The sequence below is a fragment of the Onychostruthus taczanowskii genome, unplaced genomic scaffold, assembly GCF_017590055.1.
Source record: "Onychostruthus taczanowskii isolate IOZ18803 unplaced genomic scaffold, ASM1759005v1 scaffold82, whole genome shotgun sequence".
Taxonomy (NCBI): Eukaryota; Metazoa; Chordata; class Aves; order Passeriformes; family Passeridae; genus Onychostruthus; species Onychostruthus taczanowskii.
In genome coordinates, this window is record NW_024506112.1 from 3,384,662 (window position 1) to 3,493,061 (window position 108,400).

Here is a 108,400-nt window from a genome sequence, read left to right on the forward strand (position 1 = left end):
AGAATAATTCTGGGGAGAGCACAGCCATTGCAGCCTGAGGAACATCAGCAACCTGTTGGAGAGAAGCAGAGCATGTTCATTAGGCAGAGACTTCAACAACAGCAAATAAGGGATCTCTTCATGTGGGGACATGTTCTTCATGTCTTGGCTTATTATTCACCTAAGGGTAGCCACTGGAGGCATGAGCATGTTTTGTGATTTAATCAGCGCACAGTATTCTACAACACATATGAGAGATGGGGATTTATTTCCCCTGTTAGTTTGGAGGAAAGGAGATAGGGATCTTTTCTTGGAGGAACTTTCCATGAATATATCTTTCTATTGTTTATATTAAGTGCTACATCAAAAGTGCATACACATTCACAACATCATATTTCACACAATTTTATTTATAAAATTGTAATTATCTAACAAATTGCATATAAAATGATTTACTTCAAGTAAATACAGAATACTGCACGACTATTAAAACTATTGTATTGTCCATCATAAGTGTATTAAAACATTCCTAAAAAATGCCTCTATTAAAAAACAAAATCCCAAGAACACAAGTAGCATGACCAAGACCATTTTCAATAGCTTAAAATGAATTACCAGGAAGTTGCATTAACTTCCTAAGTAGACTCCAGTTACATCCATCGAGATCAGCATGTGATACAATACCACAGTCTAATGCTAAAGATGACAAGTAATACATTATGCACCTGATCTATGCTTTTCTCCTAGACTGAAGGGAACCAGTCTGAAATCAGAAAACAAAAGCTCAAGTCAAACTCTACTGGGCATGCAGTTCTGTTATAGCAATACTTTCAATCGGTAAGTGTAGTTGGCTTTTACAATCAATTTTACAACTGATAAAAAAGGAACACAAGAGAATACATTCGTATAAAAAGGAATGATACACAAAGGGTAAATATTGACACCTTGCTGTACACCTTCAGATGAACAAGAGAGAAAGATTCAGCTGGAACTAATCTGGAATATACATATCAGAAATGGATCTGAGTCACAAACTCACATCCCAATCTTCCCAGAGCTCAAGGTCCATCTCTACTATGTACACAGCGTGAACATGAACACACATACAGATGGAGCTTTTTCCTAACACACTTACATTGCCAAAAACACAAAAGACAGCTAGCAGCGCTGCCTCGTGCACACTAGTAGTACTTCCTCATATACTGCATGTTAAGAGAGACAGATTTTTTATTTCTTTTTTTCAAGGGACAAAATTTGGTAGCTAATGGATCAAGATAGTATTATTTCATTTGTTTTAGACAGTTTCATCACTTGTTAGAGGTATCTGGAAAAGATTCAGAGAAAAATGAAAAATGGGAGGAACTGGAACATTCAGCAGTGCTTGACACCTTTTGAGGTCTAAAGGTGATCTCCACCCTAGGTATTTGCAGAACTGCTATTTCAATGCACCCAAAAGACATACACAGCAAGAAGGGAAACAGAATCAAAAATTCAGACAATAGTTTCTGTCATAACCAACCATATTAGCCAAGACCAATTTTAACAAGGGCATCTCTAAAGTAGTAAAAACACAGATTGACGTCCAGAACAGTTCTTATAGCACCATTTTTAATCCTGCCACAAGTGGTGGCATTCTCCCATAAATGGTAGGAGGTGCTGCCACCAACTCTCCACTTTACAGTCAAATGCTGTTCTAATGCCAAGCAGCAAAGGGAAAAGGCAAGGGAGGCCCTGCCACTATCCAGGGCCCAAAGGGCTGGCCAGGGCTTCATCTTCTTCAGGGACAGCTACCCACCCACAGGGCAGGCACTGAGCACGGGCATCTGAGGCACTCCTGCTGCTCCATCAGGGCGAGGGACAGCCCAGACAACCACTCAGGACTCTCCTGGTAGACACCTTTCCTCTCCATAATAAACACTTTCAGGGTGAAAAGCAGTCATGTGCAAGAATCATTTAATCTGCATGCTACTATTTACATTTCAAACACTATTTACACACCAGAACTACAATGAGCATCTCTCTCAAAGGGGAGAGAAGAAGGCTTTTGGGACAGAGTACACTTGAGCAAGCACCCCCACAGCTTCAAACTTTAAGGGGCACAATCAAAATTATGTATTTTAAGCATAAAGATCCTACTGCTACCAAAACAGACATGAAGAGATGAAACAAACATTTGTCCATTAGGCTATTAATCAAAAAAAACCCCAAACCCAAACAAAAGAAAGGCCTGTGAATACAGAGGGTATTTAGAAAGCAGAGGATCAAGGACTGTGATGCCCTCTGGCAGGGCTCAATGGGATATATGGAAATAGCTTTAAAGCCAGTGCTGCTGCTGAGCTACCAGGCCTTGTTAGCAACGCCACTACTCCACAGGACTTACCCAGCAAACAGAGCTGTTTCCTACTCCGTAAGCCTGACAACAAATTTCTGAAAAACTACTGCACATTAAAGATAATTAGGCTGATCTCTGAACTCACATGTACCCCACCACCACACCAGGCAGGAAACTGCCATGGAATCCTAGTGCCTACCACATCTTATTGCTTTAGACACTGAGCCCACATAGCCAGCAGTTGTGCTTTAGTTGCAGTTCACATGAACTTTTCAAATTTCCTGGAAAAAAGTTTGCTTGTATTTGGCAGGCTTTGACAATAATACATTGATTTCCAAGGCCTCCCACAAGCTTTCACAACTGGACACCTAAGCTGCTGAGTAGTTGTTGATGGGACATTTCTAGGACATCTTACCTGATCTGTAGACAAAAAATGTGGGATTTAAATGTGTAACAGACAGCTAATCTTAAACATTCAGTGCACACCCATCAAACAATACAAAAATGAGTATATAAGTATCTCCTAGGAACAAGGGAGTGAGAAGGATCAACATCCACAGCAATAAAGACAAGCTCTAGAAAAGTAAGTTATCTAGTGGTTTTTGTAAGAACAGTCAGTCATTCTGGGATTCAGCAGAAGTGTTGCACATTTGTGTGTAGATGTGCAAGTTGTGAGAACAAGAATTGCTCAGCCTGGAGCATTTACCCTCCTATCAGTCTGACACTGCCAGCTGCACGGCCAGCAGACTGGAACTCGGAGAACAGCGTGACAAGACAGAAGGCCAATACAGTACAACTGCAGAGATTCAAGTAGAAGAATGAAGCCATCTTCAGAAACTCAGAGCAGCAACAGCAGTATTCAAGATCAGTGGCAACAAGTAATGTTTCTGTAATTAGGCTTTTTGTTTTCCCTCCAAACCAAAGCCCAGAATCATAATCAAGGCTCTTTGGTGGAGGGGTTATTTCCTCAACCCCACTTCCCTGATTCCTCCCTGCACCATTTTGTCTCAGTGCAGCAACACTGGTGCTGATCATCTGTCTGTCCTGCCACTATCAGGCAAAATGGTATGTCACTGGGGGAAAACAGCCAATAATCCCTCAAATTGAGGAGTGGCTAAGAAAAACATAACGCTGTGCTGAGGTGGAACCAACTTTATTAAGGACAATGAATTATAATTGCTTTGAAAGGCCTTAAAAAACACTCTGAGTCATGGCTGGCCTTTAACAGCAAATACCAAGGGATATGGAGGCTGCCTGATTCAGAGCCAGTCAGTGGGAGTTAACCAGAAGAGGATGAGGTAATGCTCAAAGATGGGAGGACAATGGGTCTGTCTGAGGCATCTGTGAAGCACCAGCGTGCCCATCACCAGGCTTCAGAGGGGAGAAAAACCACGGCCAACTAAAGCACAGGAAGGCAAAATGTGCAAGGGTACATATATTCATTTGTTTAAGGGTCACAGGACCAAAAAGGGCCTTAACAACTCACCAGATGAGTCTTCTATCTATCCCCCAGAATAGGGAAGTTTTGAAAGCAATGTGTTCCTCTCGTCTATTCCATATACCCTCTGTTTTAGGAAATGCAACTCAGAAAGATGTTGCATCCTTACATGGAGGTGCTACACAACCTTTGCCACTGTCTGACCAAAGCAGGACCACAGCTTTCAGGACTGGTATGGAGGTACTGAGAAGGGTCATAAAACACACTACATTTATACAAAGTGCAATAAACTATCCAAGCCATGGTCAGGTCTTTAACTTCACTATTATTAGTGAAGAAGAACAAATCAAAAGCACTAAGCTGGATGGAGCCTGATTTAAGTCTTCTCCACTATTTGTGCTTTTTCTCACATTCTGCTTTCTTGTGTCCAATTCAAAAGAGTCTGTCTTAGCTGATCCTAATAAATGCTTCTATTTTAAGATTTTTATTCTGTGGCTTCAAGAAAGCTCTTTGTTGCCTTTAGAGCAAGAAAAGGAGACATCTCCATAGCATGGATTTGTTCACTGGAGGTAAGGATTTACTCTGACAAAAACTGTTCTCTCCAACTTCCAAGAGAATGGGAAATGATCTTTCCATAATCACATGCATTTATCAATAAATAAGTTTGGATTAGACTGTATTAAAACATATGCACATATTTAAAGCACTAGAGTGTCACAGATTCTTATTCCACAGCTCATGCAAGTAAAAAGAATTAAAGAAAAGAAAAAGAAAAAAAGAAAGACCAAAGTCCCAACCAGGAACAGACCAAAGAAACGAGCTTAGCATGAGTATGTCAAAGCATTAATATCAGTGAGATCCCTAAATACATTAGGTTACACTAAATTTCAGAGAAACAAAAGATTTTGCCATATCAGATACATAAGTTTTGATTTTTTTAAGTTAATATATAATTCATTCTTTGAATATTATTCTTCACTTGGACCCAACATCCACACTGCTTTCATACATTTATACAGTTATATTCCATCCTTGCCTTAAGAGACTGATATCCAAAGGTATGGCAGCAACCCTTGTTCGTCAAATAAAAAACTCCTTTCCCTTCATACAAGAGTGGAGAAGGAAGAAAGATCTTGACAAAATTAAGCAATTCTCCCTTCTGCTGATTCCAACCTCAAAGTACTACAGCGAGATAGTTGGAAGCTTGCATAAAAATAATTTCCCTTGTTTTAAAAACAATTTTTTTTACTGTACAATAGATGCATAGAAAGTTGCTTCCTGCTTCATGGGTTTAGGCCTGTAGCTATGTTTAGCTGTGAAAACAAGAAGATTGTTCCTTTACAGAGTGGTGAGGAGATAGACCATCTCAGGAATATTTGGCAGCTATCAAAGAGCTCATGACATGAAGAATAAACAGCATATCCACAGACTACAACAATGCAACTCTGTCTCACTGAATACATCAATTTAAAAAAGTGTCCACTTGTTACTCAAAATCAAGAATACAGTAGAGATTCACGGCTCAACAGCTTTCAAAGTGGTGGTTTAAAAGAAAAAAAAATTGTCAGTGAGCAGCAGATTTTCAATAGCCCACTCTTCTCTCCCCCACCCCAAAGAAACACAAGTTCACTGCAATATCAGGAACTTAAACTTGAGACTACTTGGGAGAGAAGGCTTCCCTGTCACCCATGTCCATACAGCTTGGTGTCGGAGTGACACACTGGAGGTTTCAGAGGGTTTCAGTTGTCCAGTGTCTTGTTGTGGTTACTTCAGCAGTTTTACCAGCTGGCTCTGACAGCCTCAATGTCACTAACCAAATTCTGGGCTAAGCATATCCCAAATATCTGGAAGAGACAACAGTTTATTCATTTGGAGCATTAGACAACTTTTCACACAGTCAAACTCCTTAGGTTATACAGAACTTGGATAAGAAAGAAACAACAGAGGCAGAAATTAAATTAACCCTAAGCACTGGAAGAAGAAAGAATATTGCAGAACTCCTGTAACCCCAGTATTTTTATGGTGGCACTGGTATCTAGTTAATTAACAGTTCTAGTCTTGTTTCAAAGCAACCCTAAAGGTTCTCTGCTGCTCATTTAAACAGCACTGGAAACAGTTGCTCTGTACAGGCTTGAAAGTCCCCACATAAGGTTAATCTTACGGAGTGTTAGTTTCAACCTGCTGAGAGCTGAAAAGAAAAAAATGTATCCCTGTAGATAAAAATTAAGTATTCCTCAACACAAAGAAAGCCTCATACGTTTAGTTCCCACTGCTAAAACCCAGACAACTGGCACTGCATTTCCCATTCTCATATACAGTTTCCCCCCTCATATATTAACTTGATCTATTATTCCTCTGTGCAACTCATTCCAGGGAACACGATGTTTACCTGCAGTAATGCTATCCCAATGAATATACCAGCAACTATGGTAAGGTTGTCCTGCAACCATTTCTCAAACTGAGGGACGCAGCCCTTAGTGTAGATAACAATCTGCTGATCAACTTCCTGCCAAGGAGAAGAGGGAAGAAGACAGAGATAATTACATTCACTACACCATGAGCAGAACATTCTCCTCTTGCAATAGGGATTCAGATCCTTAACATACAACATTAAAAAGAAGGGAAAAAAAAGCTTACTGGTTTTTGCCTTGCATCGTAGCCACACTGAGTATTAATAACGTCTTCCTAGAGGCGGGAGAGAGAAAGAGAGAAGAGAAGAGGCAATTAGTAAAATGTCTCCCAAACACCTTAACCCAACTCCCTGGAATTGGTCCTGCATGTAATAAGACAATCACCCAAACCGTGGTTAGCATATTGCTTTAATTAAAAAAACCTTCCTCCTTCACTCTGCGCTATTAATTATTTGTGGCAAACAAGAGCATGCAGTCAAAAAATTTTTATCTCTCAAGTCAGCAAGCTGGGAAAACCAGCCCTCCACCTGAGTGAACTCCATGTTCCAGATACAAGCATTTAGTAAAGGAAAAGGACTAGGGAACATCTATGGTAAGTGAAAGAACCTTCTGCTGAAAAGATTTTGTCTGTACTAAAAAATACACCAAGAGTACTGTTGTCATTTTCAGGGTTCAGTCTGTGCAGAATGAAGAGGCAAAAATGGGCAGTTCTGTTGCCGAAGCTGCAAGTTCTTTCTGAGAATGTCTCTAGAAATATGTACAGCTCCTTACCAAAACCTGAAAGAAAAAATAACAGATGGAGTAATGTGCTCTTACTGCCTACTCTTTCTTATAGGAGCTTGATACCAATGGGAAAGGAGGGGCTTTTCCTACTCCCTTTCCTTTAGTACTCCCAAAGCTTAGGTAACCAAATGGGCTCTGGCAGATTTTTCCCTAGTGAACAAGTGCTTCCCATTGGCAGCTGAAGCTGTATTTTTACTTTGTACACAGTTATTTCATGGTAATAAAATGAAGCATGAAACTTTTGGCATCAGCCACAATGGCAGCAAAATATTAAGTTACTGACTTATCATATAATGACAGTGAGTAGAAGAAGGAGTACTCAAGAAAGTGAGAAAATCAGCCAATCTTAGCTAGGTGTACCAAACACCACAATTTAATCAAATTGTTGGAAGTGAGAAAGACAAGCAGTGTCTGTGGATGGATTTTAAAAAGCAGCCATATAGAAAAAAGTATCTCCTATCAGCATGGAAAGCTCCTCTGTTTCCTCATATTGCAGGATGTCCAACAGGTTGCATTCTGTCAGCTGCCAAAACTGGATTCCCTTAATGGATCTTCAAAATTCAAGCAACTTTTATCTCCTAATGACACGAAAGCTTCTGTTTCAGGACCTAAGTGCCACAGACTACAAGGATGTAAAAGCACCTAAGATTCTGACAGAGGGATTTTAAGTTTTCTTCCTTGTTCTAAATGCCTACTTGTTTCATGATTAATGTCTTCTGCCTTTAACCTTGGAATTTGTTAACCAAAAAATGCAATGGAAATAAGTAAGTTTTCTAGACTTGTCTGTACAAGAATTTGGAACACTTCAACCTCCTTAACTACATCAAAATGAACTGTGATAGTCAAAATTTGTTTCCAGAAACTTATATTAGCCTGCCTTAAACTTACCACTTCCTGATTCAAGCTAAACTAAAAACAATAAGGCATCCACGTAACTGTTTGCATCAGTCCAACACTGAAACCTAATTCTAAAAGGGACAAATCTGCTTTCCCACAGAATAAGCCTGAGTTTATCACTGCAACTGAATCAATCACAGCTTGGTTACAATTATTTTATTTTCATGCATGACTTCTAATGTTTTCAGTTTTTAAAGGCCATTAAGGTTGTTTCCTTACAGTGAATGTGATTTATCTTTCAATTTCTGATTGCTGCATCACTATGCTAACAAACTGCACAGCCATTTACACAACTGAGAGAAAGAGAGAACTTTAGGATGGATTATGTATTTATAGGATTACCTTCTACTGCTGTCACTGCTTGGGTTTTATAACAACTGTATTTTTAAAACTGGGTTGTGATGACCTCTGTGTGGGTGGGTGGGCAGATAGGTAAACAGCAGAAGGAATCCTAAGCATAAGGTAATGTTTGAACCTAACCCACATATTGTTTTAATATCCCATTTAAACATTTTCAGCTATGTTTGTAAGAAAAATTCAAACTGCTGTGAAGTCACATTCATTGCAGAGGAACCAGAACCAGCTTGGGCCATAGGCAGTGCCTTATCAGGAGAGGGAGAGCAGCAGCAGCAACTGGACGTCAGGAGCAGCGACTGCACTGCATTATTAGCAAGGCAGGAAGCACCTGAGGTGCCTTTTGGCAACTTGCCTAACTTCAGTCTGTGCTAGACTAACATATTCAAGGAACTATAAGTCATTCCAGGTGAAGACAAAGCCACAGCTGAATTGCTAGATAATAAAAGCACTCAAAGCCAGCTTCTTTCGAGCTATATAAAGTCAAATGTATACAGTGCTAGGCACGTAACAGTTTCCATACACACACCCGTCCCTGTTCCAAGCCTTTCACTGTTAGTGAACTGATTCCCTACACTTTACTCTTCTTTATCATATCCATATTAGCAATGCATGGCTCCAACATCTTCCACTTGATGATCCAGATTATAAATATCTTAAAAGACATGAAAATTTACCTAAAAGCTGCTCCCACAAACAATTTCTGACCTTTCAAGTCTGATTTCAGGTGACTGCAGTACAGGCAGTAATTTTAAAGTTAAAAAAGAGTATGTAAAGATACCCATACCCAACTGAACATTCTAATGCAAACATATCAGTTTCTCAGGGCACAGACTCATTCACTACCATACTGGCACAAACTGGGTCAAACTGGCTGCAGCCTCAGGACATTGCATTAAATAATGGATAATACCTCCTTTAAAGTGTCTGATCTTAAGGGTTACTGTTCTGATGAATTTCAATTGAAAGCTCACATCTTTCAACTCATTAAGTGCTTCTCCTTTTTATACTTGCTAAAATTAATATGTATGTTCAGCCAAGCCCATGGTTCTCACTTTTTAATAAAAGCCACAAACAATGAAGACTTAAGTTATGAGTTTTGCTGACTGCAGAGAAGTTAGTGATTAAGCTGAGCTGCAAGAACAAAAAAAAATACAGGTTGGTGAGAAATTAATAATTAGGCTAAATTTCCAGAAATAAAAAAGGAAAATCTCGAAGCGTTATTTATGACTGGAACAGCACACCCATCCTCCCTCCAGACCATCACTTACAGCAGGGTCTTTAGTACAGCAAGAGAATGGCACACCACAGCGCTCTCGGCTCGCGTTGGAATCTGTACAATTGAAGTAAATATTAAGGTTCCAGTCATCGGCTCCAAAAGCCCCACAGCACTGCCACTAGAACAAAAAAAGAAGAGCTTCTTAAATTTCAGAATGAAAATTTCAGCGTTAGTAACATGCATGGCTGCTGCCAGTTTCCCTCTAGCTTTCAAAACAAAATCTGAGACTCCCACTGCTTTCAATGAAACTGTCTTTTTTTGTTTGGTTGGGGAGTTTTGTAATTTTTTTTTAAGTACCACTCCAAATGGGTAAGTTGTTCCAAAGTTATCATGTGATTAAAGTTACGTTCACACCCTGCTATGCTGCTCTCTGGAGAAACCCGTCGGTGAGCTGATAAGCCTACACAATACCACGGAGTTGCACAGGCCTACAAGCTCAGGCCCAAGGGACAGCAGAGCCAAGAGTACAATATTCTGTTCAGTCTAACGAGCCCTGGATTTTCAAAAAAACAAGCTCCAAGGGCTACACTGGTACAGCTACTCCTTTTCCTAGTTTGGGGGAACTTTGCCTGGCTGTACATCAGACAGTGTGAACACACTGTTCCCTGAGAATCACACACTGAACAATGAATACCTTTAGTGAATCCTTCAGAGAGTAAATCTGCCAAAGGCAGGCTTAGTGTGGCGAAATATGTTGAATACACAAGGAATTGATGTGTTTTGCTGAACATACAAAGAATGGACTGGAGACCTGTGAAACACTGACAGCTTACAGCAAATAAGGAGCTAGACCAACGAACCCATCTATGTCAATTAAAAGAAAAAAAAACAACAAAACACAATCACATTTTTAAAAGCATTGGAATAGCCATTTTCTCCTTCTAGATGTAGCAGTTCTCTTTGCAATACCTGACATGTTGTCTTTATGCACTATCTCTACCGGTTGAAGAAGTAACTCACTCTCACAAGTCGCACTGCCCTGGCCTACCTGTTGAGTACTATTGCACTTAGGAGAGAAAGCCTTGGGAAGTCATTGCAAATTTGGACTGTAGCCTTTGGCTGCATAAAAGTGGACCGCTATTTCAGCTTGTGGTGACCTCTGACCTTCTTGCAAAAGATTCAAAACAGTGCAAGGATCCACATCCTGTTACTTACCATTTTTCCCCCAGGCACAGAGAAGCAACTCAAGCATTGAAATTATTTTATTTGCAGAATGTACAAAAATTAGTAAACATGAATTTAACCAACACTCAGCCATGTTAGCCACACAGTGCCAGAATCAAAGAGGACTTCATCAACACTGGCCAGAACTGAGTACTGGAGAGGGAAGGTACTGGCAGACCTTGTGTGCAAAAGTCAGTGCAAGACTTCTTTACACACACTGATAAATTACAGAGCTTAACCAGCACAAACAGGTGCACCACTGGTTTCACCCTTCCCTCCCCAAGTGCAGATGTGGCATCAGTTAGAGGTGCCCTACAAGAACTCTACAAGTGGCCCACTTCATTAGGCTTATTCTACTAAGTCTAATTAAGAAGAAATAAAATTGTAGTTTCATTTGGACCAACTAAATACCTCTGCCACTCTGCAGTGTGGTGTAGTACTTCTAACGTTGCTAAAACTACACCAACACTCATCTCAGGACCAAATGAAACTCAGAAAATGAGTAATTTCTTAAACAGATGTGATAGCTTTTACAATAAATATTTTAACTTTGGTGCATTTGACATACTATCTCTAAGTCTTCAAGAAAAGTTACCCCAAGTCTCCATCTTGTTTTATGCAGTCATACATCAATAAAGCCACTTTACATAGGTGCTGTATTTTTGCAGAAGTTCTGTAAAAACAAATATAAATATATTCAAAGGCATTAAATGCTAGAATATTTCTGTTGCTCCTTGAAGAAACACAACAGATGGAAAGTAAAACATAAGAGCAGGTATTTCTTAAAAGTAAGCTTTACAAAATAATAAACATAAAAAATAAACTTACGTATTCCTGTGTGAAGTCTATGAGGTTTTGTAAATCAATGTCATCTCGGTATGCTCTGATGTTGTTGTTTATAAAGAAATACAGCTGGTCCTTTATCCAGTCTTTGAAAACAAATGCTAGAACACCAGCAGTGAGCTCCAAGAAGAAAATAATTCCAAGAAATACAGAGAACTATGAAGAAAATAAAAAAGGCTAAAATTATTTTCCTTTATGACCAAAACATTTCAAAGCTCACAATTATCTCCAGTGATAAGGCTTTATCTGTTTCAGTGCAAATTCAAGCCACTTTGGCACATAGGAAATTTTAAATTAAAAACACACCATTTTTATTGTAAGCATTTTCATGGTATTGGAGCTGTAGAACAGAAATATATTCTAACAAATAACAAATATGCTAACAAATGGCCAAACTTTGGACATTTCACTGAAATTTACAAAGAGATCCAAGAGAATTCACTGTAAATTTCAAGTCATACATAGGGCCCTTGAAAACCAGTCTTAAATTTCAACATAGGCACTTACATTTTAGAAGGCATAAACAACGAATGAAAAATGTGACTTTTTCTTTAGATCTACGTGACTTGTTACGTGACTTTTGCTTTAGATCCTCTCACTGGCAAAGCTTTGCCTAAGCAGACAAAGCAGAAATTGGTAACAGCAGAAATTAATTAATGACTAAGTCACCACGGAATGTCTATGAAATTACTCACATCCACATTAAAACTAAATGAGGCTGCTATGATTAATGCAAATGCAATGGATGCCAAAGGCATTACTAATGATCCACCACTTTCCCTAAGCATTTCCACTGAGTCTACACTGTTTTAAACCACACAGGGGTCCTGGTATACTGGAAGTCCATCCCCTTTGCAACTCTGCCTTTGAGTTTCACTTTAATATGCTCTCTGTGTGTGTTCAGATACATTTTTAATTTCTCCTGCAGCTGCTGCATGGGAAGCTATTTCTGGTACAGCAGATGGGTTCATTTTAGGCAAGCTAAGAGAAGCAAGGAAGAAGGAAAAAAAGTGTTACAAGTTGCTTTATAAATGCCTCGAGAACTGTGACTCTCAATTGCCTCCTCCCCTTATACAACATGTCTGTGGGAGCCAAATGTGTCACTTGGAGGTAGTTATTTCACTGGAAGCTTTTTCATGTATATATTAACAGTTAATGGTTATGAAGACACAACTGTGTCTACAGGCAGTGCCCACCTCTGGAAAGGGGAGTGGGGGAGGAAAGAATCTTCTTTATTATGAATTTTCAATTTATCTAAAAGAACATGATACTGTTACCTTCATTTTCAAAAGTCACAGAAAGCGGCTACTTAGCTGAAGAAGTTCTGCAAACTGAGGTTCATTTGTATACCAGCAGCTCCTTCCCTAACCAACAATCCAGCCCAAAATTCAAGAAAACTTCCATTTTCTTTCTGCATCCTGGACGCATTCTCCTCCCCTTCTCATTCTCAGGCCCCAGCACTGAAAGCAACACAGCCTCTTCCAGTGAGCTGAAAGGCAGGGACTGAGAGTATCAGCCAGACTGAGGATATTGTCACAGTCCTGTCTCCTCTGAGGGGCCCTTGCACAGCACAAGTCACATGGGCCACATTCACTGCTGCACCTACATCCCTCATATTTCATAGGCAGCTTGTTATGGACTCCAAGTTCAACACAGATTCTCACAAGAAATTTCTGTCTTTTTGTGACAGGGAAGCAAAACATTAGGCTACATTCATATGAAAATCAGTACTTCCTTGTTATGATTTTTACCATCAGTAGTTTTGAGCTTTATTTGAGCTTTAAAAAAACACAGCCAGTAAGCACCAGAGACTGAAGAGCTGTAACTTGTTAAAAGCGAAGTGCTTTCCTGGTATTCTGACACTGGATAACACCTTCCTCTCCAAAACACATTTTAAAAGCTTAGCACAGTTAAACAGAACAGACAACATGGCATGCAACATAAATGAGCAATGTCACATTTACAAAAGCTACTTACAAATTTGAGAAGAAAAGTGTTTTCTCGTAAAGCTCCAATGCATCCTGCAAATCCCAAAATGAACATAACTCCTCCTACCACTAGGAAGAGCCAAACAGGATCAAAGCCTCCCAGGTCAGTGATGGAGGAGATATTGGACAGCACTCCCTGAGAAAGAGACAATGCCAAGGGATAAAAAGTATGTTCAGCTTTCTGTTGTACAAATTCTGCCTGCATTTTTCTTCTTAAAAAAAAGAAGAAAACTACAGAAAAATAAATGTTCTGCAGTACAGCAATTAAGAAAATCTTTGTATCCCAAAAGAGACAAAAAGTGCAATTATGTGCAATATTTCTGAATCAACGTGTGAAAGAGTAACAAAATGTTCTTGAAGAATTTTCTGTGAGAAACCCACAGGGCATTTTCTGCTTATGCAGCTATGAGAAGTAGCGTGCCAGAAACTCAGAACAGAACTTAACTCTTATTACCCATGCTGAGATACATTTTATATATCACATACTTAATCTATGTAAACACAGTTACATGTTATATAGAAAAAAAATGTTAAAAGCAATAAAGCCACCTTGAATTTAGCATTTATTCTCAGTATTTACAGCAATTGTCAGAAATGAGAAGTGAGCTCCTAGGTTGCAGCATCTCAAAACAAAAGTCTTTCAACAAATTTTGACAAACTACATAACCTGGCCAATTCAACTTCAGACATCTACAGTGCCAAAACCTCATTCTAGAAATAAAGTGTGGCTACTGACTAATCAGCTAGCAGGAAGAATTTCAAAATATCAAAGTCTCTTAGTACGATGAAAGACAATTTAAGAACTTGTCTTGGGACATGGTTTACACTAACTTAGAATAGACTTATCATATGTTAGACCACATATGCTGTGTTTCAGATATGACAGTCAGCACAGTCTGCTTGTAATGCCATTTCTGCCTTGGAAGCAAAGCTTGGGTTGCGACATCAGTAATCCTGAGGAACTATTTTAGTTTTTTGAACACATTTTAAGCAGAGTTTGGCTGATGTTGAACAGATGGGTCACATCAACAAGCAAGTACAAAGTTTACCCTATTCCAGTGAGTTTGCACAGGAACAATTACAGTTTCCTAAGGCTTTTCAGCAGAAAAAAAATGCTGAAGTGTCACTATTTCTTCATTCCCCTCCCCAGTGCTGTAGGTCAATGCAAAGCACACTGCTGTGTTTCCTCACAGAAGCCTGAACTCAGGCTGAGTGCCTTGGACTACTGCTTCCTCTAACTCCTGTGTGATGCTGTGGCTTGAGAAGCAGCAACAGAGCTCAATCTTCAGCTCCTTATTTGCAAAGCTTCACAGTTCATCGTTTTTCTTATTCCTGGTCATACCCCTTTGTTTCTCTGAAACAGTCCCAAAACAGCAAGAGGATGTTACCATAACCTCATTTCCAGAAGTTTAAAGTAACATTGATAATGATGATTGTTCATAACTGTGGCTTTAGACCTGACATATACACACATACTCATTTTGGATCACACAAAACATATCAATTGTCATATAACCAATACCTCTAACACATTACTTCATGTAGTTTACAACCACTTTCATAGTTTCCCAAGCAAAACTTGAGCAAGGAGTAAATGAAGACAGTACTCAAAGCCTTTAATTCTGCAGACAAGGACAGGGTAAATAAACTATACATGCAAATTTCACCAATGCACACATCAAGGAGCCTTAGAAAAGGCCAAAACTCAAAGAAAAATCTGACTAAAACTCAATCCTAAAATACAAACAATAATTCAATAACACGAATAACATTCTCGAAGTATATTCTGTTCCCTCCTACTAGAGAAGGCTGTTGCCTGAGAGGGATGAAAAAGAAAATAAATCACATTCATCACTTTCCTCCTACATTACATATAGTACTAGCCTTACTGACATTCATTAAAAAGGCAAAAAAGAGATGTAAGGAACAAAGTAACACATCTCAAAGCCAGCACTGCTATCAAAGCAGAGCAGCTGGCCCATCCCTTTTTCTGGTACCATCTCAGTGAAGAGATGATACACACCAAGATTAAATGAACACTTACCTATCATTAACACTTACATCAACTTGTGCAAATGTTTTTTCACTACTTTTGTTTCATTACATTTGTTATAGAAAAGAAATCCAAGCCACATTTCTGGCTAAGAATGACAAGCAATATAAACAGGATAATCCATCAACATAGAACCTTTGAAAAAAATCAAGGCCTTGGCCCTACACAAGTCAAGAAGCAAGAGCTCTGCCTCAAGGGGAAAAACAACTACTAAAATTATTTCTTCACAAAGTTTTAAATGCCTTTCCTCTGTATAAATAGTTACCATTAAATGAGAATAAATTCTGCCCTAAAGCAAGCACTACTACTCTTTTCTTTTAACATTAGCTGATTTTGGAATTAACGGACTGTGGTGTAGTAGAGTGAAAAAAACTAGTCACTGGGGTGTGGATAGACAGAATGTAGGAGAACAGAGATAGTGGTGAAGGTAATCGCACCCCTAAGGAGTTACAGCTGTGCTAATTACCAAGCGTTAGGAACAAGCCTGCCCTTAATAGGCCACAGCTGGATCCAGTTAGGAAGGGTATTGTAAAAGAGCAAGTTAGCTAGTTGAGAAGGTTGGGTGGAGTTTGTTGGCTGTGCTGAGAAGGGGTCAGTGCTGTGAGGAGCCACCCATGAGAAATCACCAAGAAGGTATGAAACCTTCGCAATAAGATGGCAATGCTGGAGAATGGATGTTACCTTTGTTATTACTTGTATTTACTTTTTAAAAAATAAAAAAAAGATTAAGATTTAAGATTATGTCTCTCTTCATGAGATATTTGTCCTTCCTTAAAAACAAAGCAAACAAAATCAAATAAATAAAAAAAAACCTCAAAGCAAATTACTACACTAAATCAACTTCTTTCCATATGAAAGTAGTCAAGTTCAAACAAAAAGAAATCCAAGTAAAATTCAGCTTGCATTTGTGGACAATACTGTTAGAGAAGACAGTCATAATACAAAAGTGGTAGCAAGAAACACACTACTTTGCATTTTGTCACAGTCACATTAAATTCAATGGCAATAAAATTTATTGAGCCAGTTTTATACTGCTTTTCCAATCCTACCCTTTTTCCCTTTACTTGATTTTCTAGAGCTGCCAGGCTCTTAGCAGCCTGTAATGCCACATGTTGGCTGGCACTCCTGGGGGAAGCTGTGCTCCAACAAAAACTGCATAGATCAACACAGGCTTTATCTGCCATTGTTTGCTGTCCTTGGAAAGCACCTTTATGTGCATCTGTTGCTAGTCCACATATGGCAATCATAAGCCTAACTTGGATAAATCCCAAATAACACATCCTGACAATGCAAAGCACATACTGCTTAATTCTTGTTTTACTCCATATGCTCTCTGCATATGAACCACAATTTATCAGTATTCTATAGAGACGTCTCAGGATACACAATCTTCAGAGAGGTTTTGTCAATAAAACAATAGCTGGCAGTGGGAATGAGAAACACAAACAATGCTCTGTGATTACAGCTCGAGATACACAGAAGTAGTCTGATAGAAGATTACTGCTTCCTGCTTAGAATACAATTTTCCAGTTCTGTACTCCGGACACTTACAAATAAGCTCTCTGAAGATGCAGCAGTGAAATACCCTGAAGAAAAGCATATTTTGCTTCAAGCAGCAAGGCAACAACTGGGGAATAATATCTCACTTTATATTGTAAAGAAGATCTAAAGGTACAGTCCTCTAGGCACACTTCCTAGGCTCTTCCTATCCACTGCAAGTTTCTATAATGCCTTCTCCCCCTTCTACCATAATTTTTTTTTTTTTTTTTTTTTTTTTGCAACAGCTACTCCTGGGAAAAGTTTGACACAGATGTACAAACATCTGGTAGTGACCAATTCTGTCTTCAACCCATCTTTAGCAGAAGGAAACATTTCCAGAGGTGCTTGAGCAGAGGATTAGTAATCTCATATTCTAACACTGTACCCTTCACAACGTGCTCTGAATCCTCAGGCTGAGCAGTCAGTCATGAAATATATGGTGACTGTCCATTTCTCTCATGCATCAACCTAAACAAACCACCTTTAAATACTTTAAAGTAAGGCTTTCTACAAATGCAAGGTATTTTTCCTCAGCAACATTACTGCAGTCGCCCAGTACAACCACGACTGTTAAACTGATACTTTAATATCTAAAAGGAGGAGCAATTTTTTCTTCTAGACCTTTTCTCGATTTGAATTATGGTTATTTTTGAGGTACACACATATCACTTCCTCGGTAGTTTAGGCATGTGTGTAATCTGTATTGGCAGGAAATGCTTTGTACAAAGCTATACTCAAGTAATTTACTTCTCACTATGGTGTCAACCCAGGGTTCTGCTGTCGTCCCACAAGGAGAGCCAGCAGGACATGTTCCCTGGCTGATCTCCAGCTTATCTGTTTGCTCTGTTCCTCCACCCTCCATAGCCTGTTGTACATTACAGTCCATGAGTGGCTATTTAATATTTTAATCCAGCTCAAGCCAAATTTTGTTTGGTGTACTGAAACAACAAAAGCATCATCCATAAGTGAACTAAAATAAGCAACAGTAAAGTTGTAGAAAAGTTGCTTTATTTGTGAAATGTACTTCAATCATTAGGATACGATGATGCATGGATGGAACAGGAAAGACTGACCCCACATTTCCACTCCACCCCAAATTCAGGAGAAGTCAAATGGTTAGGACTTGGCTCTTCTCTTCAACACAAGGGTGCATTGCACCCACAAGGAAATGTGAGACAAACAAGCCAGGCAGAACAAACTCCTGCAAAAACTGGAATCTTCTCCTCCTGGTATGTGAGCACAGGTAGAAAAAAAGCCTGAGAGATGCCCAACAGGTCCTCATGTCATGTTTTCCTCATGGCCAGAGCCCTCCACACTACAAGCAGGATCTCACATACAGCTCAAGGGAGAACAAGGCAAAGGGAAAATACTGGTCTTGAACACGGGAGCTCATGAATGCCCCTCCCGAAGTTATAGCACAATAATTAAGATAAAGGCACAATAGTTTGCCTTTATCCCATCGGTAAAGAATAAGGAAACAATAGTTCCATACAAAAGCAGTAAGGGTGCACACCTCACCCCTTTCTCCATCTTGTACTCTTTAAGATCATCAGAACAGCTTGTACTACTTTCCAGAGACAGACCCCGACTCCAGCTCCTGCCTTTGGTACACATCTACATTAATATTTCAGGTCAGATCCAGCAGTCCTTTCGAAGTGATCACAAACAAGCTGTGCTTCAGCTCACACCTGGAACAATCTCAGAGCACACAGACTGGATTACTTATAAATGAGGATGTGGCCCTGGAACACAGCTTATGCTCCAAGCACTAGCAAAAATTCAGTCCACAAGATCACACTAGAACTAGGTAGAAAAAAACTTAAACCTTTCAAAACCTGCAGTGTGCAAGCTGGATCTTCAGCAGCACTTCCTCTCCTGCTGGTTCCCACTGCCTGCATTTAGCAGTAACAGTCCTCAGAGGCTGAGCCCAAAGCCAGACACACATCCTGGCTGCAGCAGTGACCCAGTGTTGTCACACCTACACAATCTGATGCGTTCCTGGGTTCCTAAGGGAGTCACAAGCGCCCTAACGAACCAGTGACATTTCCAGAACAGCTACTGCTCTAACAGGCACAGCTGCAAACTGCAGGACAAGGGAGAATGGCTCCAACTGAAAGCACTCCAGGCAGCAGCAATTTTGAAAAGCTGACCCAGTAATGAATATTCAAGGCATAATGAGTCAGAGACAACTTAGGAGAATCATCAGCCTAAGAAACAAAGAGGTAATATAATGAGTGTATATGGAATTTGGCCCACAGGATGCACGTAAAAGAAGGGAACTCAACACTACAGGAGGCTGGGAGAAATCTACTATTTCTTATTTTCCATTTCCTCCAAGATGGGAAAAAAAAAAAACCAAAAACTTCTCTGCTGCAATATCTCATTACAGGGAGAACAAAACAAAAAGAAAACCAAACAAGTAACAAACAAACAAAATAGCACCCACACTGTATATCCAAGAAATGCAGGAGATTAGAAAAAGATACATCAGTACAAGATCTTCTGAAACATCCATTTTTGCAAACGGAGGTTTAGCCTTCTCACAGGCTTGCCTGCAGGACTTCGAATCACTGGCAAACAGTAACATCTGGGAGGTGATGGTAGAAAAAGTATTTTCAAATGCATGATTTTAAAACAGAAAAAAATGTCTCTCTGCTTTTTAGCCAAACTCCATGCAGTTCCTCCATGCTGCACATCTGAACGAACACAGGGAACAGAACAATACTCATTGAAACATGCCAAATTAATTCTACTCCAGAATTTTGTCTCTGCAGGCAAGAAGCTAGATGGGGGATGTTTACAAATCTTATTTCTTTGATTTTTGTTGGTTTTGCATTTCCCACAGCAAACACTAATAGCAGCAGAACTTTATTATTCAAGTGTCTAACAGAGAAGAAGAACTAGTCTAACTTTCTTGTGCTGACACAGCAGAGTTCAAAAGCATAATATACATACAAGATACAGAATAACTGGCATAAATACATACAAGATGCAGATTTTTAGACTTTCCAGGATTAATGACTATATAAAGTGTTGGAACACTAGTAAATCATTTAAGAGCCTGCCTGGTTAGATTACGCACCTCTACGTATTGAAATTTAATGAAGCGTAATAGTGGATCCCCTCCTCTCTTCTCCAGTCCTATAAAACCCACACACAGCCTTGTCTTAGAGGCAAGATACAGGCTTTGGGTATCCTTCAGCCTATAAGAAACACAGGATATGTGCAGGTTCCTTGTTGGCTATAATTTTTGGAAGAACTGTGTGATAGACGTGTATGCACAATAATTATGGAGAGACTCGTGCATCACTCCTTCCTGCTGTCAGCCACTCACTGGGACAGTAAGAGAAGTGAGAAATTTTTCTTGATAATCTCAGTTTTCACTTCAGGGCAAGGAGAGATAGGTTTGATCTAACATATTGTGATTATTTCCATGTACAGAGTTTAGCTTGTCCAGGAACACCAAAGCAGACCTAAATCAGCTTAGACAAGCCAAAGTCTATCTTACAATTTCAGATCCAGATTTAGAGCTGCTGCTCACTAAGAATACCATGCTGGCACCCAGAGGTACCATACCAATACTCCAAACTGCACACAACTTGACTTTGAGCTGAAACAATTTATTGCTATGCTGATTTAACTGGAAAACCTGAGAAGCCAAACTCACGTACATTATCAGCTTCTTCCACTTCTCCCTCTTCATTTCAGTCAGCTTCATACACAAATGAAATTTAATTAACAAAATCTAAAATATTTCTTCTCTGCTTTAGTTTCTCTTACTTTTGCTACCTTCTGCTTAAGAGTTTACCCCAAAACCACAATGCTTTCCTTCTAAAAAGTCCCTTCTCCATGGACAATCTTATAAGGTCTCAGAAGACATAACAGTTATTCATTACTTAGGCTCACTACTCTTGAACATAAATCTCCTGCAGGTAGCCAGGAAGCTTATTTTCCCAACCACCGACTAGTATCACACCACAAACCGCCTTAAGACCTCAATATCTAATACACACAACCAAGGAGGGAAATTGACATTTTGTACAAGTCTAGTTTATTTTTCAAGAGTCACCAGAAGACATGACTTGAAGTGGTTAAGAAAACAAGTAAATATAAACATTTTTCCCTGTTGCTGAGCAAAACTGCTGCAAGTTGCTGAGGTTTCACACAGACTCTTTGTATGCTAACAATGTCCATGTCACTGTTGCAGGGAGGAGGGTGGAAGTCGGCTGCCATGGATGAACTATTTAATGGTACAAGCCCAAGCCTGCCATGCCCGAAAACACTGCGAGACTGTGACCTATACAGTGCCACCATGTATAGATAGCTTATTCATCCCCAGAGCTTATCGCCCCCACCCCAGCCCCAGCTCTCTTTCAGGTTCATGGCTCAGAATGCTAATTGCCCAGCTTTTGTCTAGGGCTGGCTCACTGGCTGTCAAGCCAATTCTATTGCCTACTTGACAAATGAGCTCTTTTGCCTCCCTGCAAAGGCCTTAAGGAAGGCCACAAGACTGGATATTGTGTTTTTCTTCTTCACAAGAAAGTTTAAAGGGAAGAATTCAAGCCAACTTAGCAAAAAAAGTGAAACTAGGCACCAAGTCCACAAATCTGTCCCAAATTTGTTTTAACCAGCAGCCAATAGGACTCCTGTGAAGCCTGGATTATTTTTTTACACCCTGCAGTTTTAATGTGACATGGAACACTATCTTTTTACCTTTGAAAGATTATGTGAAGCAACAAAAGTAATACAAGTTGATGGCAGTCTATAAAACCACACAGCTGAATATAAAGCCACACAATTTAAAACAGAAGTTAATCAAAATCCTCCCCACCACCAAATGAAGTTCATAGCAGGAGTCCTGAACACTTACTCTGCAAAAACCCCTTACAAATTTACACATTACACAACAGCAGTGTCAAGTTCAAATGTGATAAAGTCAAGCTCATTGGGACAGCAGCAAGTCTTCACAGAATGGTTGAAGTCACCTTGCCACCTAGCTCTGGCTGCACAGAATCATGTCCTGATTGCTTTGGATCCTCTCTGGGCAAACTGTGCCAGTACTCAGTCATCCTCACATTATAAAAAAAAGGTGCTCCCTGATGTTCAGGGGAAACACCACTTGTGTTTCATTTTGTGCCATTGCCTTTGTCACTGGGCACCACTGAAAAAAGGCTGGCTCCATTCTCTTTGTTTTCCTCCTTCAGGTACTTCCATACATTAAGATTCCCCAAGCCTACTCTTCCCTGGGTTAAACAGTCTTAGTTCTCTCAGCCTTTCCCTGTAGGAGAGAAGCTCCGTACCTTAATCATCTCCTCAGCCCTCTGCTGAATTCTCCAGTATGTCAGCATCCCTCTTGGACTGGGGAGCCCAGAACTGGCCTAGGTGCGTCCTCACCAGCGCTGAATAGAGGGGACGAATTCCCTTCCTCAACTATTGGCAACATTCCTAGTACAGCCCAGGACACACTGGCCTTCTTTGTGACAAGGACACAGTGCTGGCTCATGGTTTGACTGTGTACACCAGGTACCTCCTCTGACAAGCTGCTTTGTTGTCGTACAGTGCACCATTACAACAGCCCATAATGCCTAAGGGATATCCATCCCAGCCTTAGGCAAACAGCCGAGCTAGAGAAGTGCTTTTCAGTTCTGTTACAGATCTCTCAAGCCCTGGGCTTCACCTCCTTTGCTTTCATCTTCAGCTCCTCATCAGCAGTAAGAAAACTCTGTCTGGGATCTAACTGATCTGTCCCCCACTAAATAACACAGGGCCTATGAATACCTGGAACTTGATCCTACTGACAGCAGCTTTTGGCCACTGCCTGTCCTCTAAAGAGCTGAGTGAAATAAAAGACCACAATTAGTTTGACACAAGTCATTTTTTTCATAGTTCTTCTACCAAACTCAAATTTGTCTGTGCTCAAGAGCTCTGCAGTTCAGCTATATCTATACAGCATTTTGATTGTTACAACCATGAACTGAAACACTCCATACTAAGCACTTCAGAATAAAACAGTTAAAGAAGCTGGGGAAACATGATCATTTTTCAAGGAAAAACCCATGCTTTAAACCTATAAACAGTATTTTATTTTACTTGTTAGTATAGAAAGAAACCTAAAAAACATACTACATATGGAGCCTGAGTTAATGCATATTAAACTGTGGTGGTTTTATTTGCTTGTCTTAAAACAACATGGCATTTTCTCCCACTTTCAGAATGTGATTAAAAATGGTTTAAGATTACTTGATAACAGATATACAAATCTCACATAAAAACAACAGCTTTGGCTTCTGGCTATTAGCAATTATGAACTGAATGCATTTTCCCTAGGAAAGGGTACATACTTTCCCACACAGAAAACATGTAAACCCTAACAAACCAGAACACCTTCTAGCTGTTAAGACTGGCATACTTTAGCCTTCAAACATTACAGTTGTTTTCCCTTTGTCTGTTCTTTCACTCTAAAGAGGATTCATTTGTGCTACCGACCGAAATGATAGAAAAATGTTCAAATCTCTTCTGTAAAGCCACTCTCTGGAGCTTAGACATAGGTACAAGCTCTAAGAGTATGTTCAGAGTATTAAATAAAACATGTTTTTACCCCTTTGCTGAATAAAAAAAAGCCACAGTACCTGTTTCTAAGCCTATCTGTGCTATCCAACATCAGTATCATATGGCATGTAAATATACATACACATCTATATAGGTGTACATAGTGTGCAGTAATTAATATCCCATTGCTGTTTGTGATGATCTCCTTCCAAGGCACACACACAGAGCAATTAGAATATAAGTTAACAACCCAAAATTTGTCCTGAACTTTTTAGAGGCAGAACTCCTGAGCTTCCAAATCTGTTATTTGTTCTGCTGCAAGCACCAGCTACTATGCCTTAAGTGAAGATCAATTTATAACTTACTCAATGTTTCCCATTAAGAGAAAAAAAACTTATTATACAACTGAATAATACAGCACTGTTAATAGCCAGGTTTTATTATTTTTAATCTTTTAAACAAAGAGGAAAAGGAAATACAGGCCTTAATTTCAGCTGTTGTCTTTTAGCAAGCCAAACTCCTCATCCAGTAACTCAAGATATACTGACTGGTTTTGTAAATTTTGCCTTGACATTTTATCTCCTTCCCAATTTCTGCAGCAAGCAAACTAAAAATTAGGCTCTGGTTCAGAAATATTTTCTGTTTCCCTGCTTGCTCACTCCACACACACATACTTCCCATTTCAAAGCTGATTTTAGAGTCTTGCAACAAAGGGTGTTCTAGTGGCCAGTTTCATTTACACAAGAAAAAACAGTTGTTCTGCCTCAGGTTTGCATTGGTTTTTAGGGCTCATCTTGATTTTCAGTTTCTTGGGTTTGGTTTTTTTTAAGAGGAACAACAATTAACATGCTATGTTAAGGCAAAGCCTCGTTGGGTATTTTTCAGGAAGCTGCCTTCTGAGACATGTAGGCTCTCCCTCCCTTCCTGGGAACACACTGCCCATACTGCCCCAGCAGGGTGTTCTGTGACTGAGCTGCAGTCAGTGTGCAAGGATTGAGGTGATTAGTTTATGGGCAAGTGTCAGCCACCATTTCTTGCCAAGGTATTCTTGGGAAAGATTGTGACCATGTTCCTCTAAGTGACCCAAGCTAAGGTTTTTATTTGACAGAGAGGCTTGATTTTGTTCCCATAGAAACTGTGTGTGAACACAAAATATGCAGCATATTACTGTTTAAATATGTCATCAGAAAAAGAGGAAAAACAAAGTTTGGTACTATATTCAACTTACCTTTTCATTCCATGCCCACAATCCAATCCCAAGAAATGCTATGCCAAGGAACTAAAGGAAAATGAAAAAAAAAAAAGAGCAGGAATTAGAAATCTGTCGTGGTTTTTGTCTGTTGGTTTTTTTAAAGATACATATTGACTCATGTGCTCTGTTGGATAATAATTTTATCAGGACTGAGGGGCACTCAGTGAGAGTTTTACAATATGTACCTGATTTATTTTACAGTTCAAATACCTTCAGCTGAAGAACTTAAAACTCGCAGAACTCGGGGACATCCACACAGGAACAATAGGTGCAATAGGTGTCACTTCATCAGCACTGAGCACGCAAGGCTCTTTTTGAGTTTATAGGACTCAAAGCAAATTCCACAGTCAAACAACACTTTTGTTTGCTATTTTACTATTGCATCACCACTGCCTGCACAAAGCAATTGCCTTCTCAGTGCTCTCCAAGTGAGAAAGTGATTTTAAAAAAACCTAAATACACATTTATTATCAGTTTTAGCAATGCTATCCATATAAAATAACCTATCATTTCTGAGGGGAAAAAAAATAAATAATACAGGTCTGAAAGACTAAGATTTTTTTGAAGTCCTGCAGCTAATATTTGATAACTTTCCTGATACTGACTGTTTCATAAGGGAGGATCCATTTCCTTTCGCCCCCAAGGCATTCAACAGCACCAAACTCAAGAGATGGTTTTCCCCCATGATGAAAAATGGAACACCATCTTTGATTTTGTTACATCCATGTTATCCATTCCACTGAATAATTTAAAATGCATCATTTCCCTCCAAATCTACAGGGATTCCAGACAAAATCTACACTAATGATCAGTGAAACAAGCAAAACAGGCAGAACAAGCACGCCATCTCCCAACATGATTAGTGCATATTTGGCACAATACAGTATCAATCATGTAAAATGTTCAAAAAACATTTAGTAGATGTCTGAGCATATCTCTAAATGTCCATCTGTCCAACTTGCATATCTGATTTTAAAAGTGCCAACTAAAAAGAAAACTATTTTCACTGTAGTTTCAGAGCATGCAATAGAATGTTGCTAAAACATAAACCTGATTTTCTTTGTCATTTCTCCACACTGCAGTGTACAGACTTATTTTGGCATGTAAATATCCTTTTTCTTAAGATCTGTGTAAACAGTGAAGAATCCTAGAAATTTCTTTTTTGCAAACAGAACAAAAGTGCTTTTCTGTTAAAAAGTGGGAGGAGGCAGGAATATAAATTTTAAAACCTTTTTCCAGAAGTGATTTCAACAGTTTCAAACAAAGACTCCTTCCTTACAAGCACTTTTTTTGAGGGGGGAATTTTAGCTTTGTATTACAAAAATATCTGTAACTCATTATCAAGTGAAATACACTTGCTACAATGCCCTGAAGTTCCCAAACACCTCTTGCATTTCTGTAACTTTCTCCTCCAAGTGTGCTGTGCCAGCTACCCAAAGAACCATGCATACTGGGAATGAAACTTTCCCTTTTTCGACTTGAAGAGTCATGACTGTAAATTTGAACAATACTAGAAGTCAGCATTCTCCAAAGGAAATTGTTACAGGCTTGGCTGCATTTTAACAAAAGATAAATGGAATTTTTTCTTAGATAGAAAGCAGGACTGCAGGTCAAGAAAGTCTTATTTCAACAGCCTTAATTATTTATAAAGTACAAGATGTGGATTTGAGTCAGTACAGCCTCTTCTAATACACCACAAAAAAAGCTAAAAAAAGGTCATCTTACCTGTATCAAAACTGCTTTTTTTATGGTTATAAAACTTGCCAAAAGATTACACACAATCTTCCTGACTGCAGTGATTATTTGAAACTTGAGATAAAGCTGTTCAAGTTTCCTTCTCAGACAAATGCAGCTTTTTTTTGCTGTAACAGGCTCCTTTCCTTCTTTCTTACACAGCCAAAGGCACCACAGCTGAAGGAACGGTGCTGGGGGGAAGTTATATATTATAAATATCCATAAGTTACATTTGGAAGTGGCAAACTGTTATTTGTAAAGGGGTAAAAAACATGTTTTGTGAACAGGTTAATATGGTTTTGAACAGAACAAGCATGGAAAACTAGAATGGAAGTATTTGATCAGCGCATATGAGTGTAACTTTACATTCATACAAATCAGCTGCAGGTCTGGCCCAGCTTCACTGACTTTATATGAATTTAATCCAGTCACGTGTCCTGATCCTTCACCAGAACTTGACACCTAAGGGTAAGATTACCTCATGGGCTGCAAAAGGTGACTTAAACTACACAGGTCTCAAGCCAGGCCGAGCTCATCCCTGGTTACAGACTGGGCAACCATACTGTGCTAAACTGAGGCACCTAAAAAACAACACTGTCTAGCTTCTGTCAAAAAAACACAGAAAACTCAGTTCTCAGAGTTTTCAAAAGGATAAGAGAATTCCATGCTGTTCTGTCCTCTCCATATCGTAACCCAGAAATGCTTTTTTGAGCAGATGAAGAACAACGAGCAAGATCCTTTAGGAGAAAAAAGATTCAGAATGGAATCATGAACTCTTACCACAGGATGCTGTGGAAATCAGAAGCTTAATGGCATACAGGGAAAAAAATAGGTAATTAACAGATGGCCCATAGCTACTGAAATGTGATTCTGATGCAGCTTCTGGCTCAGAGTTTTTACAGAGACACTCATTGGGAGACTGAAATAGGGAAAAGATCGCTGCATACATGTTTTGTTGGTTAAATGCCTCTTGCCTTGGAGAAACTTTACTTGCTCTACTTGAGAGAAATTACAGAGGTAGGCAGAGCACTCACCTAAGCCCCTGCAGTCACGCCCTAGGAAAGGCACACCTTGGCACAAACACAGCCTGCTATGGGGATAAAGCACACAGGAACGCTCCCTGTAACCCCCACTGGCAGAAAACAGATGTTCATGAGAAGACTTACACCTCTCACCAGGATTAACTTTGGACTTCCTTGACGATTATGAGTAACTCCTGCATAGCCTAAAATTATTTGAAAGCAATTCCAATGAGCAATAAAAAGGTGGAAGTTTAGCTCATTATCAACAATTCATTTTACAGAGAAAAAGCTTCAATTCTCCACAGACATCTAATAAGACCATCTGGTCTAACTATAAATGGTCACTGCTGCAGAGCATGTACAATCTTGATTTCCTTTTTTTCTTTCCTTTTTTTATACAATAATTTTTAGGACAATATTAAAACATTTCTCTGGAGCATTAGCCTTAAAAAAAAACCACTTGCATAGCAGTATTTTCCCAGCTGTAAGTTCTCTATTCACAAACAAAACCCAAATGTTTTTATATTTCTTTTCTATCAAGATTAAATGTATTTGTAAGTCAAAGGTGTAGCAGTACTTGCACTGTTAGTGTGCTTGTGCAATTCACATGCTGTTTTTCAAAGTGAATTGACCAGCATTTCAAGCTATACATATTTTATTCTCAGTCTTGCCTACATGGAGGAACATTATTCTTTTTTTTGGTAAGGATGTAGCACCACACAGCACAGCACTGCATTTGAAGGCTCTTGGGGCAAACACTAACAAAAAGGCCAGAAAACCTTTGAGAGGCATTAAATCATAGACTGACCAGTGATTACTAAACATAGGGAATTTTTCACCTCAGCTGATATTCTTAAATAACTTGGCACCAGTTTTCAACCAAAAGGACGACAGCAGCAGGCCAAGCAGTAAGAGGTTGGTTAATGTGCCACATGCATAAACCAGTGTCCATTGAAGAGTGGTTACATTAAACGCTTGTGAGAGGTGGAAGCCTTGTGCAGGCACCTTCCTTGTGACAACACAAACACAGCAGCCGAAGCCTGCCAAAGCTGTCAGAGTTCAGAACCAGAGCTTTCTGCCTAGAGCTCTTCTGGTTTATTGGGATTTGGGGGGGGACGGGGGACGGTGTTTAAATCCTGTATTTTGGCTTATGGGCTTATGTGTGAAAAACTGCCACTTGCCCTTCCCTTTGAGGTGCCACAAGAGCTTTGTGCATGGTGCTAGCACGGAGACTACCAGGATTCCTACGGGCACTTCAGTGCTCCTGTATGCTGTAGGTTATTCCCTGAGCAAGGCTTCCTGCTGTGATTCAAGCAGCGCAGCCCAGCACACAACACAAGGTACAGTATTTTACCAACAGCACAGCGGTGATCAGGACAACACGAAGCAAAGCATTTCACATCCTGAAATACAGTCAGGGAAACACACAGCTCCTGAGCTGTGTACATAAATAAAGCAATGCTGACAAGTTCCTAACTGAACTCCAAAATCCCAAATGGACAATTTTCCCAAAGAACTTCCTCTGAAGCAGTCTGCGCTCAGACTCACTCGAAGTTATTTCAGCTGCAATACTCACTGCTTCTTTAAAGTATTTTATGCCAAATAAGTCCTTTTGCTTTTTAAGCCAGGGCAAAAAAAAGAGCTTAATGTATGTGTCAGTTTTTGTCTGTGTCAAAAAAGGATTTAGTTGTTGGTTTTGTCACCTGTTTGCTTTTAAGTAGCTCTGACAGAGAAAGAGCACCAAAGTAGAAATCAAAATGAAGTTTCACACAGTTTTCTTCTCTCCTTTGTGCCACTGATGTGTACACTGCTTAAAATATGTCACTTAGCGTTCCCTCAAGCAGAACAGATAGGACATCCCCTCAACTCCACAGCTTTCAACCTGGACCAGTATCACATGGAAGGGAAGTACCATAAGTCTGCTCTTATTTCTTTTTCCATATGCCCCAGTTCCAATGACTTTTCCATTCTCAACATAAATTGTTAAAGCATTTCATTTTCACATGGCTAAAAAGTGTGCTGATGAAAGGAGAGGCAACCTGCTCACAGCATACCTATGCATTTACACATCTAATCTAATGCTTTCTTCTACAGCCCAATTCTTGTTTGCCTTGAGATTAGCAGCAAGAAAACTCCATGTACTACAGTCAGTGAATGAAGGTGCTGATGAAGATGCTGCGTAGGTGACTAATTACCATTTTAGTTCATGGCAACATTCAGACATAGAATACAAGATGTCAAACCTATTTCCATTTTATATGCCATCTCTAAAAAACATTATACTATACCTCACAGATAACTGTCTTGGTAAAATCTTTTCCTTCCCAACACAAAACTCACACATGTGGAATTTAAAAAAAAAAGAAAAAAAAGAAGAAAAGAAAAAACCCCACCACATTTGCCAGTTCCTACACATTTTTCTCAGCTAAATCAGAGACTTGACTGATTTTTATAGAATTATCCAAATGAGAAAAACAGACCTGAGAACACAACGAGAAAAGCTGCCTGCTTCATCTTGCGAAGATCCTTTGCATGGTGTTTTCTAATGAAATATTAAGCACTCGTGACACAAATTTTCAGAGCAAGACACTATGGCTGCTAATGTATATTTTGTTTGCACCAGTATGGGGTTTTCAACTTTGTCTGACAAAGCAAGATAGATATACTCCCACCACTGCAGAGTCAATTGCCATCAGTTTCTTACTGTCTTTGCCAGTCTCTGAATTGTAAAAGCAAGACATCTGCTTTCTGTTACTGCTGCTCTATGTACTTATTTTATTGCTTTCTGGTGGTGCAATTGTATGCACTGCCAATCAGCTTGGAGCAAGAGTCCCTTAAGATTAAAGTCCCTCTCCTCTTGTTCATAGAATGTCATATTCTGGAAAACACAAAAAGGAGAATGAATTATGTCCTATTTCCCCTGCTCCAACTTTTGAACAACTCCTCTCAAGCCTAGACAAAATAAATTTAACTCTTTCCAAATGCACACTGAGAATCTTCAAACTCAGGTCCTGATGTCTAAAGAAAATACTTCATTTGGAGCAGATTTATTTTAAAGAATAAAGAACGTTAACATACCACTCTCTTTGCAAAATTCTTCAATAAAAGCACTTGGGAGTTTAATATTTTCATTTCTGTCACTTCTAGCTCATTTCCTAAAACTAGCACCTTTTTTCCTCATACCAAAATCAAAGACCATTAAGGTAAATACCCCACCACTACCACACAGAAACACTCAAAAAGCCTAGAGTTGAAGTAACAAGACATCTCCATTCACAGCCACTTTGGTACACTCACCTCACATAGATCCCATCCTTTCTCTTTTTTCTACTCTCTACTGGAATTTGTTTCACCATACTCTCTCTCTTTGGGGTGTCCTTGAACCCAAACAACTTTGCAGAAAGACTGAGAAATTCTGCTGTGCACACCTTTCCAAAGACCTCTTCCCTGCCTTTGCTTCTGAACTACAGTAAGTGCTACATGTCCTTCTGCTTTTCCTATCCTTGTTCTCACCAACACCATCCCATCTCTAGCTTGATCCTTGCCACTGCAACATCCATGACTGAAGTCATTTTCTATTTGCAAAACCTTCCAAAAATTATGTAAGTGGTGCTGTAGCAGCATATATAAACAGCATGGGCTTAAAATACAAACAAGTATAAAAGTGTAAAATAAAATAATTGGGAAAAAACCCTAAACCTGAATTCGACATCCTTTACCATTACACTCATCATTTATCTTAGGCAGGTTGACAATGCAAAGTCTTCTCATTCTGGCATACAAGTCAGGTATAAGAAGAGGTAAAGAAAGCATGTCTTGCTTCAAGCCAGGGTGAAGGAAAAAGGTCTGGAAGCAGAACTGAAAATGGGTCATTTTCCAGGTCTGTTTTGCTGCCCAGGGTTAGCAGCTTTCAGCCCCTGAGGGCAGCTACACCTCTTCTGTCTTCTTCCTGCTGCTGTGCCAATTTTATTCATCCCAAACTCCTCGACCTGAGCTTCAGACTATTTGGGTGCATCCCCACCATGAGTCTTCATATTCTTTTCCTGAAGCCATTGTTCCACTAAAATTTTGAAAAGTAACACCACACCCACAAAAATCCAGAGAATCCATTCAGTCTCATTAGGAAACAGATACACAAGTGCTCACTTATTCCAGTTGCAAGCAGTAAAGTTGTAACATCTACTTCAGGCATTTGACACAGCAAACAGACACGATCTGAGCTAGTCTTTTTCCCTAGTAACAAATGGGCAATTACAGTGCCTGCACAATTGATTGAACAGCTGAGAACATCAAGAGTGCAGAGCCAGGAAACACAAACAGGTTGGCTTGTCAACACAGCAGGATACTCTGAATGCTCAGCATTTCCTTTTGGGAAAGCAGTCTCAGTTCCTAGCTGTGCTTGTAGGCTGCAGAGAGGGAGTCCCAAAATCTTCTATCCCAGCTACACAAGCAGTCACATCCCAGGTTGTTTCATAGGAGATTCTTTCTCAGAGATTTCATAGCAGATTCAAATGTCAGAGATTCATTCTCTTCGCTTTGCAGAGAAGCAAACACATGTGGAGGATGAGGGAGGAATGAGAAGACTGAAGCAGTCTGGACAGAGAGGCAAGTGAACACCAGCAACTTTACACAAAAACTTAAGACAAACAATTTAACTTTGCTCTCTTTCTACTTAAAAAAAAAAATAAAAACCCAACCAGCACAGAAAAGAGCGAGCATCAAGCAAACAGTGAACACACCTCCAAAATGCAAATATGCACAGAACCTTTCCTAGCAACTTTCTCAACAGCTTTATTGCCTCTTTCCTCCACCAAATGCTCATTCATGGTTCTCTTTCTACAGTCCCCCACAATAAGATGTTCAAAACCATTTAGAAAAAAACCAGTACCACATATATGAAGAAATCATAGCTTGAAAAGGTAGGAAATGAGTCAATGCAATTTAATAACATGCCAGAAGCCATGTTCGAGCCATGTCCAAAATCCTGGCCCTGATATAATATGCTTGTATAGCTTATCACACTTCTCATCAGACTCAGTTAAAAATTCTCTAATGGCAAATGCCCAAATGTATGGCATATGTTAATACATGGAATAAATCAACTTACACTGAGTGCGGGGTGATGCAGGAGAGAAGCAGACACCAGAAGAGCTGTGGTGACTTTATCAAGAGTTGACAGCCTACCAACACTTCACTTTACAAAGGAGCACCAAGACATACAGAGGCCAGCAATACTTTGTCAACATAAACAAAAGCAGAACCTCAAAAGCCACACCCATGCACAGCTTCATTTTTCAGAGAGATGTAGGGGGAAAAAATAAGGCCAAACACTAAATAGGCAGGTAATTAAATTATTTTCTAATACCCACGTACAATTGCTAGCCAAATTACAAGACACCTGTTGCATAAATACTGACCAAAATTCTTCATTGCTTTGCACTTTGTAGTCATTACAAGAGAGGGAAATGTCTCAAGCAGAGTAGTATTTTTAGCCAATATCACCATTTCCTGTGTGTTACACTAACTGCCCAGAAGTAAAAAATTCAGATTATGTATTAGAAATGGTTCTGTGAACCTCTGAGCGCAGCTTCCACAGACACTCGATGTCAGCTGACCAGAGCTTTGAAAAATTATTTTTCAGAAAGTAATGCAGCTCTGCATTTTGTCTTGCAGTGTGTTGCTTCCTACTAATTCTAGAGGTTACTGTATATAGACTAAACAAGACAATTCACCAAATTAAGCTATATTTTTAATTATGTTGACATTAACCCATGCTTTAGTATCTACACTTATACTATAAGATATCTTTCCAATTTCCAGTAGAAGTAAAATATGCAGGGATTGACATCAATTTGTCCTTTCTGCAATAGCACACTTCACAAGGGCAAAGTAAGCAAAACTGAGATTTGAATTTCTTTTCCAACACAAGCGACATGGAACAAACTGGCAGCAACAAATGGTCACAGTGCTGTTTACCTGAGGGGTTTGTTCCCAGGCAAAAGTTCCACAGTTTGGCAATAGAAAAAAGAAAAACAAACCAAAAAAAGGCAGCTATAAACCAGCTGCTTTTATAAAAGAAACAGACTGCTGAACCTTTGTCTGGTGTGCAGACAGCACCAAAAGCATCTCTATTATTTGTCATTCTCAAATGAGGTGTGGGGGCTTGACTAAATATGCAGACAAAATCCTCTTCACTTCTGTTAAGTTGCCCCCTCAGATCACCACTCTTTAACAGCCTGGGGTGGCTTTGCTGCTGACACCTTTGCTGGACTCGTGCTGAAGATACAAATACAACACTATCACTGCAATTTAGTTTGAGGGTTAAACTTGCTTTAAGAATAAATGCATTGGAAAAACAGAACTACACTGGAAGATTTCCAGTTCACTATGACAGAGCCTACTCTTCTCATATAATTTCAGCTTAGCCAACAGTATGAGCAGTATCATCTACATGATATAAAATGCTCATCTACTTGCAAGTGCAAACTTTTATTCCCAATTTTATTGCCACTGTGAACTACATTACTTCCATATACTGTAATTCCTGATGAATCCACCAGCTTACTTACTGTGTGCACAAACCTTCTCTGCTTTGCACAAACACTAACAGCTGATTCCTTCACCAACACCTAGAAGTAAAACAAGGACTAAAAACATCTTTAGGGGATCTGGAAATATAATTGTAGTACATGCAGATGGCTCCCTAAGAGAAAAGCTATAAAAAGCAAGTGACTAAGACCCTTGTGCTGCAAAGCTGTGCTCTTGCAGTCAGTCTTTGCATACCACTTTTTCAAAACAACATCCCAACAAAAAAATCCCCAACAACTGTGCACAGAGGACTGGATTTGGTTTGACTTCATGCACTCACCCATCACTTCAACTTAGTCCAGCAACTGCTACTCCTCACAGGAAAAGTTTCTTTCTTTCTTTCTTTCTGCTCAGGCACCAGGCAGCATGTACATGAGCAACACAAAGCAGTCATTTAACTATAAAAATATGAATACTAGGTAAGTTTCTTTGCCCAGCTAGACATTGTTATAAAAGGGGAAAAAAAGAAAGCATTTATTTTTTACTACTGAGTGCCAGCAGTAAAACTCATTTTAAAACTTCAGCTGTTTCCCATGGAACAGTAACCCTGCACAGGATCTCAGAAGGGACATCAGCAATCCACACTCTCAACTCCAGCCTTCCAGGCAAAACCCACTACACTTGGCTTGATCAGCTGAAAGATAACACGATTTTCTAGAGCACTGTCTTTAAGAATCCCACAGAATCTTGTTGGAATAGCAATGTGTTAGGGCAAACAGACCTCTGTCACACTGAGGGGCTCAGAAAGCCTCCTGACCACCCCTGATAGAAGATTTCTCAGCACCAATAAAACAGTCAAGGATAGAAAGAGACCAAGAAATACAAACCTGGGATAGAAACCAGGGCAAAAGCACTAGCCAGGACATTTCCTCAACTTTGCTTAAAGAAGTACAACTCCACACACCACAGATAATCCTATATATTAGCTAACAGATAATTCTAATGAAGCATTTATACAGCAAAGAAGGTGTATCTCAGTTGCTAATGGGGGAAAATTAATTCCTGCTAATAACACCAATGTCAAGAGGGTACTCTGGTAGAGGAAGGGTAAAAACTTGAGCGTAATAGAGAACATGCACAGGATCAAACTGCTAAACCAATCTTGACAACTCTCTGCCTACACTGTAACTTCAATTCATGCTAGGAGAGAAAAGAAACATTTTGCAACACCAAAGTGCAAGCACAACACTACATAAAAAAATCAACTTATTTGGTTTTTTCCCTTATCTGAAAAATAATGCTTAAGTTTCACCCAAAGTTAATAGTGTCAGAATTTCACTTTTCAGCCACTAAATGACAAACACAAGCAACAGGAAAGGATCCAGCTTGAAAGGTATGTTTTCCCAGAGAAGCGTTTGGAAAGGAAACCACTCTTAAGATAGTTTCTCCTGGTTTTCAGCCTTGCTTTTGTTTAAGAGCAAGTATATTTGGAAGCTGATTCTAAATTTGAGAAGTAAATGCAAACAGAACAAAATAAAGTTTAACTGAGCATGAAAAGGCAGTATCAAACACATTTTTCCTGTTTTTCAATAATTCCATTGACTGATCCCCTTTGAAGCAAGTAAAACTATTGGTATATTGACAAATGTGCCCAGGAAAGTCCAGAATGCTCTGCCTGCCTTCTCCTCCATTTCAAAACACTTCAGCCTAGCAAATTTCCCCATTAACCTGTGCTGTTTTTCATCCACTACAAGGACACCAGAAACCTTTGAAAGCATGAATTGTTTTCCCTTAACTGTTTTTGCATACATTTAGATATTTTGTTATTTGAGCTGAAACATCAGGAAACAGAAAGAGACCTTTAAATCTGGTCCTTCCCTGCTGCACAAACACAGTAATTAACTCTGCACTGGGGGTAAGAGAAGAGGTCTTCAACAACAGACAGCTGTACCCACGACTGTGGAGCTATCAGCAAGAATCCTTTCCAGCTACTCATGTCCTTTCCCTCACATAGTGAAGAAAGGTGACCACAAATAAATTGGAACAGCAGGAGGGCTGAACATATGGGACATACAGATGGAATGAAATCTAACAATCTAAACACAGTGCCATATACTTAAAGACTAAGAAAATAACTGCTATAAGCTGAAAATTTATTCACTGGAAACACAACAGAAGACAGCCTTGAAATTGCATGCATCAATCTGTGAGCTAGCAAGTTGATGGAATACAGAAAGAGAAAATACTTGACATTTAATACAACATTCTCAGAAAGAATGTAGCTGCTTTCTAAAGGTCTCCCTCACTTCCACTACCTCTGCAAAAACATAACATGGCCAACACCACCAGTACAGCTGTAGCCTGCTAAATGTTTGTGGGCTCTTCTTTCAAGTGTCACATTGCCACTGGCAGTGTCCAACGGTAGGAGTTAAAGCATATGGGTTACAACTCCCATAGGAGATCCCACCAACACTCACCAATTAAAATGGGTTCTCAGGATTTTTGTAAATGGACCTGTAACACTTCATATGTGGCTGGGCATGTCAGCATAAAACTGCACCTTCATTAATTACACTTCAACCTAAACAATGCCAGGAAGACAAGGCAGCCCAGAGAGCGCAGACTTAAATGCAAACACACAAACAGAAGCATACAAGATTACAGCCCCTAACTCTTTAGAGTGACAGGGGCTGTTTTTTTATTAAGGAACACGTTTTCAACACCTCCATCTGTGACTGCTGAACTCCTGGTCTCCCTAGTAAATCACCAGGCTTCTGTCACACAAATAGCAAGTAAGAGGGTTTTCTAGGATCAAGCCTGTAATTGCTTTGCTCCAAAGTCACTCTCATTCATTCAACCACTCACGATTAGCCCCTTCCCTGAAAGCACAACACACAGTTTCCAGCGTGGGGTAGGGTTCCCCAGTCCGTCCCACTTAGATGTGTCTGCATAAAATCAGCACGTAATTCCACGACATTTGGTACAGCGCTGACCCCTATTCACACGGAAGGCATGAAAGGAGCCCAGTGTAGTGGAACTGCGGTCCCGGCACGGCCGGCTCTTCTGGCTGCCCTCACATGACCTCTGCTTGGTTTCTGTCACTGCCAAATGGGCAGAGCACAAACAAGTACAGGGTGGCGTGTCACATCCTCTCTCCCGAAGCACCAAATGGAGCAATTAGACTCTACAGCAGGCACCCTCAGGGCATTGAAAAGAGCGAGCAAGGAGAACAGAGTGTGTGAAGACAGAGACACCACGGATTGCTCTTTGTCTCTCCTTCACTTAATCCGGTAATTAGCATTACCAGCTCTTGCCTCAGGCAGAGCAGAAAGAAAAACCCGCTATGAGTTGAAATGATACGTCCCAAATTAAGCAATGGGGTTGCAGCCCTGCCTGCCATTACAGTCAATATATATGATTTTTATGTAACAATGCAGGACAACAAATCCATCCATAGTTTTCTATGCTGTCAGTGTGGTCTATCACCGACTTGCTTAGAGCTCCTACTCCTGCCTCTCCTACACAATTCCTACAAGATACGGATGTTTGAGGCTGTGCTACAGGAACTTACCAGCCCCCATTTGTAACATGTACAAGCCCCTGCACTCTCAACCAACATAATCACATTTCTGCACCAACAAAGAGCTTCTAATCAGCCACGAGACCGTGCGGAGGCTGGAGCTGCGAAAGAAGCAGCAGCAGGAGAAAGCCCACACTCCACAGCGTTCCAGCGACTAAGAGAGATTAGATTTGGCTGAGCTGTCTGTCCCCATAAGACACTGCATTATCTATCTAAAGGCATGAAATACAACTAATTTTTTTTCTTAATTTTTGAAAAAATTACACTGTTTTAGTTCTCCAGGCAAAAGATGCACAACAAAATCAGGATATACAAATATATCAAATTGTGGCACAATTCCCTCTAGTTTCCCTTCTGACTTTAACACTAGCCAAGAACCACTAGAAGCTTTAGAAAATTCTCTCCATAATAATTGCCAATGTCCACAGTGCCCAACTTAATTGTAATAAATTGTTTCCCTTAACTTGCTAAAACTGAGAAGTAGACCAAAAAAAGCACAATGGGAAACCGGTAAACTCTCCTTAGTTCTATTGACATTAATTCACATCACAGAATTAGAAGGCTAAAAATAGTACCACTGTCTTTGAAGCCACCTGCTCCATCTCCTCTTCAAATGTATTTTTATTTTAGAAAGAAAAAACTTTAATGAGTGTCCACCAGCTTTACCAGATTTTCTGTTCCTTAAAATTGCATGCAACAGTGTTATTAATGAAATTGATTTACCTCTTCATTTGAGAAAAGCTACCTGTATTTTTCTATTCTCCCACAGTTTGTTTTTTTAAATGTTTATCGCCCTTGCAAAATTGGGGCATCTTACAGATGACAGATTCCCTGGAGAAGAAAAAATAAAAAGAGGTTCCACAAATAAAGATTCCATTCTTTTCACCAAGTGAAGGATTCCCTCAATTCTTGCCTCCCAGTACATAGTAAATAACTTAATCCAGTTTGAGTCCCAAGATATTCATACATGCTTATAAAATACATCCATTTCTTTCTCAATAGATCTCACTAAGCAATGTAACACAAACAGATCCTTCCTATTTCTGCCACAGGAATCGGCAATAAATGGGAGCAAACCCAAAGACCCTAAGCTGCCTGATACTGTGGCCTATGCACAGGAGTCTTTTTTGGCTACTTCCCATATATTTCTATGCAGCCTTCCCATAAGCCCAGAGTGAAAAGACTGGAGGTTTGCAGCAAAGTAAGGAGACAGCTACTCTGTGGGTCAATCTCCACTGACAGAAGCAGTGCAATTAAGAGCTCAGCTTAAGCTCTGACTTATACTTTCTACTCAATTCACTCCTCCAAATCCCGTCACCGAGGGCTTTCTGAGGAATCCAGCCACCCCAGGACTGCAGGTGCACACAAGGAAGGCAGTAAGACAGCTGATAAAATCACCCCAAACACACCTACATGTATACTGGCCCTATGCAGAGGGCCAGTGTTCAAGTATTTAAGGCCAGTATTTAAGCACTTCGAGCAATGGACAAAAGATCTCCACCAAAGATGCACGGTCTTCTAGGGCAATGAGAGATACTAGTAAATGCAAAATCAGAACTTTGATGCATTTTTATAATAATAAAATTTTTCATATTGATCAGAATACTTTTTCGGGCTTTAAAGGACGAAATATGATCAGACACTAACAAAAATACTACCTGGATCTCAGACTCTTCTACCCTTCCCATTTTTCCTTTCTTTTCTTTAGAGTGTGTGGCTCTGAGTCCTTCCTAATAATTGTTCTGCAGTTAATCTTACAAACTGAGATTCTTATTCCTTAGTTCAATGATGCTGAAAATTGCCCATGTGAAGAAAGCCCCCTGGAATTACACCAAAACTCCTGCTATTCTCAGCACGTACAATGCACAGTATGCTGAGCTGCATGGTAAGCATCCAGGTAAGTCTTCATTTGCAAAAAAACCTCACTTCATAATGAAAATTAACATACCACCCTGCCATAGCTCTCAAAATAAAACTGAAAATTTAATAAAAAAACCCTAAAAAATACAAGATCTGTTTGTAAAAGCTGAGGAGGTGATCTGTGCTCAGAGTCCTGCATGCCAGTCCCAAAGCAGCATCTTGGCTGTGCTTCATTTTCAGAGATGGTGCACTTCAGTACTCTGAGTAAGTAATCAACACAGCATAGTCCACATCATTATTTAGAAATTTTTTTAAATGCATCCTTACATGAAAATTTTCACTTGAGATTTTTTTAACCTGAATGTGCACCTTAGAAACTTCTTTGATTCACTGTAAAAAGATATCAATCCAGTAACATTGACATCTTATCAAAGGTAATATAATCTAACCAGTAGTCCATCATCTATCCCTGTTATGCCTTCACAAAAAGGCACTGAGGAACACATTCTAACTAAAATGTATTATTTTTATCAGTCAAATTGTAGGCAGACACCTATTTTTAATACTTTTGCATAACGCCATTGCTACTCATTTTGCATGGGAAAAAAAACTCCCTAAGGAAGTAAAATTTCTTTCACCCCAAGCGTTGTCATCACCTGTATTCTTTTACTGCAAAAGAGCTGCCAAAAAAATGTTTACGCAGAAACAACCTCACGTCCTCACCACCTCTCCATCTACCCAAGAGCAAGAACTTTGCTAGAAGCATGTGTATGAACAGCAGTTTTTGCACAAGACATCCGATCTACTTTTCAGTGAGTCCTGTTTGAACAAGCCATGTGTCCTGCAGCACAGATAAATGCATTTCCATTGACTTTTCCTATCAATTGTTCAATTCTATTCCAGAAAAGCAAAGGTGCAACTTGGACAATAAGAGGGATCAAGAAGTGTTTATTCAATTAGCAAGGGGAATTCTCCACGGAATTATTACTGAGTGAATCTTATATATTCTTACATCAAATTACAAAAAATAGGGCACACTTCAGTGAAATTGTAGAGTATGTTTTTTAAAAATCAAAGAGTAATTTGGGATTGAGAATCTCAATAGATTGAGATAAAGCAGAGATAAAGAAAAAAGAAACCAGCCCCGATTAAGGGCAATGACCTCTTTTACCATATTTTGGAAGCCACAGAAAAGCACCTAAACCTGTAGTATTTCTCCTGAGAAATCTAACACCTAGTATTTAATATATATTTCATTCTATATCATAGTTTTTATTCTATCACTGAAATTGGTATCTCTGACAAGCCTTCTTACAAATTTTCAATTAAGATTCTGGTAAAACTCATAAGAAAGACAAAAGCACTAAGACAAAGAGTACAGCATCTAATTGATATGTTTGGCTGAATGAAGATCTAAAAGCAAGCCTTTTTTTGTAGTCCCATGTTCACTTTAACATTTAGACTGCTTTATGTAATATCCAAAAGTTTTATCTATTTGTTTTAATTTGTAATGCTTTTCATTATTAAAATTTGATCTGTCTACCAAATTCAGCTACCTGGGCATTAGGCCAATTAACTGTAAACATATTTCACTCCAAAATAAGAGCAATAGAGGCAATAGAATTGCAGCAAGTCTAAACAATGTGAAAAGAATGAGCATTCAGCTATTATCAATTTCTTGTGTAAATCCTCAGTAAGAGAATTTTTTAGCACAAAGGAGCCTGGTCAGTTCTGTTGGGTTTATTCACTTTACATGGTCAGTTACAGACACCCAGGACGAAGGCTGCAGCTTGTTTTTGAGAACTGTTTTTCTCAAACACTAGTTTTAATTTGCACTGTGGTATGAAATAAAGAAAAGGGCAACTGTATAAGGACAAGAGATTGCAGTGGAAATTCCAGGGGAGCTAAAGTAACTCTGGCTTATCTGTACTTGCATTCTGCACCAAAGCCACTGCACTTCACACAGAAGCCAGGAGCACCTTCCAGCTCTGGTGTGCTTATCACAGCCTACCTTGGGCCCAGAGCACCGAGCTTGGGGCAGGGCAACCACACTGCTGTTTTTAGAGAAGGGCTCTGAAATGTCTCTGGTTTAGCTCCCACACCTTTAATTGGGAGAGGGCTGACAAACAAAATGCATTTTATCGGTGTAGAGGAAGATTCTCTGTTTTCTGCTGAAGACCATCTAGTGCATTACAAACTGAGAGCTGATCAGTTTTACACGTGCAAAGACACACGGAGTTAAGTGGCAAGTTCTGTACAGTGCTTACAGTGTACATAAAAAAAGCATGAGAGTTTACTACCACAAAACAAACAAATATCTAAAACTACACTCATGCTGCTTAAATCCTCATCATGCCAAAGGAACTTGAAATAACTTCGGAAGACAAAATCACCAAAAAGAGGATTACAACACAACATATGGAAACTGTTGCATGCTGAGCAAAATTGAACATTAGCAGCCGTGCAATGTTACAGTTGCTGATAGAAAGCCTTGGGCCTGAAGTACAAGGCACTGCGCTCTTTACTTTTCACTAACCTTACAATAAAAACTACTTCAAAAACATATATAGACCTTTCTTCTTTTTAAGCAGTAGTAACCAGAATGGGGACCTTTTATTAGCAATTCCTAAGGTCATGAACTTGTATTTACATACCAGACTGTTTGCCATGTAGTGTCAATAATCTGCTGATTAAAGGTCTCCCAAGTCCCACAGACACGACAGACCGTGACAGCTTAATGACCTGCTTATTATAATCTGGTCTAAGATACTTCTAGAAATTAACATTTTCTCATTCCAAACTAGTCTTGGAAGACTTTAGAATGAAGAAGTTTAGCAACCAGAGTGAGTGACCTGAAGCTATAAATTGGACAATGAACTGAAAGAAGGGATGGCAGCACCACCACCAGAGTTAATGAGCAGCTTGACCTGCAGTACACATGTTACAAGTTGATTCTCAGGAGTCCCTGGGAAGAGGCTGCCCGCAGGGAGCGGGGGCTGACCCAGCAATGAGAGAGCAGCTACAGCACCCCAGTTCTCACCATGGTTTTGCCACTGACCTGCAGCAAGACCCTACACAGGTCACGTCCCTTCCATGCCTCAGTTTTCCCTGTCATCTTTTGTCTTGTCCAAATAGACTGAATTCTTCAGGACAAGGCCTGTCTCAAAGCTGGCAATTGAGTACAATGCTATCCCTGTTGTAGAAGCAAAAAACCCCAGTAGTTTCTCAGGCTCAGGAAGGGTAAAGTGTTGATGAAACATTGGTTTCTCACTGTTCAATTAAATGAGACTGAATATGGGGGATCGTGACAGATTATTGCTGGTTCACTTCCACTTTAACATACTGAACACACAAAGAGCACGGCATGTGAAATAGCATTTAGCAAAGGTTTCGTTTCAGCAATACTGCCAACGCTCACGGGTTTGGGCCATACACTATTACAGCGGGTTACAAATCCACTGGCTGATAGATTGAAAGTCTAAAGAAAGGGAAGGGAGGGAAAAGGGAGATAAATGTAGGTGTAAAGAATGGTTCTGTGGGCTTTTGATAAAAATATCTAGGAAAACCCCAGAGGAGACAAAACAGAAATGCAGAGACCCATCTTTTCTAGGGGCCTGTCCTAAATGCCAGTAGAAAAGAAATGTAAGAGCAGCTTTATCGAGCGGCTTTATCAATCATTCAGAAAGTTCTGACAAACTTTCATCAGCACCAGGATATTAAAGGCTGTTTTGGTACCTTTTAGTCACAGCAGGCAGCTATACTTTAAAAGATGCAATTACCTTGTGTGACAAAGCCAAACACTTTTTTTTTTTTCCCATTAAAAGCCTGAAAGTCAAAGAAGGAAGAAAAGAAAAATAAAGCAAAGAACATAAAAAGCAGGATAGAGGAGGTTCATGTGACTTGTGCTGTCTACTTCATTTTCTCCTAGCCTGTCCTAATTAAAGTGCATTTGGGATCAACATAATTAAGTCTAATAATGCCACAGAGGATACTAAGAGAGCAAGGGCACTAAGCTTGTTTGCTACAAGCTGCATGTCCTTGCCCTTGCCAGAATAATAAGAAGTGCTGACCAGATTGAAACCTGTCCCTTGTGATATTTTTTGCCACTCTAGGACATCACAAATACAATTCAGCAAACACCAAGCTGGTAGTCACAGATGGATCCCAGGCAAGCCAATGGAAAGACACTAGCAAAAACATGAAAACAAAAAACCAAAATTGTGATAACATTTCTCTCTGTAGCAGTACTAGCTACCTGCTATTTTGTCTGTTCCAAAATTCCTGATCTGTTCTGCATATCCACCCCATTCTCAGAAGAGGAGAAATTCCCCTATGAAACTAGGCAGACTTCTTCCATTTCATTTGCACTTCAGATTGCATTCATTGCATTACATTATTTTAAAAACAAACAGAAACCCTAAGAAACAAAAACAGAAACTTGTTCCAACATGCCTGTAGGCAACAACCAGCTTTAATCAGCTCCTCCAGAGAAACAAAAAAATCCAAACCACATAATAACCGTCCCATGAGCTGAAACATGACATAAGTTTACTGTTCAGTGACAAAATGTTCATTCTTTAATGTTCCCTGACCGTGTTATTAGCAATGAAGACTGCAAAACAGATCTATCTAGTTTTCCATACGAATTACCAACTTTAAGTGACTACTACTAATTTAATGTAACTTCAACTGAATATTAGCCGTGCAGTCCCAAAGATGTTTAAAGGATAATTTCAAATTAGAATGTTAAAGGCTGAGTTGTTTTCGCCTTTTTTTTTTTTTTGGGATAGGGTTTTTTGTTTGATTTAGTAAGAAAAAAGTAAATTACACTTACAAACAGAAGGATTTCTAGGAGATTCATGTTTTCGTCCAAAATGTTGAGTCTGTTCATTCAAACACTTTTATTTCTTCCCACAGACTGTCAGCAATGACAAGACAAACTAAACTCTACAGCACAACTGGCAGAGTAGTCGAAGCGAGTGAGCAGCTGTGCGGCGCTCAGCTGGTGGCTGAGATGAAACCACAACAGCGTACCAGAGACATGAAATAACACGGAATTCTTGAAAGCTTGGAAGCTTCACAAGGTAGCATCTCCTTAAATCATAGAACCAGTTCAAGTGTTTTACCACACTCTTAGAAAAGTTCTTCCTTACCAAAGTTCTTCTGTGTTGTTCCTCACATCTAATTCGAATCGACCCTCTTCAGTTTGAAAATGTTACCCTTTGTTCTATGACAACAGGACCTCCTAAAATGCTTGTTCCTCTAGGTCCTCTTTAGATACTGGAAGGTGCTGGAAGTTCTCCCCAGAGCCCATCCCTTCCCCAGGCTGAGCAGTCCCAGTTCTCAGACCGTCTGCACAGGAGCTCCATTCCTCTGATCCACATTCATGGCCTCCTCCGGACTCGCTCCAACAGCTCTATGTCCTTCCTGTGCTGAGGACCCCAGACCTGGATATAGTACTCTCATAAGAGCATCCTTTAAAATATTTTTAGGAATCAGTGGCAAAAGGATTTTAAGCTGCTCTTGCTGCTTTACAGTTTACAGAATGAAAGCACAGGCTCCTGATGACCAGCTTTGTCATGTTTGCCATGTACCAAGACAAACTTCTGCCAAGCCCAGCTCCACTTGGAAAAGCAACTGAGTAACCATTAACTCAGATATTCATTAATTTCCAAAATTAATAATTACTCTGAAGCAAATCAAATAATGAATGGAAGTTTCTTTTCCTCCATTCAGAGAAAGAGAAACAACTACCAAAACAAAAAAAAAAAAAAATAGGCTGGCAATTGTCTCTGTATTCTTTAGAAAATAAAATCTGACAAATGGCGTCCCTGTCTATGGCAAGGGGGTGGAACTAGATGATCTTTAAGGTCCCTTCCAACACAAACCATTCTGTGATTCTGTGTTAGGAAGACTATTATTATTTCATGCCACAAGACTGCACTTCCCCCTATGCACTTCAATGCTCTTAATGACACCCACTGCATTTAGATCAAAAACATTTCCCAGGGGACACTGCCACTGCAGCTATGCATTGTGCTGTTGAATTTATTTTGATTAATGTCAATGTACAAAGTAAAAACCTTATTTTAACAGCAATATCCACCCACAAGTTCTCTGGTGCCTGTTCTGGGCCCCATTACCTTCAACAAGACTAACTAGTCTTGAGCATTTTGAAGGAATTTGAATTAAAAGGTTCTTATTATCAGGTCTGGGTAAATAGTCCTAGTGAGTCTACAAGGACACAGCAGTGAGAATGGGGACAATAGGCTAAGTAAGCAAATAATTACCAATATCTCCCTGCCAAAATGGAAAGACATGACAGGTAATTTCCAGGTACCCATCCTCTATCATTCAATATTTTTCTTACCAACTGGATAAAAGAAAACAGCACATTTAATAGGTCTTCCTATAGCAGTCAGAATGAGACCTCATGTTTATTTTAACCAAGTGCAGAGATCTAGACAGAATGCAACCATCCATTCAGCAGAGGCAACACACAACTCGAAGCTGACGCAACCAAGCGCACAAACGCAGTGCAGAGAGCAGCATGTGGCAGCTCCTCACAGAGAAGGATCTAATACAGGATTATTCAAATGGCTGATGCTTGTTAAGACTCTCAGGGCAAGTAAATTCTGCCCAGACTTCAAGATCCCAGCTGTATATACATATACACATATAACATGTAGACTTCTCAGGATGATCCCCCACTTTCCATCCTTTTCCTCCCTCTAACAGCAACACCAAAGCACTGCTGTAACTTCAGCCACAATAACTATGTGCTTCTCTGGCAAATCCAGTCACATGCAACTTCCTTATTGAGTGGGCAACATTCAAAAAATTAAATATTAAAAATAGCAAGTGTTTTAAAGAGCTATGGTAAATTCTAAGTTGAGTCAACAAGAAAAAGCCACTACACAAAAACTGTACTCCATACAGGAGCTTAAAATTGAAACCATATATCCTGCAAAAAAATACAGACAGTAATCCTTATGTTCTGTTTAGTCCCTATAAAGCTTAGCTGGATGTTACATCTAGTTTTAGGTATTTAACTTCTACAAAGACATAGATTGCTTATAGAACCTAAGAAAGCAAAGAAGTAACTGTTGGCCTACAAAACACCCCCAGGCTTAGAATCTTTACTTACAGCACAAAGGACAGCAAGCTGGTAATAGACTAACCACTGCATAAGGGAAAAGGCATAACTTGTATTCTCTGTTCACAACAGAAACAGCAACGGGCTGATATTTAATCAAAGATGACTCATATGAGATATCAAGTAAAGCTCTAATAGGAGGACAGTACAAGACATCAGCTTCTCTGGTAAATCCCCATTCTGCTGCATTCTTGAGCCAAAAACACTGAATACTTGAGCCTTCCCTGTATGATCCATTATTAATCTGTCTTCCTATTCAACAATACACTGGTCTTTTCAAAGAGCTTTCTTTTACTACTGGTATACTTGTAGAGACCCTTCTTAGCAATTTTTCATGTCCCAAGACAGTCTGAACTGCAACCGGGCTTTGGCCTGCTGGGTGGCACCCCTAGTGCCCAAGGATGTCTGCACACATCCCCTGCCTGTCTTTGCTCGTGTTTCTTCTATGCTCTTTTTTTACATTTGAATTCATTAAAGCTCCCTGCTTAGCTCAACATCCCTTATTCTGACATTCTTGGCACTCTGCACACTGGGATGATTTGTTCTCAACCTCTCAATAAGCTTTCCTTAAAGACCTCAATCAAAATAAACTATTAGCAGTTTTCTGTTGTCAAGTATCAATAAGAGAAGCTGATTTGGCTTCAAGTCTTTATCTGAGATTCAAGAAACAGGTTACAAGGTCGTGTTAAAATTTCCAGAAAGGCAAACACCGCAAAAACAAGAAAAACTTGTAAAAGATGTAACTAAAGCCAGTACAGACTAACCTACAAGCTCTCATTGTAATTATGTTGCCATGTCCCACGCCTTCAATGAATACATTCTTTGCTTTTGAGCTGAAAGCTTTTTCTCCTAGGACAAGAACACGTTGAATGTACTGAAAGGTTTTGTGAGCGAAACAAAAATTGCAAACTGAAGAGATTAATGTAGACTCCAGATCTGGCAGTATACACCAAGGATAATAATCCTCTATACCTCAACACTCAGTGCTATTGTTTAAAGTCATATATCACAGGTCACTATAAAAGGCTTCATACATGCTGCTAATGATCACTTGGAACAATCTGACAATCCTACCTTTCATTATCCTCAGGTTGGAAAGGGAGCTAATTCACTCCTCCAAACTAGCATCTTGCTGAGCATGTAAGTGCCTCTGTCCTCCGACTGTGACAGACAATCCATCCACTTTAGAATCATGGGCAGGAAAGGCCTAAAATAGTTAAATGGAGTTTCATGGTGCATAAATCACATACCAACTAACTGCTGCTTACATGCTTTTTCTCATGAACCTTGTACCTTCCACACAATACTACGGTCTAGAACAGATGAAATATTAGTGCAGTTTGCCTTGCCGCAGCACTGATTTTTTTGTTTTGTTTTGTTTTTTTAAAAAGATCTGACTTCTACTGCTAAAAAGAGGCAAAGAAGCTGCACCAGCTGGAGAAATCTGAGAGAATGTTCTATGGCAAAATGCTGGCAACTGCCACATTCATCATCAAAAATTCTCTTTGGCCATTCCCCCCAAAAGAATAAACTGAATATAGTAGTTTTTCAGGACCACATAAGACACACCAATATTAGCAATGAACTTTATTTGCAACATTTCACTGCTTTATCCCCTAACCCCCTTCTCTTGCATGCTAGATTTGGCTGGGATGGAGTTAATTGTCTTCACATTAGTTAGTACGGACTATATTTTGGATTTGTGCTGGAAACAGTGTTGATAGCACAGCAATGTTTTCATTCCCGCTGAGCAGCACCTGCACAGTCAAGGCCTTTTCTACTCCTCATCCCGCCCCACCAGAGAGGAGGCTGGGAATGCACATTGAGTTGGGAGAGGAAATAGCTGGGACAGCTGACCCAAGGGATATGCCACACCAAATTACATTAATTACATTAACAAAATACACGTTCAGTATAATGCAAATACTTAATGTGAAAGAACACTTTAGAAGTTTTAAAGCAAAAACTATATTAGACCTGTGAAATAAGACATTTAACTGCCCTGCAAGGGTCCTAACAACACCCAGACCAAGAAATCACCAGATTTCTTGGATGGATAATCATGAAAGCTATCACCAAAGAGTAATCTAGAGTCTAGTTGCTTGGAAATTGGTTTAAGACAAATACAAGACAATGTCTGCTAAAGACACTGTCCTGTTTAATTTCTCGATTTGTCTGAGCGATGGGCTGAATCTGATCTGAGTATCTTCTGAAGACAGACAAATTAATTAACCACATTAATTAGCCAAACAAACAAGTCCATATTGAAACAAGAAATTTAGGAGAATGCTTCTCGCTAAAAATAATAAAAACAAAAAATTAAGACACTTTCTTGGTTATATTTTAACAGACTCGTATTTCTTTATTTATAGGTTCTCAGGAAGTTGGTTGACCTTAGAAAGGGAGATTTTCTTAATTTATTATTATTGGAAATGGTTTAATTTGGTAACATACAAAGGTTAGCAAAGAGCCTCTTCCCCCACACCCCAAAACTCCAAAATATTTCCCCCATCTGTGCTTCCACAGGTGAATGCCCAGTTTCCAGGATCCTTGCCTGCACAGATATAACTCCAGCAAGCAGAAGCCTTTGCTCAGCTTCCAGGTCACTGCTGGAGGATATTTGTTTAGGGCTGACACTACTGTAAAACAGCATGACAGTAAGTAGTGCTGTGCATAGGGTCATATAAGGCACACTCATTTCCACAGTAATGACCTGGCTAACACAAGCAGCCTCTACTGCTTTCCAGTCCTGCATTGCTCTTGCTATGAGGCACTTCTTGTCAAGTAGAATTGTCAAGGGCCAGACTTGCATCTACCACTGAGAATAAAGTGTGATGTCCCAAAGGAAATCACTCTTAGTACTACTCCAGCTGAGAAACTGTAGTGGCATTTACTGAAGTACTTCTGCTGCTGTGTTTCCTACAATTACTTCTTCAAGCCCTCATCTGTTTTGACTGCTAAAGGTCCATGGCTAGCAAGGAAGCTAGCAAGCCTTCCTTTGGGGAAAGCAGAGATATAGCTTCACACAAAGAGGCCTTTAAATAAGAAACATTTTGCAGACAAACAGGCCAGTGCTCAACACATGCTTCTACTCTTGGTTGGCATTATTTGAAATGTTGTGTTAGCAGAATTCTGTCCCTCATAAGTTTAACATCTCCCTAGCCTTGGCCAGCCTACTCAACATGACCTGTGTCTGAATCCCTGCCCTGCATACCCACCTCCACCAGAAAAAGTAGAAATCAGCACAAACATGATACAGGAAAGAGCTAGAAAAAAGCTTTTCTGTGTCCCTTCCCCCAAGATGATGCCAGTCAAGGAGTGACCTGTGGCTTACAAGGAGTTGGCAAATTGCCCTTTGGATACAGAAAGCAGATGGGTTGAGCTACTGGATACTGAAAGGCTTAGACTTACAGAGGTAAGAAAGGACATTGATTGTTAAATCCATTCCTCAAAATCCTCATCAAAAGGCAACTGTCCTTTGCTAGCAGCCAGTTCATCTTGATGTCAGATCCATCAGGGCCACTGGTGCTCCAAAGGTTATTATGCTGATGCCTCAGAAGTAGTTGCCCAGCTCATACCCATTTCTAACAACTTTTTTCCTGCAATCTGCACAACTTCCCAGTCCACTCAAGAGTCATGCAAGAAACATCCAAGATAACAGCTGAAGAAATGGGTATAAAATCTTGGATGAAAGCCAGCAGTTCCCAGAAAACAGATCTTAATTCTATACTCCATTCCTCCAAGGCTGACTACAGGGGAACACGCAGTAACCAATTTCTTAAGGGAACTTTAATCTCTTTGGACAGAGACTGGGAGGAGTAAAACACAGGGAGTCCATGAAGGCAAAGAAAAAAGCCTAAAAGAGACAGATATAAGGGAGAGGTGACATTTTCAGATTTTTTTCACTTGATTGGACAGAAGCACACATCACTTGGGCCTTTTGTCAAAAACAAGGGAAGACTAGAAATGACAAGTGAAAAAAATAACCTGGAATGAAGAACAAATTCACCCAAGAGTTTAAGAGGGGCTAAACTAGATTCCTGTACTATTTATGTAACAAAAAAAATACTGAAATGACTGGCTTTTTATGAGTAATTATCACAGCTATTATAAAAAGATTTGTTAAGGGAATTTTGGCTGTTATATAATTATTCTATGGGACACCATCTGTCTTTAAGTCTTCATAAAATTAAACATATGTTGTTTTCACCAACTGCTGTAGTAGACTCACATTCTGATCCTGCTTACGTGCTGCAGCATAAGAAATCTATTCATATCACTGGGAATATGTCAGAGCCAAATATCAAGTAGTGCTCTGCAGTTCCTTGGGAAAGCCAGGCCTCCTCCTCTCATGCTCAACTAGTAACTTGAGGGTAACTCAAGGGTTGCACTAACTCATCATACATAGCCTAGCCTCTTGCTTTGCTGCAGCTTTCCTTTGGCAACGGAGTTAGGACATGAATATTAAGGGATATTTCAGTTATTCTTAGCATTTTTTATTTTTCCCTCCTCTTCCAAGTTCAGGAAGAGGACAACTCAGAACTTTAACTGCTCAAAGGGTTCCTGTCAATAAAACAAGGTCCTCTGCAGCAGGCTCCTGCTCCATCTCTTCAGATAAGGTTTTTGGATGGGATAAAAGGTATATATTCATTTTCCTTCCAATAAATATTGCAGATGTGGGCCAAAGGGCTTCAGACTTATCACAGAGGAAGGAGGAGGGGATAACACATTTAGTACCTTACTTTCCCTGTGTTCTTGATGAGAGGTCAGCAAAAGTTTGAAGAGTGGTGGGTACAAGAATTGTCACATAGCAATGCCATCTTTCAGTCCACTGGTAGGCATGGTACAGGAACAAGACTTTGCAAAAGTCAATACATTCCTCCTCCCCCTCAAAAATTAGTTCCAAGTAGTCACAAATTATGCTGGCTAGTCACAAATAAGCCTTGCTATTTTTAGATATCAGTATAGCAAAAAAAAAAAACAAAACAAAAAAAAAAACCCCGAAAAAATAAAACCCAACAAACTCAAAATAAGACGAAACAAAATTAACTGCTGAATCAAGAAACTGCATGGAAGACCCAGCTGAGTTCTCCAGAAGCAAGATTACATACAATATAAAACATGGAAGAGAATCCTTTACCCATACCTGTAAAGGCTCTCAGCTCAAGAGTCCTCAGAAACAACTATGCATCAAAACCTCAAGCAAACAGTGCTGCTGAAAACAAGTGGAAGTTGAAACCAAAACACATTTTACCAAATAAAGCCAGCCCTTTGCATCAAGCCAGTGTTTCCATTTCATTTTTTCCCTTAAGTACAGAAGAGTTAATACAATTTGTCATAGCCACTAGGACAGTTACAACACAATTAGCTGAAGTGGGCTGCCTCTCTTTCCAAGCGCTCACATAAGGAGCAATAAACTCAGGAACTGGACAACCAAAGTAATCTGATTTCCTTTTTAAAAAAGTTGTAGAATGACTGGCAATAACAAAAAAATCTGTCACATATAAAATATCATAATTAAAAATTGAACAAACTGTTGATTTGGCACTATACTTGAACCATTTACATGTTAGAACTGATAAGTCCTGCAAATTTAAGCCTCTTACAGAAAATTGGCTCCAAGGCTTTAAACAAAAGATGTGCAATGCACCAAAATTATCTAAATCAAAAGAAACAACAGCCAAAGACTAGAGCCTTTAGGTAAGATATACAAAAAAGTATTCTGTACAGATCCACACATGCTAGCCTCTACTGGGGAGAACTACTGTCACAAGTCACAAGCTTCAGGTCTGAGAGCCACACAGCACTTTGTGCAGCCACACAGGTGGTGCTGATAAGCTTGTGGGTTCCATCCCCACACAGGCCATCTTAAGAGCAGGGCTCCACGATTCTTGTGGGTCCCTTCCAACTCACGAATTCTGTGATAAGTATTTTTAAAAGCAGCACTCCACCTGGCTGAGAAGGAAGGATAGTGTGTGACAACAGCACCTAAGCCATTTTTGTCCAGCAGGAACAAAAGGAAATTAGCAGGGCATAGCCCAAGGCCAGAGCAGGAGCTGCCTGGGCCCTGAGGCTGCCACAGGAGGGTGAGCAAGGCCCCCCCTCAAGCCACCTGCAGTGCTTTCCATCCAAGTCTGACGGACTCAACACACTACAGATTCTGTGACTGGGGCACCGTGTGGCACAGGCCACACAGTGCTCACCCCACACTTACTGCTCGCTCCAGCAAGTCCTGCAGGGCCAAATACAGAGCTGGTAGCAAACAGACTCACAGAGAGGCTCTTTTACCCTTCCCTGAGTCCAGGCTGTGCAGATGTGCTCCCTCATGGCAATCCCCTGGTATCAGCCCAATTTAATCATCCTGCCTGCAGCACTGGGACACTTGGCCCCAAGAGACCATTTACTTCCTAGCATTAGGCAGCATGGCCTGGACCCACTGACCAGCTTCCTATCAGAAAATCCACTCTGTTAAAAGATGCTCCTGGCAAATCTCCAATTCTTTCTGTCCCTCCAGATCCAAATAAGCTTGTAAGTGTTTGGCTTCACCACAGAAATAGCAAGAAAAGTGAAAGGCAAGAGTTGTGGAAGAAGTTTTTAAAATCCTCCTCAACATCAAGCATTCTCTGGTTACAGCTCTTTAAAATACCTAATGGCAAATTAAACAGGCAGGATTTCATCATCCAAACTGACTATATGTAAGTGTTTATGACTCCATCAACAGTATGGAAGCTGGGGGATGGACAGTAGGAATAACTGCACATCCAGCACTGCTCCACAGTATTACATTTCAAGAACTGTATGAAACAGATATTTAAAATATTTTACAGTTCTGTAACCTAAGGGCTAAAATAATTCCACCTGCCATGATCTGCTCACTTTCAGGGCAAAAAACCTCCACACACAAAAACCCAGAGACAAGACCATCTGCAAAACGGCACACCTTTTTTCAAACACCTTTGCTAAGCTTCCCCATGCTAATCCCTTTCTGGAAATGTGTAATTTCTGAAGTATTTTAAATTAACCTCCCCTTGGGAAAGCCTATTTCCCTGCCTGCTGCCTCTCCCCAGCCAATGCTGGCACAATACAGCAAAGCAGCTGCAAGTCTGAGGACTGCCAGCTTGGGGCAGCTCCACTCAAGACAATAAGGAAATTGATGCTGCATGACTTCTGTATTAAAAGCTCCATCTCAGGGCTGATACAGACACTCCAATTTGATCAACAGGCACAGGACTGGGGCAATATTTCTAGTATATGAACAAAATCAGCTCAAGTAATTGAACAGGGAACAATAGGGAACAATACTTACATTCAGCACAAATCCATTGTTAAAAAGATTATTTATCACTAGCTACTATAGATGTATTTTGATGAGCTTCTGTTTGTTGATCTTTAAATTGTTTCCCTACAGATTATATAAAGAAGGTAGAAAATAATTACTTTGAAACACAACCCAAGAAAAAATTATAGTGTTAAATCTCAGCTCTTGTGAAAGGTTTTAAAAGCATTCACCTAAATTTCCTATTATACTGTCATGTAAAATAGGCTTTCAATAGCATCAATGCCAATACATCTCACACAATAAAGCAACTTCTAGCAAACTCAGAAGTAGAGCTTCTGGGAGAAAATGTTAAGATAAAGTCTCACTCCAGCTGACAAGAAAAACCCATTCAATGTAAAACCCTATACAGGTACCTCTGCTGCTCTTGAATTTTAAAAATAAGCTCCATCACATCACTCTTCCCAGCAGTGCTGCTTCTTTCCTTGAGCTCTGCAGAAAGCATGAGCAGCTAGGAGTGACTAGTGAGGGCAACAGGAGTACACCTAACTATACCTGAAGAGAAACTCAAATTCCCAGATCAGCTAATAGCAAAAGAACCTCTGCAACAAAAAGTTTTCCAGTTTTCCATCTGTTGCTTCAGGAGCATAGTGTTGCATTTCATTTAACTTGCTTGCAGGAAAAGCACATCCCCAGGAAAAGGGCAGGAATGCAGTGTTCTCATTCCTAATTAAGCACTAGAAGAGAATGAGTGAACACAGCTGAGCACCAACCACTCCAGGTTCAAAGTGCAGGTAGAACACAAAGATCACCTGCCCCCAGCAGCAGGCTGGGGTGCCACCAAGAGCCAATAAAAGTGAAAGGGCAGCACAGCGGCCACACAACTTCTCTCTTGGCAATGCTCATGCACTTAATTCACGATTATGGCTACGTGTCAGTAAAGTCATCCACACTGCAGCAAATTCAAAGCACCAATTCCCTTTTCCCCGCAATTCTGCTGAGGAGAATCTGATCTAAGAGAACCTTCCTGTCCTATCCCATGCAGTATGCATGCACTAGCCACTGTGCAAGCAAAAGAAAAATCATGCAATAGTGAAATCCTAAAAAAGATACCCCAGAAATTTTGGGTCTAAATGACCTAAACCACACTTGCTATTCTGCAGGTTAATCACTCAACTCTATTTCTAAGGTACAAAGTAAAAATGCCAGTTGCATGTAAAAAAAGGTCAAACCAGATTGCAAGACAATGCTGAAATGCAGGGGTTTACATGGCATAAGAACTGATGATACACTGGAATGAAGCAAGGAATAAAATAAATCTCACTGTATAACTACTAATATAGAGCAATTTACTTGAGAGTAAAAAATTATTATTTAGTCCTGCACTGAGTAATTTGCATTAAACTGAGAGGAAAAAAAAAAGTGAGGACAAACCTGAAATACAGGTAGCTAAAAAGCAACCAAAGCATAACAGATTTAATACTCCCATTAAAAACAATCTTCAATAAACTTGTGATAATTGCTTGATGTTTGACATCTGCACGTAACAGTAATCTTTTTAAGTTCTTCCCATTTCAAATTCACTGCACCACTGCATTAAGGCTGCAATCAGAAAATTGACAACATCACAGAGAACCTGCACTACAACCTCTTATAGTTGATCCTGATTTCCTTTCCAGGAATATGTGGGCACATACTGATGTGCTTTCTGGCAGGGTTTTGTCTGTGCCTATGCAAGTAGCCTTTTATCAGCAACAGTTCTTAAGCCTCAGATCTTCCCTCCAATGCTCATTCCTCCTCCACCCTGGCACAGAGGTTGCTTCCTCCTCAAGACACTACTTTCTTTAGCTGTTCTCTAAACTATAACTATGAATTATGTCATTTTCAAAGGAAACAAAATAAGACATAATATAGGTTGCAATGCATTTGCAACCTATATTATTTCACCATTTCAGCTGAGAGAGTTGTCAAACCAACAGTGACACCAGTACAATTATCAGTGTCACCTGCAGCAGATGGAGAATCTGCCACCAAGACAGTCACTTCATATAACACAGAGCTAAAACTCACCACATTTTTTTCTGAAAGGATGCTCCTCAAAACGAACTAAGCATGATGAACACAGGATTTTCAATTTTGTTCTGTAAGAAGTTACTGAATGTAACTGGAAGCATCACGAAAAAGCAGTATTATTACTATACAAAGATTTGGAACTTAAGAGTCCTAATGAGCAAGTACTTTGAGTTAAAACAGCAGATGTGTCATTTGCACCGCGCTACTCTCTTGCTGGTCTGTTCTGCAGCCACTAGATCATACTTGACAATGATCTAGATGTAAAACTTAAGCATTAATTTTGCACACACAGCACTTAACAGAACTAAAGTTTTGATCAACATTTGAGTCACCAGTGCTGAAGAAAACAAAAAGAGCCAGCACACAAGAGCAGAGTCCTTATCTTCTGTTTCTCCTATCATCACTATGTCCTCCAACACCGTAGAAGGAACCCCAGCAAGGAAAGCGATCCTTCCCAGCAGGCACTGCCACATGCAATTCACCCCACACCAAGGGACCCTAGTGACACTACAGCTGTTATGAGAATACCTTCCCACATCACCACTGCCAGCTGACATCAGCCTGGGACAGTTGTAGCCACTGCTAGACACTGCTCTTTTAGCTGGTCACCAGTTCCATTTCCTCAGAGCACCTGGTTTCCAAAACCTTAGGCAAAAGCTAATTTTAGCAGTGGTGAGTAATCTTAGCAGGTTTAAGAAACTCTGTATGATTATGTTCCAATATCCTTTCCTACATTTCTAAGTGTCCATCTGGCTTCTGCACAGTCCTTGCAGTTGCAGGGTACAGAGCTCAAGGAAGGAGCCCACACAAGTGCATTTTGGTTCTCCTTATCAAGCTACAGTAGGTAACAAGCAAAAGGGAAAGCTCTGGGAAATCATCCTGCAATATAACCAACAGGGTAGAATGATATTTGGAGTGACTGCTTCCTTATGTACACATCTACCCCAGATTTTCAAATCTGAATTTCTTTACTAAAAGAAAAAAAAAAGGGAAATTTCCTATGCTCATATCATTAAATAAAATGAAAAGCTTAAGGAAACTAAATTAAATAATAACTTTCCTCTAAGAGCGAAGCACCCTAATGCTGGATCAGTGTTGCTTTGAATTTACACTGCACTGTGGAACAGTGGGATGATGCTAACATACAAGGACAGCTCCTCTACAAGTTTTTGGCTTTTATTATGAGAAGAGATTTGAATAACAATAATCAGATGCCCTAGTTATGTAATGAACTCTTAAAACATTTCCACATGTATTTTCTACAACACTTGAGATCTTGCCTAAGTGGCACATTTAATTGTTCCACAGCAGAGCATGCCTTTACTTTGCATTTGTGTACGCTCAAATACTGCTTCACACGAGTACCTCAAATACGCGACAGTTCAGAATTTTTATACTTGCATGTAAATGCTCTAGGAGCAGCAATAAATGTGCAATACATGTATTATCCAGGAAAACTACACTAAGTGAAACAAGAGAAGTATTAAAGATCCAACAGATGGAAATGCTTAATGCAGAGACAGAAGTTACAGTCCTATTTGCAATTGCCACTTTGTTCACCAGAACCTCCTCCCACCTTCTTTCAAAAAAGTGACCATGAGAAAGACAACAGAGGTAAGCACTGGGTTTAGAGAGGGGAGGGCATCCAGCATTTTCAAAGAAAACAGCTTGTAACAGCATTCACTAATGTACTCACAGAACAGGGACTCTTATGGTTAAATTAACACGGCATGCTGCAAAATTTTCCACGGTCACTGCTCACAGGCTGTGTGAAAACTAGTGTTCTTTTATGTTTTGTGTTGAATTTGAAATTGCTTGCTTATTACTGAATCCATCTGTTCAGAAAGTCTTATTTTATGCACACAAAGTCAGATAAGAAAATCAGCAGTTCCACTGGCACACAGCTCTTGCAGGAGGTCCAGATCACATCATATGCAGCTGCTTTCACAAGAACTAGAATCATGTACTTGGGAGAGATTATTAAACAACACTTGTGTCTTCAGATGTGGGTCTACTTTGATCAGATTAACTGGTAACTAGGGAAGAGGTGCAGTGCCATAATGTACTCTCAAGTCAGAAAAGCTGGCACTTGTAGAGTTCAAAGACTTGAACTTTCTTTAAAAAGTAACAAAAATAATCTGAAAAAACTCAGTCAAATCTTTTATTACTAGCAGTCAGTCATCGTTTTGACCAAGGACGAGTAGCAACAGGTACTCATGAAGCAGTTGATGTTGGTATTCAACAGAGCAATATTAGTATCCAGAACAACATCAGTCACCTACCTTCCTCCCACTAGGCAAAACCACTGGATAAGCTACATGAAGACCACCTGGGGAGATGACCATCTGATCAATCTGCAGAATTTACCACATAATCTGAACCTCCCCCTAACCCCAAAAAGAGCTTTCTCGTAAGAAAAATAATTTCTTTCCCTCTTCACGAAACCTGCTCCATTGCAGGAATCCACCACAAAATATAGGGTAGATGTTTCCACTCCAGATAATTCAAAATAAAACACTTCTAGAAATATGCACCTACAGCAAGGTTGACATGAACAACTATTTATTAGTTACTCATTCAGTTTCTTTTGGTATGCCTTCAATGAGAACATACACAGCATTTTTACTAGATAAGCCATTACAACACAGATACTCCTACTGAGAAAAACACAAATATAATGAAGAGTTCCACAGCAGCCTGAAACATCCTTGCGCTATTTCAGTTAATAAAGATGTTTTTGAAAACTCCAGCTCTTTCCTCTTTAAAGCCTTCCACCTACAAGAGAACAATGCTCAGACAGGCAGCCGTCTCCATACAATAGCTGTTCTCTAGTATACCAGGGCATTTGTTTCCTAGGAAACAAGCCAAAAAAAAAAACAAAACCAACCCCACTAACAAAAAGTATCCAGTATGTTAAACATGCAAATAAAGTAGGTCACACCAGTCATATTTCACTCAATGGAGCAAAGAATCCACAACTCATTATATTCTGGAGTACAGGATTAGTTTTTCAGTAACTGCTCAAAACTAAATTGTCTCTTTTTCCACAGGCACTTCTGACGTACAGTGCCTTTTAGGAACAAATGCAAGATTAGCAAGAAAGGACTTTTTACCTATAGCATGAACATACATGTTTTTTTAATGCCAAAATAAATAATCTTAGTGCATGCATATTGTAACTAGCCAGCTATCTGCACAGCCTACTCCATTCTGGCCAAAGCACTGAAAACAGCAAGCCATACCAAACCAAAGTCTATGATTTCAGCCCAAAACCTCACTAAATCCCAGGCAAGTTTTCACTGTGTTTGTCTGTAGCCTCTAAGAGAGACCCAGTCAGAGTAACTGGCTTCTTAACACAGAAACCAGACCAAGCCTCACTGTTGCAGGAAGTAGAGGAAACAGAACAGAATAAACTACCCTTTTGAACAATACTTTTCAATGTCCTCAAAGTAAGCAATCTATCAGCAGTTGTTTCCCAAGCTGCCATGAAAAAATGGAAGGCCCTGGGAAGATTAAGCTGGTCAGTGTCAAAAAAGAAAACAACCCAACAGCTGCATGTCTCATTCTTTCTTACTAATGTGTTCTTCACTGTAACACTTAAAATGACATTTCAATAATATACTTGGTCAGAAAGAGAAGCAGTTATCTATATTATTACAGTACCCACAGGAGAACATAGGCCAGGACAGCCAGCCCCAGCCAAGCGTCAAAAAACTCAAAATCGCATGATCAGCCTGTTTGAAAGCACTGCAAGCACAGAGCACAATACTAACAAATGAACAAAGTATCTTATGTTGTGAAAGGGTCACGCCAGCAAGCATGAAAGCTGTCAGCTGAACCACACCAGTGCCAGGCCAATGAATTCCACACTGTAGCTCCACCCTCCCTCTCTGACACTGACCTTCTTCAGCTCATATGAGACAGGGCTGTAATTAAAGGGCACTGCTTATAACTGAGGGTGGAAAGAACAATGCCTAAAAAAAAGAAATTACCACCGATGCTACTTATATTGCTTCTACAATCTTTGCAAATCACAGTGCAATAGCAGACAATTACAGTCCACCGAGTTCTTCAGCAACTGCTCCCATTTGCTTATTTTCCTGCCTGCAGAAGAGAGCAGCACTAACATCAAAAGTGCCCTTGTGAACTCTTCATGTCCGTTTTTTAGTTATGGGATTAAATAAGAAGAGGATGTAGATATGTTTCTCGGTTCTCTTCCTCCCCTTTAAAGGATAGCGCAAACACAAAGACACGCCAAAAGTTTAGAAAAAATGTTATTTATTTAATCAGCCAGGAAAGGACAGGAGAAGCTTTACACAAAGATCGATCTCCTGAACCCACAAGCAAGTCAAGTGACAGTGATTCACAAAAATGTATTCAAGGATGATACCATTTCAGAACCAAAAAAATAGTGAGCACCATCAGCTGACAGCAACATTAAAATTCCTGCAATTAACTTCACATGTCCTTAGCAAACTTCTTGGGTAATCTCACCACACCCTGGACTCTTTGTACCAAAATATTCTTGAATTGATCAGAATTAAGCAGACAACAAATCAATGCACAGAATACTTCTCATTCTCCCCCTGTAAAAAGCTCACTAAGATAAAAAGGAGGGGGAAAAAAAAGAAAGGAAGAGTCAACCTGCAGTTACAACAGCTCTCCAGAAGAGCAGCTAACAGAGCCCAGTTTACTCAATGCAGGTCCTGGCTGGCAAGTTCACATCCCAGCCCTACTACTGCTCGTAGCAGCTGGGGTGGAGTTACAGGGCAGAGTTACAACAGCTACACAAGTGCTCTGCCACTGTGTGGGTGCTGCACAGCCACTTGCTGTCCCTGTCCCACACATCCTGCTCTGTGCGACGTGGAAATACAGGATGCCAGCTCTTCACCTGCACCTGCTACTAGCATTGAACTTACTGAAGGAAAAGGACGCACATTTTTCATCACCTGTGCATTTTGCTTTCATTTAACAGTTCACTTGCATTATATGCTGTCCTCTTGCCCCACCACCGCGGTAGCTTTCACTTGCCTAATCAGCATGATAAAAGGAACAGCATGAGAAAGTCCTGATACTTCCCTCCCTCCAAACCCCCAAAGTCAGAAATCAAGACATTTTATACATAACACAACTACGGATAAAAAGTTCTAAGCTCAGGCATGTTTTGGTTTAATGCCTTCACAATGTGGAATATTATTAAGTATGACAAAACGGTATTCATGCTGTAACAATCACTGTTGCAGAGCCTTGCATTTAAAGCCAAAACATATCTACAATCAAAACAAATAATTGAGTCATTGCACAAATCATGGAGAACCTCCACATCCATAATCCAGAGAGCAGTGGATAAAATGAGCAGAGGGCCTGAACAAACTTGCACGGAGGACTAGATAACAATTATACAAATGGAAATAAAAAAGAGCAGGTTTTCATTTCTTTCATGATTTTCTGAACTGAAAATGAAACACTTACTGAAATGCTTTTCTTTAGGGCTGCATTCTAATCCTGACAATGCCCTGAAGACAAATCCAACATGACAGAAGCTACAACACAAGAAGATGCAAGTTTAACATGACATTCCATAGTGGGGAAGAAATGGGGACAAAAAGGAAAAAAAAGATATTTCAAGAAGGGTTAAAAAAAACGAAAAACAAACACTCAAAATATTAGTCAGTTTATTTTTTTTTCCCATAAAGGTGTTGGAATTCAGACTCTGACTGAAACAGGTAAGAGGACTAGCAAAAATATTAGCACTCTATAAAAGGAGTGTTCAATGTCATGAGCATAGCCAAGTGCCCAATAAGCCAAAGCAGCCTGCAGGGTCTAAGGCAAGAAAAAGCAGGGGAAGCAGACAAAGTTACTTCAATAAAACAATTTAAAATAGTCATCATCTTCACCACTTACCACCTACAAGGAACAGTCCTCATATTTAAGCACACTGAGCCAAAAAACATCTGCTACGTCAGAGACAAGCACAGGGCAGAAACAGAACAACCCAAAACAAGTCCCTCACAAAAAAATAAAAAACCCACAGTTGGGTCAGGAATTCCACATAGCCAGTTTTGTGGCATGGCATTCCATCCCATCACCAAGTAGCCCCCCCTCCACCCTCTGGGGTTGAGACCCCCAATACAAGCATTGTAAGACACCAGATTGCAAAACAATAAAAGCCCACTGGAGAAAACACTCGTGCTCACTGCTGTGCCCTCAGTCACACACACACAATGGCAGCACAATGGTTCTGCTGTTCCTAACACTCCCACTGACTTCATGGGGAGAGGAGAACAGGAATTAGCCCTGCATCTTCAGCGGCCATGAAAAGCACACACAGTCCACCTCTTCCAGACAGTATGAAAAGCAAAAAGCCTTGAGCTTTTGGTGAAACCCACATCACTGATTCTTTTCTCTGCAAACCGCTCCAGTGACACAAGCACATAAAATATTTAGAGTTACTGGATTGCTGCTTCTATTCAGCTCAGTGGCAAAAGACTGTGACTGAGACAAATGCAGAGGAAATTCTTGAGAAAAAGAAGAAAGTCAAGTGAAGATGATGTAGGAAGGTCTGATCTGCCATTGCACTGCCAGCCAAGAGCGGCCACAGGAGACTTTTGTATTTTAATTTATGCTCTCTCAGTCAGGCTGAGGAGCAGCAGCTGCTGCAGTCGGAGCAGAGAAGGCGCGGCTGTCAGCAGAGCAGACGGGAGGGCAGTCCTTGTGCCTGCTACCCTGCGGAGTGAAGAAAGAGCAGGAAAAGAAAGGCTTCCCCAGCAGGGACCCCTCACTGCAAAAACAGATTCTGGCTGGCAAGAGCAAAAGCTGTCCTCTTACATGAGATTCAGCAGTATTGGTATGGAGCAGAAGTGAAAAAACAGAACAAGGAAAAAGAGTTAAAATATATACATATACACACACAAGCACACGTGTGTATATATATATATATATGTGTCAGTAAATGTGTTAACATACACTGCTCACACTCAATTTTATTAATGCTAGAAAAATCCACAGTTTTCTAGCAATTATACTTTTGGAAGTAGAGCTAGCCTATAGCATTAAATTAAATTTGCAAGATGGGTTTATTTCTCATTCAACATCAAGGCACGATGCAGAACACAGTTACACAGTGAGCAACAAGGATAGGGCAGAGAGAGAACAACTCTTTGTTGCTGCCAAGAAAACAGAAATTAATCCAAGTACTTCACATATATATAACCAAACAAAACCCCAAAACCACCCAGCCCCCAAAAAAAACATACAAAACCACACACCTATAAACTTAAGAAAACCAAAACAACCAACCAAAGTAGTACATATTTAAATGCTACGCCTTGAAGCGTTTTGTTCCATTGTCTAACTTTTCATTGAAGTACTTCCAAAATAGATCCCCATGCAGCAAATAGAAAATATCTCACAGTGAACTGCTACCAAATTGTTTTCTCAGGGCTTTTCCCTTTTTTTTTTTTTTTTTAGCTTTCCTACAGCAACTAGACTAAGTCCTTTACTTGGAAATCCAGTTCCCAAGGGGATGAGATCATGGACATGAGCTCTGGGAATAAGAATTTACTAAGGCGTTCAGAAGCACTCATTTATTATTTTTAAGTAAAACAAAAAGTCTTAAAACTCGGAAAGCTATTTTTTTTTTTTTATTCTAAAGCCTAGTAAACTAGCTTAAATCTGAAGTCAGTCTCTGTATGGTCACCTAGCTTTAAAGGATCTATCATGCCACTGGGTTTATGTTGCTCTCTTGCCTCTCCCTTCATCAGCCAGTCAATACTAGCTGTCATCCACGACACATTCCTCCTTCCTTACCAGAACTTCTATGCAAATAAATAAGAAAAGATATTTAATTTATCAGATGTCCAATGCTGTCGTATAAGGTAAAACAACTCTTATAAAGTTGCTTTGATTAACAAATTTTCTTGGGCTACAACACAACCTTCCAGATGTCACACTTATACAGCACCAATGACTCCACTCTCCTGCCTGGCCACTGATTTAGCTTTTGCAACCCCTCAGGGTTCTACTCTCAGCACAGCATTGATCTCTGCTCCACAAACAGCCTAAGCAGCACAGCCCATAACCCACACATTTGCTTAGGAGCTGTCTCAGGGCGCCGACAAGAAAGGAACTTTACACCTTTCCTTACAAAATAACAGGTAAGTGCTACATTTGACCTTTTATGTTACAGACAATTACTGGAATCTTCCAAAATAGTAATCACAGGAAGGCATCATCTGATGCATGCCTGAGAAAACCCTTCAGATTCACCTGCCCATGACAAAATTCTTGGTTTTTGTACACTATTTTGTTACTTAATAAGAATGAACCATAATCAGTGGCAAAATTAAATAAGGATTCTGGAAGTTTAGGCTTGCATGTTTCTTCCTTTTGTGAAGCACAGGAAAGAGGGGGATGAAAAAGGACAGAACTGCAAGGAATTGCAATCCTACATTAAAAACTGCCAACTGTATGTCTTGCTGTTACACATGGCCTGGGTTGAAAATGGTTATTTCATTGTAACTGGAGGAGCTGTGTGGAGATCCAACTAGGTCACCATCTGGAAACTTAAAGCTCCTCTTCCCAGCTGCAAGCTTTTTCATCTGTGACATCCAGCTGCAGTTGCCTGGGACTGGTACACTCACTTGACTTTACACGCCTCCTACATTTGTAATTCAATCACCTGAACCACTGAAAAGGAAGGTGTCCAAAATTTGTTTCTTAATGGTATTATGTGGAAAAGCCAGGGGCATGGTGCAGCAGGGAGCAGATAAAAGGTGTTTTAAGCTACATTCTTCAGATGCAGAATTTTCATTGTGGTTTGCCAGAAGCTAAGCAGATGAACATGAAAGTTAATAGACTCCAAGCTGCAGAATGCTTTATTAGATGCCTGTTGGAACTCCACCTCTCCCAAAGCCAGCCAATACTAACGGAAAAAAGGTACTGGATGTCACTCACTTCAGAAAATTAGAGATTCAATGATCAACCAGATAAATTCACAAAGAAAAAAATCATATAGTGATACCAAGTACAAAGATACTAATTCTGGATCTGAAAGGCTGGGTAATTCAGAGCATATTCCCTAACATTTATCACCATGTACCTGCCTTGCTTCTTACACTTCTCACCAGCTCTCTACCACTGGCCATTTTCTGAGGTTATTTACCAGCAACAGAGCCATTGCCTGGTCCAGCATGATCACAGGTATGGCCTCTTAGTTGCATATCTAAAAAGGTTGAGGTCCTCCTCGGCAGTGACACCTTATTTTAGTTATTTTCTATATGAGGAAATGCTTCAACCAAGCATAATATTAGATGTCAGAGAGAAAAGACTAGAACACCTCACAGCACATCACCCATAAAAGCTTCAAAACAACTTTGTCTAGCCCTGTGCAAGTTTTCATTCTTGAGTCCTATCCAAATCCAAGAACATTCCCTTTTATTTTAAATGCAAAATACCCACATTAAGGGAACTGATTAATAATGAATGTGTCTGGATTTAAAACAATGTTTTAATGCTATATATTTTCATTAAAGTGACAATTTCTTGAAAATTTCAGAGCTACCTTTAATAAGCTTACAAAACAGTAACCTTTGAAACTTAGGAGGATTTACTCCTTTTGCTTCCAGTTACTTTACTGATGATTATAATTTGTTAGGAACATTGCACAAACAACAAACACATAAACCTCACCCTACTCTCAAGTGTGAACCTTGAAAATTCCTTTTGAAATTTTGTAATAATTTACAGACTACGAGGTACAAATTGCTGGCATTATCTCAGGTTAAGCCAGAAATAAAATTTTCACTAGACAGATTCATCCCAAAAGTTCAAGAGAAAACCCTCACCTTTATTACCCGTCAGCGAAGTACAGCAGAAATACCATTCCAGACAAACTCCTACTGGGTCATACCAGACCAGTATTAATGGTTTCGTTTCCATAACTTCTGTAGTAACTGTAGCTCTGCAGATTTCAACATTCCTTTCATACCTCAGGCTTTCCTAACTCAGCCTGGGGTTGATCAAAGGTATCAGATTTTGAAAACAATACGGAAATGACAACGTGTCCACAGACTTGAGCTAATTAAGATTAAATATTCCCAAGGGACATTTCCTACTGTACACTGAGCAGTTTTTCAGATTAGGTCTGTCTATAGAAATTACTAATTATGCCAAATACTAATTGCAGGATTGGTGTTTGACACGGACATCACTCACAAAAAAAACCCTACACGGCTTCAAGTCAAGGCAGGTAACCCAGTCTGGTGTTTCAGTAGCCAAATGGTTCCCCCAGTCACATCCTCCCCGAGGGAAGCTGTTCTCTTCCCATATCACTCAGCACCAGCCTCCCGGGCGGTCCATGAAGCCGTACCTTACACAGGCTTTAAGCTGGGTTAGCTGGCAAAGACACCATCTTCAAATGCCCTCTGGGACAAAACCATCCAAACTACCTTTGAATTGTATGGCACCCAGGCAGAAATTAAAGATTATTTAAAAAATGTCCTTTTATCACACCTTTCACACCATACAAAACACAGCCAAACATATTTTAAAACAAACAAACAAACCTGTTCTAGGTAAATTGTTAATCCACACAAAGGTAACACAAATCCAGATTACAGGATCTTTAAAGAAACATTTTTCACTTGTTCATCATTAACACTCCAACTTGTTCAATAAGAACTGGAGACGCTTTGATATATTGTTTCTTCACACACCACAGGGGAAAATAACAGCAAGATTCTTTCCCCTAGGGAACTCTCTTGCACTGAATCTGGTCAAAAGGCAAGGCCCAGCGCTCTACTCCAAAACCTTGGAGCAATTTTTGGATTTGGAGGTTAATGTTTCACATAAAGGTACGTGACAATGTAGCAGACTAAGGATTCAGTGCAGTAGCTCAAAGTTCTTCATCTCACTTGGTGGTACGATGAATCTAAAATTAGGGATTGTTAACCTTGACCACTTTCTTTACCCCAAACCATCAGTAAGAATCAGTTTCACATTTCTTTAAAGCATTATAAAGGGCAAAAAGAAAGGTGGCTCTTGTTGTTTATTTTTAACAGTACTGAAACAATTGGTACTAGCACAAACTGTAACTACCTACCCTTATTGCTTTACCACAAAGTGCTGAAACAATCCAATAGTAGGAAATAAAGGCAATATTCATCAAGTTCTGCACTTACACTGTTTTAACTCTTTCTCTATCAATCACCAAAGCATAAACAAAACTAGACCTAGATGTTCAATCCCCATTCAGCTGTAAATTGATTTCAGGCATGATTTATATACACACCTTTTATGCTTTGTTTACAGAAATTCTTCTATCTCACACACTAGCTTACTTGATAAGATAGCATTAGCAGGAATAGAACATATTTCATACAGAAGCCATTATCTTTAGCCTAAGCTGTTGTTAAAGTTCAGATAAAATAAAATGTGGACATTTCTATGTGGCTGCTGCTGGTAGAGCACACCAGTAGTGGTGCTTTAGAGCTGGGCATTGGCAGCTCCCTCGGACACAGACGTATCATTAAGTTGCTGTTATTATGTACATGCCTGGCAAAAGCAGGACTCAGTACTCAATGAAGTGCTGGGAATCACTGCTTATAAAAAATGACAGTAGTGACCAACTTGCTGCTGGTAGCAAGGCCTGCGGAAACAGCCTGCAGAAAGCACTGTTTTCTGCACGTATTTCAGCACATGTAAAGCTATTTCATACAAGCACACCACCACTCTGCAATTAGAGAGAACACAGTCACAACTGCGTGCTGAGGATGAACTCTGTGTCCTTCATCAGCTAAGTTCTCTCTCTGCCCCGAGGATTAGAGTCTCATAATGCTCCTGTTGCTGCAGGGAAGTCATCAGGTAATGGATGGCCAGGAAACACAAATGTTACTCTGAAACACAAATGAGCAGGAACACTCCCTGGTACACTCGACTGTTCTCTGCCAGGGTTTTGGTTAGCTCACTATCACCCTTTTTGCCAGGTCTTAACTACTTAGGCAACTGAAGTAATTGCTCCAGCTCCTTTGAATGACTTTTCAGTGTTTTGTTTGGGGAACCTCTTTGGGCTTTCTCACACATCCTCCCTTTTTTTGTTTGCTTTTTTTTTAAAAAACCTACATTGTTCGAAAAACAATTATGCAGCTGCCAACAAGTGATTCCCACTGAAGTCAACAGGATCTGCTCTTATGCAGAGGGTCGCAGTAAGTGCCCCGTCATTCAGGGCGCTGAAAGCCTTTGCGCTCTATCCCCTAAGTGCATGAAGGGCTAAGCAGGCGGCTCATGCAAAATTAATAACACATCAGGAAGTGGAGGACGGAGGGAAGGCACTGAATAATTGATCCACAGTTTGTTTTCTGTGAATTCTGAAACAACTTTATGGATGTTTGTTTGGGTTTGCTTTTGTGTTTGTTTTTTTCCAAGGTAGAAAGTTTTTGAACTGAAGTTCTACTAACAAAACCAAGTGACACAATGACAAGAGTGGCCCTCTGATAACAATAACTGAGCAAAAGTATCTTCTCAGAAAGAAAGATGGGGAAAAAAAACGAGGCAGGTCTTTTTTCAGACAAAAAAAATACTACCCTCTCACTTTTATAAGCTTACATCTTAAACACCTGCTTCATGAACAAATGTGTGTCCACTCCTCCTCATTCTGGGAAAAATTACAGATTTCTCTTCTCACCATCATTTATACAGAAGTCCAAGCACATCTCACAATGCAAAGTCCATCCTTCTATCTTATCAAGTCCTTCAAACTCCTCAAGCTAGGAGTCTAATACTGCTCACTTGAACAATTTTGACAACACAGCTACACCAAAAGTATTCTACCCTGCTCCATAAATATCATCTGCAGTCATTTTAAGGACATGTTACAGTGGCAGATAGAAACAAGGCAGCCTTTTAGCATAAATGAAAATCTGACCCCAGTACACTACGAAGATTTAAATAGCAATACCCACCAGAGTTCTGATACATCACTGAAGATACAAAAAAGGAGTCCCACCAACTCTCAGCATAAAGTACTTAGGACTTTACAGTACATTTCTAACTCACACAGCAGCAACAACCACCAGCCTATTTCAATTTCAGTCCTGTACTCCAGCCTCAAAACATCATTGAGATCCTGTGCTTCAACAGCAACAGGCCTTCCATGCGGTGCAAACAGGAGACACAGCACATCCCTCAAACCTCTATGATCATGCCAGTCCCTAAAATAGCCTCATCCATTCTACCTCACTTGATTCTACATGACTCAGTCCTGCAGCAATTTTTTATGAATTGTTACGAAATGTGAAATTCTTCACATCAGAGACAGAGCTGTGTGCACAGCCTTGATATTCACCAGACTTAAGAGTTTGACACAGTAACTAAGGAAGGATTATCTCCCACAGGTGTTATTTGGGAGGCCTTGCACCAACACGAGGCTTGCTGTTTCACAAGGAGATGCTTGCACATTACCCTGAAAGGGGCACACATGTCTATGGAACAAAGGTGAAATAGGAACAAGTACCTTACAAAATGGTAAGAAAACCAGCCAGCATTGGGGTTTTACTTCTTCCCCCTTTCCTGCAGTCTTGTGGCTGGACTCCAGTAACAGAGTCCACAAACTGCCTCTCTCGCAGCATGACAGCGACTATGCAGAGGCTGCTGTGAGCTTTCTAGGTGCAAGAACAGACACAGATACATGGAGTGCCACAGAAAGGGCTTCCTCGGAGAATGGAACAGAGAGAACAGCAAGCTGGAGTAGAGCACAAACTGAAAGGAGGGCAAAACCAACAAGAATAGGATATTTACAAGAGGCATGGTAATTTCTCTAGGCAGTAGTGAGCTGCTATTGACATGAAAACCACAAGTAAGTGGAGTACTTCATCACTGTCATTTAAAAGGCATGGCATCCAAAACAATACATGAAATACCGGATGATAGAGAGTCCACTAGAATTCCTACACACACATGTATTTCTGGGATGGGCAAGTTGAAGATAAAAGCTACTGCAGCCCACAGCTGTCCTTTTCCCTCTGTCAGATGTCAGGCCCACTGCAGGATACCTGATAGGATCATGAATCTATGGGGCAGAGAAGAGTATTCAGAGCAACTAAAAGGCCAAATGAGAGTCACAATTCATTCACCTGCTACAGTGGCACAAACCCTTGAGTGTCAGTCTCATCAGGATTTGGACTGATTTTCTTTAATATGCAAAGTTATTAGCTGCATCTACTCAGGAGCTGCTTCCTCTCCCACAGGTATGAGAGTAGCTTAGGAAAAATGTAGAAAAGCAGAAGCCAACAAGGATATAAACCATGTAAAAATGTAATTGCCTCACGTTCCTGAGTCAAACACACACTCATCTGCACAAAAAAAGTTTCTGCAGAATAGAACTTTGATTCAAATATCACCACAAACCTTTAGACTACCCAGGCAGTGGTTTTGCCTATCTTCAAAACAAAGAGTACAAAAAGAAAGCAATGTTTTCAAACCACACCCAGCCCCACAGAGCTGAAGTGGGAATGCTACTTGTGACCATGCCAGAGCTCCCAGCAGGAGCAGAGCAGTAGAATACAGTCAGAGGAAGCAAAAGTCCTTCTCTGCATGCAACAGCAGTTAGACGGATTTCTAGCCCCTCCAAGTCCTGCTTTTAGGTACATATATTAACTTCTGCTCTAGCAAATCAGAATTAATTTTTTAAGTACCGTGTTATTTTGTGTACGTATTATGTATTTATATGAGTGTGTGCATATATATACATGCATGCATAGTGTTATATATATATATATATATATATATATATATAAAATAAATGCACTAAATGCATACAAACCTTTTGTATGTAACAAGCCACCAGAAAGGACACTACTTGGGAATGGATACTCATGACAAACTGTCTCAGAGAGATCATTTGCCACCACTTCTAGCAGGCCACTCCAACAAAGGTTTAGCACTATTAGAGGGAGTGGCACAGTGTTTGGAATAACATTCATGGGAAGGAAAAGAAACCAGAGAGGTAAATGATGCAGCTGTCCACTTAAGCTCAAATTAGGTTCACGTTACCATAACCTTGGAAGACAATCATTGCCTTTTGTTTTTCTAACATCCCTGAGCAAGCAGGAGTAAACAGATAACCACCATAACTCTTCCAAAAACAGTGAAGATCAAAGTGCACCAGAGGGGTAGCACTTACATAACAGTGCTCCCTGGAGTGAGCCAACTCTTGCCCCAGCACCATGTCTTACATCTCTGCATACTCCATACTCCAAAACCACTTTACCTAGAGCTGAAACAGGCCACGCTTGTACAATCACTTGAAGTTGACCTATGCAGGGAAAGGAGGAGCTGATCCTACCATCTTCCCACACTTCATTCTTGGAGCCAAACAGCAAATCAATAGAAATTGAGCCAGATGAGAAAGTTCTCAGCCAGATGTGGTAACTGACTGCTGTTGGTCCACTGAAGCTGCATTAACACACTTGGCTCTGCAGCCTTGTGCCAGCCTCAGCTGTCTGCCGCCTCCTGCTCTCATTTTGATACCAGAATTTGCAAGGCCCCACATGAAAACCAATCCTGAAAGGTTCCTACAACCAAAGTGGGAATTGGCCCTGCAATAAAAACAGGTCCTCCTAGGCATTCAGAGATGAAAAAAAACTGAGTTAGGCAGCAGCTCACATCCCCCCTTAATGGCCACAGAAGGAAAAAGAAACAAGAGAATGGTTGTGATACCAAGCAATATTCATTAAAAACTGGAACTTAGTTATTTTTTAACTGCAATCCTATATATTTTATATTTATATTTTTATAGTCTTCACAAGCCAGATGGATTAATTTTCATCTAGAAATTAATTGGATAACTTCTTGGAAAATAGGAATTTTAATTTTACAAGTCTTGCCCTTCTTTTTTAATTATTTTAATTATAGATTTAATTATTGTTGGACTTACTGAATTCACACATATTCCTTTAGACATACCCATGTGAACTGGCAGTCAGGAGACAATTTCTACAAAATGCTATATTTTACCCACATGGAAAGGGCATCTTTCTGGTTTTATATTTAAATGGCAAAAATTTAAAAATCTGAAATTCTTGCTCTGTGCACAGTACAACAACCCAGAACACTCCAAGCTGAGAGGTGCCCGGGGTTACCTGGCAACCCTACTCATTACCTGGGAGGACCCCAGCTTTGAAATGTCACCATTTCCAAATCCCGAGCTCCAGTCCGAAACACTCCAATCACACAGCATTACAGAGACTTCTTCCACAAGGTGACACAGCTAATTGAAGCCCAGCACAAAGCAACAAAACCCTTGCCATATGTTATGTGGGAACCTTCTTCCTCAGTGTCTCTGCTCCTACATAGAAACCATGTGCAGCACATAGAGGGAACTCCCTTCAAGCTTTTTAAATCACAAGATTTTTAAATCACAGCACACTGGAAAACAGAACATTGCAGAAGACATGCGGTTCCGTGAGAGGGAAGCACACAGAACCCAGCCTCACAAGGGTAAGTATATGCCCTACATGGGAAAGCAAAGGTATCCAACAGGGAGAACCTGTGGTGCAGGCTTGGACAAAATGACAGACACCAGGCGGATCTGCTTGGGGTGACATCCCACACACAGTGCTGCTGCACCTTTGCTTGGGGCACCACAGCTCAACTGAGAGAACCTGCCCTCTTGACACCGAGAAAATCCTGACCCAAAATAATGTTCCATGTCATGTAAGATTAGCCCCTAAATCAACAAAAGTTAAGCTGGACTCTCATCAAGCATAATCCACGAACACTAGGAAACACCCCACAGGCAGAGTTACTGCAAGGATGCTTATTTCATACTCAGTGCCCTCTAAGAGCAGCTACTAGAGCAATGACAGCAGGCATACTCAGGTTATAACTCATCAATATCATGTTGATGAAGGGAGCAAAACAGAAGCCTCTATGAATCCAAAATATTGTACATATCTAAAGATATCAAGTCTTCTTTTAGTTTGTTTTTTTTTAAATTCAATACCACAAAGAAGAACTGAACACTTTTAGAAATAATGTTACTTGCTTATTGAGGAGAAAGAGAACCTATTTAAGCTAAAGTTCCTATAATTCTTTCATTGGTTTTTCCTGTAAGAAGTTTTGCTGTTGGGAATACCAAGAGGTAACAGGTACAGAATAGGTACATAAAGTGTTTTCATAATATTTCCTTGCTTTGCTGCAAAAGGAAAAAAGCTCTTCTGTCACCGCACATCAGGAACATTGCTTGAAATGGTTTTCAATACGATTTGATGTAACAGAGTCTTCGCCAGGAGCAGAGGGATTTTCAAGGCCTTGAAGAGGCATATTGATTTTTCCCAGTTCTGTGGAAAATTGACAGTTCATTCATAAGATCCTGTGCGTGTGATGAAATACTTATTCTAAATGGTGTCCAGAGGAAAGTGACTGGAAAGCTGAAACATTAGCTGAAGAATCTGATGTAGAGACTGGTGTGTATTAAGATAAATACTGCTACAGCCTCATTTAGTTTATAAAGCTATATAAGTAGGATCTGACTGTTTTTAGCATCCCTGCAAGTCAGACCATCTGGAGGTTATATGAGATCACACTGAGTCAGAATTTGATACCAAATCAAGCACCCCTGACTGCAAAGCCTCAGTGTGCTAGTGACATTTTTAAATGCCAGCACAGGGAGAAGGCTGAACTGCTCTAGATCTCTGTGTATGTTACAGAAGCAGCTACACTGAACACTGTGCGAACAGCGACATCCACCCACACCAACCCTTACGCCTGCACAAAATACTGCTGAAATCAGGGAAAATCTGTATTCACAGAGAACCACACGTGAGAGACTGGAAGGACTGCTGGCTCAAAGTACTTCGGGTGCATGTGTAGGAGAATAGGTAGGTCAGGCTTTGCTCTGGAGAGGTGATGCCCCGCTCTGCACACACACATCCCCCTCTGGGCCGGTATCCCAGCCACACAGTGGTCACCAGTCCCTGCCCCACACCCCAGCCCGCCCTGGAGCCCAGTCTAGCCCCAGAGGGGACAGATGACCTGAAGCCCAGCCTGGGAGAAGGGCCCAGGGAAGCCAAAGGGTACTAAACTGAAGCATGAGGCAAGCACAGGTCTTGACCCTGTCTCCTCTTGGAATTTCTCTCAGCTGAACACTGCTGGAACTAGGAGAGGCAGCCATACTTTTCCTTTTCTATATGTTTTACGTCTTTCTCTCTTCCTCCTCCTTCTAACTCTCTCTTCTCAGTTTTGAGTAACCTAAAATCAGACAGGCTTGGAGTTGCTAAGTTGAATGGGCTAAGTCAGTGCTTTGTGAAGTGTTTTATGTCGAGGGAATGCTGCTCTAAACTTTTGCCAAAGTTCTCTGATTTCTCTGAAGTTGCCAATGAAGTTTTTTGTCATTTTGACCTCTTGACAACATCTTGTCAGTATTTCTCCTGCGCATCTAACTCAAAGCATATGAAAAACTGTAAACCCTTTCAGGAGTCTCACCCAGCAAGTGTTTTTTGGAAACCTACATCACAAGATAGGATATTTTGAGGCAAGAGCAGCAGCACAATCAAAAAATAGGATGTTTTCCAAATTCCTGTGACAGTACAATGAAATAGATTAATCTTCACTGATTTAAGGCCTAATGTATTGCTGGATTTTGCACTGTAAAACTGTCATGAAGTACAATTCAGTACATCCATTAAAAATTGGATAAGCTTTTTTTGTTTTAATTCTTTACTGCACTGTAACAATATTTTCTAATTTTTAAGGAGAAACAGACAAATTGTACATGAGTACAAAGTCACTATAAAATTCAAGCTAATGGAAAAGTCAGATATGAAAAAGTTTAAAATACTACCCTACTGGAAGATCCTTTTATGGCTAATGCTGACAGTGACTTCTGGGTCATCTCTAACAGAGCTGGGTTACTTCAGGAGCTGTTCAGCTCCTTGCTCTCCTGTCTACATCAATAAAACAATTACAGTCCTGTTGACAGGCTACCAGCCATGCATTTGAGAAGCATGCTGCATATTCTGGGCAAAACAAGTCTCCCCTACAGAACTATAGTTAAAGACCAGAATTTCCTAACTGGTAGAATTAGGTCAAGTGATTTTTTTGGGTCAAAAATATTTCCTCTCACCTCCGGTTTTAACTGAAAGCAAAACATTATATTCTAAATGCCCATAGCAAATCTTCACAGGTTACTGCTTTTGGTTAATGGAATATGAACTGCTGAAGTATTCAGCCTGAGCACTTCACACACACCAGCTTCTTGCTCCAAATTTATAACTTGTAGCAGTCCTGGTGCCAAAACCAGTTTATATTTCTTTTTCAACACAGACTTCAAAATGTCAATTTGTAGGAATGGGACTGAAAAGAAAAGGAAAAGGAAATTATATTCCACTAACTGTAAGCTCAAGTTTCTCATCCTCTACTAATCATTAACTTGCATCTTGGAGAGTCTCAGGAATAAAGAACAAATTGAAGTTCACTAAGAAGTACATCAGGATTATTGTAATCTATAGAATTAGGTTTAAGAAAGCATTCTTAAGTAACAGATTACATACATACTTTCAAACTCCTGTCCACTGCAGAGGATAGAGAAGTTCCTTACATTTTTCTTCTGACTACTTGCCACACAAAAACAACAGCCAAAAAAAAAAACCAAAAACAAACCTGAACTCCATCAATCCCCTCAAAAAAAAATTCTCTCCCACATTTTCAATCTGAAAATTATCCTACATCAACTGCACCTTGTATATAATTTTTTTGTTTGTTTACAAGAGCATGTCTCCTGGGTTCCCATCTGGAAAAAGCCTTTCTTCCCTGGAACAGCTCATGCCTTCCTTACACACCTGTTACTTCTTACCCTGCACTTGAACATGTACATGCCTAACACAAACACCAAAAAGTTCACAGTGCAAAGGCTGCCTTATTGGAATTAAGCTAGCACATCTATCTTCAAATTCAGTGTTGCAGAACATTAATTTGTTGCTTTTATTATGGAAATATCATCCACATGCAACAAAGGCAATGGGATTAGGACCAGTGCTAACTTCTTTTCACACACACAAATATCCATAAGATGTTTCACTACCACAGGTATTCTGTTGGGACTGCCTGTGCTCTGGGTGCCATTCACGTGGATCAACTCTTCTCTGACTGACACACTGAAAATCCAAAATTGACTCTTCATACTTTGAGACAGACGTGTCACCAGAAAAAATGTACTGTGACAATTCAATCAAGGTGGAAGACTGGTAAATATATTAACCAAATTCATCTTTAACACAAAAGGAAAGTGCTGTGCATGACAGTTCCAATAATAAAGGCTGCACATGATAGCTTCAATAATATTCGCTTGAAGCACACTGACATCAAACAGGAGAAGTCACACAATTAATCACAATGGGTTTTCTCGAGTTCTAGTTCTCTTATGCTTCAATCTTTTAGAAACTAGAAACATCAAATAACTTAAAACAGTAGCACATTTATAAACACCCAATTTTGGCAAAACAAATATTAAAGAGAAAGGAATAGTTTCTCCCAAGTTCCTCAGCTATTTATTTTTATATTATCAACATACAGCCTACCACAAAGTTGTGAGAGAATACAAGGCAAAGAAAATTTTTATTCTAAGAATGACCTCCACAGATATGAAACAAGTGCCCCAAAGCCAGCAGTTACTAAATTTTTATATGCATTTGAAAGACTGAGGCTACATCTGCTGAAAGACACTGAGGAATTCAAGAATGCCAGCCTCACAATAAAGCATCTATTTCATCAATATATACACCCCTGCCTTTCACTGTTAGAAATCAGTGGAGTACTTGCCCAAAACAAGCATTGTTCCGTTTCTGGCAAGACCACTGGTGGAGTGCTTAGCTATGCTTCATCTGTGCTATGAAGAAATGTAAAATAAAAAAGTCATTTGATCATAAAAGGGGAAGGGGAGGGAAATGAACAGAATGCTTCCACTTCCACTGCAAGGACATCCTCCCAATGCAAATTTTTAAAGATCAAATGCTACAGAAAGCATTTCAAAATTGCATGGAACAAGCTTCACATTGATTTGTTTGGGGTTTTTTTTAAACACTGTGGCAAGGGAAAAATTATAAAATCAAAACTTCCTTGTGCATATCTAAAAACCAGCTGACATCAGAGAATTATCCTCTCCCCCTTTAAAAACAAACTATCAACAATGTACAGAATTTAATAAGCAATCTATTGGTTGTCCTTTAAAGGTCAGTGCACTTGTCCAACATTTTTCCTGTAACACACTTACATAACCTTATTTTCTTTCTGCTACCTTTCTGTAATTCAGAAGACCATCTAGATTCCCATATGGTTCCCATCAAATACAGCAGATGCCAAGCAAATTAAAACACAAGTTATGATTTGTAATATGCTGATGTATCATAACTTCAGCACAGCTCATAACTTAGAGTGAATCACCAGCTAAAGCAAAAGTTTCTGAGGTGTCAGTGCTTTTTATACATCTTTCCAATTAGACCAGGGTCAGTGGAATCAAGTGTGCATTAAAAGTTAGAACTTAACAATAGTATACATCCACGGTTTCCATCAAGTATAAAAAACAGAGAGAACAATCAAAAACATCTCCTGGAACTAAAAGTCAGCCTCAAACTGTCTTCCCAAAGTAAGGGGGAAAGAGAGAGACTTTTGTGAAGCAGGGCGGCCTGCTTTGACCTTTTGCACCTTACCTTTGTTATCATTCTACGTGGAAGCCGAAGGGGGAAAGAGGCATTGTTTGTTTGCTTGCTTTGAGTACAGGAAAGTGTTCTGTTACCTCATACTAAGCTCTATGCTTCACCGAGACAAGAGCAGAGAGGCTCCTGAAGCAGCAGTGTCTGTGGCAGCAGCTGCCAGCCGGGAAAGGTGACACACAGCACCGGCAAAGGTGACACACAGCACCGGCAGAGCGGCAGCGGAGCCAAAGCACAGGCGTGTGCTCCAGCGGCAGCACGGCAAAGGGAAACACTACACCGCTGCCAGCCTCACGTGTACATGCAGTTGTCCTATGAGCTCTTGGTCCCTAAACATTACTTTGGTGACTGCCCAATGAGCTTTCCTCTTCCTCAGCAGCACAGCAGTCTCATAAGCTCTTCTCAGCAAACATTTCCAGAGTATTTACCAACTTTAACACTGAACTGCCACAAGAAAGTGAGCCTGCAAATATATCTAGAACATTAATTATGCATAGACTCAGCAGAGAATATGGTCTTCTACAACAGTATAAAATATATATTTAGGCAAGAATACCTTACCTGGGCTGGTGCAAGCCTGAGAACTACCCCCTACAAAGCATCCTGTCACCTTTAGCCAGAATTACACACACGGCACTGGAGTGCAATCTTTCCATATTCACTATCCTCATCATTCTGATGTGGTTTTTAAGGCATGAAATACATGACCGGCACAAAATAAAAAAGACAAAAGGGTCTGACCATTTATTTTGCCCCTATGCTGTGATATTTAAAGCCTCAGATTTTTGTAATAACTTCAATTTAAGTAGCAAGTACAATCATTCCCGGCATAATTTCAGCAGATCTATAATATTCTGCTATTCAAAGCACTGACAATTTTCTTGTCAAGATCATTACTCTTCCAACTCAGTTCTCTTTATTTTTAGTCCATTGTTTTTATGACACAGAATAGAGGTATTTTCTTTGTTTACATTACCACTTTAAAAGGTTGTGTTAAAACCATTATATAATAACGCTCAGATAGAAGGCCTAACAAGGTGTGCTCCCTGTTTGCAAGATCCTGGAAAGTGTCATGGGGTTTGGATGACGACCTCTTCATCATTTTCAGTCTATTTGCAATGACTACATTAGTGGCTATTTTTGATTATCACTTTCTGTAAACAACCAACTGAATCTGCAGTTTTCATTTAGAGCTTTTCTGGCCCAGTCATTGAAGAGTTTGCTATAACTTCAGTAAAAATAATATTAACACGTATTCAACAAGAATATCTGCCTATGTTTGCACTCCAAATCGTAAGAGACATGGTAATAAATGCAGGCTCTCTCATAAAGAGATTACAATATTCTAAAGAAATGACTAAACTCTCAAAGTACTTGGTCTTCACGAATTTCCAGAAGTTTAGCCAGGAACACAAATGAGACAATTAGCGTTTTCCAAAAGAGGAAATCTGCAAGCAAGGGCCTCACATCAAGCAACTGGCAGAGTGGGTGATACACAATGATATTTTTTCAGGCTCCCAGATCAGCACGCCAGCAGTACAAAGCCTTTGGCCCATTCAGTACACAACACAGGCACAGCTGCCATCATGCAGAAGCCACACTGCATCAGCCTCACAGACACGGGAGTAAGAAAAAGACTAGTTACAGAAAATGTAAAACACAGCCAGTTCCCCACTTCCACCATCCACACATTCACATTCACAGAATAAAATGAAGGAAATTACAGGATATAGAGCTTCTGAGACACTGACAGTGTCTGAAAGAGCAAGTTAACATGGTTCTATATATTCCACCATAATCTCCCTCTCTCAATCCAAGGACACAGCACACAAGTGTTCCTCACACTACTTGCTCCCTGCTGAAAAATATCCGTGTTCACAGCAACATATGCCCAGCAAAATCAAAACAAAGAAACAGACAAGGGCAAAGAACCATGGCAAACTCAATCACTGAAACCTGAGCCAAGAGTACAACCACATCAGCTCTGTAGGGTAAAAATACTACAAAGCTCTCTACCGTTCATCTGCAGGGTCGGTCTGGGGCCAAGTAAACACTGACATAAAGCCACAGTCAGCTTCACTCTGGCACCACACCTTCTTGTTTAAGAAAAGTAATACACTATGACAGTGGACTTACTCAAAACTGCCATCCTTTCAAAATGTCTTCTTCAGATATGTTTATTTTCCAGGAACACAGACCTGAGGTTAGCTATGGATACCTGCTATCCATGTCACCACTGCCCTCTGTTCTCCCCAAGGGGACAAACAGAAGCTCAGCAGTGCCCAAAAGGTTTCTCTCCTCTGTTCTTCCTTACCTTTATGCATAACCTTCAAGATGGTGGTGGGGCTTTTTTCCCCAATTCTCCTTTCTACTCCAAACAAGCCACTATACCAGATATGCATTCAACTTGCTTCCAAAGGCCCTCAAAAACATATCCACACTATCTGGGTTTGATCCAGAGCTGGACTTGCTGATTCTGGTGGGTCCTTCCAACTCAGAATATTCTGTGAATCTGTCAAGCTGGGTTTGTTTCTCATTGCTCTGTGCAATACCTCATGTGAAAAGGGAGCTGTACATGTAAGAACCTTCACCTGACTTTAACATTCTGTGCAGTGAGAAGACCTCATCACTCACACATGCGTGAGAATGCTCACTGGCCCCCCCCCACAGTTATGAAATTTGGCATGAACATCCAAAAACAGCTGCTTCTCTTTCAAATACAACACAATGAGAAGATGCTAGAAGTACTCTTACAGGCAGGTTACATTTCACTGCACAGTTCTGCCTACTCCACAGCCGGTGGGCAATGGTGCTACAAGATACTGTGCAGGCAGATCAAGCAGCACAGCCAGGAATCCCAACAAATGCCCAAACAGGCCTCCTACGGGCTTGCACTTTAGGTATGGGTGGAAATACCCTTTCCCCCCTCCTCCATCCTATTATCGCTACTACTACTATGTGTTAACAGCTAATCATAATAAACCAGTGCCATACACAACTTCATCATTGTGAAATCATCAAACAGCACTGTGCAGAAAACCTGAGCTGTGATTCTTTCTATTATTTGCATGGAACAGGGATGGCAGCGTGAAAACATGCAGATCAATTCGTTCTCCAGGCCTGGGTGCCTGGTTGCTCCCTTCCTCTCCCACCACAAAGCAGAGGTGGGGGAAGGAAGGAGGGAACACGAAAAAAGGAAAAGACGGGGAGGTGGGAAGAAGGCACGAAATCCGCTTCGTACTAACAACAAAAGCAATTAGGAGGGCCGGAAGAGAAGAGAACCGGCACTCTCGGGAGGTGGAGGAATGCAGCACCACAACTTGCCCGGGGAAGGGCTGACCGGGTCGGAGGCGGCGGCAGCCCTGGCCTCGCTCCGCAGCCCATCCGAAATGCCCCCGCGGCCTCACGCCGGGCTGGCTGTCACACGTCCCCGCCGCGCCTGGCGTGCCCAGCCCGGGAGCGGCGGCGGCCGGGGAAAACGAGGAGGAGAGGAGGAAGCAGAGGAAGACACGAAACCGGCTCCACTTACCCAGAAAATGACATTGAAGCCGAAGATGAAATATTTGATGCAACAACTGACTTCAGGCCCCTTGTAGTGCTTTCCGGACATCCTCTGCGCTCATGAAGACCCTTTGCTCGCAGCCAGGGTGAGAACCAGAGGGGGAGGGGGGAAAGGGGGAGAATTTAAAAAAAAAGGAAGACTAGGAGGAGGGTCTGGGAAGACTAGAAGGAGGGTGGGGGCAAGACTATGAGTAGGGCTCCAGGGCCGGCGCGGCGAGCACAGCTCAGGGCCGGCTCCGCTCCGCGGGGAGATGCGGCAGGAGCGGCGCGGCGGCGGGTCGGCTCCGACTTGCCGGGCGCCGTGGATGGCCGGCGAGCAGCTCCCACCTCCTCCTCCTCCTCCTCTTCTCCCGCATGGAGGAGGCCCCGGCTGCTCGCGGCGGGAGGCAGGAGAGAGCGACGAGGAGCGGGGCGGCCGCCGGGAAAGGCGCCGCCGGGGCAGGATCGGCCCGGGCAGAGGCCGGAGCCGCGCGCCCCCTCAGCGCCAAGGGGCCGCCGCGCGCGCCCCGCCCCTCAGCGTGATTGGCACCGCTCCCCGCCAATCCGGCCGCGCGAGGGCCGCCGGCGCTGGGGGCGGGGCGGGAGCGGCGCTGAGGCTCCGCCCGGGCCGGGCGTGCCCGGCTGAGGGGCTCCAGCCCCCGTGCTTCCAGCCCCCGGCCCTCCGTCCCTCCCGTCCGGCCGCCCGCGGTGACACAGGGCGGGGAATGCCGAGACAGAGAGCACTGGCCCCGCCTGGCACAGAGAACGCCGCTCGGCAGCGGGAGAGCTGCCGGGAGGGCAGCGCTGGTTCCAGGCTAGCTGCGGTAATGAGGAGGAGCAAGACCGTAATTGCAGCGTGCAGGTTGTTCTCAATGGGCGCCGTCAGATCGCCTCCCACACGATCTCGTATGCGCCACACGCGCAGGAACGCGTGAAGAACCATTTTACAGTGATTGCTAGGGTTTATATTTTAACATCCCCTGAGTTTATGTTGAACCTGACAGCCATAAAGTTATGGGGCTTAGTTGTATTCATATGCTCCGGGATTCAGAGCGCACATGGTCTGGCATTAACAGCATAATTAGCAGGTTTTCTTTGCTGAAGGATGTCGTCATTTCAATGGATCAAGCCTTCAAAATTTCCGGCTCTTGGGAGAGAGGCTGGAGAGGAGGAGGCTCAGGGGTGACCTTATCCCTCTCTGCAGCTCCCAGAAAGCAGGTTGTGCCAGGCGTGACAGGATGAGAGGAAATGGCCTCAAGCTGTGCCAGGGGAGGTTTAGGATGGACATTAGGAGGAATTCCTTCACAAAAAGGGTTGTTAAACATTGGAATGGGCTGCCCAGGGAGGTGGCGGACTGGCACTTCGTGCCAAGATCTGGTTGACAAGGTTGGGATTGGTGAAACTTGGACTCAGTCTTGGAGGTCTTTTCCAACCTAATCGATTATATGTTCATGTGATTCTGCAAGTATAACTTTTGATTCAATAGATGGAAGATCTCTTTATAATAAAATACATTTCCCATCTCTACAGGATTGCAAGATAACACACTTCAGAAACATGATGCTGATAGAACTACGGAAGACAGTCTCGATTCACAATCACATCATATCAGTTATATGGCCTTGTGAGTCTTTTTTGAGAGCAAAGAGAAATATTTGTCTATCACATCTGGTAGATGATGAGAAGAAAAAGCATCTGCAGAAATGGATCCATGAAAATAAGCGATGTTTTTGGTAAATGAGAAATTAATGGAACATCTATACACTTTAACCATGACTGTATAGTTTATAACATGAGTGTTATCCCTGTGTCTACTTTTAACACTGTCTTTGCAAGGCCATCCATGGGAAGAGGGTAGAAAAGGGTGAATAATTAGTAATGTACATGTTCTGTACCACTGGATAAAGGCACATCACCACTTACAGTAGGGTATGGTAATAATGTATTATATTAAGGTGCTGTTTTTACAAGTGGCTTCAAATATTGGTGACAACCTGTACAAACATTTGTAGTATCACTGTCATAACATGCTCTCCTAGCATCACGTGTTGGCACCTTTTAGCATTTTAATTCTTCACAGGCAGGAGCAAAATATTGCAGAGTAATATTTATTATGATAAATTCAGTAACAAAATCAGATGTTTTACTTATCCATCCATTAATTCCCAACAACTCAAAAAGAAATGCAACCTACGTCATTTATAGTATCATATTTACATGAGTTCACTTGCTCTCTCAATTGAGCATAGTATTATTAGCCAAGTGTCCTTTTAGAGCCAAAAGCATTTCGTGTTGTCCCATCATCTGATCAGCTTAAGGACGTCTGGTTTTAAGGGTTAGATTGCTCACTTGAAGAGGGTATTGAGCACAGAACCCTGCTCTTTTTAATTCACTTTGTGTGTAATAAGCAAGCAGATAGCAAAGGCAGCAGAACAGCTTTGGTGTAGGTAATTGATCTTTTAGAAAGCCAGCTGTAGCAGAGCCTTCTGCACCTGCAGCAGCCTCTCTGCAAACACATTTTGCCTCCTGTCCTAAACAAACAGGGATTTTTTAAAAAATCCCAGTCCTTCGGCTTTGTGCCATCTCTTGTGGATTGCATCTTACATGCTTTGGCCACCTAGGCCTGGAAGCTGAGCAGGAAGGATGTGACAGCACTTTAAATCCACTGTTAGTTACCAGTCAACACTGAATTCTACTGTGATGTTTTGGCACAAAAGCCTGGGGCGATACTAAGCAGGAGCAATATTACCTTTTCTTGCAGAAGGGCAAGACAGTTATTCAAATTCCATCAGTTCATAATTCATCTGACAAGGCACAGGAGTACTAATGGGCAGGATTTCAATGACAAAGCTGGTTCTAGCAGCACAGTGCTTCATAACACCAGGAATGCTTTGATTTGCTACTGACACTGAGAAAAAGTCCCATCTGAATGACTAAATCTATTTCCCATCTCTAAGATGCAGATATAAATGGACTTCTTCTCACTAAAGACTGGCCAGCTCTAATATTAAGAAGTGTGTCAAGTTTGAGAGGTTCATATTTTAAAAGAGGTATAGTTGCGGACTCTGAAATTCATACTTCCCACCAAGTAAAGAGTCCTCAACCCAATTCCTGAAATCAATCATTCCTTACATCCAGTACCTCTCTCTTTGTGTCAGCTCCTGTTTTTTGATCTATGAATTCTTAGACATTTTCCAGGGAAAAAGAAATGCAAGCAGGAGTGACTCAAGAAGAAAAATAGCAGAGCAGCACAGTGAAGGTTGTAGTTCCATGAGTTATCCCATTGCCAATTTCACTTCGTGCCACATGCACTGAGATAAAGAGCTGTGGTCTAAGAAAAGTTCAGTGTCTGTGTCCATAAATCTGGTTACTTCCTAGACACTCCATTTTAGTGAGAATTCATAGGATAGCAGTCTTTTTGCATGGGGAAACCATAGAGCTTTCTGACAGACAAGATTTATAGTGAGAGGTGTTACCTACCTCAGAATTTTTAAATCTAAATAACATACTAGCTCATAATGCCATTTGTGTTCGTTTTATAGTTTTGCAACCATAAAAACCCTTTGTTTTCTGCTTAGCCAAAGTGCAAGCACTTTGTTTAGGCTTAGAAGGAATTCTGAGAAAAGAATTTCATAGAACTAAACTCAGGCAGTGATGCAAGTTGTATTGGCCTTGGTGGAAGTACATGCTCTGCCCCAGATGTGAACATGATTTCAGCTTCCCTCAAGACTAATAAGTGCAAGTACTGACTAATTACTGTTACGGGTAACACTGGTGAGTATTGAGCTGCTTTTTCATCTGAAACTCAGCTCTCAATACTGGATAATAATATCATCTCACAGGACCAACCCAACATCATTATAATGTGATAACAACAATGTTGTTAGGATGACTCACAAAGCATGAAGCGTGTCTATACACCTACAGGGTTAGAGGCCAGAAACTGGAGCTAAGGCGTACCAAATAACAACCAATAACCAGCTGCATCGTGTCTGATTTTATTTTCTAAGGACAGTGTGTATCTGAGCCTTTATTTCTTTTTGTGTCAGGCACCTCGAGCTGCTGCATGTGCCCCTTGTGAGAGGAAGGGCTGGGAGTGGTGGCACACTTCCTGCCCACGGCTGTGCGGGCAGGGCAAAGGAGCGCCCGGGGCAAACATCCTGCCACACAGCTCTGTTTCTGTAGCTGTGCTGTGCCTCAGCAAGCCCCTCTCCTGGAGTTTTTTACACAGCTCTTTCTTATCAGGGATTAAGCCCTGACAAGTCTATACAACAGTGAAGCAGGAATAGTACAACATACCTGGTCCGTAGCTCAGTGTCACGCCGTGGCTGCAGGTGTGGTTCCAGGCACTCATACAATCAAACTGGCTCAAAGGGCATTAATTATGAGGTAGTTATTACAACCATTTTATGGGCATCACAGTGACAGGGTTTAATGAGATAAAACATATGCATTATTCTACAAAAAGAGACGCAGATTTGCAGTCCTAAATTAGGGATAACTGCAATCGGTGTGGGTAGTCACCTTCCCTTCCATTACTGGTGCTACTAGACCATGGTGCTTAAAATGGATATAAACTTAGACTCCAGTAAGTGCCAAATTTATCTTTTTCACTTTGTACTGCTAAAAGTACTGGACATACTCTGCAAATTTGGAAGCTTCTCACTTCCCAAGTATGGGCTATTGCTTGTGTATACCTGAAGGTTCAGGTATAATTCTTGATGATGCTCTGTCCAAAAGGACAACCAGTGTTTATCCACTAGCAGAACATCACATGATCTTCTTAAGGTCCATTAGGTTTTTCAAGGCCCTCTGACTTGCTTTCAGTCATTCTTTGTCATATAATACAGCACACACTCAACTCAGAGGTTTAACTTAGAGTATTTGCTCTCTAATACCACTCAGGAGAGTGACTATTTCCTCTGAGTGTGTTTTTAATGGTGATAAGATTTTCTGCAAATCCACCATTTTAAGTAGTCTTTGAGAATGTTTCCCTTCAAGGGTTTCCTTTGCTCAGGCCTAAACCACCTGAGCCTCTCCCATCCTCCCCCGTGAAGATTTTTGTTTCTCCTGGGAGCCTGGATCAGAGTTTACTGCAAGAACAATCCCTCAGGAATCATTCTGGCACCTCTTTCCAGGAACATCTGTAAACCTGTCAGAAGGTCAGGGAATGCAAGCAGGTGGTGGGATGAGAGAGTGCACAACTGCAAATCTGGCTGTTGTAGGCTTCAAGTTGCTGCCAGACTGGTAGGAAGGGAGGCCAGAAGAGCAATTAATCTCAAAGCCCAGCTTCTAGAAGAGTTTGCCACCATGGCCTAGCCAATAATTGAACTAGAAGGCATGGAATACCTGTTTGGCCAGCTTGGTCAGGAGTTCAGCCCCCAGACCTCTGTGCAGGCAGGAACTTAAATTGTCTTGCTGAGAGCAGAATGGAAAAAGCCAACTGTGCAAAAAAATTCTCATTTCAGATCCAAGTAACATTTTTTTTTCATTGCTTTTTGATTCAAATGGCTATAGAGATGCTGTAATCTGAAGGGATTCTACATCCTTGCCTTCACAGCAGAGAGCTGATCCACAACCCTCTGGGGAGAGCAGTGAGGTGCACAAGGGGATCAGCACCTGCTGGAGCAGGGCCCAGATATGCAGTGCAGCCTGGCTGCAGGGAGCCACCTCCCACCCTCTGTCAGGAACAGGCTTGCTCATCTGAGCTATGGAAAGAGCAGTGACAAAAATGCTGTCATCTCTGCTGTGACGTTGGTGTCTCCTGTCTGTCAGACTGTGCAGCAGGGCCTCTAACAGTTTATTAGGACTCTGCAAGTGAGCTGATAATCCCAAAGGAAGGTTGGTGATACATTTAAGATGATTTCTTCACAATTTTGTGTCTGGTTCCTCAAACCCACCATCTCTATTCACATCCAGTGACAGCTACCACATAGCTGGATCAAAGATACCAGTTTCCTTTACCTTTGGTATTGACACTTCTGATTTCTCAGATGTTATGCAGAGCTGCCACAGCGAAGTAGCACTTGTAACAGCACCAGTGAACAGGTATTTTACAGTAGTATTCTGTATAGCTTGTATCAGTGGACCTGCTTAGGAACAAGGTATTTAAAAAAAGTTTATTTAAACACTCCCAAAAGGTATAAAACAGCACTACTAGAGTGATTACAAACCATGGCTTTTTGCTTCCCACAGTGTCATAGGAGGAATACACAAAGCCTGTGATTATGCTACTTCTGACATTCTGGGCTCAGTAATAACATTCTGCTTGTGGCAGGATCAAGTAGGACTTTGTTTCTGGACTACTTCCAAATGTGAGGTTGCTCTTCATAAATAATCTGCGCAAATTAATCTTCAGACACCTGTAAAAAGGAAGCACTTAAAAAAATTTACTATTTACTTGTCTGCAAGTCCACTAAATTGAAATTTCCAAGCCTTTCTTACTCTCTTCTGTTGCATTAACAGAACCAGAAACCTTTCTGCAGGTGAGAACAGGACAGGTATTAATATTCTTGGTGGGTTGAACAATTACTTTTGAGGTCTATTTATTCAGCTCATCTTTGCTGTACACTTCACTACCTGTGTTTCTCTGTGAGTCTTGATGGGTGGAGTTCATCTGAATTTCCTCTCTTCCACCACACTGGTTAAACCACCAGCTTCTTTTATTTTTTTTTCTGTCATAGTGCTTTAAGAAAATTGAACTGTGAGAGACTGTTACTTAGAAAAGAAGACCCACCCCAGAACTATTTCTAGATTCATCTTCACCTTACTATTTCATGTCTCATCATCTTTAGGCACATCTTCCAAGTCCCACAAAGGTGTTAAAGTGCCCTAAGACTTCCAGGTTTGATATTTTAGATTATATTACCTGGGAAGCAGGGACAATAACTCCCTCCTCCTTGTTCCTGCAAGTGGCAAGTGTAAAATGCCAGTGCTGTGACAGCAAAACAGCTAAAATAATTTTAATTTAAAAACCTACCTCTGTCTTGTTTTGAACTCAGGATACAAATACATTTATAGACACATGGTGTGAACCAGTAAATACAAGTAACAGAGCTGAAAATGTGAAGAGACTGATAAGGGGAAAAAAAGTGGTATCTTCAAAAAACAGTTTCTTTGCTTATTCCTCTTGTCTGCTTTCAGGCAGGAGAAATCTTCCTTTTGAAGTGGGTCTTCTTGCTCTGTATAATGTATCAGTCTGCAATCATCAGGAATGTTGGCATTTTTCATCCAGAGGTATTAATTTTTTTAAGATGTTGACTGTGGGCCAAATATTTTTTTTAGAGGAAAGACATTGCTGCACCAAATCACAGTGACATGTATGTCAGTGTCTAAAAGTTTTACAGATTTTATACCACCAAACTCACCAGATCAAAGCACATGGCAGTGACTATTCAGGACACTATGATGCTGTATTCCAGTCTGAGTGATGAACTGTTAAATGTGTCCCAATTATGCATACACCTACAAAATAAGACTCAGTGAAAATTGTATTATACATGGAATGGAAAAAACCCCAAGAACAGGATTAGGGAGCATTTCCTCTTAGTTTTGCAAAAAAGCTATGATTTTCTTAGATATTACCACGGCTCTTTCAGTAAGTTTCAAAAGTTTGAACTATTCATCACGAAGGTAAATCTGCCAAAAGCATCAGCTGCTTCAAAATGTTAAGTTATAAAGTGGGTGGGCAGAGAGCTTACAACGACTCCACTGTTCTGTGCTAAGCACGGTCACTGAGCTGGGAACAAAACTGAGAGCTGGACAAAAAGGAGGCCCAGCCATCTAGTGGTAAATTACCCCGCTGTGCAGCCTGCTGCTCTCTGCCTTCCAGAGGCATGCTGCATCTCAGGGCCTCGCTGTGCTCCAGGCTGGCAGATAGGGACATCGCCCAGATTTGGATCGGTTCAGGTCTCGGCAGCAGTGAGACATTTAGGGAGCAAGCCAAGGTGCACAGGACCCTGCAGCAAAAGTGGGAGAAAGGGTAGCAGGAGCAGTGACCATGCCAAGCACAAGGGCAGCTTTGGCTGGGGGGACAAGGAAGAGGCTGCACTCAGTCAGTTCTGCACTACAGAGAACATCTGTTTACAGGTGCCTGCTTACAGTGCTTGTTCTCTTCCAAAATACATCTTTGTCCTAACGAGCTTATGCTTGCTACCCTGCCTGCATCTGTACAGCAGCAGTCAGAGAAAAATTTGGGCAGTTTTCCACAATCCCATAGCAGAGAACACATGTCCAGTGGATATGAACAACCAAATGATGCAATGCACTCATGTCCCACTTCACACATGGAAAAGAAAGGTTTAAGCCAAATTGTTCACATTTGAAACAAGAATGATGCAATCAAACAACTACACGAAGAAAGCCATATGCTGAGTCCAAGCTGGAATGAAACACTTACCCATCAATTTATTGAGAGTGAACTGTTTTCTATCTTCTGTGTGGTTACAAAGTAATAGAAAAAACCATAACCTTGGCAAAGCAGAAGAGACATCAAAACAGTAAGCCATTAAATATTTCAAGGAAAGTTTAAAAACCAAACAATTTGTATGCCTGAATACCTCTCAGAATTCAGCCCAATATGCCAAAGCTCCCATTGCAAAAGTGATCTTGGTGATTAGAAGACCAAGTCTCCTTGAAAGCAGTCAGATGCAAGTCCTACAGGGCCTAGTTTGCAACATGCTTGGACACTGAAAAAGAGGTATCCAGTGGGATGGTGTAAGCAGTTTGGATATGAAATGACCATTGGTGAACTCATTTGATTAGCTAATTTGACTGCTACTCAACACTTTGAAATATCAAATTTTGTCCAAAGCAGAACCTTTCCTTGGTTTACAGACACGTGATGCTGCATTGCAGCTTGCAGTCAGCTTCCAAACACTGGCCAAAGTGCAGTCATGGTTATACCAGGCATAGCCAGATGAACATGGAATAATTCTGTCAAACTCCAAATAGTTAACTTTGTGCTGAGAACTTTTATTATTTTATGAGAATTTTTTATTTATTATTTTATGAGAATTTGTGTAACTGAAATTAAAGCTTTATTCCAAGTGGTTTCCGCAACATGAACTGATTGTAACAGAAACATTTGTTCTTATCAGAAAACACAGCACTGGAGGGAGCACAGAAGATAATGTTTCCCTTGGGGCAGGGGACAGCCAAAGTCAGCTGACAGCCACTAGTGTAGAAAAGAAATACAGCTGTGTCCTCCCAGAGTGGTATCAGCTACTATATCTGAAACCCTCACTTCTCTTTGTGAAAGGTTTCTGTTACTCACAGTGATAGCTAAAAAAAGCAGGAAGGAAACATCTGGTTGCTACTTTGAAGTGGTGCTCGCCATTGATTGTCCAGTGTAACACCAGAAAACAGAGATGCAAATTCATCAGGCATGTTTTGACAAAGTTCTGTTCTAAGGAGTATTTGGCCATGGAAAGAGTGAATCTCCCAATGAGCAATTATGCTCAGTTTTCATTTGGCCTTTCCCAAACATGCTCTCTTAGCGGGCTAACAGGAGAAATGAACTGCGTGGTGCCTGAAACATTGTGTTCCCCAGTGGGATGCCTCACACCATCTGGCTTTACCACTTCCATTTCACTAATGGATCACACCCGATATTTGCATTGAATCCTACACCACAACACTTTCAGAGCTGTCTGAAACCACAGACTTTACAAAGAAAACAAGGATAAAAGTTGTACTTCTCACTTCTCTGGTTTACCACCAGGAAGCGGAAGCAACAGGTAAGGTGAAATGGACTTTCTTAAAGCATCTCAGTAAATCAGTGGCCAAGTTTGCTGTCTGTTCCTGCAGTCAGCAGTAAATAGGCTAGGGCAGAATGCTGGATACGAGCGTCCTGCTCCAAAATCTGACAGTTTGCTTTTCCTTTCTTTTTCTGGTGAACAAGACCTCATCTTTGGGATGGAGTAGTACCCAAATCTGCATTCCTTTGCCATATGTTTTGAAGATTCATTGAAACAGGGTTATTTTTTAAAGACTTGAAAGTGGAATTTAAAAGCTGCTGACTTAAGAAAAAGGGGTGAAAAAGGACACCAACAGAAAAGGAATTCATGTTTTTGGACAGAAAACATGGAAACAGCACCTTCTTCCGTTTGTAAAACACCCACTGGGGTCAGGTTGGGGTGGTTTGGCAGTGAGTACACAATGCTGGGACATTTGGGGCTGTCTGCACTCAGGGCACCACTGCTGTCTCACTTTCCACTACTCTGCAGGTCGCCTGCTGCGCTCTGCAAACACTCTCCTCTCCTGTGGTTATTTTTGAAGCAGCTCCTTAAAACAGATGTCCTCATATATGTCTCTTCCCTGCTACACAAATAACACTTTGCCTCATGCTCCTGTCATCCTTTTGAACTTCATTTTAAAAAAGGGAAAAAAAAAGGGGTAAAGAAGAATATCCTTTCCCACTGGTGATTTCTGTTGTAACTTTCATGGCACTGTCACTCTGGGGCACGTGAGTTGCTTTTGTGCCCTTCACAGAGCAGCCTACAAAGGTTTTTTCTTTCTGGCCTTCTTCCTTGCCCTTCCAAGGATTCTTCCCTCTTTAGGCCCTTTCCAACTCTCTCCCTCTTCTCTCTCCGACTTCTGGATGCACTACAAAAGCCACAGGTCTCATAAAACCTTCCACCCAGATAATATTACTGAGGAAGGATCCACAGGTACCAGTCACACTTTGTCTTCCTTGCACAGTCTTCCCACAGCTACCAATACCATTGTCTGGCACCCAGGCACACCTTCTTTGGGCATCCCAAACTTCTCCCTTGGAAGGAATCACTCTCCTTAAAGACTTTATCCTTAATTCTCTCAGTATTACAAACACCGGTATTTTTCCTAAAGAGCAAATGGAATGTGTGCAGAATGAACTAGCTTGAGATGCCATGATTAAAGGAGGTGCTAAATTGTGGAAAAGCATATGAAGTAAAATACCCTTGATAGAACATTTGGCCTAAATGTCATTATCTGGTACCTTTTGTGCACACAGGCACTGATTCTGCCAGCCTTGCTCACTGAGCAGGCAGGAAGTATCCCTAGGGCTTTAAAGGGAACTGATCAATAAGGTACTTTCCATGAGTGGAGGAAACAAGCACAAGCCAGCAGAGGTGGAAGCAGAGGAATTACGTAAGTCTATGAACTTTGAGCCACATGTGAAATCCCAGCTCTGAGAAAATCAGAAAATGAGTTTGGGGATTTTGGCTGGGGGTGGAGAGGTTTTACCACACAGCTTACTGGGCAATGTTTCTACCAAAGTGCAAAACTAAACTAATTGCAGAGCCAGAGGCTTCAAACAAGAGAAGAATATTCTCCCCTGTATCCAAGGTCCTATGTACAATCAGCAGTGACACACCCCTGCAAGCTAAACCAAGGGATTACAGTTTAGAAAATGCAACTTCTCAGAGGCAGCCCTGGTGGTATAATAGCATTCCTGAACAGCCGTTGTAACACTGTTGTTAACAAGGCCTCTGGAATGCCAAACAAGGTTTCAACAATTGTTAATCCCACTCAGTTTTGTTTACTTCTTCCTAAGGGATTGCAAAATTATCAGGCTGTCCATTTCTACTCCTCCTCTTTGCCTGATGTTGGACAGCAAGGTCCTTCAATCTCCAGTGCCTGCAGAAGCTTTGTTACTGGTGGCCCAGGGACTATAAACAGGCCATTGTGTAGGGACGGGGTTTAAACTGGACTCATAAGGTTCAGAACTCGTTTTTTCAGTTTGTGAGGTTTTCTTCCAACCATGTAGCCTCTCTCTCAACAGCCATGCTCCCCCTAATGCTAGAGGAGGAAAACAGCCTTCTCCAATTCAGTGCTAGGAGGAGGTGGAAAGATGTTTGACACACAGACAGGCCTTGCACACCCTGTGGAGGTTTTTTAGCCTTAAGTCACAACTCCCAGCATGACTTGGCCAGCAGAAGAAACCGAAAATGGGAAGTGTCGTCTGCTAGGCACAGCTCGGTGCTGTGCTGTGAACTCTTACACCTTTGCTGCTTTAGCACAGAAAATGGGTCACAGTTGCGATTTCAGGAGGAGGTCATTGGCCCAATTGCTCAACAGTGAGAAAGGGAAAATTTTAGCTGCTGTTCTGCCAAAAAAAATAATCATGACCCAGCATGATGTGAGCCTGAAGATACACACTGAAGTTACATACACTGTGTGGTTCCAGGTGAGTGGGCATGTTAACCACACCCAAACACAAAACCAAAAGAAAGCAACTTCATTAGAGAAGATAAAGTAAAATCAAGCATCCCCAGCCCTAGAAGGCAGCCATGCTGGGGAGCATGGAGGCTCCAGCCTCCTTATGCCAGCACATGAAGCCCATTGGCAGGGATACAGACATGGCTACACAGAGCTAGGAGGACACACAGACAAAGGCTCAGGTCACGTAACAAGAACACAGGCACATAATGATGGGAAATGGGGAACAGTCTTAAATGAAAGGCAGAGAGATTTAAATTATAGCAGGAAGGAGCTCTTTACTGAGGGGGTGCTGAGGCACTGGAACTGCCCAGAGCAGCTGTGGATGCCCCGTTCAAGGCCAGGCTGGATGGGACCACCCTGATGTGGGGGGTGACATCCCTGCCCACGCACCAAGGAATGCTCAGTGTAGCTGCAGTACAGCAGCTCCTCCGTAAACACTGAAGCTCTCAGCAGGATAGAGGAGAGCAAAGAAAGTGAAGGCAGCAAACGCCTCTCGGTGTCCTTCCCCACTGCAAGGGGCAGGGGTTTAAAATCCCCCACGTGCCTGTTTCAGCTACAACTCTAACATTTCACTGCCAGCACAAAACAGGAGAGGGGAGGACACTCTTCAGGGGAGCAGGTTGAGGGTGGTGGACAGTTGCACAGGACACCTGCTGTTGCTGGCTCTCCACCAGCCCTAGGATGTGCATTCCCATCACCACAGGATAACACCTAGCCCTCCCTCCTGCACAGTGCAGAAATCACCCCTCTTTCCATACAGCCGTCCTGGCAGGTGGGAAGATAGGCCAGGAAAACCTATCCAGGGTGGATGTGGCACCACGCCTCTGGCACTAGAAAGAGCTTGCTGCAGGTCACATCTCTCTTCACAGGGCCACAAAAGCCTGATCCACTTTTTCCAGGCACCTTCTGTCCCCTACTGTCTCCAGCTGAGAGAAAAAAGACTAGTTTTGTTTTAGTTAATTTTAAACCAGTGAAAGCTGATTATTGCTTAGTAAGCCTAATCCATGCCTGCTCTCTAAACACAAAGGAAAAATATATATGTTTTCCTTTATAAAGCCAAGAAGAACAGACTATGACAAAAATCTCTTCAGAAACTACATGGTGAGAGCTGTCCAATATTATTCTCTTCCTTTCTAACTAACATTGCAACCAGGAGTTGAAATTCTGCTGGACTAAAGCTTTCAGCAGAGCATGGTCAGCTCTGTGCTATCAACATCCTCATCCTGCAGGCTCACTCACACTTTGAAAAAATATTCCTCTGTGTCAGAAGCAGTAAATTTCAAAAGCAGCAAATTTCACAAGCAACGGCCAACGAAAAATCATAGAAACTTAGGTGCCTGTGACAGCTGGAACAAAGGTTTAGCAATACATGTCATGCTGTCTGCATCAAACCACGGGCAACAGATGTACTTTGACACCAAATCCTCTTTCTTCACATTTAGGTGTATTAACTGAGTAAGGGCTTCCTCCCACATACCTGTTTTCCACTGCCCTTAATGCATGGCATTCTGCCACCCAGAGTGTAAAATGCAGTCACCTTTTTCTCCAGGTCACAGAGCAACTCCAGCCATGCTTGAAGCTAAGCAGTCTCCCAGCTGCCACCACTTGAGTCTCACAGCAGCTGAAGCTGATTTAAAGGCAGCAGACAGCAAAGTCACTTCAAGCAAAATTGATCCATTTCTGCTGCAGAATTTACACGTAGGAAGACAAGGGCAGGCAATAACACTCCATGGATCTCGAAAAGAATTTGGTGCAAGGTGCAGAGCTGCAGCAGAATGAAAGCAATGCAGGAAGGCTGCTGGGTGGCCCACATGCCCCGGGGACAGGGGAAGGTAGCAGCTTCATCTGCAACCACTACCTGTCTTGGCCCTCTGGCAACAGTCAGAGAAAAAAGAGCAAAATGTGCACTCTCATTCCTCTTCTCTCTTTCTGCAGATGCAAATATTCAGTTTTTCAGACTGCTTTTATGCCTTCCCATGCTTCATCACAGCAAATATTTGCAGGAGACATAGTGCATAGGAGGTATGAGCCACCTCCTCCTTAAACCTGGATTCTCCCTTCACTCCCTTCTGCTCTACAGTCTTTGCTTTTCTGTTTGCATGGTTTGCAGGAAGGATAACGGTGTTTCTCTCCCCACCCTCCCCACAGGGGTGACACCTGACAGGTTTGACCTAAAGCTATCACTTTTCTATTGCTGTCATTGTAACAAACCCACTCTTTTTTTCTCAGAGTTTTCATTACAGATGCATACCAGATAAATTCACCTGTGCAGGGGTGAATGGCCCTCTTAAAATACCCGAGTCCCTTGGAATTTAATCTACATTACAATTTATAACTAGCAAAATGGCATCTGCATGTCCTCATAGGTCTATAATCCCTAGCTGAAAAAGCTTATATTAATCCTGCAAGGCTTAAAATCAATTTCAGATACAGATTGAACCAGCAGTTCCATGGATCCAAGTGTCTCATTCTAGGGGCAGACACCTTATCTAATAGAGGCAAGACCTACATGAGTAACCCTTTGATTAGTAAGCATCACCCAGACTGGGCTGGAAAGGGTTTGTAATTGCTTAGTTTGTTGCAAACAGCCACGGAGAGTTTCTTGTGGGCCTGTGAACCAAAGCAGGGAGTTTGATGAGAACGAAACGACGAGCATCTGGGGCTTGATGACACACACTGACAGCAGAAAAACTGCAGCTGGGTGCCACCATCAGTAACAAGAGGTTCTAAATGTTCATAAGCTTGAAAGGGCTTTTCTTCATGAGTATGCAGGAGCAGGACTGGCCTGCTGCCCTACAGATACCAGCATCTTCCAATCATCTCCAGTGCAGTTGCTTTATCGTTATCAGCAGAGCCCACAAAATTGTTTACAGGGGAGCAGGCTGGTCAGGTTATCTGGCAGCCTTAAAGCTGTCTCCTTCTGACAAATCCCACACGTTCTGCGCTAGGAAGGGGCTGGCCCTTACTTGGAACAGTAAAACAAGCCTAGTGGTAAATAAATCTAAAGTCAGATCCAATGAATATATCCAAAGGCAAGCCTCCCAGTGTCAGGCAGATAGGTGAGTTGGACAAAATAACAACTGACAGCAGCTGCAAACCAGAGCTGGAGGAGTCACTTTAAAAGTGGGCTTTGCCTTTGGTTGTGAGAAAAGGAGTGATCTTCATTTATATCATCTAAGGCAAGACAACTAGTGCAAGGTAGCTGAGGGAGCAAACCAGCCTTACTTTTAACAACTAACAAAATGAAACAAGTGGTTGGCAGGACGCAGTGCTTAACCAGTGTGACTCAGTGCTGAGGCCAGTGTGACTCATACTGAAAGGACAAATTGTCCATGACAGGAGATGAACTATCACATACAAATACCATCACCTTTTCCCCCATCCAAATGCATGTCCATAAAGCCAGAGAACAGGAAGCACATCCTTGCCCCTGGCACAAACCCACCTGATGACAAAGAACATCTGTCATTATGCAACTTGTCCATGAAGCCATTTTCTGTGGCAGCTTTATGTTTGCCAAAGGACATCCGGTGGCAGATACCACAAATGACTGATTGGGGGAGAAAACACTTTTGTCTTATGATTCCATAAGATAAAAGTCCTTTTTCTATTGGTTTTTGCATGTGCATGACTGAGTTTTAATCCAACTGGTTAGAAGAAGAAAGTAAGTTCATCCATTCACAGTTAACTCACATGCAAATAGAATTTCATAAATATCCCCACAGTCCCTTGGCAGCAGTGGCAGCCTCCACTGCAAGAGTGCCTAATCACATCTAAGGAAAATTATAAAGCCACACTTTGAGCATCATCCTTGAAGTCAGAGAAAATTTCTTTACATCCCTAGTGACATCTGACAGCAAAGGAACTGTTCTGGTGGCTTTGAGAAAGATGTTCTGCAGTGAGTCAAAAAGCCAAAGCCCTAATTACAGTGCCAGAAACCTGAGGATCAGCAGCCACGTTCTTTCCCTTGCTGTCAGCTCAGAGGCTGGCACAGCAGGTTCAGCAAGAAGCCAAGTGAGCACCAGCAGTGCCTGCAGGATTCCTCAGCTCGGTGCTCAGAGATGCCCTGCTCCCCTTTGAACCTGGATTAAAGCTGAGCTGTCAGCATGACTCAGCAGCAGCAGCACGCCCAGGGCTCACAGTGAGCTGCTCACCCTTGTGCAGAGCTCACAGCTGCACTACAGATCTCCTCAGAAACTTTGTGAGATAAAGGCACCAAACACGGCCTGTGCATTACATCAAGGACGTAACAAAAACAGTGACCTCCATTGCATCTGAGGACTGAAAAAAATGCAAACTTCTTGTAGCTACAAATCTTATAATCTCCTCCCACTCCATATTTTTTCAAAGGAAAGTAAGTTATAGCTGGAATTCTCTACTATTTGAGCTTATCACTCAGTTCTTGAAAAATTTGTATCCCCTTACTCTTGGACTATAGAAAATGTATCTTCAAGAAGTTATTATGTGGTTTGGCTGATTTTTTTGTAAGCTTAATAAATAAGAATTTTTTATTAATAAATTACAGTAGACATGCATGAAATTTAATTTTATGGAGGTAAGATGAGGGATGTTCATTAAACTTCCTTTACTCCTAAAACTTGTGTACAAATAACACACTAATAGTTTTAAGAGTATTTTTATCTTCAACTAAATTTGTCTAGAAAGGAGTTAAGTTTTTCAGGAGGCAACATGATGTATCAAATCTGATAAGACATTTCTTTGGCAGGGAAAAATTAACAGTTCTACACAGAACAGTTGTAGCAATTACATTAAGGTCAGGTTTTACTCCTTTGCAGACTTTCTCAGCATGGAAACTTTGAAATTTAGTAACCTGAAATTCAGGCTGCAGTAACAGGTCAAATTCCCTAAAAAGTAAAGTTAATACCTAGGAGAGTGAGGGTTTTATACATATTAGTATTTATCAGTAACAGTAGTTCCTTCCTTTTTGCAAGCTTTATCATGAATTAATTATTCTGGAATAACCAAAGGAAGAAAAAAAACCAAAAAAACCTTCCTCTCAAGCAGACCCAAGTATTGCTCTTGTTAATTCATACTTGTACATTTCCAGGTCAGCCATTCTGTCACCAGGACAGACAGGATCTTAAAATTGGGACATAAAGAACAAGCAGAATTGAAAATAAAGAAAAAATAATCGGGATCTTCTCAAAACATCTCTCTCACTTCAGTTGTTCTTCAAACAGCATGAAGTAGGATCTGGCTGACAGCATTTATTCCCTTGAAGGTCAGCTTTGAAAGAAAGAGCTACTGTAGCTACATCAAAAGACTGTGAAGCTTTTTTTTCCAGTGGAAGAGGGAGCCTGAGCTCTGGAAGCAGGCAGCAGGAAGAGACAGGGAGATGCTCCCATGGAAATACAGCTCTGTCCCAGCGCTGGGGTCCTGCTGTGGGTCCTGATCTGCAGAGCCAGAGAGGGGAATGCAGGAAAGATGACACAGATGAGTTTCCATGGTCAGTCACCTCCCTCCCAGAGCCTCTCCCGTTTGACAGTGTTGAGCCAGCAAACAGTGACTTTCCGTGGCAAAATGCCTGAGTGAGGAGATGAGGCTGCCTTTGTTTAGGGCTGTTTCATTTGTCAGGTCACGAGGTTCCTGAAGTCATCGTGGGGCTGTTTGAAAACAGCAACACGCGAGGCCACAGAAGGCTCCTTTGCCAATATGCAGCATTTGCACTCGGTCACTTCTAACTGAAAGGGGATTTACAGCATCAGCAAAGTGAAAATCACACAGTACCTACAGCCAGCTCTGCCAAGTGACATCCGGACTTAGTGATTTAACTCTTATCAGGGTCCCTGCATTTGAAACAACCCTGGTCCTCTTGATCAGGTGAGGCAGACTTGGAGAGGGCCACACAGTACTGCTTTGGAAAAGTTGTGCTAATTATCAGGAGTTGCCGCTCTTTTTTTTTTTTTATTTGCATCAGATTTTCTGTAATTCCATTGTGTTATGGCATTTATGAGTCGATTGCAAGACTTTTATTTGCATGCTGTAACAGTATGGCTTGCATGGCCCTAGGTGGAGGATACTAAGTTGTTAACCAAGCTTCCAGTACTCAGCGACGGAAACCCACCAAAAATATGCAAACTAAACTGCAAATAGGACTGGCAGAGACCACAGTTTGGAAAAAAAAAAAAAAGCTATCTCCACCCTCTTTTGTTAAGTGGTAGTTCTGACATATCTGCCACCAGACTGAATTGAAAGGGGAGGCTCAATCTGAATTGTTTGGTGGAAAGCTGCAATGACACAAATTGGAAGCGTCTTCTCGCAACACATCACTGTGCTGGAAATTCATCTGCTGTGTCAACTTCAGAAAACAGTATTGTGAATTCATTCAGAAAGGGACTCACCAAATTAATGGAGAGAGATCAATCAGGAGCTATTAAACACAGCAGCCTTAGGTGCACAGTTTTTTTTGCCAAAAGTGGACAGGGTATCTCAAAGGGAAAATCACACTATGGATCTTTCATTCCTCAAGCTGTTTCCTAATCATGTCACTGGCCACTGTAGGAACATGACACAAAGTTCAGTCAATATTTTAACCAAGTCAGTAGGACACCTTTGCTGTCAGCCTCAAGTTTAAAATAAGCATGGTTGGGAATACAGTATGTGCCAAAGGAAGGCAAACAACAGAGCTACTGGCTCCCAAGGGAGCCAGAAAAGTAGTTTTCTGCATGGAATGCTCCAAGTAATAAAGTATCTCTAAGTAATAAAGTATCATTCAGTAATGAAACTCCTGCATTTGGGGGAAATTTAGGGTTTTTTAACTGCCTCCAGAGAATAAACAAGTCCTGGATTTTACCACATGGAGACAAGTAAAGCATATCCCCTTTTACTGACATTTGAGTCTACAGAACACAAGTTCCTACCAGCACAGTTCAGTGTTATAGTTACATATAATTAATTTTTCCTACTTGTACCACAACTCATCGTAATAGATAAGAACTAACAAATATGTGGATTAATATTTTTATCCTCCTACACTGAAGGGAGAACAACAGCCACATCAAACTGCACTCTGAAAACAACTATCAGCATTTTCAAAAACATCCACCGTGGTTTGTTATGAGTTACCTTTCTAACCCAGGCAGCTACAGAGAACTGCTCCAACTATGGTATTTCCAGCTTTGGACTGTGGCAAGGCACAAGAACAATTTCTGCAGCAGTTATTTTCCTCTTGAACATCTCATGCCACTTAGATAAAAGAAATAAGCTCTCCCAAGGGCTCCCAGCAAAAGCCAGCCCATGCCACAACCCCATGCAGCAGAAGCCCGTTGATTTTTCCACAGGTGTTAAGTCCTTCTTGCTGGGGCAGACAGGAACAGCTTTACAGGACAACACAGTGGAGGTGTTTTTAGGTGACCCTAAACACAGCAAACACAATACCAGCTGTTGGGGAATGGCAAGGCACTGCTGGTTTGTGTGTCTCTTTTTACTGGAGCTCCATTTGGGACACGCTGCCTGCTGCTGTATTGCCAAATGTCTCCTTCCACGTGTATTCACCACTTGAAGTTTTTTATAGAACCACCCTATTGCTGCTTGAGGGCAGATGGCAGCTGGAGGCCTGCACCTGGAAAATGTGCAAGTATTTGAGTCAGCATCCAATCATTTCAGCCAGGAAGGAAGTGGGAACAGGCCCAGCTGTCAAACCTTTCCAGAGCCTATCTGGAAACAAACCACACACCTGGTGAAGCTCCCAAACACTCTGTGTGTGTGATCTGCAGCCTGCTGCAGGGAAATGTGTGGCCACATGCCCTCAGCAGAACAGCCTCGCATGAAACAGAGAAAACAGGATGCCTAAAAGCCAGGAATGGCACTGGACTCGGGGAGTTTGCAGCCTGGGTGGACTGGAGCTGTTCTTACCTGTGCCTCTGGAAACCATCTCCCTAAGGGAGCACCTCATCCTGCTGGGTCTTCCTAATATTGGCCTGTTCTGTGTCATTGAGGAGTTCCTTTTTCCAGGGCAAAAATTCCTAAACCACATTTTCCTTTCCCTGATTCTTCCTAGAGCCTCTGCAGCAAAATCTAGACCACAGCAGATTGTCCCCACGTTGCTTAATGACAAAGCAAAAAAGAAACTTTGCTGAAAGGGGAAAAAAACCCAAACGATCAAACTAAGTTTTTAAAGTTGTCAGTGACTGTCTTCTCCATGGGTAACAATGTGGCAAGAATGGAACACACCAAATGCCACAGGGATGAAGTTACCGGAAAACAAGAACTCAGTCCTCAGTGTTGACTGAAAATTGTGAAAAAAAAAAAAAAAAACAAAAACAAAAAAACCCCAAACTACTAGGTTATCCTAGATGACCAAAACAAAAGGTTTAAGTAGCAGCTTATCTGACCTGCTTCCCTTTCTAGGGAAAGAAAACTTTGAAGAAGACCGCAAACTCAATTGAATTAATTTCTGTAAAATATCACAGAAGAAAAGTAGGGAAGCCCTGTAATTGCATTTTCTACCCCAGCATTCCCCACAGACACGACGACCAGGACGAACTTTGGCAGACTATCAGGAAGTGACAAACTTTTCTCTGCCCTTCTTCCCTCCACGCCATCCCAGAGCCTTCTGCTAACAGCTGAGCTGAACATTGGACCAATGCTACGGCAAACTCCATCCAGGGAGCAGAAGTCTTTCTTTTATTTTCTTGTCTGGTTGATGTTTACACAGGGACTTTGCTGCACAGAGTCCAAGCAAGCTTATTTTCTTCCCCTTTTTGTCTTCTGCAGTTAAAAGGCCTTTACAGACAATTGTCCCAAGGGAGAGCTCAGACTACAAAGTGGAAAACATGAACTGCCCTGTCCAGCAAAGCTGTTTCAGAAACTCTTATTTCTGCCCGCTGTAGTAAGGGAGCAGCACGGGGTGAACGGGGAAGACCAAAACCACTTCATTAAGATAAGCAGCCAATAGAACTGACACATGCACAGCACTCACCTCACAGAGCAGCTGCAAAGGAGCAATTAGAACGTTTAGAACAAAACCTACAGATTTGAACAGCACTGTGGGCTGACCACTTCAGAGGCAGGAGAAGCTGTTTCAGTGCCCCAGGAGATCAGCTGCTTTTGAGTAATCGTTCCACTGTCCTCTGGCACATTCCTGTGAGGATGCTCCTCCATCTGCTGCTGGCCACCCCCTCTCCACTGATAGGTAAACCGAAAGAATGCCTTTACTATCTGCAGTCTCCATTTTAAGGTTATGGCTCAGCTTTGGGAAACAACTCCTCAAACCAGCCCTCACTACAACATGCACTGGGCAGCTAGGAATCTCTTCTCCTACTCCAAACAAACCAACCCAGCTGCAGCCAGCATGCAGGTGCATTAACCAGCATGGTGCTCCAGAACTGCTAGAAAATGTTAGCACTCCAATAACAGTTATACATATACAAAATAGTTAAGGGTATCAAGAATAGTTACCACTGAGCACAGCTCAGCAATGCTGTGGAAATCCTCAGCACCTGTTATAAAATGGCAAAAATAAAACCTCTGAAAATTGACACAACACATGGAAGAAACCGGGACTTTAAGACAGAAGTATTCTCAAATGTAGTTAAGGCCTGTACAAACCTCCTTACAAAGTCTGGACCCAGCACTCGGCAACAGGACAGCCAGCAAATGATCTCACTGCAAACACCTCACACTGCCAATGCATTTTATTCCCTTGCTGACACATGCCAATTCTGCTGCAAATTCCTTTAGGGGACAGGAAAGCAGACCTAAGCCATAGTTCAAGCTTATCTGTATTAAAACAAAAGGCATAGCTACACTCCAGCATTCCAAGAAGCTGATTCTCTGCTGTTCAAACCTAGAAAAGCTCTAAAACTAAAGCCAAGAAGTAGGACTGAGTTGCCTCAAGGTATTTTAACTAGAGATGACCCCAAACTGTAATACTTCTAGTGCAATTAAGTTGTAGCATCAAGAGCACAGAGGAAAGGTTGGCTGGCTTGTATTCAATCCAGAATTAATCCCGTTCTGGCAGAACACCTAGAGTTTCACAGGAATACCCATCTAGAAAGCCACACAAGGGGCAGGGTTAGTGCAACACCAGCAAGTGCACAGAACAGGAGCATGTTTGTACACCGGAGGAGTGCAGCGGGAGATCATGCTGCAGAGCAGAAGTTAAAACCTCCTCTCTCAGTCCAGAGCTCACTGGAGATAACTGAGAGCACCCACGGCACAAGCTCAGAGAAGAGAAGCAGCTCCCAGCTGAGAGCTGCCTCAGTGTCCCCTCAGCAAGGCCATCGCTCCTGCTGCTGTCAGACAGCTGTGCAGGGACAGCTGGACACGACTGCCTCTACCAAGAAACAATGGCCAAGGAAAGGCTTCAAATCCACTACAAAACCTAATTCCTCCCCTTGTACCATTTTCACATTCTGCACAAATGTGAAAGAACCACCTATTGCTTAAGAAGTCACCCATATCCAAACAATGTTTTTTTTCAGCACATTGCTCAGTTATTGCTGTTACAGCTTATGACTACTCTGCACTGCTGTTACAGCCCCCACAAAACACTGGCAAAGCACCAGTTTGACAAAGACAAAAAGAGACATTCATGTGGCCTTGGCCCCCTCACAAACTTTAAATAACACTGAGGGTTAGAGGCCACTGTAGCAATAATTAAAGGAATACCAGAACATTGAAGGGGGAATTTACCTTAAAATTCCATAAAACTGTCAGTGCTTGAATCTAGTTGCCAATTTTTATTTCTCCCCAACTGACTTTTGAAAAACCCTCATGGCCTGAGGCAGAAAAAAAAAAAAAAAAGATCAAACCTCAGTTCTGCCCTTGATGCCCACCTCCTCCTGACCCCCCAGCTGGTGGGTACAGGGAAGCCACCCCTACCAATGAAGCAATAAACACTTACAGGACCTTTCTACGTTTTTTTCTTTTTTTACCCAAACAATCTGGGATGCATCTGTCCACACATATCAGCCTGCAAATTTCTCCCTTGCTTTTTGGGAATGTACTGAAGGATGAAATTTCCAGGTCTAGGGAAACTTCGAAGCAGCATCTCCACCTCTGAACTTTGGTAGTCACCATTTCCTCACTGGGCAAGAGCACTCCCACTTCAAACACACAATATGAACATGTAGTGAGGTCAACTTACAGCCAAGTCAAACATCTACTCTTGTACCAGAAAACCTCTCTGGCACTCAAGAGCACAGCTGTGCAGTGATAACACCTACAGAGAGGTTTTTTCTGGCGCTGAAGCCCCCAGTGGACAGCACAGGCAGACCAAAGCCCTCCTGTGACTTCCCAGCGCTGTCTCCAGCTGTTTGATGTCACTGCAATGGCACAACAGGAGCTCCCATTAAGGGTCCAGCTGCACTTTCCTGCTGGTTGATCCACTACACCATATTTAGTCTACTCCTTGCTATGGAGAAACTCTGGTAAACAAGGGAAGAGCAGTGATTTTGCAATCACAGTGTTGCAATCACTGCTGTTAACACCAGCTCTGTTTAGAACAAGGCTGATGGGTGGCTGAGCTGCAGGAGCCCCAGCGACACACAAGCTGCAAACTGAAGACAGAACACAGGTTCCAAAGTAGTTCCACACTCATGTATGTTTGAGCTGCATTTCTCTACATCCCATACAGAGTCAAGAAGCTGAGACATTAGTTCCTCAGAAACTTTATTTTCATTCAAACTACAGAAATAAAGTAGTACCTTCCAATTTCCCATTATATTTTCTGTGTATTTGTACGGCTCAGGGCGAGATGCACTAGGATAAACTACCCTGTACATATGGAGGAAGATAAGGCTCAAAAACTAGCTTTACTTCAAAGAATGCCAAACCTGACCTACGAGGTTGGCTCCAACTCTTTGATAACAATAATAGGCACAACATAGGAAAAAAGATTGATCTAAACTACCTATTGTAAGCAAAATCCAGTAATTCATTACAGAAAGTCAAAGAAACCTTTTAGAAATAACAAAACAGTTTTCTACCTTGAAAAAATAGATGAGTAATTTTTGCTTTATATACGATATATTCACACACACTTTCAAGTATCATTTTCACTATTATCATACTTACATGGCTAGAGATAAAAAAATGAAATCCCATAAGCAGATTATTATGCCAAAGAAGTCACACACGGTCTTTATCTGGGTTTAGCAACACCTGGAATTCTCCATGGTATCACAGTGACTAAAAAAGCAGTGACTAGACTCAGTGTAATTTTTCCCTTTATTAAACATGTTTTAGTAAGGCTTGAAAAGCATCAGGATTTAGAAAAATGGAGACAAGAAAAGCATAGGCAGTCATAAACCCCACGCAGTCATAAACCCCACAAATTCACAGCTAAGCTTGTCACACGCTCAGTACTAGAAGGGAAAAAAAAAAAAATCTGAGTTGTTTGGTTAGCAGGCAAACTGATACCAACAGGCAGACTTCAGCTAGGATGTTTTTACATTTAAGGCATCACACAAAATAACAAGTTAACGCTGGGAAGCATAACAACCATCATGTGCACAGCCATAATTCACATTTAGCTCTGGACATCAGAACCTGCTTTATTTCAAAACAGAAAGGCTAGGAGGGAATCCCATAGTCTTCTGGGAAAGTGCCAGACAGCCACTAGGCAAGAGGAAGAGTGACCGTGGTTTTTAATCACAGGGGAAGGAATTTAAGTGCTTATTAAAGGCTTTGCTGCAGTGCCAGAGCCAGACATCTGAACACAAATTCTGGCAGAATAGAAAACTTTTAAGACCTACAAGACAGAAAATCTGTTCAAGCAGCTGCAGTGAATGGGTGTCCCAAAAAGGGATCAAAAATGACAAGCCTTTGGGATTGAACAGCTCCTGAAGCTCAGCAGCAATGATGGAGAGGTGCAGCAGGTGCCTTCCATAGGCCTGGTTCCACACTGCACTTCCACCCTCCAAAGAATTTAGATGGACAGGTATAAAATGCCTCCAAATGAAATAGGTATACCTATCTCCTTCCTGGTCATGTCATTTCCATTTGTCTATTTCTTGCCCAATGGGAAAAGGCACAAATTCTACACTTAAAATAAGTTATTTTAAGATCTAAGTAAAACCTATTCAAAAAATATCTTGCAGAAACCACTGACTGTTTTTAAGAGGGCAAAGTCATCTAAAAGTTAACTGCCAGGCAGCCTGAAAGCTCTGTGGTTTTAACTATCAAGCTTAACTGTCTGGTAGAGTACATGAGTACAGGATGTTCTTAAAAACTAGTTTTAAAACCATCAGGCCACAACTCAAAAATTAAGCTTCTTGGAAACATGGGAAGTCACATATCAAAGAAGATCCATGACACTTCCAGAGACTAAAATGCAAAGTTTTACTTTTGTTTGGATTTTTTTTTTTTTTTGCATTTAGTAAGAGCGCAAAGTTTTACTTTTGTTTGGGTTTTTTTTTTTTTTTTTGCATTTAGTAAGAGTCCCAGAATGGAGGCCAGAATACTTTCTCCAAGCAATTTAGTAAGAAAGGATTCCATTAGGTAGGACGGAAGCTTTGAGCTCACTCCAAGCTTGACTAAAAGCCACTACTTCCAAGTTTCCAGAATTTGGGTAGCATTGGAGTTAAGTTTCCTGAGCTAGAGGCAACTTGATAGACAAGACAGTGACGGCGCAGCAGGACAAACAGAAGTGACAATGAAAAGCATTGCACAGTCCAAGACTTAACGTTATATCCAGAAGCTGACAATTCACACATCAGTTACCCCATCTTCACAGGCTGTGTTTTGGCACATTCTTACACCTCTTCTAGCACAGCAATTTCTGCTGTCTTTCCTTGCTCTGGTTTTGTACCACATAATCCCACTTCTGAAAAGATGCTTCATACATGTACTCTGTAGTCTTCTCAGGCTTACTAAAACCACACATTGACAACAGCCTCCCCTTTAGCTGGGAGTTCAATGACACTGAATATTCTGCAGCAATAAGAGATACTTTTACATTTACTTTGTCCTCTCCTGAGCCTGTGGCTGTTACAGTAATATGCAGAATGGAGAGCTCTCAGCTTTCTCCCTCAGCACACAAACTACACCACTATAATCAGAACAACATTAGTATGCAGCACAAAGTGATTTGCAAGCTGGAGAAAACAAGTTTCGTGGTCATTGGCTTCCTCTAAAAATGAATTAAAGGCATAGGCTGTATGTTTGATAAAGCAACCATGCCAGCTAATTTCCTCTCAAGTCTTCTAAAAATGCTGCAATTGTTATGTGAGCAGCAAAGAGCCTCAAATCAACCTGCCTGCAGTTTTCATACTGCAGTGCAAGGTAGCTGGCTGCTTCAATAGGTTCAGGCTCAAAAACCTGAGGCCATACCAAAAAAACCTAGCAATCGCTTTTCTAGATGAACAAAATGCTGCTACCCTAAATAATATTCTGGTCAGTCCTGTAGTGCAATGAACAAACCCGATACTATGCAGCTCTCACAACAGCACTCGGGTTAATCTCAATGCTCTTTAGAAAAGGGCAGCACTACCACCATTTCCAGTGACACTCCTTTGAGGGAGCCTGGCTGCCACGCTCCCAAATTACACGCACACAGTCACCACTCGGGAGGTTGATTCACCTTCACATTGCCATGCATGCAAGCATTACGGATGAGTAGCTCAAGCTGGGAAACAGGCATGGACTGCTATATTCTACTATCAATGGACCTATTAAACAAACCTGACTTGCTCACACCTGCTGAATCAGGACAGGCAACCAGTTACACAAGAATTCACAGAAACCAGCACACAAACAGCCCAGACAGCTCTCTCCACATTCACAGATATCCTGGTTGATGACCAATACTGAAGGAATAGCATCTTTAGATAGATATGTCTGTTCTAAGTATTTCTATTAAACAACTGCAATAATCATCCAGACATTTTTGGCATAGTC

The 108,400-nt window shown here is 41.1% G+C and overlaps 1 protein-coding gene across 1 annotated transcript; it reads right to left on the reverse strand.

Annotated features, from left to right (window-relative positions):
* Positions 1 to 368: 368 nt before the first annotated feature.
* On the reverse strand, positions 369 to 81,483 carry TSPAN5 (tetraspanin 5). The gene is made up of 8 exons (XM_041424549.1): positions 81,324 to 81,483; positions 24,838 to 24,888; positions 13,458 to 13,604; positions 11,466 to 11,636; positions 9,466 to 9,591; positions 6,387 to 6,434; positions 6,139 to 6,255; positions 369 to 5,593 (listed from the first exon to the last, which is right to left on the reverse strand). The coding sequence occupies exons 1-8, from the start codon at positions 81,402 to 81,404 to the stop codon at positions 5,528 to 5,530; spliced, it is 807 nt and encodes a 268-aa protein (XP_041280483.1). The 5' UTR covers positions 81,405 to 81,483; the 3' UTR covers positions 369 to 5,527.
* Between the last annotated feature and the right edge of the window lie 26,917 nt (positions 81,484 to 108,400).

What these genes read in the sequence shown, in the direction of transcription:
- TSPAN5 (XM_041424549.1), bottom strand. Translation starts at nt 81,404, where the DNA reads ATGTCCGGAAAGCACTACAAGGGGCCTGAAGTCAGTTGTTGCATCAAA. An exon ending in TAGACTTCACACAGGAATAC is followed by an intron (nt 9,592 to 11,465) that starts GTAAGTTTATTT and finishes TTTTTGTTCTAG; the next exon opens with TGGCAGTGCTGTGGGGCTTT. An exon ending in GCTGTACTAAAGACCCTGCT is followed by an intron (nt 6,435 to 9,465) that starts GTAAGTGATGGT and finishes TCCCGCCTCTAG; the next exon opens with GAAGACGTTATTAATACTCA.